Source organism: Archocentrus centrarchus, unplaced genomic scaffold (genome assembly GCF_007364275.1).
Source record: "Archocentrus centrarchus isolate MPI-CPG fArcCen1 unplaced genomic scaffold, fArcCen1 scaffold_71_ctg1, whole genome shotgun sequence".
Classification (NCBI taxonomy): Eukaryota; Metazoa; Chordata; class Actinopteri; order Cichliformes; family Cichlidae; genus Archocentrus; species Archocentrus centrarchus.
The window spans coordinates 99,660-243,838 of NW_022060286.1; the positions used below are offsets into that span (position 1 = coordinate 99,660).

At 42.8% G+C, this 144,179-nt stretch overlaps 3 protein-coding genes across 8 annotated transcripts; 1 reads left to right on the plus strand and 2 right to left on the minus strand.

Moving 5' to 3' along the window:
* Positions 1–6,122: 6,122 nt before the first annotated feature.
* Positions 6,123–37,163, minus strand: prpf4 (pre-mRNA splicing tri-snRNP complex factor PRPF4). Of its 3 annotated transcripts, none has more exons than XM_030725719.1 (15): positions 36,997–37,163; positions 35,339–35,527; positions 34,497–34,683; positions 25,742–25,829; positions 25,570–25,649; positions 23,775–23,868; positions 23,530–23,624; positions 23,335–23,393; positions 21,302–21,425; positions 21,104–21,193; positions 8,417–8,539; positions 8,227–8,334; positions 6,564–6,682; positions 6,376–6,482; positions 6,123–6,298 (listed from the first exon to the last, which is right to left on the minus strand). In XM_030725719.1, exons 1-15 carry the CDS (start codon positions 37,013–37,015, stop codon positions 6,212–6,214), a joined length of 1,569 nt encoding a protein of 522 aa, XP_030581579.1. In that variant the 5' UTR covers positions 37,016–37,163; the 3' UTR covers positions 6,123–6,211. The 3 variants fall into 3 exon arrangements, with proteins under 3 accessions (XP_030581579.1, XP_030581580.1, XP_030581581.1); XM_030725720.1 differs by lacking the exon at positions 36,997–37,163 and adding an exon at positions 36,845–36,924; XM_030725721.1 differs by lacking the exon at positions 36,997–37,163 and adding an exon at positions 36,640–36,812.
* Positions 36,866–52,982, plus strand: cdc26 (cell division cycle 26 homolog). 2 transcript variants are annotated; one of them, XM_030725724.1, is made up of 3 exons: positions 36,866–37,003; positions 51,658–51,783; positions 52,748–52,982. In XM_030725724.1, the coding sequence occupies exons 2-3, from the start codon at positions 51,676–51,678 to the stop codon at positions 52,952–52,954; spliced, it is 315 nt and encodes a 104-aa protein (XP_030581584.1). In that variant the 5' UTR covers positions 36,866–37,003; positions 51,658–51,675; the 3' UTR covers positions 52,955–52,982. The 2 variants fall into 2 exon arrangements, with proteins under 2 accessions (XP_030581584.1, XP_030581585.1); XM_030725725.1 differs by having other exon boundaries at positions 51,658–51,756.
* A 797-nt stretch (positions 52,983–53,779) lies between these two features.
* Positions 53,780–94,004, minus strand: fer (fer (fps/fes related) tyrosine kinase). Of its 3 annotated transcripts, none has more exons than XM_030725718.1 (20): positions 93,812–94,004; positions 92,826–92,954; positions 91,910–92,041; positions 91,661–91,834; positions 88,244–88,343; positions 87,972–88,155; positions 87,724–87,861; positions 87,530–87,649; positions 87,088–87,210; positions 86,794–86,995; positions 86,547–86,645; positions 76,619–76,822; positions 71,275–71,397; positions 71,139–71,195; positions 70,939–71,057; positions 66,595–66,689; positions 66,396–66,519; positions 55,316–55,470; positions 55,005–55,127; positions 53,780–54,928 (listed from the first exon to the last, which is right to left on the minus strand). In XM_030725718.1, exons 2-20 carry the CDS (start codon positions 92,892–92,894, stop codon positions 54,792–54,794), a joined length of 2,478 nt encoding a protein of 825 aa, XP_030581578.1. In that variant the 5' UTR covers positions 92,895–92,954; positions 93,812–94,004; the 3' UTR covers positions 53,780–54,791. The 3 variants fall into 3 exon arrangements, with proteins under 3 accessions (XP_030581578.1, XP_030581576.1, XP_030581577.1); XM_030725716.1 differs by having other exon boundaries at positions 76,619–76,825; XM_030725717.1 differs by lacking the exon at positions 93,812–94,004 and adding an exon at positions 93,667–93,803 and having other exon boundaries at positions 76,619–76,825.
* Positions 94,005–144,179: the final 50,175 nt, after the last annotated feature.

The window sequence follows — 144,179 nt, forward strand, 5'->3', positions numbered from 1 at the left end:
AACCCTAACCCCCTAACCCCCTAACCCTAACCCTGACAAATGTAAAGGGATAGATGGAATAAAAAGGGACAAAGAATACAGAAACAAGGAAGGATAGTACAGACAAGGGGGTGCCAATGTAAACAGAAGCCAAAACAAAAACAAGGAGAGTGGCTACAAAACACAAAAAAGAAGCCAAAATAGAAAGGCTGGCTACAAAACACAAAAAGGTGTATAAAAGGAAAGTTGTGAGCCCCAGGTGGGCAGACGAAAGAGACAGGGGGTGCCATAAAGGGAAGAAAGGGAAAACAGAAGGACAGAAAAAGTCAAAACAAAGGGGAACAGAAAGACAAAAAGAGAAAAGGAAAAATACAAAGACAAAGAATAAAGAGAAATAGAAAGACAAAAACAGTCACAGAGAAACACAAATAGCCTTAAGCCCAAGCCTGAAGAAGGCCGAGTAGAGCCGAAACGTCGCGACGGGCTTAAGGCAACATTGAGCTCTTGCAAGAAACCCAAGTTGGGTAATTTTTTGACCAGTGGGGGTGATGCATCACCGGAACCCGAACGTGCCCGTGCATTGTGTGGGACCTGGCGATTGCTGGGTCCCCACGTCTTACCCAATACCTAACCCTAACCCTAATTTTACCCACAACCTAAACCTAAAATTTAAATCCAAAAGTGGACAAACACAAAAAAGGAAATAGGAAAGGGAAATTAGGACAGAAAAACATACGAACAAAAAGGGAAAAAAAAGGGGAAGGGAAATCAGGACAGAAAAACAGAAGGGAAATTTGGATACAAAAGGACAAACAGGACAGGAAGAAACAGGAAAGGAACACAACGGAAGTATAGGGGAGCCCAAGGGCAGACAACAGGGGGTGCCAAATAACAGAGGCCAAGCTGAAAACAAAAAGCAAACAGGGCCAGAACAAAAATAGAAAGACGCTAAAATAAAGCACAAACGAAAGGCCAGAAGAAAGGCAGTATATAAGGAATGTCAGGGAGCCGACAGGCAGACGGTGGGGGTGCCCGAAGAAAACAAAGAAAAAGAGGGAAAAGAAAACAAAGAAAAAGCTAAAAACGAGCTACAATTACAAAAGCTAAAAAAGCTAAAAAGGAACTACAACTAAAAAAAAGCTACAACTAAAAAAGCTAAGAAAGCTAAAAAAGAGCTACAACTACAAAAGCTAAGAAAGCTAAAAAAGAGCTACAACTAAAAAAGCTAAAAAATTCGAGCCCCAGCCTGAAGAAGGCCGAAAAAGGCCGAAACGTCGCGGCGGGCTCGACAGCATGCTAAAGCCCCAGTTGGGCAATTTTTTGAACCAGGGGTGGGTGGGTGACTTCCCGACCGTCCATGGCCCGTGCACTCCCTGGGGGTTTCCCCCAGGTTCTTTTTCTAAACCTAACCAGCCAGTGCCTGGCGACTGGGAGGTCCCCCCCGCCCTGCTAACTTAACCCTCCTAACCTAATCCTACCCCAACCCCCAACCCTAACCCTAACCCCAATACCTAACCCTAACCCTAACCCTCCTCCATCCCCTAACCCTAACCCTAATTTTACCCACAACCTAAACCTAAAATTTAAATCCAAAAGTGGACAAACACAAAAAAGGAAATAGGAAAGGGAAATTAGGACAGAAAAACATACGAACAAAAAGAAAAAAAAGGGGAAGGGAAATCAGGACAGAAAAACAGAAGGGAAATTTGGATACAAAAGGACAAACAGGACAGGAAGAAACAGGAAAGGAACACAACGGAAGTATAGGGGAGCCCAAGGGCAGACAACAGGGGGTGCCAAATAACAGAGGCCAAGCTGAAAACAAAAAGCAAACATACAAGGGCCAGAACAAAAATAGAAAGAGGCCAAGACAAAGCACAAAAGAAAGGCCAGAAGAAAGGCAGTATAAAAGGAATGTCAGGGAGCCGGCAGGCAGACGGTGGGGGTGCCCGAAGAAAACAAAGAAAAAGATGGAAAAGAAAACAAAGAAAAAAAGAAAGGAATAAAGGAAAGGAAAGAGGGAAGGGAAGGGAAGAAAATAGAACAGAGGGAAAATAAAGAAAAAAGAAAGGAAAGAAAAAAGCTAAAAAAGAGCTACAACTAAAAAAGCTAAAAAAATTATATACATACATATATGTGTATATGTATGTATATATATTAGGGGTGGGACTCGATTAAAAAAATTAATCGAATTAATTACAAGCTTTGTAATTAATTAATCGAAATTAATCGCATTTTAATCGCATTTCAATATTTAACATGATAAATATTAATTTAAGTTTAGTTGATGAATGAATCAATATACATAAGCTTAAACTTCAAAATTTTGTTTATTTTCCCACCAGTCTACTACACAGACCAATGAAGGGTGGAAGTGCTCCTGTGATAAGCAAACATCTGAAATTAAAGTTAAGCATCATAACTGGATAGTTTTATTCAACATTAATGTCTCACTTGTTATAGTTGGAAATTAATCATTCTCTCAGCTGTATTCCTTGATGTTGAAATGTGTTATGCTTGTTTTAACAGCTTATTTTGAATTAAAGACTTAAAATTAAAGCACAAAAAGGAGAAAAAGTTCGTTCTCCGTTTAACCAGCTGCTTTTACACAGCTGTGCTTCGCACTCACGGTTGCTAGGCGTAGAGGTGATGGCAGGTGACGCTGATATGAAGGCTAGCCGCTCACTTCCGGCCTTTGTGGTGTTCGTGGGCTGCGAAAGACGTGGGCCGGGTCCTTAGCAGGATTCGGCCCCTAATTTGGACATTGTGCGTCGATATAATCTGTATGCCGGGAACTCGTGCACTGAGAAACGTTCCACGTTGCAAAGTGCGATTAAAATGCGTTAAAATTTTTAACGCGTTAATTTCCCCGTAATTAATTAATCGAAATTAACGCGTTAAAGTCCCAGCCCTAGTATATATATATGTATATATATATGTATACGTATGTATATATATATACGTATATATACACGTATATATATATATATATACGTATATATACATATATATATACATACATATATATATTAAGGGTGGGACTTTAACGCGTTAATTTCGATTAATTAATTACGGGGAAATTAACGCGTTAAAAATTTTAACGCATTTTAATCGCACTTTGCACCGTGGAACGTTTCTCAGTGCACGAGTTCCCGGTATACAGATTATATCGACGCACAATGTCCAAATTAGGGGCCGCATCCTGCGAAGGACCCGGCCCACGTCTTTCGCAGCCCACGAACACCACAAAGGCCGGAAGTGAGCGGCTAGCCTTCATATCAGCTGCCGTCACCTCTGCGTAGCTCATGTCGCCTAGCAACCGTGAGTGCGAAGCACAGCTGTGTAAAAGCAGCTGGTTAAACGGAGAATGAAATTTTTCTCCTTTTTGTGGTTTAATTTTAAGTCTTTAATTCAAAATAAGCTGTTAAAACAAGCATAACACATTTCAACATCAAGGAATACAGCTGAGAGAATGATTAATTTCCAACAATAACAAGTGAGACATTAATGTTGAATAAAACTATCCAGTTACAGTATGATGCTTAACTTTAATTTCAGGAGTTTGCTTATCACAGGCGCACTGCCACCCTTTGTTGGTCTGTGTAGTAGACTGGTGGGAAAATAAACAAAATTTTGAAGTTTAAGCTTATGTATATTGATTCATTCATCAACTAAACTTAAATTAATATTTCTCATGTCAAATATTGAAATGCGATTAAAATGTGATTAATTTCGATTAATTAATTACAAAGCTTGTAATTAATTCAATTAATTTTTTTAATCGAGTCCCACCCCTAATATATATACATACATATACACATATATATATACATACATATACACATATATACACATATATATATACATACATATACATATATATATATATATATATATATACATATATATACATATATATATATATATATATATATATATATATATATATATATATATATATATATATAAAAAAGACTACAGCTGGTCACCCCCATCATGTGATGGAGCTGATCAGTGGGGACCAGAGAGATTGAAATTTGGCCAGTTGGTTTTTAGAGGTGGCAGACATTTTTTCCAGACTAATGTGATCTAAAAGTAGATTCCTATAGTGAGTAACACACAAATCATTTTATGGATTTCCAATTCATGAGGATAGTTTTCTTAGCGATGCATAAGGGAGTAAGAACTATGTGTGATTATATTTGTTTCCATGTTTAATTCACTTATATCACCTAAAATGCACAATTTTGGTGAAGCTGGGATACCGCAATTAAACCATGTGGATAAGTCTTCACATATCCTCTGCCAGAACCTCTAAACAGGCATACAAGACCAAATAGCATGCATATAGTTTTCAGTATGATCACCTGAACAGTGGGTGCATATATTTGTGTCTCTGAGGCCCATTTGGATTATTCTGTGTCCTGTATAATGTATTCTATGGAAGGTTTTCAATTCAATTTAATTTATTTATATAGCGCCAAATCACAACAAACAGTCGCCTCAAGGCGCTTTGTATTGTGGGTAAAGACCCTACAATAATACAGAGAAAACCCAACAGTCAAAACGACCCCCTATGAGCAGCACTTGGTGACAGTGGGAAGGAAAAACTCCCTTTTAACAGGAAGAAACCTCCAGCAGAACCAGGCTCAGGGAGGGGCAGTCATCTGCCGCGACTGGTTGGGCTGAGGGGACAGTATTGCATAAGTTTAGTCATTTTGAAAGTATTTAAACTAGGGGTGGGACTTTAACGCGTTAATTTCGATTAATTAATTACAGGGAAATTAACGCGTTAAAATTTTGAACGCATTTTAATCGCACTTTGCACCGTGGAACGTTTCTCAGTGCACGAGTTCCAGGCATACAGATTATATCGACGCACAATGTCCAAAATAGGAGCTACATCCTGCGAAGGACCCGGCCCACGTCTTTCGCAGCCCACAAAAGGCCGGAAGTGAGCGGCTAGCCTTCATATCAGCGTCGCCGTTTTTCTTCTCTTCTTTTTTTTTTTTTTTTTTTTTTTTTTTTTGTTTTTTTTGTTTTTTTCTAATTAATTTATCCTTTTACATTTCTTTCCCCGTTTAACGTGTGAAGTATTATCTTTAGCTTATATATCATTGTGTGCCTTAAATATGTAAAACCTGATGTGTTTATTGTGTATACATGCCACATGATTCTGTACATTTGTTCAAATGTTTAATTAAAAAAAAAAAAAAAAATATCAGCGTTGCCTGCCGTCACCTCTGCGTAGCTCATGTCGCCTAGCAAGCGTGAGTGCGAAGCACAGCTGTGTAAAAGCAGCTGGTTAAACTGAGAACGAACTTTTTCTCCTTTTTGTGCTTTAATTTTAAGTCTTTAATTCAAAATAAGCTGTTAAAACAAGCATAACACATTTCAACATCAAGGAATACAGCTGAGAGAATGATTAATTTCCAACTATAACAAGTGAGACATTAATGTTGAATAAAACTATCCAGTTATGATGCTTAACTTTAATTTCAGATGTTTGCTTATCACAGGAGCACTTCCACCCTTCATTGGTCTGTGTAGTAGACTGGTGGGAAAATAAACAAAATTTTGAAGTTTAAGCTTATGTATATTGATTCATTCATCAACTAAACTTAAATTAATATTTATCATGTTAAATATTGAAATGCGATTAATTTCGATTAATTAATTACAAAGCTTGTAATTAATTCGATTAATTTTTTTAATCGAGTCCCACCCCTAATTTAAACATATTTAGATCAACAAACAGAAGTTTTCATCTGGTTGATGGAAAGATCTTGCTCCCATTTTGCAGTTGGGAGGGATATTGAATCATTAATTTTTAATAATAACATTTTTGATAATTTAGGGGTATAATTTAGGGGTAAGATTTAGAAAATCTGTTACAATACAGGGATTTCTAATTTTAAATTATTTAAATTAAACCTTGCCTGTATGATGGACCTCAATTGCTGATATTCAAGAAATTTGCTATTGTTAATTTCATATTTTGAAATAAGTTCTTCAAATGAAATAAAGGTCCCATCGTGAATAACATGTTCTAAATTCTTTATTCCTTTCTCCTGTCTCTTTCTCACAACTGAGTATTTTTTAAAAAGACAAAACTTCAAACTTTTGAAAATGATTTTTTTTTTTATTCCGAAAGAGAAAAAAAAGAAACTCATTAAAAAAAAACAATACAATTTGCATCTTGATCACATAGGTGATGCTGGCACTGATGACATCATTCAGACAGCCACAGTTTGAAGGTCCGATCATATGAACAGGTGGCGATGAGTTTCCCATCAGGTGACACATCAACACCCATTACCTGAAAACAAAAACAGGTCAGAGGTTGCCAAGTATCAGCAGCACCTGAATGGACCAATCAGAGCACAGCACCGATACCTTCCCCTCATGTCCCGCTAGTGTCTTCAGGGGCATCCAACCCGGATGACTCCAGACCTTCGCTGTGTTGTCATATGCACCAGTCAGTAGGAAGTGACCATCTGTAGCTGCAGAGACAGGAATTGAGGTCACATTAACAGGCATTAAGGTCAGTGATATTTTGTTTTGTTGAACAATAAAGTTATTACGTTGGAAGCGGACAGCAGACAGCAGGTTTTGGTGGGCGGGGACTGTGTAGAGGCACTTCCTGTTTCTCAACTCCCAGACCTTACAGGTGTTGTCTCCACTCCCTGTTGCCAGGTGATACCTGTGAGCAGAAACATTGTTGAAGTTAATAAAGTTTAAAGTCAAACAAGCTCATTACAAATCAGCATGATTTCATTAATAAAGTTTTATATTTTTTGTATGTGAATAAAGTTTACCTGTTTATTGATACAAAACAAACTTGAACAGAACAATAAAAATTTTTCTAATCAATTAAATTGAACTATAAAATGTATATTTCACAAACGCACAGCTTAAAGCAGATAACCCGAAAGCTGGAGAGGGAATGGCGTCTCACTAAATTAGAAGATGCTCATTTAGCCTGGAAAAAGAGTTTGTTGCTCTATAAAAAAGCCCTCCATAAAGCTAGGACATCTTACTATTCATCATTAATCGAAGAAAATAAGAACCCCAGGTTTCTTTTCAGCACTGTAGCCAGGCTGACAAAGAGTCAGAGCTCTGTAGAGCCGAGTATTCCTTTCACGTTAACTAGTAGTGACTTCATGGATTTCTTTACAAATAAAATTTTAGACATTAGAGAAAAAATTATTCATAACCATCTCCAAGATTTATCTTCATGTTCGGCTGCTTTCAGCACTGCTGGTATTTGTTTAGACTCTTTGGCTCCAGTTGATCTTTCAGAGTTAACTTCAATAGTTACTTCCTCCAAACCAGTAACATGTTTATTAGATCCCATTCCTACTAGACTGTTTAAAGAAGTCTTTCCAATTATTGATGCTTCGATCTTAAAAATGATCAATCAGTCTTTATTAGCTGGCTGTGTACCACAGACCTTCAAGGTGGCTGTAATTAAACCTCTACTTAAAAAGCCATCACTGACCCAGCTGTCTTAGCTAATTATAGGCCAATCTCCAACCTTCCTTTTCTCTCAAAGATTCTTGAAAGAGTAGTTGTAAAACAGCTAACTGATCATCTGCAGAGGAACGGTTTATTTGAAGAGTTTCAGTCAGGTTTCAGAATTCATCACAGTACAGAAACAGCATTAGTGAAGGTTACCAATGATCTTCTTAGAGCCTCTGACAGTGGACTCATCTCTGTTCTTGTCCTGTTGGACCTCAGTGCAGCTTTTGGTACTGTTGACCATAACATTTTATTACAGAGATTAGAGCATACTATAGCTGTTAAAGGTACTGCACTGCAGTGGTTTGAATCATATTTATCTAATAGACTCCAAATTGTTCATGTAAATGGGGAGTCTTCTTCACACACTAAGGTTAATTATGGAGTTCCACAGGGTTCTGTGCTAGGACCAATTTTATTTACATTATACATGCTTCCCTTATGCAGTATTACTAGAAAGCATTGCGTCAGTTTTCATTGTAATGCAGATGATACTCAGCTTTATCTATCCATGAAGCCAGATGATGCACATCAATTAGTTAAACTGCAGGAATGTCTTAAAGACATAAAGGCATGGATGACCTAATTTCCTGCTTCTAAATTCAGATAAAACTGTAATTCTTGTACTCGGCTGTAAACTGTAATGTTTTTTCCAGTTCTGTTAGCTTTCTTTATGTTAGAGCTAGGACTGGCTGTGCTTAGTGTGCTGCTCTCTGATTGGCTGACCCATTGGGGGAGAAGTGCAGGCTGTAGATCTCCTTCAGGTGACCCTCCAGGAAAACGACACAGCGTCCTGTCCGCAGGTCCCACACCCTGCCAAATGCATCCAGCCCTCTGATTGGACGACAGAAAGAGGTGATTTGTCGGTCACACAGCCATACTGAGATATGCTGTTGATGCCATAGCATTCACTTACCCCGTAGCAGCCAGAGAGCCGTCGGGGTGAAAGGTCAAGTCATGGACGCCTTTGCTGTGACCTTCCTGATGAAGGATTTCCTCTTGAACCTCCAGATCCCAGAGACGCCATGAGTTATCGTAGCTGCACACCACACAGAAAGGAAATACATCACAGAGAATATATTTTGGCTTAAAATCTGTTAAAATGTTTCTTCTTGAAAACATTTTAAAATCAAAAATGAAAAAAGAAAAAACATAATGTAACATTGAAAGTTTTTAACAATGTAGATGGGGCTTATGAGTCTGGGGGTGCTCAGGCTCTACATGTTACATGGATACACTATATTGCCATAAATATTCACTCACCCATCCACATCATTGAATTCAGGTGTTCCAGTCACTTCCACAGGTGTATAAACCAAGCAGCTAGGCATGCAGACTGCTTGTACAAATAATAGTGGAGCTCAGTGAATTCCAGTGTGGTACTGTCATAGGATGATACCTGTGCATCAAGTCCAGTCACTACTAAATATTCCATAGTCAGCTGTTAGTGGGATTATAACAAAGTGGAAGCAAGTGGGAATGACAACAACTCAGCCATGAAGTGGTAGGCCATGTAAAATCACAGAGTGGGGTCAGTGAGGGTCATTGTCCGCAGAGGTCACCAACTTTCTGCAGAGTCAATTACTACAGACCTCCAACCTTCATGTGGCCTTCAGATTAGCTCAAGAACAGTATGTAGAGAGCTTCATGGAATGGGTTTCCATGGCCGAGCAGCTGCATCCAAGCCTTACATCATCAAGCTCAATGCAAAGCATCGGATGCAGTGGTGTAAAGCAGTGGTCCCCAACCTTTTTTGAGCCACAGACCGGTTTAGTGTTAGAAAATATTTCCACGGACCGGCCTTTGAGGTGTGGCGGATAAATACGCCACAATGCTCTCTGGTCGCCATGGTAACGTTTAAACATTCCTTCAAAATAAGATACACCGCAAAAAAATGCATACAGTAGAAATCTCCTCAGTCAGGCTCAAATGCCCCATGGAATTTCATCCAGTGTTAAAAAAAAAAATCCATCATAAGTGTAAGTCAGATAAAATCAGTTTCTTCAAAATATCCAACAGTCTGTGGTCTAATATCAAGTTTTGCTACAATTGCTTCTGCTTCATCTCAGGATTTGCTTCTGCAAATTTTATAATCTCATATTTTTGCTTGTAAGAGTGAGTTTGTAGCTTACGCTTGCCATGATTGTCTCCGGTGAAATGAACTGATATAGACACTAAAGCAATCTCCAGGCGTTGTTAGTGTAGCTGTGCATGAATGAGCCGATGCATGGCAATGAGGAGGGCTTTAGCGCTAAACTCATCCGACTGGATCACAACTAAGTGGAAATGTATTACAATGGGAGCAGATTTTTCATCCGAGGTAGGTGAATATCTGACTGATTTAGGTGATAATTTTATTGGAATTAATGTCAGGAAAAATCGAGACCTGCAGATGCCATCCGACTAGAGCGAAAATCCAATCTCTGTGACTTCAACTGAGGCAATTTTTACAGTATAAAGCGCATGAAAAATACAACTCACCATAATGCTGAATCAATGTGAGCCCTGAGCTTGTTTCTCTGTGACTCATTTTTGCTAGCTTGTGGGTTGTCTGGGTTTGGCCGGCACACACCAATACAAGCTTTGATTTCACAGGAGAGTGGCTGCACAGCCGCTGTGCTGTGCACTGGAGAGTCAGCTTGATGGCTGGGTCCGCCTCACTGCTATCCCCGTGTTTTTAAATATAAATGGTAAACGGACTAGTTCTTATATGGCGCTTTTCTACTCTTGTTGAGCACTCAAACATTTAAACAAGCGTAACATAGGTCAACCAACCTATTTCGTTAGACAGGTACGGGAACCAGCGAAGCTTGTGGATTTAATTTTAGCGGTGACTATCACGTGACCAAGACAAGTGTCTTGACACACGTCAAGAGCAAGTCATAGATGGATGTAATGAGAGGATCCGCCAATTTTTCAAAATAAAACATCATTCAGTCTCAGATAAGTAAAACGGAAATAATGTAAGTTCTTTAATCTTGCGTGGCCCGGTACCAAATGACCCATGGCCCGGTACCGGTCCGGGGGTTGGGGACCTCTGGTGTAAAGCACGCCACCACTGGACTCTAGAGCAGTGGAGACGTGTTCTCTGGAGGGATGAATCACACTTCTCCATCTGCCAATCTGATGGAGGAGTCTGGGTTTGGTGGTTGCCAGGGGAACAGTACCTGTCTGACTGCATCGTGCCAAGTGTAAAGTTTGGTGGAGGGGGGGGCGTTCTCTTTCAAACCTCGCTTGGTATCTCACTATGGGAAGTGCTCTCTGGCATGACCAATCACTGACGCTCCACTACCACCACATCTGTCCTAGACAGACCAATCACTTCCAAGGACATGGGGTCCCCCAACCCCCTTATAACAGTCTCTTGGCCCCACACCAGGCATTCTCGCTTTCTTCCCCGTGAAGATCATTATAAGCTCCTCAGCGGTCCTGGACCAGGACCATCCACTTAACTCTTCGCCGACGCAGGCGTCAAGGTAGTCCCTGAACGTGGGTTTTTCTGGTTACAGGTATAGCATTTCATTACGTTTTTAAGTCATATTTTCATCACAAAAATATTTGTGTCTTTGTTGCGTTGCTGCATATCCACACATTCGAAGGAGCACGTCAAGTAGCTTGTGTTTTGTGAAGCTATTGCTAGCTGTCAAAGCTGAGCATTAGTATTATGTCTACCACTGGATCCTCTCAGGGGAACACTGGAGGCAGCGGGGTTAAGGATGTCACGTCCCGGCCTTGCCCAGCCGCTTGTGGGTTGACCATCTTGGGGAAAGATCCCCATCCCCTCTGCATCGCCTGTATGGGTTTCAAGCACGCACAGGCATCGCTGGCAGACCCCGACTCCTGCGAGCACTGCCACGCTATGCCTGGTAGAATCCGGGAGCGGCATCTGCGGGTGGCGGCAGCCTCAAAAGCTGATCCATGTCTTTCCGTCACTATGGCAGGCCCCAGTGATAAATCCAGCTCAGCTGCTGCTTGCTGGGGGGACATGGTCGAGGACCTGGAGGCGGAATTTCCTCCTCTCTTCAACCGACTCCTCGACCCCGAAGAGAAGCGCGGAAAAGACGAGGAAGATGATGTTAACATGATATCCTCGGAGAGGATAACGATGAAGATAAGGAGGATGCTATTCTTCCTCCTGCTCAGGCGTCGCGGGCTGCCAGCTCCATCAGCAGTGAGAGTCAGCCTTCTCCATCTGCCCATGAAGTCGATCTGCATGCGATATGTTGGCGCACGGCAGCCAGACTGTCCATTAGCTGGCCTGCAGCGCGGGATGACAAGGGGGAGGAGTCCCACCCCTAGTCAGGCACCAAGCAGTTCATGCCCGCTGTCCCGGCGTGTATGAAGGAGATGAAGCGTTACTGGGATAAACCCTTTCGCCACAGGGTACCCGTTAAGAGTTATTGTGGCCTGGAAGTTGCCGACGGTGAGGTTTTTGGGCTCACCAAACCCCCGGTGGTGGAATAGTTGGTGGTGTTTCATCTCCACCCAAACCGTCATTCCACACTCACGTCGGCGGGACCAATCCTCCCAGGTAAAATAGAGCATTTCACAGCCGCCATGTACCAGAAGGTGTATAAGTCGGCAGCTCAGTCTATAAAGAATCTTAACATTATCATGCTGCTCTCAGCCTATCAGGCTGAGCTGTTTCAGGACATGGGCCACCTGCTGGATAAAGGTACCCCCAGTCCCACGGGGGATTTCGGTCTCTAGGGGTGCAGTGCAGGGCTGCAGCCGTGTCATGGGCTTGGCCGTGGCAGGGGAAAGATCACTGTGGCTCAATCTCTCCAGCCTGCCTGATCAGGATAAGCACGTCATTATGGATTCCCCATACGAGCCATCACGGGCTAGGGGGCTGTTTGGAGAGGCAGTAACCACTATGCAGCAGGCTAGCGACCTGAGAAAGAAACAGGGTCAGGCTTTTGATCTTTGCCTTCCCTGCAAGGTCACGCAACACCAGCCACCACCAGCCCGCCCAGGTTTCGCAGCTATGGCGGCAAGAGAGCGTAATGTAGGTTTTAAGGGGCCTACTTCTCAGCCACCCGAGCAGCAAGCGTCTCAATGACAGGGTCCGCAGAGACAGAGGCATTATGGCAAAAGGTCTTTCACCGCCGTTGCAGCCACACCTGCAGCTGCTGCTTCAAACCACGTATCCCACCCTCCACAAGGGAGGAAGCAGCGGTCAACGTAGGAACTGTGGTGGCTACCAGAGGCTCAGTAGGCAGCACTCACGGAGATCCCTGCTCTGAGTAATCCGGAGACTGGTTCAGTGTTCCCTCCTCCCCTCAAGAAGCGGAGAGAGGAAGATGTTCCCCCAAGTTCCTCTCTAAGCTGTGTAATGGCCAACAATGTTCTCCCCGTTCACAGTGAAGGAGGAGCGCAAGTTCCCTCAGCACTCCCCAATTTATTTACCTCCCCTCAGCACCTTGTGGGGTCAGTTCAGAGGCAGAGAGGTGTGTGGTTCCAAGCAAATAAGCACTTCACATGTTTTTTTCAATAAAAATGCCAGTGTTGCAGCCAGGCGTAAAGCCGAGGGCCCAGTGTGTTCAAAAAAGAAAAAAGGACAAGAAAAACCAGAAAGTGCAGAGCAGCGTGTCACCCGAGGAGGGCGCACCTGCACCAGTTTTGGACTTCAGTCCGCCAGGCCCCCTTTCTGCCAGGGTGTAGCAGTGGCGTGCATGCGCAGTCCATCCATGGGTTTTGACAACCGTTGTCAGGGGTTACAGACTACAGTTTGCAACAAAACCACCCAGTTTCAATGGCGTAGTGTTTTCGGGGGCTACGGGGGAAGCTGCAAGGGCTTGGGAGAGCGAAATTTCCTCTCTGTTAAGCCAAGGGGCAATAAGGGTTGTACCGGAAGGGGAAATGTATCGGGTTTTTACTCCAGATATTTCCTCATCCTGAAAAAGGGGGTATCGTTACGTCCCATACTGGATTTAAGCTCCCTCAGTTCTCACCCCAGAAAATACAAATTCAAAATGTTAACACAAAACGTGTTGTTCTGATCTATTCGACAAGTCGACTGGTTCACGTCGATAGATCTACAGGATGCTTACTTCCACATAAGCATTTATCCACCACACAGGAAATTCCTCAGGTTTGCCTTTCAGGGTGTAGCGTACGAATACCAAACCCTCCCGTTTGGGTTGGCACTCGCACCGAGGGTTTTCACCAAGTGTGTCGAAGCGGCTCTGAACCCCTCCCAGGCGGTGGGGCTCGGAGTGTTCACATATTTAGATGATTTTCTAATATGTGCTTCCACCAAGGAGGAAGCAGAGAGAGAAACACCCAGGCGCTGTTACGCAGCCTGTCTGGCTTGGGTTTCAGCATCAATCAGACCAAGAGCGTGCTGTCTCCCACTCAGAATATAGAATATCTGGGCCTCATAATAGACTCGGCTTCTTTTCGGGCTTTTCTGTCGCGAGGTCGTGTGGAAAGGTTTCGCCAGCACCTCGCTCTGTTTCACAAGGGGAAATTCATCTCATTAAAGGACTTTCTTGCATCTAACAGGGCTGATGGCTTCAGTTATCTTTGTCATCCCTCAGGGGCTGTTGGGGATGTGGGATTTTCAGCAGTGGCTGTCCTCCCTAAGGCTAGATGTGAGACATCATCTCAGCCGTATGGTGAGAATTTCTCCCAAATGTCTGCTGGCTTTCCGTCACTGGAGAGATCCCATGGTAGTCACCGTTGGTGTCCCCTTGGGTACAGTTATGAGGAAAATTCTGACAACAGATGCCTCATTGACAGGGTGGGGGGCTGTTTTTGAGGGGAGGGCCATAAATGGCACCTGGCCCCGGAGGCTCCGCCGCACGCATATAAATTATCTAGAGTTGATGGCAGTTTATCTGGCTTTAAGGCATTTTTTACTGCTCCTGAAAAATTGCCATGTCTTGGTCAGGACGGACAATACAACAGCTGTGGCGTATATAAACTGTCAGGGGGCACTCGCTCCGTGACATTGCACAGACTGGCCCACAACCTGATTATGTGGAGCACCTCCTGTCATTACACACGACTCAGGTTCCCGGTGTGGTGAACACCGTGGCGGATTTGCTGTCCAGAGGGAGTCTACGGAGGGTGGAGACTCAATCCCAAAATAGTCCATCAGCTGTGGGACAGATTTGGCCAGGCGTCCGAAGATCTGTTCACATTGTGCAAAAATGCGCAATGTCCTCTCTTCTTCCATTAAGAAGAGAGGACACGCCGTTAGGCGAGGACGTGTTAGCACACCCATGGCCAAAGGTGCCGCTATATGCATTTCCTCCCCTCAGCCTGATGCCTGCAGTACTGAGCAGGGTGAGGGAGCAGCATCTGTCTTTGATTTTAATAGCACCTTGCTGGCCCAGCAAACCATGGATGGCGGAGCTAGCCTGTATGCTTTACAGCCGGCCGTGGCAACTGCCTTTGTGCAGAGATCTGGTGTCTCAGGCAGAGGGACAGATTTTTTTCATCCGCATCCAGAGCGGTTAGCTCTCTGGGCCTGGCAAGTGAAAAGTTAAATTTAAATGGCTCTTGTCTCCCTCTGAGGGTGATTGACACAATTAAGAATGCAAGATCTCTTTCAACACGCTCACTTTATGATGGCAAATGGCGTGTATTTGAGGGATGGTGTGGAGCTAGGAACATAACTCCTTATCAGTGCTCTGTTCCAAACGTGTTATGCTTCCTTCAAGATTTGCTGGATAAGGGAAGGGCATTTTCCACTGTTAAAGTGTATTTGGCCGCAATTTTGGCCTGTCATGTGGGTTTTGGTAATGCACCATTTGGTCAGCATTACCTGATAAGAAGGTTTATGAAAGGGGCCCGTAGGCTGAGACCCATGATTAAGCCTGTTGTTCCCTCCTGGGATTTACCCACAGTTTTGAAGGCACTCTTAGAGCCACCTTTTGAGCCGGGGTGCCCAAACTCAGCTCGTGGGCCGCTTCCGGCCCCACCCCCTACTTCCAGTCCACGAATTGATGTCAAAAATAACATAATTTGGCCCTTTAAGTTACTTTTTTGACATTTCGCCTTGCCCTCCAATTAAGAGAGTTAAGTGAAATGTCAAAAAAGTAACTTAAAGGCCCAAATTGTATGTTATCTTTGACATCAATTCGCGGACCAAAAGGGGGCAGGGCCAGAAGCGGCCTGTGGGCCGCAAGTTTGGGCACCCGTGCTTTAGCGTGTATTGACATGAAGGTACTTTCATTCAAAAACTACCCTGTTGCTGGCTTTGGCATCAGCAAAGAGGATCAGTGAGTTGCATACTTTATCTATGCACACTTCTTGTCTTCAGTTTTCCCCCGACTATAGTAGGGTGGTCCTGCGTCCTAACCTGGCCTTCGTGCCTAAGGTTAGGGACACTACCTATAGCTGCCCCACTCTTGAGCTATTAGCTTTTCAACCCTCTCTATTTGTTGATCAGAGCCAGAGACGTCTTAATTCACTTTGTCCTGTCCAATCTTTACGCATTTATCTGGACAGGACAAAGGGGTTTAGGAAAATCAACCAGCTCTTTGTCCTGGGCCCCTCACACAGAGGGAAGCCTGTGTCCCACCAGCGGTTGTCACACTGGGTAGTTGAGGCTATTGTGATGGTGTATGAGAGCCAGGGACTGCAGCCTCTTGTACATCTGCGTGCACATTCCACCAGAGGAATGGCTACCTCATGGGCCCTGTTTAGGGGTGTTTCGGTGGGGGACATCTCTGCAGCTGCAAGTTGGGCATCCCCACACACATTTATTAGGTTTTACTGCCTTGATGTGACTGCGCCCTCACTAGCACACTCTGTCCTTAGTGTGGGCTCTTAATGCATACTAACCTTTTTCTTGTTTGGGGCAAGTGTAGGTTTGATCTTGTTGGAAATTTATTGTTACTTTTATCCAGCATATATACTTTTCCCCACTGGTAGTAGTGGGTACTTGCCACTATACATATATTCCATTCACTGCCCTTAACAGCCCCCTATACTCACTATACTTTCTTTCCCGTCTTTGAACTTTCTCCCCTTATACTCTCTCCTTATACTGTCTATACTTTCCCTCCCACTCTGAACTCTATCTCTCCCCTCTTTGAACTCTCCTTTCCCTTATACTGGTTGTAGCCGGGGACTTTAACAGTGCAAACTTGAAAAAGCTGATACCGGAGTTTATTCAACACATCGACTGCCCCACCAGAGGAGAGAGGACCCTAGACCACTGCTACTCTCCATTCAAAGAGGGCTACAAAGCCAAGCCTCTTCCCCCATTTGGGAAGTCTGACCACACCGCTGTCCTTCTCATGCCGAAATACAAACAACGGCTCAGGCAGGAACCCCCTGCTGTGAGAGAAGTGACACGGTGGTCTGATCAAACAGAGGCCGCTCTGCAGGGTGCGTTGGATTCAACCGACTGGGACATGTTTCGCAGCAGCGCGGGCGGAGACATCGAGGAGTTTACGGAAACTGTTGTGGGATTTATTGGGAAAGTTGTTGATGACACTTCACTTAGGAGGACCATCAGGACTTTTCCCAACCAGAAGCCGTGGGTGGATAAATCTGTCCGCGACGCCCTGAGGTCCCGCACCGTTGCCTACAACTCCGGCCTCGCCTCTGGGAACATGGAGGACTACAAGGTTGCATCATACAACGTCCGCAGAGCGGTGAAAGAGGCTAAACATCGCTACGGCCGCAGACTGGAACAGAAACTACAACAGTCTGACTCCAGGGGACTGTGGCAGGGACTACGCACCATCACGGACTACAAAGCACCACACACACACCCGGTGAGTGCCGACGCTTCTCTGGCTGATGAACTCAACATCTTCTTTGCGCGCTTTGAGTCGGGAAGCCGACAGCCCGCTGCACTCCCGGCCGGAGGGGCGGAGACACTCACTGTGACGGAGCGCGACGTGAGGAGGGCGTTTAGACGTGTAAACACCAGGAAAGCGGCTGGACCAGACGGTATTAGTGGACGTGTCCTTAAGACCTGCGCTGACCAGCTGGCACCTGTGTTTACACTGATATTCAACCTCTCACTGAAACTGTGTGTGATTCCCACCTGCTTTAAAAAGTCCGTCATAGTCCCTGTCCCAAAGAAACCACACCCCAGCAGCCCCAATGACTTCAGGCCCATAGCACTCACCTCTGTGGTGATGAAGTGTTTTGAGAGACTCATCAAGACATTCATCACCTCCTCACTGCCCACCACCCTCGACCCACTACAGTTTGCATACCGGCCAGACAGATCCACAGATGACGCCATATCCTTCCTCCTCCACAAGACCCTTTCACACATAGACACTGGTAAGGGGAACTATGTGAGAGTGCTGTTTGTAGATTACAGCTCAGCATTCAACACCATAGTTCCCCCCAGGCTGGTCTCTAAGCTGCTGGACCTGGGCCTGGGCCCATCCCTGTGCAGGTGGGTTCACAGCTTCCTGACCAGCAGACCACAGGTGGTACGAGTGGGTCACCTCACCTCATCCTCCCTCACCCTCAACACTGGATCCCCCCAAGGCTGTGTGCTCAGCCCTCTGCTGTACTCACTGTACACCCATGACTGCGAGGCCACGTCAGAGTCCAACGTCATCATCAAGTTTGCTGACGACACTGCTGTTGTGGGACTAATCTCTCACAATGAGGAGACAGCCTACAGGAGAGAGGTCTCCCGCCTGGAGAACTGGTGCCAGGAGAACCACCTCCTGCTCAACGTCAGCAAAACGAAGGAACTGATTGTGGACTTCAGCAGGAAGCAGCAGAGGGACTACCATCCACTTGTCATCAGTGGTGCTGAGGTGGAAAGAGTGGACACTTTCAAATACCTGGGAGTGACCATCTCACAGGACCTGTCCTGGACTCATCACATAAACATCACTGTGAAGAAGGCCAGACAGCGTCTCTACCTCCTCAGGCGGCTGAGAGACTTCAAGCTCCCACTCAAGGTGCTCAGGAACTTTTACACCTGCACCATCGAGAGCATCATGCGTGGGAGCATCACCACCTGGATGGGAAACTGCACCAAGCAGGACTTCATGGCCCTAAAAAGGGTGGTTCGTTCAGCTGAACGGACCATCAGAACCACCCTCCCCAACCTGCAGGACATTTACACCAAGCAGTGCAGGCTGAGGGCCATGAAGATCCTAAAACAGCCCAGCCACCCCGGACACTCTCTCTTCTCCCTGCTCCCATCAGGCCGGCGTTACCGCTGCCTGAGGGCTAAGACTGAAAGGTTGAAGAAGAGTTTTTACCCACAAGCCATCCGTCTGCTCAACTCTGAGCCCTAACTGGACCATTATTGCACAATGTAAATATAATTTATAAAAGTGTGTATAGTGTATAGTATATAGAGTATAGTGTATAGTGTGAATTACTTTTTTTATTTTTATTCTTCTTATTTATATGTGTGTGTATATATGGTTGCAGGTACAAAATACATTTCACTGTGCATTGTACTGTGTATAACTGTGCATGTGACAAATAAACACTATCTTAATCTTAATCTTACACTGCTTGTACTTTTTCTCTCTCCCCTCAGGTGTCCTTATCAGCTTCATATGCTGTCTATACCCTTTTCCCCCACCATTAGCAGTAATTATTCTTCACTTGTGTAAAAAGGGACTTTCCCTATTTGTTAGCAGTGATTTATTCACATGTGGTAAAGTGTGGTTTTAGAATGGGTCTCAACTCTATTAATCACTATTTACATTTATTATTATATGGGGATATACTTACTTGTATTACTCATTACTTATAGTATTTGTAGTATTATTAGTTGCATCACATGTGCACATATTGTTCTTACACCTTATTTTACTTTCACATAAGTGCCTGGGGTTGTTAGTTGTTATCTTAAGTACCATGTGCCACTTTTATGGCACATGCAGATAGGACACACACACACACCAGCGTGCTGAGTGCTTTATGTTTTTGGGTCACTGAGGTGGGGATAGGACCTGTGTGTGTGTTTGGGGCCTTTGAAGAGTTGTCGACTTAAGCACCGTCTTATTTGACACTTGTACCCTATTGTCATGTTTCAGTCTAGTTTTATGGCAGGTGCACTCCCAAAAAAGGGAGTTCTGTGAGCCCCTTGCTGTTTTACAGCCGAGAAGGGGGGAAGGAATAAAAACCTGGGTAAGTGGGGGACTGGTGATCTTATCTTAACGGATGTTTGAGTAGAAAAGGTCATCACTGGTGACATCTGTTTGAACTGTTGTGACCTAAGAGCTAGAAGTGCAAGGTGCAGCCTTAAGCATGTGTCCTAAAGTGGGTGAAGGGTGCCCAAAAGTTGATGGTGTGAGGATCAAATACCAAAGGGTAACAACTTATACATATTAATTTGGGGTGGAGGAAAGTCCCGCGGACAGGGTATAATTGCCCTGTTTTTCACGGTTGGAGCAGCTTTTTTCTTTGTCTGCGCTGCTTCTCTTTTTGCTGGACTAACCGCTTAAGGCTGTACACTCCCGAGAGGCGCTTGCTTGCTTTTTTGCCTTCTTGTTTTTTGTAACACTTTGTGGGAATAAAACGTTTAAACGAATCCTGTTTGATTCCAGTGGATTATTTCAGGAAAATGGATTATTTCGATTTTTGAGGATTATCTCAAAAAAGTGGATTTAATTGTGAAAAATTTCCAGCCGGAGCCAGGGGCCACCCTGAGGATAAAAAGGTAAAAGGGCAACCCAAACCACGACCGACAATCTACCTGAGGCACGGGGTTATAGGCTTCGAAGCATGCAATCCAGGAGTGGGCTATATCTCCCATAGTGAGATACCGAGCGAGGTTTGAAAGAGAATGATTGGTTACTGACGTAACCCCGGTTCTCTGAAAACAGAGTTAGTATCTCACCGTACTGCCCTGCTTGCATGGGCATGTGGAAGAAGCACTTTGAGAATGCCTGGTGTGGGGCCGGGGGACCCCATGTCCTTTGAAGTAATTGGTCTGTCTAGGACAGACGTGGTGGTGGTGGAGCTTCCATGATTGGTCACGCCAGAGGGTGCTTTCCATAGTGAGATACCTCACCCGGTTTTCAGAAAACCAGGGTTATGCCAGTAACCAAACGTTATAGTGTGGGGGTGTTTTTCAGGAGTTGGGCTTGGCCACTTAGTTACAGTGAAAGGAACTCTTAATGCTTCAGCATACCAAGACATTTGGGACAATTTTATGCTCCCAACTTTGTGGGAACAGTTTGGGGATGGCCCCTACTGTTCCAGCATGACTGCCACCAGTGCACAAAGCAGGTCCAGAAAGACATGGATGAGCCAGTTTGGTGTGGAAGAACTTGACTGGCCTGCACAGAGTCCTGACCTCAGCCTGATAGAACACCTTTGGGATGAATTAGAGTGGAGACTGTGAGCCAGGCCTTCTCTCCAACATCAGTGTCTGACCTCACAGATGTGCTTCTGGAAGAATGGTCAGAAATTCCCATAAATATTCCTAAACCTGTGGAAAGCCTTCCCAGAAGAGCTGAAGCTGTTATAGCTGCAAAGGGTGGGCCCACATCATATTAAAGCCTATGGATTAAGTATGGATGTTACTCAGTTTCATTTGTGTGTGAAGGCAGATGAACGAATACTTTTGGCAATATAGTGTGCTTTGATTGATCACAGAGTAAATGGCAATAGAAGTGAAATGTGTGAGTGAGCTGTATATTACCAGGTCGTTCCCAGGAACCGTCCTGATGGATGCCATGACACTCTAGAAACTCGCTCACTGTGGCCCTCAATGTCTGCCACAGGCTCATCACTATGGTAGCCAGAGACACACACATGCAAAAAAAAAAAAAAAAAATTAAAATCACTGATCACATTGTCAGAACCCACCACCCATCTCATCTGCTCCCTTCCCCCTCACCTTTCCAGGTTCCACAGCTTCACTGAGCCATCAGCGGCACACGAAGCCAAGCTGACGTCTGATTGGTCGAGAGAGACTACGGCCTGTGGGCGGAAGACGATAGCACCCACGTTGGTGTTGTGACCTTCAGCCAATCAGAGAACAGAGACAGAAGTGGGATGGAGCCTCGTATTGATCAGTGATTATGTAAAGGAGTCTGAAAAGTCTAACAGATTTATTTATAATAAAATGTTTATCAATGTTCCACTTGCAGCTTTTACTGATCAATCATGAGGTCCTTGAATCATGTATTGATCTGAGGTTAATAATTCCTCTGCAGGTGACAGACTGAATCATGTGACTAGTCAGGCTGACTGAGGAATGGGGCGGGGTCTCCATCTAAACAGGTGAAAGAATGATCTGATCTCTGAGTTATGGGCCGGTTGGTTTAAATAAACAAAAATAATATTTGCACTATCCTGGATCCAAAACTGAAAACTTTATTAACAGGTCAGCTCAGGGATTTCCTATGGCCTCTGACTGTGGACTCATCTCTGTGGTTGTCCTGTTGGACCTCAGTGCAGCTTTGATACTGTTGACCATAACATTTTATTACAGAGATTAGAGCATACTATAGGTATTAAAGGTACTGCACTGCAGTGGTTTGAATCATATTTATCTAATAGACTCCAATTTGTTCATATAGATGGGGAGTCTTCTTCACACACTAAGGTCAATTACAGAGTTCCACATGGTTCTGTGCTAGGACCAATATTATTTACATTATACATGCTTCCCCTACGCAGTATACAGGTGCTGGTCACAAAATTAGAATATCGTGAAAAAGTTGATTTATTTCAGTAATTCCATTCAAAAAGTTAAACTTGTGTATTATATTCATTCATTACACACAGGCTGATTTATTTTAAATGTTTGTTTCTTTTAATTTTGATGATTATAACTGAAACTAATGAAAACCCCAAATTCAGTATGTCAGAAAATTATATTATATTGGAAAATGAAATCTGCATCTCCATAAAGTTGGTCAGCAGCAGGAAGCATGAATAATCAGGCCCCATCTTATCTCAAAGACCTCATAGTACCATATCACCCCAACAGAGCACTTCACTCTCAGACTGCTGGCTTACTTGTGGTTCCTAGGATACTTAAGAGTGGAATGGGAGGCAGAGCCTTCAGCTTTCAGGCCCCTCTTCTGTGGAACCAGCTCCCAGCTTGGATTCGGGAGACAGACACCCTCTCTATTTTTAAGATTAGGCTTAAAACTTTCCTTTATGATCAAGCTTATAGTTAGGGCTGGATCAGGTGACCCTGAACCCTCCCTTAGTTATGCTGCTATAGGCCTAGTCTGCTGGGGGGGGGGGGGTTCCCATAATGCACTGTTTCTTTTTATTCACCTTATTTACTTTGTTTATACTCCACTCTGCATTTAATCATTAATTGTTATTACTCTCTGGCTCTCTTCCACAGCATGTCTTTTCTCTCCACTCAGCCCCCTCACAGCAGATGACTGCCCCTCCCTGAGCCTGGTTCTGCTGGAGGTTTCTTCCTGTTAAAGGGAGTTTTTCCTTCCCACTGTCACCAAGTGCTGCTCATTGGGGGTCGTTTTGACTGTTGGGTTTTCTCTGTATTACTGTGGCGTCTTTACCTACAATATAAAGCACCTCAAGGTGACTGTTTGTTGTGATTTGGTGCTATATAAATAAAATTGAATTGAATTGAATTCAGATTAAACCCTAAACTGTGATCAAAACATTTCTTTTTTTTTTTTTTTAAATTAAAAAAAAAATTTTATTTCTGATAAATTCTTCAATTTGTTGGATGCATTTGGACGCTGGTTGGGTGTTTTTGCTTTTGTTTTTTTGTCTCAACGAGTCACGAATAAATGATGAAACAGATCAATGCTCACCATGCAGAGCTGTGTGACTGAACATCTGAAATAAAGCCTTTAACTTATCTTTCATCAATAAACATACTGATTTCCACACCAACCGACAACAACAATGATAATATTAATAATATAAAGGTCCACCCACCTCTGAGTGTACGAATCAGGTTGCAGTCGGGGATAGACCACAGCTTACACAGACCACTCCTGGGGGGGTGGTAGCATGTTAGCATCAACTTCAGTATCACGGTTAAAGAGGCTGACACATAGCACTGAGCTACCATTTATTCATGCTAATGCTAACTGCATGCATTTTACGCTAACAGTGGGTAGGGCTTGTTACCAGGAGGCCGTAGCCAGCAGTTTAGAGTCAGGGCTGAAGTGGCAGAAGCTGATTGGTCGATCATCGCCAATCTGACTGCAAAAGTTGTTCAGATTCTGTAGAAAAAGAAGAGGAGGTTCATGCTGCTGATTCTCTGTGAGAATGAGGACATCAACTGTCACGCTTGCTGTGTCGTCAATGATTGTTTTGCAATGTCAGGCATGATTCTGGTGTGTTGATCTCTGTGGTTCATAAACTCAACTCACCCTCAGGCTCTTGTGCAGCTCTTGTTGCCGAATTGTTTTGGTTGCCTCAGGAACATCCTTCTGAGTGCGTGCAGCCTCAAGACGCCTCATTGCCCTGATCGACCAATCACAGCAATAATGAGCTACATTCAGTAACTCATTTAGAAAATCTAAAAATATTTTAAGGTTGTCACTCTTTGCTCTTTCAAACTGTGACAGTGTGTGACCATATACAGAAAGTTGCATGAGCCAAATATGCATTTCTGTACAAGATGGGCTACAATCATCTGTGATAATACTAGTTTGAATTTCTACAATTCATGTCTGACAGCGAGAGCTGCGTATTACTATCCAATGAAGATTTTGTAAAAAAGGAAGTTACTCCAGCAATCGCCGTTTCACTAAAAACACGCCGTCAAGTCTAAACAGGCTATGATGAAGGGAATATTAGCAGCTGGTAATGTATGTGGTAAATGGTAAATGGACTAGTTCTTATATAGTGCTTTTCTACTCAATCAGAGCACTCAAAGCGCTTATACAACCTGTTTGCATTCACCCATGCACTCCCATTCATACAAGCACTTCCATCATTAATTAAGCTAAGTGCTTTTTTTTTTTAATTAACTAGCATTCACACGCATTCATACTCCGACAGAACGGTCGGAGAGCAACTTAGGGTTAAGTATCTTGCCCAAGGATACATTGGCATGTAGCCTGGAGTAGCCAGGATTCGAACCGCTGACCTTCCGATCAGTAGGTGACCTGCTCTACCTACTGAGCTACAGCCACAGTACAGTATGTGAGACCCAAAAGTAAACACATGACTCCACCATGCCCTGCTAAATGCAAGTCATCTGACAGGAAGAGCAAATGGTGGATGGAATTTAAGCACCTGGTTAAAAAGTTCAACCCAACCCATCACATCCCAGGTAGGAAATGTGATATGTAACAGTGCTGAGCAGCTGCTGCACTTCCAAGCTTCTCCTACTTCAGTTAAAGTGTTTGACACATGCTGTGTCGCAACTGTTGCATGATGCTGCTGGCAGCTTTTTTCAGTAGATTCATACTTTGAATCAGGAGGCATGTCATCAGTGACAGCAGCTCTTTGGAGAAGGATGGAAAAATGCACTTTAACCGATAAATGCTGCCGCCTGCAAATATCAAACACTGTCCAGTATTTTTTCCTGTATCATTATAAACATCGTTATCAAGTCGTTTCCCTGAAATATTTTGTCTAGAGCATATTTAGAGTTGACTGGTCCAGCTTTAGTCAATTTTTTGGTGTGTGTTCATTAAAGAGTAATCTGTCTGACATTTGCTTTGTTATTCTATGGCAGCCAGACAACATGGTGCACAGTGAGATTACTACAAAGCCAAACACGCTGAGCAGCACTGATAAAATATTAAACAATCACTCTGCTGCCAATTACATGAGATGAATCAGCATTTCCTTTTCTCTGACTGGATTGAGTTTAAATTAACTATGCAAGAAAATCTGAGGCAGATTTTAACTCCATCCTTACCGTCACCAAATTGTGGAAAAAGTGGGTTCAATGACCATATGGAATGTGTTTTTTTTCTCCCCGTTGCTCATAAGGAGGCATTAAAAGTGCTGCTCAACGGGGTAAAACCTAGCATTTAATGTTGATGTTCAAGCCATTCCTTTAATAAATGGGTTTCTTTGGCTCTTTTGTCTTTCCATAATATAATGACACAGCCCTGGCACTCTGTCTGGTTACTGTGGGACGAGTCTGGAGAAAGTGGTGCCCCAAGTGGCACTCTTCACTCTTCCTCTCACAGTCTGATGATGACTCACCGTGGCAGGGAATATCTGGCCAACCAGAGCCGAGCATTCTTCAGGGAGACAGAGCCTTCGTGGTACCATGTCTGCTGGCACTGTGATTGGTCAGAGAGAAAATGTTTACAAGATGATTTAGATCACATGACCAGATGTTCTGAAACCCCACCCATACTTCAGGTGTGCTGACCTCATCCTGCGATCTCTTTGCTCGCTCTTCATCCTTCCTGGATTTCTTGAGAGCGTCTGGACCAACAACAGACAGAACGCTGCGCAATCTGAACATGCACACACACAGACACGCACACATATTAACTTCCTGTCTACTTCCCACTTCCTGTCTGCTTCCTGCCTGACCCAACCTCTAAAGGGATCCTGCCTGGACAGGGCCGAGGTGTTTTCACTTGGTAGGTAAATGTGTTTTTTAACCCTTTGGAGTCAAATGTGCCAGTGCGTCTAAATTACATCACTGATTTAAGATGATGTAATGCCAGGACGTAGCCTCGGTAACTCTCTGTTTCAACTTGTGTTGAAAGTGCAAACTTCAAATTACACACCAGTTTTAAATTGTGTTGAAAGACTAAGTAAAATCACAGTTTTGATCAATAATTTACGCAATGCTTTTTCCTGTTTTGTCCTCATGTGTGATGAGTTTTTGGTGCAAGAAGAAATGATTAAAAAAAAATTTTTTTACATTTTTTTTTTAAATTGGATTTTTACCAGCGGGAAGTGCTTGTGAACAAACAAAAATGTGGACTCCCTTCACTGGTACGAGATTTTTTTTATTTTAGATTAAGTAATTTTTGTTGTTAAATGTATATTTTTAAAAATCCTGAATGTGATCACAGAAATTTAAGCAAATTTTTTTCTTGAAAAACAGTAAATTCATTTTTATATCATCCAATACACTCAACATGCCCCACGTTAGTCTATTAGCTTAACCCTGTAAAAGCGAGCATTTTGTTGCTGACCAGGGTTATAATCCATCCATCCATCCATCCACGATTATAATCATTTTGGATTTTACATTATAGTTTTTAGTTCGTTTTGAATTTTTTTTCTCTAATTCAGATAGTTTGTTAGTTTTCAGAGTGGTTTTGCTTGTTTTTATTTTTGGTTTAATGCTTAGTTTTAGTTTAGTTTTCATTAGTTGCAGTATTAGTTTTAGTATTTTTATACTTTGTCAGGTGCAAGAGTGACTATTGTGACATTTGTGAGTCCTTATATTGATAGTTTGATTATTCCTGATTGTTATTCTCTGACTGATAAAGTAGCCGGAAACACACAAGGACTGAATAGGTTAATCACAGCGTTGCGGTTGCATGGACCTGACGAGTAGTCAAATTTCTCCAGAGGTGCATCAGGTTACGTTGTAGGATCAGCGTGGTTTGTGTAGCCGTTGTGTGCTTCTCAGGTGGACTTTGATGTTGGGGTTTTCTTCCTGACTGAGAAGTGTTCCACATGTTTTCATCATCCGCAACAGTCCCCATAGGGGACTCTGCTTCTTTCTCTGCAGACCACTGCCGTTACTTTATGGACCAGCGTGGTGAGCATGCACACAGTTGCCTGATGGCACTCCCAGCTTAAACTCAGAGTAAAGAGAGCTGAAGTAAAGACAAAAATAACAGCTAAAATTCTCAGCGAGCACAACACACACAGACACACAGAGAGCAGTGGAGGCGGGGAAATGCACAGCAGCGATAGTTGCCACCCGTCCCGTAAAGTATGGAACCCCGCATGTTACGGAACTGTATTCCCCGGAGTCCCGTAACATACTGGGTTCTGTATTTTACGAGACAGGTGGCAACTCTAGCGATGATCCACTCTGTGTTAAAGGAAATCCATCGCAGCGACGGAGAGCTTTTTAGAATCTGTGTGCGTGCCTGATTCACACGCCAGTCCAGTAGGTGGTGGTAATCCAGATCTATGTTGGTTTGCCAGCCACCAATAAACCCACAAAAAAAGACGCTGGAGCACTATAATGCTGCTAATGCTAGTGAGGAGTGCCGCTTACACGGAGACAACTGAGCGCTGCAGAGTTTAAACGAAGCATCGACACAGTGAATGTGTCGATGATTTTTTAGAATCGAATTAATCGAGTTAATCGATAATCGTTGCAGCCCTAAATGGAATTATGGAAATTAATCAACTGTTCCATGATATTCTAACTTTTTGGAATGGGTATATTATATATATATATATATATATATATATACAATCACATACATATATATATATATATATATATATATATATATATACACACATACATATATATATATATATATATATATATATACACATACATATATATATATATATATATATATATATATCTATAAATACAATCCCAGCTCACCACTATGGGCAGTGTTTTTGCCCTCCAAGCTCAGGTCCTCTACCAGAGGCCTGGGAGCTTGAGGGTCCTGCACAGTATCTTAGCTGTTCCCAAGCCTGCGCTCTTCTGGACAGAGATCTCAGATGTTGTTCCAGGAATCTGCTTCAGCCACTCTCCCAGTTTTGGGGTCACTACCCTGAGTGTTCCGATTACCACGGGGACCACTGTCACCTTCATCTTCCACATCCTTTCCGGCTCCTCTCTGAGCCCTTGGTATTTGTCAAGTTTCTCGTGTTCCTTCTTCTTGATGTTCCCGTCACTTGGTATTGCAGCGTCTATCACCACGACTTTCTTCCTTTGTTTGTCCACCACTACGATGTCCGGTTGGTTAGCCACCACAAGTTTGTCTGTCTGTATCTGGAAGTCCCACAGGATCTTAGCTCTGTTGTTCTCAGCCACCCTTGGGGGCGTGTCCCATTTTGACCTTGGGACTTCCAGGTCATACTCGGCACAGATGTACCTGTATATTATGCCGGCCACTTGGTTATTGCATTCCATGTATGCCCAGCCTGCTAGCATCTTGCACCCTGCTGTTACAGTATATCACAAAAGTGAGTACACCCCTCACATGTCTGCATATATTTGAGTATATCTTTTCATGGGACAACATTGAAAAAAATGACACTTTGACACAATGAAAAGCAGTCTGTGTGTTATTAATTTCTTCCACTGTTATCTGTTGGGTAAGCATTTTATTTTGCTATACAGGGGTTGGACAATGAAACTGAAACACCTGTCATATTTTTGTGTGAGGTTTCATGGCTAAATTGGACCAGCCTAGTGGCCAATCTTCATTAATTGCACATTGCACCAATAAGAGCAGAGTGTGAAGGTCCAATTAGCAGGGTAAAAGCACAGTTTTGCTCAAAATATTGCAATGCACACAACATTATGTGTGACATACCAGAGTTCAAAAGAGGACAGATTGCTGGTGCACGTCTTGCTGGCGCATCTGTGACCAAGACAGCAAGTCTCTGTGATGTATCAAGAGCCACGGTATCCAGGGTAATGTCAGCATACCACCAAGAAGGACGAACCACATCCAACAGGATTAACTGTGGACGTAAGAGTAAGCTGTCTGAAAGGGATGTTCGGGTGCTAACCCGGATCGTATCCAAAAAACATAAAACCACGGCTGCCCAAATCACTGCAGAATTAAATGTGCACCTCAGCTCTCCTGTTTCCACCAAAACTGTCCGTTGGGAGCTCCACAGGGTCAATATACACGGCCGCGCTGCTATAGCCAAACCTTTGGTCACTCGTGCCAATGCCAAACGTCGGTTTCAGTGGTGCAAGGAGTGCAAATCTTGGGCTGTGGACAATGTGAAACATGTATTGTTCTCTGATGAGTCCACCTTTACTGTTTTCCCCACATCCGGGAGAGTTACAGTGTGGAGAAGCCCCCAAAGAAGCGTACCACCCAGACTGTTGCATGCCCAGAGTGAAGCATGGGGGTGGATCAGTGATGGTTTGGGCTGCCATATCATGGCATTCCCTTGGCCCAATACTTGTGCTAGATGGGCGCGTCACTGTCAAGGACTACCACACCATTCTGGAGGACCATGTGCATCCAATGGTTCAAACATTGTACCCTGAAGGCGGTGCCGTGTATCAGGATGACAATGCACCAATACACACAGCAAGACTGGTGAAAGATTGGTTCGATGAACATGAAAGTGAACTTGAACATCTCCCATGGCCTGCACAGTCACCAGATCTAAATATTATTGAGCCACTTTGGGGTGTTTTGGAGGAGCGAGTCAGGAAACGTTTTCCTCCACCAGGATCACGTCGTGACCTGGCCACTATCCTGCAAGAAGAATGGCTTAAAATCCCTCTGACCACTGTGCAGGACTTGAATATGTCATTCCCAAGACAAACTGACGCTGTATTGGCCGCAAAAGGAGGCCCTACACCATACTAATAAATTATTGTGGTCTAAAACCAGGTGTTTCAGTTTCATTGTCCAACCCCTGTATATTGCTGTACATCTTCCAAGTTGTATTGCATTTCCCCAGTTTGTGGGTTTTTTATTTTATAGTAAAGTAAAAGTAAAACTTTATTTATATAGCACCTTTCACAGATAAAATCACAAAGTGCTTTACAATGTGCAAGTAGAACAAATAATAGCTGATAAGACAAAGTAAAACATTTAACTAAAAGCTTAGCTGAATAAAAGTGTCTTAAGCTGCTTTTTAAAAGAATCAACAGATTCGGCCATACGGAGAGACACCCCGGGTTTTAAACCGGGTCTTAGGGACCCTCAGGAGGTTCTGGCTTGAGGACCGAAGAGTGCGGCTTGAAGAAAAAGCGGTCAACATTTCAGTGATGTATTGGGGGGCCTGTCCATTAAAAGCTCTAAAAGTCAAGACTAAAATTTTAAAATTAATTCTAAATTTTAAAAGGTAGCCAATGTAGAGAGGATAAAACCATTGTGATGTGTGTCCTTCTGTTGGTTCCTGTCAAAAGCCTCGCTGCAGCATTCTGGACCAGCTGGAGATGAGTTACAGCAGATTTATTAAAACAGGTAAAAAGAGAATTGCAATAATCTAAATGAGAGGAAATAAAAGCGGGAATAATCATCTCTAGGTCAGATTTGGATAAAATTTACCTCAACTTAGAAATGTTCCTTAAATGATAGAAGCAACTTTTTACCAGAGGTCTTGATTGACCATTCAGTGTCTCTGGACAGACAAACAGAACCCCAAGGTTTCTGAGGCTGAGCTGGGAGGAGGAGCCCAAAGGACCAAGGTGTTGTTTGATCCAAGAAACTTTTTTTTCCGGTGCAATTATCAGGGTTTCAGTCTTACTAGAATTTAACTGAAGGCAGTTGTTCACTAGCCAGTCCTTAATACAAGAGACACAGTTACGTAAGTCATCAAGCTTGTGTAATTCTGAATCAGCATACAAACGGTAAGACACCTTATTAAAGCTACTGATAATCTTACCAAGGGGGCTGATGTATAATAGGAACAAAATGGGGCCTAGGACTGAACCTTGAGGAACGCCATGCAGGAAGGGAGTGACTTTGGACATTACGTTATTTGCAAACATGGAAAAGGTTCTGCTCCTCAGTTAGGAGGAAAACAACTTAAGAACAGTTCCAGAAATTCCTCTCTCATTCTGCAGTCGATGTAACAGGATTTTGTGGTCGACTGTGTCAAAAGCAGATGACAAATCTAATAGAACCAATACACTGTACTGACCAGAGTCTGCAGCCATCAATATGTCATTTGAGACTTTTAACAAGGCAGTCTCAGTAGAGTGCATCTTACGAAAACCAGACTGAAACTTATCAAGGATATTATAACTTTGCAAGAAAGTAGTCAGCTTCCCAGCCACTACCTTCTCCACAACTTTTGCAAGAAAAGGCAGTTTTGATATAGGCCTGTAGCTGCTTAGATCAGTAGGGTCCAAATTTGGCTTTTTCAAAATAGGACTTATTGCTGCTTGTTTTAAAAAGCATGGAACTGACCCAGTTAAAAGAGAAATGTTAATCAACTTGACAACATATGAGCTAACAGTATCGAATATCTTTAAAAACAGTGACATGGGTATAACCTCAAGCACACAGGAAGACGGCTTACTCCTTTTTAACAAAACCCTAACATCCTCCAAAGTGAGAAGTAAATGAGGACCAGGAGCGTGCTGTAGAGCAAACACTAGCGATGTCCCCTGGAGGTGGCTTTACAATTGCCTTGATATCGTCAACCTTTTTTACAAAAAAGTTTAAAAATCTGTTGCCGTCTTCATTTGTGAATACAGGCACAAGTGCAGCTGAGGGTGAAACCAAGTTATTAATGGTATCAAACAAGACTTTTGGATTTTTCTTGTTCATATTCACAAGATTAGAAAAATATGCAGATCTGGCCTGTTTGATAATTTCATTTAGTGATGAGATCAGATCCTTTAAATGTAGCCTGTGGACTTCAAGTTTTGTTGATTTCCATAAACGCTCCACCTTACGACAAGATCTCCTAAACGACATAACGTCCTCATTCATCCAAGAGTGTAGGTTTTTGGAAGAAGATATTTTGTGCCTTACAGGAGCACACTCATTTAAAACAGACAGTCAATGGCTATTAAAAGACTGGGTAAAAGAATCTGCATCACTGCAACTAACAAAACAATTGGGCTCAAATAATACTGAGAATTTCTCAATAGCACTTTGATTGATAATTCACCTTTGGGACATCACTTTATGAGGATGACTGTTAAGGTTAAAAGACAAATTAAAATAGACACAGCAGTGGTCAGTGCCATGAACGTCCACATCTTTCAGCTGGTCAATATTAAGACCAAAGGAAAAAACGAGATCCAAGGTATGGCCTTTCTTATGTATTGGACCAGAAACATGCTGTTTAAAATGAAACGACCCTGTGAGTGACAGTAACTCCGACGCTACATTGCACGACAGGTCATCTAGGTGAATGTTAAAATCTCCAAGAATTAAAACTTTCTCCAGTTTAATAACAGAAGATAAAAACTCAGAAAAATCATCTAAAAATGTACGCCGCAGGACCAGGAGGTTGGTATATTAAAGCACAATAGAATGAATCAGTGTTCCCAACCTTAGTCATCTGCAGTTCAAAAGAGGTGAAAGGGTCCGGTTTCATAAACCTGCAGGAGAAGCAGTCCCGGTAGATAACAGCAAGTCCTCCTCCTCGCCTGGCAACATGCGGGGTCCTGAACACGGAACAGTTCGGAGGACACAGTTCATTCAAATGTGTATATTCCTGTTCCTGCTGCCAAGTCTCCGTCAGGAACATAAAATCCAGGCATTCTTCCTTGAACAAGCCCCCAAGGAAAAAAGCTTTATTCGCTATAGAGCGAGCATTCAGCAGAGCGATTCCTGTTGGTTTTACGCACCCTGCCGCAGATGCGCGCTGGACTGCTGGCCATCGTAGCGGAGAACAGACGCTGCCCACATACCTCCCCTGGCAGGTGACAGCTTGCAGGATACGCTCACGCAGTGGTGGGTGCCGGGCTAATTGAGTCGGGAAGGTCCGGTCAGAGTGCCACAAGGGTGGCGGTGCACGGGACAGTGTTGATGCACAGGCCGGGATTGGCTCGCAGACTGGAACCGGCCGGAGGCACCGCTCGTCCCCAGCATATCCGGACCCAATCGACCATGGTATTTTCCCTCGTAGTTTCCTCAACCTGGTCTGGGCACCAGCTCTAGATTACTGCTTCCTTCTCCAGCCTCGGCGCTTTGCTAGCAGCAGGAACTCAGGTGATGACGTTGTGCATACAAAATTTGGTAGCACAAACATCCTCCATATGTTTCTTTATGCAGAATAATGTGTGCTGATCATATCGATATTGGTTAACAGCCAAGACACAGTTGGTTGACGAGCTTGATAAGCCAAATACATTACTAGACAAATTAAAAGAGTCTGAGAGAGAGGAGACAGAGCAGAGGTCAAGCCGCACACAGGCACCATCTTGCTCCCTTCACCTTGCTTATGTATCTATCTACTTGACTGTTGCTTACGTGCGCTCCAGGGAAGAAGCTTTTTAGCTTTGGGGCAATTCTCATAGTAGTTTTGTTTGATGAATTTAGCTTTCTTTGCTTTCTTTCTTAGATTTCTATGATTTATTTAGGGTCCTTTTCACAGAGAGCAGTTACTTTAAAGTGTCTTCACTGTTATTCTTCATATGTTTCTCTTTTAAACATTTAAGTTTCTTTACCAGATCCTGAATTAGTTTCTCCTTCTCTTTTTTCTTAGCAGACATTATTAATTACACATTACACATTATTAATTTACCTCTGAGAACGGCCTTGGCAGTGTCCCATAGCATACTAGGAGTAACATCACCTGTATCATTATGGGTCATACAGGTGCTGGTCATAAAATTAGAATATCTTGAAAAACTTGATTTATTTCAGTAATACCATTCAAAAAGTGAAACTTGTATTGGTCCATTTACTACACCTTTTACTACCACGGGGTAGTAAAAGGGTTAAGTAATATTCTAATTTTCTGACATACTGAATTTGGGGTTTTCATTCGTTGTCAGTTATCATCAAAATTAAAAGAAACAAACATTTGAAATATATCAGTCTGTGTGTAATGGATGGATATAATATATAAGATTCACTTTTTGAATGGAATTACTGAAATAAATCAACTTTTTCATGATATTCTAATTTTATGACCAGCACCTGTATATTCTTTTAATTCTTCTTCTATGTATTTGTGGAACTGCTTATCATTGAGGAGGTGAGAGTCGAGTTTCCAGAGGATTTCTTTACATTTAATGTTTAAATGTAGGATCGGATAAACCGCAGCATGATCCGAAATGTCTCTGACTCCTGTGCTACAGTCAATTACCAATAACATATTGATATTTAAGAAATGATGCACAACACAATTAAAAGATTTATGACAAGACAGTGATTGAGTTTCACTATAATCAATAAGACTGATTGAATGTTCCTCTGAAAATTCTGACCCATGCCCCTGACTCAACCAAACAACCTTTTCATTCAAATTTATTCTGCTTCCAAGATGCAAATCTTCTAGAGAAATTTATTTTGCCCCACCTCTCGCGGCGGTCAGCTGGTCCCTCTCCAAAAAGCGTGATTGGCTCTCCCAGCGCTCGGAGGCCAGCCTTCACCTCGGCATCATCGGTGGAGACTGTGATCTGTCGGGCTCGCCGTCGCCGCTCAAACTCAGCGAGCGCTTCCTGCTGCCGTTCACTGACCCGCTCCTCAATCTCCAGAGTCTCTCCTGCAGGGTAACATGGTAAACAGAGTGAAACAAACATGAAACTTCCTGCAGCCGGCTAATCAGAAACCTGATTGATCACATGATCAACAAACAGAATTAAAAATGACACAAAACAGACAAACACAGTGAACACAGCAACTGTTTCCTGCTGATGAAAAAAATTCCTTCATGTTCCTCCTCACTTTCTGTTTTGGTGATAGGGACAGATGTGTTCACACATGCTCAGTTCATCCTAGGTGTTAAGAGACGCAGAGTTTTAGGGAGCCAGTCACAGCGTTCCATTTTAACTTTTTTTTCCCCTTGCTGTCGTTCAGTTTTAAAAACAAAAGAAAAAACAAAACAATTCTCGCCATCTCTTTTCTGCTTCATTTTCACGCCGCAATCTCCATAAACACTCGCAGTGGGATAATGTAGCTCTGACCCAGAGTTCCTGATCACTTCCTGAGTCATTTCCCCTGTGATGAAAAATCAGTATTCAGTCTGAACACCATCAGAGCACCGACTATTGACACAGCGGTCAGAAGAGGACATGTTTTCTAATGAGGCAGATGTTTCTTCTTCTGCGATTTATTAAACATCACATTATCAGAGACTGCAGGGTCTAAAAAAATGTTAATCAATAACCAAAAACACAGTCCTGCGACAAGTAGCTAACCTGATGAGATATTGATATTTCCCGCCTCGATCCCCGCCTTCACTGCATCACTTCCTGTTGCTGTGCTACTCGCTGCATTGGCACTCAGACGCTCCCGCTCTTTCTCCTCCAGGCTCCCATAGAAAACTCGGCTCTTCTTCACAGTCGGAGCAGCATCCTCCTCGTCAGACATTTTGACCTTTTCTTCTTCTGGAGAAGCAACAAAAACACACGAAGAAACATGCAACATTTTTAATGACAAAAGAAAAATGAGCAGAAACAAACCAATAAAGCTTACTGATCCAAAAAACAGCAGAGCGGCTGAAGCTCAAATAAAAAATTTAAATGTACCCTCATACAAAGAGCTAACGTTACTCAACGAAGACGAGCTGCATCTAAACAAACAGGCACAAGAAAAACAGTGTAATGAAAAAAAAAAACAATGTGATTTCCTGAACTTTCAGCTCTGCCTATGACATGTTAGCATTTGGCTCTCACAGTGTTATAACATCACTGCACAGTGACTCCTCCTTCTCTGGTCACACTCAGCATTGACCCGGGTTCATTTGGGTTAAAATGGAGGTTCTGCTCTTTACTTAACTATTTCCATTGTGCATCCTGGTATCTGACCTCCATTGAAGACGGCTTTCTTTCCTTACTCAGGTACCTGCTAACTCAGGGTGAACATACTCAGAGCTGATTGGACCAACTCTGATCAGCTGTTCTGGAAACTCAGTGCGTTTTTAACTCGGTTTGTTGAAACTGATCCTGGATCAGGGCCCAGGAGGAAAACAGGGTGTAAACATAATGATTTTGTGATCAAACAGACTGATCTTTCCTCTCAGCCTCACTACAGGTGCATCATGAAGAGCTCAGTGTGCCGTTTCTGATTATCAGGTGTGATACGGCTCAAGGTTCAAACACAGCGGAATCACGTGAGCGGTTTTGGCGCTTCTCATTCACGCACACACAGTTTAATCTTCAATAAAAAGTGTTGTACAGGGTGTACCCTGCCTCTCGCCCTATGAAAGCCGTGACCCTGAACAGGATAAGCGGAAGAGAATGGGTGGATGGATGGATGGATAAAAATGAGTCCTCCTCTCCCTCCATGTTTGGATGTTCCACTGTGGCCACGCCTTTCTTACACGTGAAAGTAAAAACATGCACTTGAGCGTTCTCCACCACAGCGCCTCCTGCAGGATGGAGCTCCGATTATTGATTACTGATCAGCGAGGAAGGAGGAGGCATGGAGTACTCACGTGCTCTGACTTTTAAACTGTTATTTCTCCTTCTTGTTTCACTAACTGATCGATATTGATCACCTGTCCGTGTTTCAGGTAAGCCTGCGTCTTAATCAGGACCAACAGCCAGACCCCGGAGCTTCTCCGCGGGCAGAGGCGGTAACATGCCGGAGCTGACGGAGGAGGAACGGAGGCTGCCTGATCCGCGATCTCACGTCTGCCTCACCTATACAGATGAAACCAGCGGCTCGAGGTTCCGTTAAACCGTTTAATGAGACAAACTTACCGGAGAAGATGAACGAAGCGGCGACGCGGAACCCCGTGGCCCGGAAGTTATACCCTGAACAGCCTCCGGGTTAGAGGTTGCACTTCCGGTGGACGCAGCAGCAGGAGGTAAACAGTGAGAGCGAAACGGCGGCAAAGTGCGAAACGACTTACCTGTCAGGTACGTGCACATCTGCCCGCACAGGGGGTCCGCGAGGACCGTCCGTCTGTTTCGGTCACACTAACGTCACTGAGACGTCATCTTAATTCAGCTAACCTTAGCTTGGTTTAGCTTAGTTCCTGACCACCGAAAACTAGCAACAGTCCTGGTGGTGGGGTGCAGAGTGCGCATGTGTGGCGGCTTTAGGAGCAGAGTCAGAGGTCAGACTTAGGTTTGTAACCAACAGAAATTTATGCAGCCAATCAAAAGAGAGCGCTTCAGAGCTTCCTTTATCACCTCCTTTTGGAGACACTGGATCGTCCTTTAGGAATGGAAGCGAGCTAATGATCGATCAGTCCAAGCAGATATTCATCTGATTATCGAATCATGAAGGACTTCTCTGCAGGACCAGGCGTTCACATTTTCACAGTAAAAGCACCACGTAATTGACCAATCAGAGAGCTGATCAGACTGTTGATTTTTCTCTGAGCTCAGTGAGATGTTTGCTTAACAGCTGATGTGGAAGAGAACAGGTGTAGTTTGTAGTTTCTCCTCAGCAGACACACATCAGTATCATCTAGGGCTGCAGCGATTCCTCAAGTAGCTCGAATAATTCGATTATAAAAAATCCTCGAAGCAAAATTGTTGCTTCGATGCTTCGTTTAAATTCTGCAGCGCTCAGGTGTCACCACGTAAGTGGAGCATTTCACCTGTATTAGCAGCATTAATGTTCTCTGGAAGGCTTTGTCTTATTTTTGTGGGTTTAATGGCGGTGGGCAAACCAGCTTAGAGCTGCATTACCGTCACCTACTGGACTGGAGTGGGAATCTGGAGTTAGAAAAAAAAATCCTTCAGATTCTAAAAAGTTCTCCGTCGCTGTGGACCAGTGATGGTCCTTGAAAAAGTAATCCGATTACTGATTACTCCTTTAAAAAGTAACTTAGTTATTTTACTGATTACTTAATTTTAGAAGTACCTAAGTTAGATTACAAGTTACTTTATTAGTTACTTTCAACAGCGGCTGGTCTTGTGCCAAAAAGTGATCGTCTGTCATAAAGTGATTCTGATGTTTCTGTGTTTTTATGTGTAATATCTTTGCTTATATTGGTAAACAGAGTGCAGTCAGCATGATTTATGAAGGGCTTATATATGAAATGCAGAAATAATCTGTTTTTCAACAATCTTTAGGAGTCTGTGTTATTGTACCTACAGTATAATCAATCCAGAGCTTTTTGGACACTTCAAATATCTTTTTAGATATGTAATGTTATATTTGTTGTGATTTCTGCAGCCTTCTGAGACAGATTTCTGTTTAAAAACACATTTTTAATGTCAGACAGTTTTTACCTTCATAAAAAAATAAATATATAAAAGTCACTTTGCGAGGGTTCCGGTAATGGCGGCTTGCTGAGAGGACGTGCTCGCTTCGGCTCCGCTACCTTTCTGTAAAATCCTGGACAATACTCGTTATATAAGAGACTGAACAACGTCCGAAGACAGCTGTGATGCCTTTTTCGCAAAGAAAGTCCAGTAAAAATACTAGTAAGTCGACTCAATCTAAGTTATCCAACTTCACTTCTAAGGTGAGCTCTGAAGCTAGCAGCGACAATAGCGAAGCTAACACAAGCACAGACCAGGCAATGGAGGAGGAAAATGGCGAGTCGAATGAGAAGGGAAAGACAGCCGAAGCTGGTTTAGACGCAATACTGGCTGCAATTGCAAATTTGAAGTCCGATTTCTCCTGCAAACTAGATGGTATCCTGTCAGCAATAGAGAATGTGAAAAAAGATGTCAATGAATGTGCCGAGCGGGTCGGTGAGGCGGAGGTCCGGATATCTGCAGCAGAGGATAGCATCACCAGTCTGCAAGCCAGGGTCCAAGCCCTGGAAAATAAAAACAAAGATCTTGAGGAGAAAGTAATGGACTTGGAGGCCAGATCGCGACGATCTAACCTGAGACTGGTTAATCTACCGGAGGGCGCGGAGGGAGAGGATGCGTGTGCCTTCCTGGAAAAATGGCTGCCGGAGGCTCTGAACTTGGCACCGTTACGCACCTCTCTGACACTGGAGAGAGCGCATCGGGTTGGTCAGAAAAGTACATCAACCACCGCTGCACCAAGGACTCTTATCATGAAGTTCTTAAACTACAAGGATAAAATGACCGTGATAAGAGCCGCCAGGGCAAAGGGACAGATTCTCTTCAAGAACCACCCAGTGAGATTTTACGAGGACCTCGCAACCGGTGTGCACAAAAAACAGAAGGAGTTTGACGGCGTGAGACAACAACTCCGTGCCATGGGGATACGATACGGCATGATTCCTCCCGCGCGACTGCTGGTGACATATAATGGTCAGTCTCGCATCTTTAACCAACCAGCGGAAGCAGAGAACTTTGTAAGGACTCTGAAAACAGAAAGTGGACTTGGGTGAGACAATGAAGACATCATCACACTGCAGTGTATTGATAGGGATGAGTAATAATTTAACCGTAAGCCAAGTAGAAACAAACAAACAAAAAAAAAAAGAAGGATAAATCGTTCGCTTATTATACTGAAGCTATGCAGATCCAGAGGCCCACAGCCAATATTATTAGCTTAATTTTCTGAACGCATTTAATAACGAGTTTCTCATGTAGCGGGGTGGGGTAGGAGGGAAAAGTATTTAGGCACAGTCGGCTGATCCTCACTTTTGTGTGGAGCAGCCTCCAGCTGTTAGATAGGTACCAGTATACTAAGGGGGGAGGAGGGTAGATAACAGAGTTCTAGTTAATAGGGGTATACTGTTCAGTGTTCATTGTTATGGATGTAGTTTTCAACGTCCAGGTGTTTTTGGTTTCTCTGTCTGTAAACTATTTGAAAGAACTGGGAAGCCCATTCAAGGTTATACGGCATGTCTGGTGGGTTAAGAATTAAAATATCTTCTTGGAACTGCAGAGGATTACAAAAACTGAAAAAAGTTAAACAGATAATGACGGGTGAAATCTATACACTCTGATATTATGCTATTTCAGGAAACTCACCTGTTGTCGGGTCAAGAGGCAAGAATTGGGAGGAGGTGGCAGGGCAGTATATATTCAGCACCCTATTCTTCTCAGGCAAGAGGTGTTATGATTTTGATTCATAAAACCATACCATTTCATGTGACAAGGGTTATTAAGGATAAGACTGGGAGGTATATTATTCTACAGGGCACATTGATCACAGAAAAAATAAACCTGATAAATATTTATGCTCCAAACACTGATGACCCAAAGTTTTTTCAGAATCTCTTTCTTACAATTTCATCTCTGTCTGGTAGCTATATTCTAGCAGGGGATTTTAACTGCACAATGAACCCAGGATTGGATAGAAGCTCAGGTATTGACAACTCTCATTCTAAAAGTAGACAAACAATTCAACACTTTATGAAGGAACTTAATTTGATAGATATCTGGAGGGATATGAATCCCAAGGGTTTAAAATACTCCTGTTATTCAAACACACATAAATCATATTCACGTATCGATTACTTTTTAATTTCTGCCAATTTGAGACATAAAATAAAAGACTGTCAATATGATAGCATCTTAATATCTGACCATGCGCCAAATTCATTAATATATGAAGACTCAAGACTAAGGAGAGATCCTCCTAGGTGGAGATTTAAACAAAAATGGCTCCTAGACTCAGAATTTATATCTTTTATAGATAATCAAATTAACATCTTTTTTTAAACCAATAGGGATGAAACTTCACCCTCTTCAAGGTGGGAGGCCTTTAAGGCCTATATAAGAGGTCAGATAATTAGCTTTACAAGTTATAAAGCAAAACAAACTTATCGAAAAACAAAAGAGTTGGCAGCAGAGATTGAACTATTTGAGAGAGAATATTATCAAACGCTATGCCCAAACATCCATCGAAAACTACTGCTATTAAGAACACAGTATGACGAACTTTCTGCCTCTAGAGCAGCTTCACACCTTTTGCGTCTTAAGCAGGCATTTTATGATCAAGGGGAAAAGCCCGGCAAACTATTAGCCTGGCGCCTCCGACAACTACAAAACGAAAAAAATATTACTTCAGTCAAAAACAGTGAGGGACAGGTTCTTACTGACCCTTTAGAAATTAATGAAACCTTTAAGGTCTTTTTTGAAAAATTATACAGCTCAGACATAATACATAAGGAACAAGAGCAAAACTTATTCTTAGATACCCTCCAAATGACCAATATCTCAGAACTAATGAGTGAAGATCTTGGTGCAGCTATAACTAAGGAGGAAATATCTACAGCAATTGATCACTTGAAAACGAATAAAGCCCCAGGTCCAGATGGACTGCCAACAGAATTTTATAAAAAATTCAAAGCTAAACTGCTGCTCCCTCTTTTTGACATGTACTTGGACTCATTTGAAAAGGGAATTCTCCCTGCCTCGTTAAGAGGAGCCCTGATAACTTTGTTGCCCAAACCTGGTAAACCTTGCAACAAATGTGAAAATCTAAGACCAATAAGCCTTCTTAATGTGGATTTAAAGATACTTTGCAAAATCTTGGCTCGAAGACTAGAGAGAATATTACCTGATACAATTTCTAGTGACCAGAATGGGTTTATCATGGGTAGACAGGGATTTCATAATGTGAGACGGGTGATGGATATCCTTTACAATTTGGAAGAAAAACCAGACACTGCTTTGCTATCATTGGATGCCGAAAAGGCCTTTGATAGAGTGGAATGGCCCTATCTATTCGAGATATTAAAAAGATTTGGTTGTGGGGACAATTTCTGTCGGTGGGTTAAACTTTTATATAATCAGCCCTATGCTGAAATATTAACGAATGGAGTTATATCTAAATCATTTAAAATCAAACGAGGATGTAGGCAGGGGTGCCCATTGTCCCCCTTACTATTTATTTTAGCAATAGAACCATTTGCTATTGCGGTGCGGTCCCATAAAAACATAATCGGCTTGACAATAGGCCAACAGGAACACAGAATTGCTTTATTTGCTGATGACGTCATTCTCTTTTTGGAAAAATTGGAAAATTCTATCCCAGCCTTGTTAGACATAATAAACACATTTGGTAGGATATCAGGATATAAAGTAAATAAAGATAAATCCTCATTAATGTTACTTAACTCAGAAGAAATAAACAGTGCTGGGAATCCTTTCCAATTCAAAAAAGCAGACTGTTTTACATATTTGGGGATTAGGATAGTACCATGTATAAATGACATTGTCGGGGTTAATTACAACCCCATGCTAGACTCAATTACATCCTCTATAGATAGATGGAACTATATGCCCTTATCACTTATAGCAAGAATTAATATTCTTAAATTAAATATAATGCCCAAACTTTTGTATTTGTTTCAGAATATCCCACTGCCACCTCCTGCCAATCTATTTCCATCCCTAAAGAATATGTTCACACGTTTCTTGTGGAACAATAGGCGACCGAGGCTACGTTTATCACTTTTGTACCTTCCGTATGATAGAGGAGGCCTCAGGTGCCCCAATCCACTTTGGTACTACTGGGCAGCTCAATTGAGGACCATGATGTACTACTTTACAGATAAGTCCCACCAACCTTGGATGAATATTGAAAATTGTTCTGTTCCTCTTCCTCTCCCACATTACGTATACTCAACAACAGTTAAAATGTTGAAAAAAAAGACAAAAAATCCTATAGTCAGAAATATGATTTCAATTTGGTATCAGGTTAAGAGGTATTTAGGCGAATCCTCCTCTCTGTCACGCTACAGCCCAATATGGGGTAATCAATCTTTCCCTCCAGGCAGGGCAGACCCTGGTTTCAGGAAATGGGCTGAAAAAGGTCTAAAGACAATAGGAGATCTTATGGGATCAGAAGGTGGGTTTGTGATGTCATTTGAAGAGTTGATTGCCAGATATGATATCCCAAGTAAACATTATTTTAAATATCTACAGGTGAGAAACTTTATCAGATCATCTCAAAATCAGTGTGTGTCAATTCCCCCACTGTCCACTTTGGAAATGGAAATGAATAAAGATTGCTTTGGGAAAAGAATCATTTCCAAATTATATAACATGTTAGCAGAGGGATCCTCCGAGTCTTCTTCATGTAAACTTAAAGCCTGGAGGGAAGATTTACAGGAGAATTTATCCTCTGAGGACTGGGAAGAGGCATGCGCTGAAGCACAAACACAAACTACCAATACACGCCTCAAAGTACTGCAATATAACTGGCTAATGAGGACATATGTGACACCAGAAAAGCTTAATAAGTATAATGGTGCCATCCCAGACTGGTGTAACAGATGTGGAGAGGAGAAGGGGACGTTTTTCCATTGTGTTTGGAAATGCAATAAAATTCAACAATTCTGGAGAGAAATTAAACAAGCTTTAGAGATTATACTAGGTATAAAATTAGCTCTTGACCCTAAACTGTTCATTTTAGGTCTATATCCGGATGGACATCGTATGTCCAGAAAAATAATTACTGCCATGGATTTATGTTTACTACTTGCAAAAAGAGTCATAGCACTCTCATGGAAGAGCACCAGTAAACCAAAATTCATTAACTGGATTAATGAAATCTCCACAACTTTACCCATGGAAAAGATTACTTATACTATAAAGGGGAAACTACCACAATTTCAAAACATTTGGGGTCCTTTTATGGAATATTTAGAGTGTGTGGATTTAACGAACGGGGGGCGTGGGGTGGATGAGGTGTAGTTACTAGTGATTATCTGCAGTATCCTTTTCTAAAAATAATCTGTTTTCTTTGTATACTGGACTTCCTTATTTTGTGAGAACTGTATATCCGAGTTTGTATTTTTTGAATCATATACACAATAGTGAAATAATTTGGGCTAACCCTTGATAATATAGAGAAACCTTTGTTGGTGTGGTTGTTGGGTTCGTGTCCTTCTGTCTTGTTTTGTTTTGGGGTTTACCCACCTGTTTTTTCATTTTGTGTTTTTTATTTTTTAAATTCTCTTTTCTCATACATTCTGTACTGTCATTTAAATGCTGCTCTAAGATATCTTATAAGCACCTGACTTGCAAGGAAAGGCAAGTTGAAAACTGGACAATAATTTAGTTGCCCTTGATGTTTCCTTTGAGAGAGCATGCTTATTTTTGTATATTATTGGAAGCATTTTTGAAAAACCAATAAAGATAATGTTGGAAAAAAAAAGTCACTTTGCCAAAAACTGAGTGCAGCTTCTACCTTGTGCTAGAAATGCTGTTTCTCACTCAAAATGACCTGATATCATTCATGAGAGATACGTTTGACACATTTCACAGATTATAGGTCAACAAGTCATTTACAGCTGTTTAAATACAGGGAATGATTTTTTGGCAAATAAAGATAATTGCTGTTTGGCAGACTTTTTGGCACAATACCAGCCTCTACTACATACTGTAGTAGAGGGCTTTTCAACTTTTTCAGCTCTCCCCCACTTCCTGGTTTGTACTGAAGTCCAGCTTTTGTTGTTTGGGTGCTGGGGGGCTCCTGCATTAGCCGCAGCTCTGCTTCGCTCCACCTGTTGCGACTCGCTCTGTAAGTGTGACTGCGACGTGACTCCAGATGTTTCCTCATATTTGACGTAGTGTTTTTGAAGCTAGATAGCACTTTGTCGCCGGCACAGAGTGCACAACTAACCTTGATGTTGTCATCTTTAGCTGACACAAACTCACAATAGTGCTTGGATTTCAGCTAGAAAACACGCATCTCTCTCCTCCCTCCATTGTTTATGTTTGTGTCACTGTGCTGTTGTTGTCCTCAGGCTGAAAAACAGGACTGAACTGTTGCACCTGTCAGACGTCACTCCCAGAGACACAAGAAGAAAGCAAAAATATATCTTTGTACTGAGGAAAATGACAAAAATAGTAACGCACAGTGACGTGGATAAGTAACTTTAATCTGATTACTGGAATGCAAATAGTAACGTGTTAGATTACTCGTTACCGAGAAAAGTAGTCAGATTAGAGTAACGTGTTACTAAGTAGCACGTTACTGACATCACTGGCTGTGACGGATTCCCTTTAACACTAAGTGGATCATTGCTGACATGTTTTTCTACGCCTCCATCGCTGTGCTGAGAATTTCAGCTGTTATTTTTTTCTGTACTTCAGCTCCCAGAACGGATTGCTATAACCACAATTTAACAAGTATTAGCACTAGCGATTGTTCTGTACCGTAAGCCCCCCAAGTCATAATATTTTTTCATACTTTAATTCCTGGTTAGTGACTAAAAATAGACCTGCACTAGAAATGTATTTAGGAGAATGCTTGTGAATACAAAGCATTACAACATTATGCTCACGCAGCCCCCAGTTTTTCAACAAAAACACTGATAACACAACAGGAGCAGGCACATGCTTTACGTGCAGTCTTTCTGTGTGAGCGCAAAGAGGCGGAGCTGTTATAGAGATGGTGAGCCCAGATGGAGCGGAAGGAAATGTTTTTCTAGCGTCCAAAAGAAGCTTTTTCTCCTGTAACCACCATTAAACCTTTACTGGGAAACACAGAGAAAAATCTGCAGTATGGAAGTTAAAATAAGCAGATGAACTGTTAATACGAAAAAAGTATTTCTTATTCAATTCAATTTATTTTATTTATATAGCGCCAAATCACAACAAACTGTCGCCTCAAGGCGCTTTGTATTGTGGGTAAAGACCCTACAATAATACAGAGAAAACCCAACAGTCAAAATGACCCCCTATGAGCAAGCACTTGGCGACAGTGGGAAGGAAAAACTCCCTTTTAACAGGAAGAAACCTCCAGCAGAACCAGGCTCAGGGAGGGGGGGTCATCTGCCGCGACCGGTTGGGCTGAGGGGAGAGAAAGACATGCTGTGGAAGAGAGCCAGAGATTAATATCAATTAATGATTAAATGCAGAGTGGAGTATAAACAAAGTAAATAAGGTGAATGAGAAGAAACAGTGCATTATGGGAACCCCCCAGCAGACTAGGCCTATAGCAGCATAACTAAGGGATGGTTCAGGGTCACCTGATCCAGCCCTAACTATAAGCTTTATCATAAAGGAAAGTTTTAAGCCTAATCTTAAAAATAGAGAGGGTGTCTGTCTCCTGAATCCAAGCTGGAAGCTGGTTCCACAGAAGAGGCGCCTGAAAGCTGAAGGCTCTGCCTCCCATTCTACTCTTAAGTATCCTAGGAACCACAAGTAAGCCAGCAGTCTGAGAGCGAAGTGCTCTGTTGGGGTGATATGGTACTATGAGGTCTTTGAGATAAGATGGTGCCTGATTATTCAAGACCTTGTATGTGAGGAGAAGAATTTTAAATTCTATTCTAGATTTAACAGGGAGCCAATGAAGAGAAGCCAATATGGGAGAAATCTGCTCTCTCTTTCTAGTCCCTGTCAGTACTCTAGCTGCAGCATTTTGGATCAGCTGAAGGCTTTTGAGGGAGCTTTTAGGACAGCCTGATAATAATGAATTACCTTGGGATCCCTCCGGATGAGCTGGAGGAGGTGGCTGGGGAGAGGGAAGCCTGGGCTTCTCTGCTTAGGCTTCTGCCCCCGCGACCCGGCCCCGGATAAGCGGAAGAAAATGGATGGATGGATGGAATAATCCAGCCTAGAAGTAATAAATGCATGAATGAGCTTTTCAGCATCACTCTGAGAAAGGATGTTTCTAATTTTAGAAATATTGCGCAAATGCAAAAAAGCGGTCCTACATATTTGTTTAATATGTGCATTGAAGGACATATCCTGGTCAAAAATGACTCCAAGATTTCTCACAGTGTTACTGGAGGCCAAAGTAATGCCATCCAGAGTAAGTATCTGGTTAGACACCATGTTTCTAAGATTTGTGGGGCCGAGAACAAGAATTTCAGTTTTATCTGAATTTAGAAGCAGGAAATTAGAGGTCATCCAGGCCTTAATATCTTTAAGACATTCCTGCAGTTTAACTAATTGATGTGTGTCATCTGGCTTCATGGATAGGTAAAGCTGAGTATCATCTGCATAACAATGAAAATTGATGCAGTGCTTTCTAATAATACTGCCTAAGGGAAGCATGTATAATGTAAATAAAATTGGTCCTAGCACAGAACCCTGTGGAACTCTATAATTAACCTTAGTGTGTGAAGAAGACTCCCCATTTACATGAACATATTGGAGTCTATGAGATAAATATGATTCAAACCACTGCAGTGCAGTACCTTTAATACCTATAGCAAGCTCTAATCTCTGTAATAAAATGTTATGGTCAACAGTATCAAAAGCTGCACTGAGGTCCAACAGGACAAGTACAGAGATGAGTCCACTGTCAAAGGCTCTAAGAAGATCATTTGTAACCTTCACTAATGCTGTTTCTGTACTGTGATGAATTCTGAAACCTGACTGAAATTCTTCAAATAAACCGCTCCTCTGCAGATGATCAGTTAGCTGTTTTACAACTACTCTTTCAAGAATCTTTGAGAGAAAAGGAAGGTTGGAGATTGGCCTATAATTAGCTAAGACAGCTGGGTCAGTGATGGCTTTTTAAGTAGAGGTTTAATTACAGCCACCTTGAAGGTCTGTGGTACATAGCCAACTAATAAAGACTGATTGATCATTTTTAAGATTGAAGCATCAATAATTGGAAAGACTTCTTTGAACAGTCTAGTAGGAATGGGATCTAACAAACATGTTGCTGGTTTGGAGGAAGTAACTATTGAAGTTAACTCTGAAAGATCAACTGGAGCAAAAGAGTCTAAACAAATACCAGCAGTGCTGAAAGCAGCCGAACATGAAGAATAATCTTTGAGATGGTTATGAATAATTTTTTCTCTAATGTCTAAAATTTTATTTGTAAAGAAATCCATGAAGTCACTACTAGTTAACGTGAAAGGAATACTCGGCTCTACAGAGCTCTGACTCTTTGTCAGCCTGGCTACAGTGCTGAAAAGAAACCTGGGGTTGTTCTTATTTTCTTCAATTAATGATGAATAGTAAGATGTCCTAGCTTTACCGAGGCCTTTTTTATAGAGCAACAAACTCTTTTTCCAGGCTAAATGAGCATCTTCTAATTTAGTGAGACGCCATTCCCTCTCCAGCTTTCGGGTTATCTGCTTTAAGCTGTGCGTTTGTGAATTATACCACGGAGTCAGGCACTTCTGATTTGAAGCTTTCCTTTTCAGAGGAGCCACAGTATCCAAAGTTATACGCAGTGAGGATGTAAAACTATTGACGAGATAATCGACCTCACTGGGAGCAGAGTTTAGGTAGCTGCTCTGCACTGTGTTGGCACTGAAGAGCATAACAATGAAGGAATTAGATCCTTAAACTTAGTTACAGCACTTTCAGAAAGACTTCTACTGTAATAAAACTTATTCCCCACTGCTGTGTAATCCATTAAAGTAAATGTAAATGTTACTAAGAAATGATCAGACAGGAGGGGGCTTTCAGGGAATACTGTTAAGTCTTCAGTTTCTATGCCATATGTTAGGACAAGATCCAGAGTATGATTAAAGTGGTGGGTGGGCTCCTTTACATTTTGAGAGAAGCCAATTGAATCTAACAATAGACTAGAAAAAGCATTTCCTGAAGAAAATGCACTGTGAATGCTGCATGCTGAAAGATATCAGCTGAAACGCCAAGAAATGTTAAACTGCTGAACAGCTGTTAAACTGCTGAACAGCTGTTAAAAGGCTGAACAGCTGAACAGCTGAAAGGCTTGGCTTTGTTTTAAAGCTTAAATGGTGTCTCTAGCTTAAAGTATGCTTAAGTTATTAGACTTGAAAGTAGGAATGGATTTGAAGATTATTCGAAGGTTTTCTCAGTCATTTGAATGTAATAGCAGTATTCTGTGGAAGAAGCTGAACGTTTTGATACCAGAACGGTTTCTGTAGCATGAACGGTGCTGGAGTTATTAAAGCAAAACCAGCAGCCCAACTTTGAACCACGTGCATGCAGAAGACAAATGACAGAATGCTGCTACACACTTAATTCTGCCAACTCAAAACACCTGTGTAAGTGCAGACACTGCTGCAAAGCCCTGTTGAATTTGTCTTGGAGCACCTCCCGAACAACTGCTTCTAAATCAAAAACCGTAGCTCCTATCAAAATAATTTTCAAACTGTGAGCGTCACAAGAACCTGCTCTAAACAGTGGTGTAATTTTTATTTTCCTGTGTTTAAAGATGTGGTCATGGGAGCAGTTTAAAAAAGGGCTCTTTTCTGGTTTTGAGAACATCACCTCCCAAAAATTACTATGGAGGCTAATGGAGGAGTTGGAGGGTGCTCCCTCTGCTTGAAGCCTCACAGTTTAAAAAGTTTACATTTCTCAGGGCTGAGAGACACATTGTTTAAAATTAGAGAAGCGGCTCTACGTTTTAATCACAAAATGATGGCTGTAGCGCGAAGAGTGTGGACACAGCAGCAGTTTAGAGAGAAATTTTTTAGCTGAAGAATTTGAAGTCTCCCACTCTAACGGTTGGAATGCGCACTGTAGACGGCCCAATACACAACCATTATAAACGCTGAAAAGAGCAAAAAACCTTATTAAACTTAAACTGTAACTGTTCAAAAACCATAAAAGATATTAACACAAAAAGTAATAGCTGAATAGCTGGAAGGCTTGGGTTTATTTTAAATCTTAAATGGTGTCTCTAGCTGAAAGTATGCTGAAGTTATTAGATTTGAAAGCAGGAGAGGATTTGAAAAGGATTTGAAACTTCCCCATTCATTTTGAGTGGCAAAAATGAAGATTATAAAAAGTTCAATATCTTAAAAAGTATAAAGGTTACAAAAAAGAAAAGTAATAGCACACATCTCCAGAACAGGCCGAACGTTTTGACACCAGAACGGTGTCCGTAGCCCAAATGCCGCTCGAGTTTTTAGTGACCGAAGGTTTTCGGAGTACAAGAACAATACTGTGAATGCTTTGAAGCATTCACAGTAATTAAATGCAGTGTTGAGGCTGTCATTCTCAGCATCTACATGGATGTTAAAATCACCCATTATAATTATTTTATCTGAACTGAGCACTAAATCAGATAAAAAGTCTGAGAAATCAGACAGAAACTCTGAGTAAGGACCAGGTGGACGATAGATAATAACAAATAAAACAGGTTTTTGATTTTCCCAATTAGGATGGACAAGACTAAGAGTCAGGCTTTCAAAAGAATGAAAACTTTGTCTGGGTCTTTGATTAATTAATAAGCTGGAATTGAAGATTGCAGCTACTCCTCCTCCTCGACCTGTGCTTCGAGCATTCTGACAGTTACTGTGACTCGGGGGTGTTGATTCATTTAAACTAACATATTCATCCTGCTGTAACCAGGTTTCTGTAAGGCAGAATAAATCAATACGTTGATCAATTATTAAATCATTTACTAATAGGGACTTGGAAGAGAGAGACCTAATGTTTAACAATCCACATTTAATTGTTTTATTTTTTGGTGCAGTTGATGAAGCTGTATTATTTATTGTTTTTGAATTTTTATGCTTAAATAGCTTTTTGCTGATTTTAGCTTTGGTGTTTGGTGGTCTGGGAGCAGCACCGACTCTATGGGGATGGGGTTTTGGGGGGATGGCAGGAGGAGAGAAGCTGCAGAGAGGCGTGTAAGACTGCAACTCTGCTTCCTGGTCTCAACCCTGGGTAGTCAGTTTTTAGGAGGGTTAATAAATTTGGCCAGATTTCTAGAAATGAGAGCTGCTCCATCCAAAGTGGGATGGATGCCGTCTCTCCTAACAAGACCAGGTTTTCCCCAGAAACTTTGCCAATTATCTATGAAGCCCACGTCATTTTTTGGACACCACTCAGACAGCCAGCGATTCAAGGAGAACATGCGGCTAAACATGTCGCTCCTGGTCTGATTGGGGAGGGGCCCAGAGAAAACTACAGAGTCCGACATCATTTTTGCAAAGTTACACACCGAGTCAATATTAATTTTAGTGACCTCCGATTGGCGTAACCGGGTGTCATTACTGCCGATGTGAATAACGATCTTACCAAATCTACGATTAGCCTTAGCCAGCAGTTTCAAATTTCCATGAATGTCGCCTGCTCTGGCCCCTGGAAGACATTTGACTATGGTCGCTGGTGTCTCTAGCTTCACGTTTCTCAAAACAGAGTCGCCAATAACCAGAGTTTGTTCCTCGGCGGGTGTGTCGCCGAGTGGAGAAAAACGGTTAGAGACGTGAACAGGTTGGTGGTGTATCCGGGGCTTCTGCTTAGGACTACGCTTCCTCCTCACCGTCACCCAGCCGGCCTGTTTTCCCTGCTGCTCGGGATCTGCTGGGGGGGAGCTAACGGCGGCTAAGCTACCATGGTCCGCACCCGCTACAGGGGCCTGGCTAGATGTAGGATTTTCTTATCCAATTTCTCGAATACTCGATAGAATACTCAATTACAAAAATAATCAATAGTTGCAGCCCTACTTGCTTTTTTTCAAGCTCTTAAGACTCTCATGACCTGGATGACTGAGAATCTACACAGACATACGTGATGTTTCCTTCTGTGACACCAACATGCTCAGAGGCAGGAAAAGGTCTTAAAAACAGGAAGTATTCTGATTGGCTACTCTGGCTTAGACAGAAACCTGAGATGCATTTTGAAAGTGTCAGGAAATATGGGCTCTAGATCATATTCAACAGATTTATAGAACATTGAGCGCAGAGGTGAAACATTTTTTATTAATTAGCATGTCAGAAACTCAAACTGCTGTAATCTGATCAGTCAATGTAATGATTGTCTGCTTTCAGCTCTGAAACAAACTGAAGATGTTGAGGAGGAAACCAACTCGTTTGGAGCTGAAGATCGACGACACTGAGGAGTTTGAGAGCGTCAAGAAGGAGCTTGAGGTCCTCTCACTTTATACCAATCAATCAGTATGTAACAGCTAATCAATAACACCAGAGTGATGTGACTATGAAGTCAGAGATAAGGAGTATCACCATGGTGGTTTAACTTTCTCTGCTAAGCTTGACTCTCTGCTTCAGAGTGTGCTCACATAAAAACAGATGTTTTGCAGGTCATGATCCCTGTGAGTGCCGCCTTCTCTAGATGTTATCAGATGACAATGACAAAATGGTGATAAAATATATGAATTCAATTCACTTTTATTTATATAGCACCAAATCACAAACAGTCGCCTCAGGCGCTTTGTATTGTAGGTAAAGACCCTACAATAATATAGAGAAAACCCAACAGTCAAAACGACCCCCTATGAGCAGCACTTGGTGACAGTGGGAAGGAAAAACTCCCTTTAACAGGAAGAAACCTCCAGCAGAACCAGGCTCAGGGAGGGGGGGTCATCTGCTGTGAGGGGAGAGAGACAGAGATTAATAATAACTAATGAGATGAATGTGACTGATTCTTGGTGTGTGTTTGTGTTTGCAGTAGAGACTTAGCAGCTGGTTAGAATCAAGCAGAACATTTGTAGATGAATCCGTACACGTTCAGTCTGAGCTGCTTTAACTTCATTGCTTCATTCAGGGGTTTCAGTCACAAGCTCATAGAAACATGTTCCCAGCAGTCTGCATCACATGAGAACACACTGGAAATAAAAAGATTTAGGGAAAACGTGGTACTTCCAGCTGATTTTAAACTGAAACTCTGAACATCACCTGCACCTGACCAAGTGAGCTGTTCAGCATCAGTTACCATGGTGATTTAGCAGGTAAAAAGACATGAAACGTGACTTTAAGCTTGACACAGTTCACTAGGACATTAACTATGTTGTCTGTGTCGACATACTCTCGTGATTCTTTTTTTAAATACTTCTGGTAAATAATGTAAGCAGGAAGTAAACAACTTGAAACAGGATGTGATCAGGTTTTCTTTTCTTTTCAGGCCAGGAAACGTCAGCGAGAGGAGGCAGAGTCAGGAGGTGGAGTGGGTGGGGCCTCTGTTATTGGTGTTGACATCATTGGGGGTGGAGCCTCTGCTTCATCCTCCACAGCAGTGTCGAGGGCAGAACTTATCAATGAGCGAATCGGCTACAAGCCCCACCCCAAACCAGCAACGCTGCCAACCTTATTTGGAAGTTTACAGTTTTAATGATTAATAAAGTTTGATGAGAAAAAGGTTCACAGTTCCATTTTTTTTTTTTACATATTTAAAAAGCAACCCCAGAGCATCAAGCCCTTTCAAGAGCCAATAATAAAATTGAGGGTCCAAACCAAATGCTGCAGTTCCTCTTATCATCCAGCAGAGGCTCCAGCAGTGAGTCAGTCCCCATAGTCTCCCATGTTTAAAACTTTACAGCAGAAATAAACATGTTTACATCCTGATATAGAAACTGCACCACAAAACAGAATTTCTTCTTTCCAGGTAACTTTCTACTGACAAATACAGGGGCTCCACAAGGGACCATCCTGTCCCCCTTTCTCTTCACAGTCTATTCTCTTCACAAAGACGAGTTACAGTCGCTGCTGAACTGGACTCTGCTGAACAGGTGGCTGGGGTGAGGATGCTAAGGAGAGCGAACAACTCACACCCACTGCATGACCCGCAGCACTCACTCTTTAACATGAACCACCAACCAGAACACAGGTGTATATAGTATTTAAGTTGTGTATATAGCTCTTACATTATGTATATAATATTCTCAGTCAAATTGTATTTATGTTGTGTCCTTATATTAGTGTTAATTGCTGTAACAGCAATTAAGTTCTATTCTTGAGGGTTAACCCTGAGTTTTCTGTACTGAAGGTGGCTCCCATCAGAATGGGGCAAATCACCATGGAAACTGATGCTGTGAACTTAACCAGCTCCAGCACAGGTTTGAAATCAGAGATGATCAGTGGAGTCCCTGAGCTGGACTTCTGGACAACATTTGTGCTGTTGGAGCATTTGTAGAGATTGTCATTAAACACAGAGGCATGACGTTCATACATTTTATTTTCATAATAAAGATACAACAATAATATTTTTATAGAGTTTAAACAAAGACGATTAGTGTTGTAACTCAGAACTCATATTTACAACAACAGTCAGTAGGTGGAGCTCTCAGCTCTGACATCACAGTCCAAGAAGTGATGCTTACCAATCAACACTCACAGGTCATGGTGAAGTTACCACGACAACCAGGAAACAAAGTGCTGGTGATAAAAATCTAAACTGTTTGGTCAGATACATTTCCTGAAAAAACTGGTGGGTGTGGTCTGTGATGACACCGTGCATCGTGAGGCATTAACCAGTCAGCAGTGATGTGCAGAGAACACCCGCCCCTTAAAAAGGACATTAAAATTAGAGAGAAAAAAAAAAGGGCATTTTTATATCTCAGTGTTTTTATTTATTTATTGGAAAGTGTTTTTGTGTTTAAATAGTTTAAATCAATAGTTTAAATTGATTGTAATGACAGCTGGGTTCAGTTGCTTTTCCTGTGGTAACCTCACCACATGGACAGCACTGAGTTGCATGCTGTTTTGGGTTCAAAGGTTTTTCAAAATAAAAGCTCCTTCAGACGAGATCAAAAATAAAAATAAAATATAAAAAAATAAATGGTTTTAGTGTTCAGAGCTGACTGCTCAGAGGGAAAGATGCGTTGCCATGGTAACAGTAGAGGTGGCAGCTTCACATCGTTTTCAGTAACTTTAAAAAATACAAATATTTGTGTAAAATAAAAAAAGCTTCAAACATTTTGAGCAGCTTTGTTTGTTTGTAGTGTTGTTTACTGATTCAGTGTTTGGTGATGTTTACGTCCCGTCTGTTTGCGATTTAGTGTTTACAGTTTTAGTGTTTGGATTGATCGATCGATCGTTGATCCGTTCCATGATGCAATGCTGCGTATTTTGATCTCGGAGACGGTGCTGTGATTGGCGATCAATAGTTTAAGGGAATGTTCTCAGACACAGGCCATGCCCATCCCCCCCCCACGCCTGCGATGACCTTGTCACTTCTTCTTGATGGCAGCGAGGTCACGCTGCAGCTCGGAGAACTTGGGCCGGTCCTCTGGGTTGTACTGCCAGCAGCGCTGCATTACTTTGTACACGTCATCAGGGCAACGCTGAGGGCAAGCCATCCTGTAACCTAGCAACCAGGGGCACATGGTTACCGTACAAAGACATCACTGACTGTATGAAACAGCTGGTTATCTTGTGTTTACCTTTCTCCACCTGCTCTCGGGCCTGCTGATTGGTCATACCCGGATAAGGACACACCCCCAGACTGAATGTCTCCCACAGCAGGATCCCGTAACTCCACACATCGCTCTCTGAGCTGTAACGACCTGCAGCGGCCAATCAGAGCTCATGCTTCTTATTGATTACTGTCACAGAATCAACACTTTCTTTAACAGGTTCAAACCCTTTAACAGAGTCACCTGATGGATTAGGTACAGGTGTGTGTGTGTGTGTGTGTGTGTGTGTGTGTGTGTGTGTGTGTGTGTGTGTGTGTGTGTGTGTGTGTGTGTGTTACCATAGTTGAGGGCCTCAGGTGCTGTCCACTTGATGGGGATCTGTTTAAGTCCAGATGAAGAATAAACACCGTCGTCCTCCTGGCGACTCATCCCAAAGTCGCTGATCTTTAACACGCTGTTCTCCCCGACCAAACAGTTCCTCGCCGCCAGGTCCCTGACACACACACACACACACACACACACACACACACACACACACACACACACACACACACACACACACACACACACACACACACACACACGTTTTTTTCAGCCTGAAAATTCAAACTGAATTTAAAATCTACCAACCTGGTTCCAGAATCGTTGGCCTGCTGTGTAAAATGTAAACAACAGAATGCAATGATCTGCAAATCTCAAACTCACATTTTATTCACAATAGAACAGAAAACATCAAAGCTTTAAACTGAGAAAATGAAACATTTTAAGAAAAATATGAGCTGACTTTAAATGTGATGGTAGCAACACGCAGCAGTTTGATGTAGGGCTGCAACGATTCCTCGAGTAACTCGAATAATTCGATTCTTAAAAAAAAAAAAACAAATTTGTTGCTTCGATGCTTCGTGTAAACTCTTTAACTCAGGTGTGTCCGTGTAAGCAGAGGGTTTCACCCACCTCAGCAGCATTAAAATTCTCCGACCCTTTAACACCAAGTGGATCATCACTGACATGTTTCTCCACACCTCCGATGCTCTCTACACCTGCGCGTGTGTGTGTGTGTGTGTGAGTGTATGTTGTGCTTATTGGGCTGAGATCCCCCCAGTTAACTGATCAGTACCGAGGGGCTCTGTCAAAATGTTTTTTAGGCTTTAACCTGTTAACTGGCAACGGCCCGCCCGACTCTGACCCAAAATCCAAAACCACAGATGTATAGCTAATAAAATTCCTGGCTAGTGGGTATATGACGCTATGGGGTGTGATTTCACATGAATCCATAAATTCCCTGTGTATTCAGTGCGTCCTCCGTGCGTGAAACTGAACAGGAAGTAAGAGTGTGTGTGCCGTCGTGCGTAAACAGTGTTTACAAAACTTTTTCTCGCCAACGGATTGTCAGAATGCATCAAAAACAGACTATATTTATTCAACACAGTGACTAAATGACTCATGAGAGTGGATTATTATTTATTAGAGGACCCCGTTGCTGATTCGACCGGTTTTACGGAATCTCACGAACAAACAGCTGTACTCTGAAAGCGATCCATGGTACGTGTAACTTTTTATTCTCAGCTTGTCCTCGTATTATATGCCGTTTAGATGTAAATATATATTTAATAGTGAGCATGACATGCACGTTACACAGAAAATATAGTACGCTGGTGTTACGCCACTTACATTGTGTGTGTGCTTTACATATGAAAATTTACAAGAGCAGTGTTGGGGCAGGGAAGGTTGTTACAGGTCTCGATAAGGCTTTCACGGGGGTCTTTATTACATTTATTACGGCAGGATGAGGAGGACAATGGCTCAGAGCTTTTTTGAGCAGTAAGTGTCTAAAGTTTTACAAAAAGCTTTAGGCTGACTTCGGGTCATGTCACAACGCTGAGTGGAGGCGTGCTGGAGCCCTCTGCAAAAAACTTTAAAAGTTATATACAACAACCTGAACTGGCTAGCCCAGCGATTCTTCAACCAAAGGTGTAAGTCATTACTGACCAGATGGCACCAAAGAACGCCAAACCAGCTCCTAAAAAGGCTTTAATAACTTCTATGCTGAACCCGTCACAACAAGCTAGCGGCAGAATGTCTAGCGCTAACATTAGCACCTGCAGCGACGAACCGACCTCTCCTTTCACCAACAGTGACGCTTCAGCGTGGTCCACGTTAGCAATAAATCCATGGATACAGCTGCTGATGGACTAGCGGTCATGGTACCAGGTAGCACTGACGGGCTCATGGCGGCTATTAACTCAATGAAAGAAGACTTTGGGAAGAGATTTGACTCCCTGCTAACTGCAATCCAAGGGGTGCAATCTGACGTGAAAACGGTTACCACACGTGTTACAGAAGCTGAAGAAAGAATTAGTGCTAACGAGGATATTGTTGTTTCCCTGCAAGCCGATAACTCTGCTATGAAAAGTACTACTGATACTCTGCAACAGAAGGTGGAAGACCTGAAAAATCGCAGTCACCGCTCCAACCTAAGACTCATTGGCCTTCCCGAGGGGACAGAAGGTTCTGATATGTGTGCATTCCTTGAGAAGTGGCTGCCTGAAGTGCTTGGTGCAGAAACTTTTCTAGTCCCGCTGACTATTGAGAGAGCACACAGGGTTGGTCGAATCACCACTACAGATACAAGACCCAGAGCGGTGATCATGAAGCTGTTGAACTTTGCTGATAAAGCTCGGATCATGAAGGTGGCCAGGGTGAAAAGGGACATACGCCATGAGAATAGAAGAGTCATGTTCTTCCCAGATGTCTCTGCTGATCTTCTGAAAAAACGCAAGATATTTGACCAAGTGAAAAAAGACCTGGCTTCCCTCTCCCTGGCAATACCGGAGCTGCGTTATGGTATCGTACACCCTGCCACACTCCTGGTGACTTAAAAGAAGAAACTTCACCTTTTTCGTCACGTCAGCAGCAGCGGAGTCTTTCGTGCGGCAACGTAAGGATGAGCGGCACCAAGAAGTGGACGGAGAAGAAATTGAATGAAGGGGTAACTGATCTGTGAAAGAGCTATCAGCTTACAGCTGTTCAGTGGCAGAGCAGCAGATCTAAATATGTGACAATGACAAACTACCATCTCACTATGTAAATATGGTCACATGTTCCTAAAATTACTCCTAAAATTATCTCTGCAATCATATTTTTTCAGTTCTTTGGCATGGTACAAGGTACAAGTTACTTGGGTTCATATTGTGGTACCGCCATTTTGTGCTTAATGCACATTTGTAACAATACACAGTTGGATCAGGGTAACCAGGTGAAATACTTACAAATTGGCATATGAGGGTTTAATTGTTGTTGTTACTTTAATTATTGACTAATAGGGGGCTCCGTATGGTGGTCTCTGTTTTTTGTTTGTTTTTTTTATGCTGTTCCTCTCCACCACTAGTGCTTGAGTGGACCAGCAGAGCTTCATGGCCAAGCCCGAATGGCTCCTTGGGAAGTGTTCTCAGTGGGAAGGGTGGGCGTACTTCATTTTGGGTTGTACGCTCTGTTATTCCTTAAAAGTTTTTTATTGCTTTTATACCCCCTTGTCTTTTTTTGCCGTGCTTTTTCCTAGCAACCTGCCCCTTTATATACATACCAACATGACTGAAATAGTTTTTCTCCTTTACCGATGGCCTCTATTCTCCAGTTCACCTCTTGGAATGTAAGAGGATTGAATAAACCTGTTAAACTGAGACAAGTAATGAAAAGGATTCAACAACTTAAAGCTAAAATAGCTTTCCTCCAAGAGACCCATTTAACCCCTGACGATGTTAGTAAAGTGAGGAGAAGATGGCATGGTCAGGTCTTCTTTACCTCTTTTAGCTCACATTCAAGGGGTGTAATTACATTAATTCACACCTCAGTCCCATTTCAACTCATTGATATAATTGAAGATAGGTATGGCAGATATCTAATCTTAAAATGTGAAATTCTCTCGGTGAGACTTAATTTGGTCAATGTTTATGGGCCAAATAATGATAATCCTGCTTTCTTTAGACATTTATTTTTATCTATAGCCTCTTTACCTGGAAGGCATATCATTGGAGGTGATTTCAACTGCACCCTTACACCAATTTTAGATAGATCTACAGGCAAAGATAACTCACACACTCAAACAAGAAAAGAATTGCTTAACTATATGACAGACCTTAACCTGGTTGACATATGGAGAGATACACACCCTAATCAGTCTACTTTCTCATGCTATTCTAGTACATGCCAGACGTTTTCAAGAATTGATTATTATTTAGTCTCAGCTGATCTAGTGCCAAACATAAATAGTTGGTATTCTGATCATGCCCTGGTATCATTCTACCTTAAAGTTCCCAACCTTTCTTTCTCAACAAAGTGGCATTTACAACCATTTTGGCTAAAGGACCCAGAATTCATACAGTATATTGGAACAAAAATAGACATGTATTCTGAACTAAATACTTAACAAACCTCTGCAACTGTGAGGTGGGAGGCCTTTAAGGCCTTCTTAAGAGGCCAAATGTTCTGTGTTATTAGCTTTAAACACAAACTCCATAAACAGGAATTGGATCAACTTGAAAAATCAATTAAAAACACAGAAACACAACTATTTCTTAACCCTACAACCCAACTAAACACTGAACGTCTTAGGCTAAGAGCTAAATACAACGTATTATCCACAGATAAAGCAATGACATGCTTAATGAGGCTGAAACAATCGTATTTCGAGCAAGGAGAGAAGGCTGGCAAGCTGCTGGCTTGGCGCATAAAACAGATGCAGTCAGACAAAGCAATAAACTCAGTTCAAACAGATGAAGGGGTGATAACAACTGATCCAAAAGAAATAAATTTGTATAGCTCAGATTATTCAGACCTAGCTCCCCAGGCACAAATTGAATTCTTGGATGCATTAGAATTTACCCCCCTAGACAGCGAATCCCTAAATTCACTTGAGTTTGAACTCAATGCACAACTACTGTCTGAGGCTATATCCAGTATGAAGGGGAGTAAAAGCCCTGGACCTGATGAAATTCCAATTGAAATATATAAAATTTTTCAAGCTAAATTAATACCACCAATGCTCGATATGTACCAAGAAGCATTTAATAAAGGATCTTTCCCACCCTCACTTAATACAGCGATAATCTTTCTACTCCTGAAACCAGGTAAACCTGCCACTCAATGTGGTTAATATAGGCCGATCTCTCTTATTAATGATATCAAAATTCTGTGCAGTGTTAGCCAAGAAACTGGAGCCACTTCTACCCAAAATAGTCCACCCCGATCAGAACGGGTTTGTACAAGGCAGACAAGGCTTTCATAACGTTAGAAGGGTGTTTAATGTAATTTCTGATAAGTCTGATAACTCTGACAATGCTATCCTGTCACTAGACGCCGAAAAGGCCTTTGACAGGATAGAGTGGCAATACATGTTCGCTGTTCTTGAACGTTTTGGTATAGGAGGGAAATTCCTTAGCTGGGTCAAGCTAATATACTCAAACCCACAAGCTGAAATCTTAAGCAATGGTTTAACGTCATCTCTCTGTAAACTGAAACGTGGGACTAGACAGGGCTGTCCCCTTTCTCCTCTTTTGTTTACGTTGGCCATTGAGCCTTTGGCAATAGCAATTCGCAAACATGTTAATATAACTGGTATAACAATAGGGAGTTTGGAACATCGTATCGCCCTGTATGCAGATGACATAATCCCATTTTGCTCTAATCTAGGACAGATTATACCCTCTATAAACGCTATAATTAAATCTTTTGGGTTTTTTCAGGTTACAAAATAAACAATGCTAAATCTGAAATACTGTATATGTCAGAAGGGGAAAGGCTCAACCCCCCAGTTTCAACTCCATATGGAGCGTCAAAGCAAGGATTCACTTACCTGGGTGTTAAAATCACCCCTACAATAAATGGCATTATTCCAGCTAACTACACCCCCCCCCCCCCTGACAAAATCAGTAAAGCAGCTAATAGACAGATGGATCAAATTACCCATTTCCTTAAGTGGCCGTATCAATATTTTAAAAATGACAATATTACCCAAATTTTTATGTGTTTTTCAATCAGTTCCTCTTTCTCCACCCCCCTCCTTTTTTAAAGAGCTAAATACAACTTTTTCTAACTTTATCTGGAATAATAAACGCCCAAGGATAAGACTTTCCTTGTTATATCTGCCATATGACGGGGGGGGGGGGGGGGGGGGGGGTGTTACAATTACCCAACCTATTATGGTATTATTGGGCAGCCCACATTAGAGCAGCTATGTTTTATTTCACTACCAGCCAGCCCCCAGCATGGGTCACAATCTAGTCTCAGTTAATTTCCATTCCTATAAACTTATACATGTACTCAGTGGACCCGAGAAAGCTCATCAAGCAAACAAAAAGTCCTTTTCTGAAAAATACAATAGTGATCTGGCAAAAAGCTCTTGATTATTTGGAAGAAAAACAACAACTATCCCAATTTTCACCCATTTTTGGCAACAGAGACTTCCGACCAGGCAGAGCAGACCCAGGTTTTAAGCTCTGGTCTACCAAGGGTATAGCTAAGGTGTCTGATCTTTATACAGGGGGGGGGGGGGGGTATTAATGCCATTTGAAGAACTAAAAAACAAATATGACATTCCTGAAAAACGTTTTTACAAATATCTTCAGGTTCGGAGTTTTATCTTGTCCAAGCAGCAAAATAATCTTGCTTTACCCTCTTTATCTTCATTAGAAGCCATTACTATGAAGCACCTATATGGTAAAGGACAGGTGTCCCTATTTTACTCTTTGTTTGTTGACAAATGTAAGCAATCTTGGATTAGTATTTTACAAGCATGGAGAACAGATTTGGGAGAAACTGTATCGGACGAGATGTGGTCAGAGGCTTGCACTTTGGCTCATACTCAATTTGCCAACTCAAACTCCAAATTATTACAGTACAAATGGCTAACTAGGCAATATATCACTCCGTCTAGATTACACCACTTTAACCCTAATATTCCTGACACATGCATTAAATGCACTCACCAGAAAGGATCTTTATTTCACTGTATGTGGGCATGCCCTAGGGTGTTACCCTTTTGGAAGGCTGTGTTGACTGTGATTGGCCAGATGATTGGTAGGGAGGTTCCTTTAAATCCTAAAATGTGCATCTTGAATATCTATCCGGAAGAATTTGCTATTTCAAATAATCTAAAATCCCTACTTAACGTTTGCTTTTTGGAAGCTAAACACTGTATTGTGACCTCATGGAAGAAAGAGACATTATGCGGAATTGCACAATGGATTAAAGGAATGTCTTTGTACTTTGCTCTTGAGAAGATCAGCTACTTTACTAAGAACAAACTTTATAAATTTTGGGCAATCTGGGCTGTCTTTTACACTTGGCTGGTCCAAAATGATATCCAACTCGACGTGTGAAAGAGATCTTGTATTATGGTCATTTGGTAAGAAAATTTGATCGTTACGTTGATTGGTCTGTTGGTAGGTCTGCTTTTTTGTTGTTGTTGTTGTTCTGTCTGGGGGTATATTTATGTTTATGTATACATGTATGAATGGGCATGTAACGGTAGCGGTATCTTTTCTGTTTGGGCTCGGAGGATACCTGATTTACCGGGAAATCAAGAAAATCTGGGCAGCAGTTCGACATTTGCAGAGGCTGCCGACCCAGGTAGATGGGCTGTCCAGGGCCGTACAAACTCAGACTCAAAGCCTGTTGGACCTGAGCCATAAAGCGGGCGAGTAGCCCAGCTGAGAATGTGCTCGCAGGTGAGAGGGGTTCGATCTGGAGATAAAGTTCAGTTCTGCACGGTGAGGAAGGTAACTAACGAATTTGGAATATTGGATTACTGAATGGGTTCCCCACTGAGACTGAAGGCTGTTGGAAAAAAAAACAAGTAGCCTGTTCCAAAAACAACATTTGCATTATCAGGAATTCGGCTCCCTAGCCGGCCTTGGGCTGGCAATCATATCTCTCCAGGGCTATGTGTGATGGTAGCTCTCCCACTCAGCCCTCTCTGTGATTTGTGAAGCTGGATCTGGTGTACCACGACCACTGATGAACTTCCATCACTATCAGCGAACTGTTTTGGCTAGGAGCTGGCATCTGGCTCCACAATGTCCTGACCCTTTCGTCTCCGTCTGCATCCCCTCCTGCCCCCTCCCTTCCCCGACCATATTGCTATCCTGGCTTTAAATGTGCAAACATGCTTTGCTAAGGTGGTTTTTTTGGACCTCCTTTTTTGGACTCTTTTTTTAACCTAACTACCCCATGATGTGTGTTGTTTCCTTTTCTGGGACTGACAAAGGTAGCGCCGGCAACGGCTGCACGACCTCAGACACCTGTCCCCCCTGTTTGCTTCTGTTTTTTGTATTTCTTGGATGGGTGTTCTGGAACGCAAATTTCATTATATGTTTTCATTATATGTTTACATATATATGACAATAAAGTCGTCTTGATTCTTGATGTTCTCTAGCTCTTGTTAAAAATCAATAAAGAGATGTTTAAAAAAAAAAAAAAAGCTTTATGCTTTGTGGTGGGCTTTGTGTCAGTTGTTTTGTTTGTGGGGTGGGGGTATTTGTTTGGGAGGGGGTTGTAAGTTGTGTTTCAGAGGAGGACTATTGGGAGGATTGTGTTTTTTATTTTATGTGAATATGTAGTGTTTACATTTACTGTAAATTTTGATCAATATACAATTTATTTATTTTGTGTGTGTGAAGGAATCACTGAAAATAGACGGGGGGGGGGGTGAATGAAGGCCTAACATTTTCCTTCTTTTACAAATTAGGGCAACCTCTGATTTAAAATGATGTCTATAATTATAATTTGTACTATCAGTAACTATCAGTAACAAAAACACAAAAACCTTTACAAACAGCAGGTTTTTGTGCTATCTTGATAAAATTTGAAATACATGTTAAAAGGACTTCACTCTGCAGCTTCATTATATTTTCCAGGCCATACCTTCTACACTCAGTGTGTAGTTACATGAAAAACAAACAGGAAAAATCTAGGTGAGGCAAAACTTGTCTAATTTTTCTGTGTTCCAAACTTAATAGCTACATACTCATTAGAGTTGGAGCATTTTTGACTGCAAAAATGAAAAATATAGGTTGTCTTCTTCACAAAGAGACCAAGCTTTTGCATGTACTCCAAAGAGTTCAGGAACAGCACCTGATTTAATTTGGGTATGCTTTTTCAGGTGTTTTTGCTGATTTTGGAGTGGCCAGTTAACAGGTTAATCCCTGATTAGCGACTAGAAATAGACCTGTAATAGAAACATAATTTGGAGGATGCTTGTGAATAAAAAGCATTACAGCATTAAGCTCATACAGCCCCCAGTTTTTCAACAAAAACACACAGCAGCTGTTTTACGTGCAAGTCTGCACATGCACAGCAAGCGCAAAGAGGCGGAGCCGTTACTGAGACAGTGACCTCAGGTGGAGCGAAAGAAGATGTTTTTCTAGCATCCAAAGCAGCAGCGTTTGTTCCTGTAACCACCTTAAAACCTTTTCTTTCCCTTTACTGGGAAACAGCTGGAGGTCCTTCATCAACCACCTGATCAGCAACATGAAGAACAGAGAACTTTGTAGCTGCTCCATCCACCCTGTTTGTTTCACACAGAGAAACATCTGCAGTAAATCTACAGTAGAGCCGCAACTAAAGATTATTTTGGTAGTCGAATAATCCATCAATTATTTTATTGATTAGTCAATAATTATTTCTTACCTCACCTGTTATCACCTTGTCTCTTCTCACGATTAAAATAATGACCCACAAAAACACGAGTTTGAAACGAATCAAATGTATTTTAACATTAATGTGACATCACAATAAATATCAAATAAACAATGCATATTAAAGTGAATGCAACTTTTTTTTAATGAAAATATAATGTGCTAATGAATAAAAATGGCCTCTGTCCAAAAGTTCAAATGAGGCTTCAAATTAAATCAAAAAGATTTTTCCATCTAAAACAGCTGAAAAATTACAGACGATTCAGTTAATACAGCGGTTTACTGTTCAGAATGAACGCTGATATTAATATGAGGGGAAAAATAGGAGCCAAGGTAGCTGCTCTTATTGTCCTTCACTCGTTAGCTAACATAACTGAAATGGTGGCGCTTAGCAAACATCATCCATGAGAGCTTGTTTCCGACAATTAAACTAACAGAAACATTCCTGTACAAACATTAACAGGTATCAGCAACGCACTAACGTACCCATCCAGAGCTGATGTCACAGCTCCAGGGTCCCAGCGTTTTAAATGCTCAGCACTGCAGAGATGCTGCCGTGGAAGGAAAGCTCTGCATTCAGCTTTATTTTGGTTTTCACACCTTTGACAGTCTGTCTCCATTTTCTTTCATTTTCTCCACCCTCCTCTCTGCTCCACCATCGTTATGTTCATGTTACGTTCTTCCTCATTGGCATTGTTGTTATTGGCAGACAATGGAGGCACTACTGCCCCCAAACCTTCTTGTAGTGTATTGCAGCTACAAAAATCACACAATAAGTGGAAGAAAATAGATGGATGGGTTTTAAAATATGACACGTTGACATCATTGATTATCTCGATTAATTGTTGCTGCCCAAATCTACATAAGTTAAAATATGCAGATGACCTGTTAACAAGACAAATGTATTTCTTGTGTGATTACTCAATGTGTGATTAATAGATGGAATAATCAATAGAATACTTGATTACTAAAATAACCGATAGTTGCAGCCCTAGTTTGATCTATTTTTAGAATCAAATCAGTCAACTAAAATGAAACCTTTGTAGAGTTTGAGTTCAGTTGACTGATTTGATTCTAACAGACACACGACACTCAAGTGGTTTGGAAAAAAAAAAAAAACCCGACACATTTAACAACGCAAGATTAACTACACGTGCACTTGCTACTGATCAAGGAAACAATGTTAGGCCAAAACACAGCTGTGCTGGACAGCCTCAGACTGCTTCTTTCCCGGCTTCTCCCACACTGACTGCTAGACCCCCTTAAGAAAGGGAATAATGACCAGAACACTCCTAGCTCACCAAATCTGAGCCTATGCCAGCTGTCAGAGGTCAGGTACACCCTGCACAGGTCACCAGTCTGTCACAGGGCTAACACAGAGAGACAGACAACCATTCACACTCACATTCACACCTATGGGTACTTTAGAGTGACCAGTTAACTTAACCACACTAACTGCATGTCTTTGGACTGTGGGAGGAAACCCACGCAGATACAGGGAGAACATGCAAACTCCACACAGAAAGGCCCGGGCCGAGGTGGATTCGAACCCAGAGGCATCTTTAGCTGTGAGGCAACAGTGCTAACGACCATGCCACCGTGCTGCCCACAAAAAAAACAAAATAAAATAACAATCATTCAAAAATAACTATCACCACAATGTCTCTATAAAGTTGGGACAGAGATTAAGTTTTTTTTTTCTGACCCCTGCAGTGACCGGAGTTACCTGTGGATGCAGTTTTTGCTCTCCAGGTACGCCATCCCAGCAGCAGCATCAACTGCAAAGCGAACCAGTTGTTTTGTCTTCAGTTCATCCTTCTTCTTCCTCAGAAACGACAGGAAGTCTCCACCTGGAGTCAACCAAGACACACCTGTTAAAAACGACCAATAATAAAAGGAGTCCACTCAATTTAAGCTCTACCCACCAGGAACCAGTTCCATGACGATGTAAATTGGCTGTCGCTGAGTACAAACACCAATCAGCTTCACGATGTTTGGATGGTCATACTGCTTCAGGATCCTGCAGCCAACCAGAAAGGGGCAGAGAGCTTTCAGCCAATCAGAGAGGGTTACTGTTTTTTATTAGTCTGGTTTCTGTGTTCTTGTTTGACTCTCCATTCTGATTCATTTCTCTCTGCAGAGTTTGATGATGTTGAACACAGTGAACAATTCAAATAAAGGTTTATGAATCCATTGGTCTCACTTCCTGTTTGTATTGTTAATTAAAAAAAACAAAACATATTCATTAATTTGCTGTTTGTTGGTCTAAAATTCCTCAGTGAGTTGAGGGAGCTCCAGTACCTGGAAAAGGGAAACCATTCCCAATAAAGTTTTCTGGATGTGAACGTCACTGAGTACATACGGTTCCACTCTGCATGATTTCTGGAACAGACTGCTGGAGGAGGGTGGACTCTCTTTATTGGGCAGGCATGGGATACTCACAAGCTTCCAGCTGAGCACCACTGGTTCTGAGTTTTCCTCAGACAATGAAAGGATCAGCTCTGGGAGACTGAGCCAGGGAGGTTAAAATGCTGAGTGTCATCAGGTCACAGCAGGTCAGAGTAATCTTCATCCATTAAAACATTGTATGGGGGACTTATGCATAATGACGATAGTAAACTAGCTCTATCTCATCTATTGATGTGTTGTGTTTTAAGTCGCATACAAATTACATCAAGAGACTACTGCCCGCGCTGCTATATTGACTCCACCAACATTGATGAGGTACTCAATTGTAATGGAAACAAAAGTCGAGTCGAGCCGCGATGAGTATGTAGTAGTGGAAAAGAGGCATAAGCAGACCAGCCCAGACCTCCCTCTCCCCAGTCACTTCCTCCAGCTAATTTGGAGGAACACAAAGGTGCACAGAACCTTGTATAACTCCACCAGAAACTCACTAGAGAGAGAGCAGATTTCGCCCATATTGGCTTCTCTTCATTGGCTCCCTGTTAAATCTAGAATAGAATTTAAAATCCTTCTCCTCACATACAAGATCTTAAATAATCAGACCCCATCTTATCTTAAAGACTTCATAATAGGCTGATAATTTTCATTTCCATCAAATGATGAGGTATCTTTTCATTCCTAACAGATTACCAAGTCCATATTAGTACAGATAGCCCCATTAAGACCAGATTTTTCAAAGTGTTCCTTTACATTTTTGAGCATTTAGCTTCCAGACTTTCTTGCAACTAGTGTTGACAACAAATAGTAAGCAAATCTGAAAATATTAACTGTATCTTTAGGCAGTATATTACTAGCCGCCTGCCACAAAAACACAGTATGTTTCTATTTCTTTAGCTGAATCTATGAAAAAAACAAAGCTAACACAGTTTGACAGACATAAAATTGTATTGTTGTACCAACACGATGATTTCCAAAGAGCTATTCACTGAAAACCTGACATAGCTCTGGTGGTCAGAGAAAAAAAAAAAGAAAAAAACAAATACTTGTCAGGACCAGATAGATGCATCTTATAGATCACAGTTAGGGCCTTCTTTAAGCAGTCTTTTAGAAATGGAGTCTAATAAGGAAGTGAAGCCTATGCAGACACCCAGTAAACTCAAAAAAGGAGTGAGGGTGAACTGGGAACATCTGCCAGAATTCCCACCTGATCCACCTCTTTAATGTCATGTGGACATTAATGGAGGTCTGTGACAGAACCAATGGTGTGGCAGACTAGGGTGACGGTTCCCAAGGGACCGCCACAAGAGGTATCGCACTGCTAAGCCTCCCTCAGGGTTTGTACACCTTTTCCAGGATCAAATTCAAGCATTTAAACTTAAGCACTTTCAAGGTCCATTTTCAAGATTTTCCAGCACATTAAGGGGTCATTCACAATTAACATTTTCCAAAGTGTACAAAGTGTACTCTTTTTCAGACCCCCCTCCCCAAAATTATACAAAGAAAATGTTGATCTTTTTTCATGACATTTAATTTCATCTGGTCCATTGGTATTTTAATGTAACAGGAAGTATTAAAAACACATCCTGGTGTTGAAAGATTCTGGAAATCTTGGTATCAAAGATACTTTCCTATCTATTAAAACATTGTACTGTACTGCATGTATGCAAAATGTACATGCTGCCACACTGTACACAGTGGCAGTGGAGAAATTTGTCATCTGAATGGCTGGTCTTGTGCCAAAAAGTGATTTCCAGTATTTGCCAAAAAAATTATTGGTGGTATTTATATTGTTGTAAATGACTTGTTGACCTATAATCTGTCAAGCATATCTCAAACATTATCACTCATGAATTATATCAATTCATTTAGAGTCATGAACATTTCTGTCACATGGTAGAAGCTGCAATTTTTGGCAACACCAGCTGCCAGTGTTGCCAACTTAGTGACTTTGTTGCTAGAACTTTTTTTTTTTTTCCCCCAAAAAGCGACTAGCAACAAATTTAGCAACTTTTTTCGCTGTCATCAGGGACTTTTGGAGAGTTTTGGAGATATGCCGGCATTGTGTCAAAAACTGATTGCCTGCCAAAAAGGGATTGGTTGTATTTATATTGCAGAAGATTAATTTGTGGCCTAAAATCTGTGAAACGTGTCAAATATCTCTCTCATTAGTGGTATTGCGTCATTTTGAGTGAGAAACAACACTCCTGTGACAGGTAGAAGTCACTTCTTGGCAAAGTGACTTTCATATATTCTTTATTAGTGAGAGTAAAAACTATCACTGATATTAAAAATGTGTTTTATCCCGAGAGATCTGCAGAAATTGCAATAAATATAACATTACAGTTTTATAAAGAGTAGCCAAAAAGGACTGGATTGATTACAATGTAGATACAATAATGTAGAGTCATAAATATATTTGCAAAACAATCATTTCTTCATTTTATATATAAGCCCTTCATAAATCCTGTGCAGCACAGTCTATTTAATGATATAAGCAAAGATGAAACATTAAAAAATTTTGGAAATCACTTTTTGGCGCAACACCAGAAACTCCGCTGGCGCCGTGTTCATATAGCGCTCGTACTTCATCTCTTCGTAAGCTATGGCATTGCCTGAACCTCGCTTCGGCACAGAGGGGGACACAGACATACCTTCTGAATAAAATCCATCATCATTTTCTGTGGTTTACTGTGTACAGTTTCCATTTTTGGTTCAGCATTTTGGAACAATACTTCCACTTCTTGTTGAATTTTTCTCCGGCAGCTTTGGCTGCTTTCCACACCTGCTGCTCTGCACTCACAGCTTGTTCCTGTCTAATATTGTCAGTAGAGCCTTTCTGTGAATCAATGATGGCCTATTTTAGAGAATTCAATGAGGCCTTTGAATTGATCCACCAGATCGGAGGCCATATCGCTGCAGACCACACAATGGTGCAATGATGTACAAGTGAACAAGATGTGTGGCTGCTGACTTCTACGCTGTTGAATTTACTCGTGAGGAATGAATACCTACATTCGTAGAATGACATTATTTGCACGGATTATGTTTTTTTCTCATGTGTGACTCTTGACTTAAATTCCATATTCGTCTTATCCATAATTGGAATTTGAAGTTTTCCAGCCAACACTCATTAAAACAGCGATTCTCTGTCACAAACAGACTGACAGGTCACATGCAGACGTACAGGGCAGGCGGAGAAAATTACCATTTTAGACTTTACAACTCATTTTCTTTCTCCGTTTCATTAGCGAACTATTCAATCAGATAGTTCTTTTTTATTTAAAAAAAAAAAAAAAAAAAAAAAAGCAGTTACAATTTCAAGCACTTTTAAGCACTATATCCAAAATTCAAGCACTTTTCAAACCTTGAAAGGACAATATTAAAATTCTAGCATTTTCAAGGATTTCCAGCACCTGTACAAACCCTGCTCCTTGGGACAGGATGCTGGAGAGAAGCACAGATTAAGGAGGCCACAGTCTATGAGTCCTTTTTTTTTGTGGTCGTTTGGGTGGGTGGGTGGCAGGTCTATGATGTTCAGGGTTTAGTGTTGAGGTCAGAACAGACTGGGTATAGAACTACTCCAGGGTCCCAGTTTGTGATTTTAAGGTAGAAAACTACCTTCAGGTCTAGATCATTACCAGATCATTACTGATCTAGAAACATCTTTAGATTCCAGTGGAAACCATAACACTTTGGAGAAAAGGACATGTGAAATAACCTAATTACACTGCTGAGATCATAACCTGAGCTCCAGAGGAAGAAAACAGATGGATGCTTCATTTCTTTGTTGATTTGTGGTGCATTGATTGGTTTATTGATTCAATAGTGATTTGTTATTTATGGGTTTTGTATGAAGGGCTCACCGGGCTTCAGACAGGAAGCGGATCTTCAGCTCTGGAGGTAAATCCTCTTTACATGTTTTCACAGCGACCGGTGTTTTGTCTCGTTGCAGCGTTCCTTTGTACACTTCACCAAAGTTACCCTGGTGAAAGACAGCCAGATATGATGGGAATTGAGAGCAGAGTGAGTAAGCACTGAGAATAAGAACAGGTAGATGGATCACCTTTCCCAGCAAGTCCCCCAGCACTACATCCTCATGGTTCAGGATCCACTTCTTGTCCTGCAGAGAAAAACCAGCCTGTGAACACCACACAACATTATGATGATTGCTCTGCAATTCTGGGTGTAGGAGGGGATACCTTTACAACTGGGTTGTGCAGCACAACTCCAGACTTCTTGGTGATGACCTGCTTGGTGGTGAAGTGATGCTCAATGAGCTGAGGGATGGTGGCGAAGCCTGTCCCCTCGAAACGGTACTGATTCTACCAGAGAGAGTGGGTGAGAGACATGACGTTAATATGACAGAGAAAGAGAGGGGAGAGAGTGCATGAATATGAACATATTTTACATTCAGTGATTTTCATCCATGTTTCATCCACAATGTTTGGGTAGATTTCCTTTTCCTTAGTTTTGTTCCTTTTCTTCACCACAGTTGATCTGAAACATCTTTCCCACCAACAGGGTTCCAGAGCCGGTGCCTTTATTTGAACCGTTAGGCGGGTTTTCCACCGCGGAAGCACTCGGTGCTCAGCCGAAAAACGGGTTCAACTCCGGCCCCGCAAGCTAGCTGGTCTTGAACCAAATACGCGTGACGAAAGCGACAGAAGGGCATGGCTCTGCCGTCTCAACATCAAGTTTTCTACCATATTACATGTGTATTACAGGAGAAAAGCGAAGCGATTTTCACGGCTGTGAATTATGTTGGGCTCTAAGGCTGAACTTGCTGCTTTGTATCAGTTCATATCACAGATAAAAGGACACAAAGTGCGTACTTGTCATCTTGCTCTAATCGCTGTCTGTGTTTCCCTCTGTGCTGCACACACAGGGCTTTCAAATTATGCTGGCGGCAGGCGCATTTTCCGCCTACTCCACCACTCTGCGCCGTCTACTTTTTAATTTTCTTAAAAAGAAATTTGCGCCATCCGCCGTCTCCATTTCCAGAGCCATGTGGACGCATGTGGCAATATTTACATTCTTTCAATCTGAGCCATTTGATTGGTTCACGACTGCCATGTGACTATTCATATCGTCTGCTGCCATCATGGCTTCTCATGCATGTAAGAGAAATAAGAGAAATCAGCAGTCGTCACAAGTGTCCACCAGGCATGGGGATCAGATGATTAGGCTTAAGAAATGGTTCAAGCCCACGTCCGAGGTTGAAAGTAAGTAATCTAGGTATACACGAACAATGTAAAGAATAAAATTCTAATGATCAGATGAGAGAAAGGTCACCGGCCACGTGGAATGTGATCGTCTGCATGATTTGATGATTAATTTCATAGCCGACCGAGCTGTTCATTCAGGGGCAAGTGTGACGATAAAATAATATGCATTAGCATAGCTTCTGTACTTTTGGAGATTAACTTTGAAAATTATTTAAAATCAGAGGTGGGAAGTAACAAAGTACAAATACTTCGTTACTGTACTTAAGTACATTTTTCAGGTATCTGTTTTTTACTTGAGTATTTATTTTTCTGACTACTTTTTATTTTTACTCCCTACATTTTTACACAAGTATCTGTACTTTCTACTTCTTACATTTTGAAAACAGACATGTCTGAGAAAAGTCTGTATTTCCGTCAAACATCAAGCGATCTGAGCCTAAACGGAGGAATAATAACATAAAAGACAATCGTACTGACATATCCATCACCGAGCTTATTGCATACAAAAGGGATTAAATACACAAAGCCATATAATTTATGTCTCATTTATAGCGCTATAATCAGGGGTTACAGCGGGCCGGACCGAGTCCGTAAGTTGCGCTCGCAGGACATAAACAGCTTAGCTAGCGCTACTGAAGAGGAGCGAGCATAAAGGGAGTAACGTGTGGCAGGTAAATGCAACGTTTCTAAATGCTCAAACAAATATCAGAAAACACACAATGTGTGTGCAGTTTGTCACACAGTGTGTCTGCTAGCTAAAAGAAGAGCTGCTGTATTTCAGGGAGAGCAAAGAGAGAGAAGTTCAGTCAGAGATGGAGAAAGAGGACAGGAGAGGAAGGAGAGAGGTTAGAATTAAAGGTAAGGACTGCAAAACAAACTGAAGTATGCTGACTTTGTGTTATTCAAAGATTGTATGAAAATACTGCAGTTTAGTGTGTAATAAACAGGTCAGCTTGTTGTACTGTATTTACAGTAAAGCTCTGTGTTGGTGCACAGAGGCTGTGTTCATGGTCACAGTTACAGGTTACATCAGTGCAGCAGAGATGTGTTTGAATCAAAGCTGCTGATGCTGAGATTCATTCACTGAATCCAACATTTCTACAGCCTGTATGCTGTCAGTGTAGGGGATGGAGATCAGATCAGATAGCTGTGAAATACTGGGTTACATCTTTGTGAGTTCACTTCATCCACACAGAGCAGTAAACCTCAGAGCAGCAGCAGCAGGTCAGCTGATCACAGCCTGCACACCAACATCATTTACTGCAGCTCACAATAGAAAGTACAGAATGTCAGTACTTTTGCCACCTCTGTTTAAAATTGGGTGGCAGTGGCACAGTGGGCAGGTGCTCACCTTGCAACTGGAGGGTTGCTGGTTCGAGTCCCCGTCTGAGTGTCATTGTGTCCCTGGGCAAGACACTTAACCCACATTGCCTAAGTGTGAATGTGGTCGTGTGTTTGGTGGTGGTCGGAGGGGCCGTAGGCGCTAATTGGCAGTCACGCATCTGTCAGACTGCCCCAGGGCAGCTGTGGCTACATTAGTAGCTTACCACCACCAGGTATGATTGAGGTGTGAATGAATAGTGCATGAAAATGTAAAGCGTCTTTGAGTGTCTAGAAAAGCCCTATAAAAGACTAATGCATTATTATTAATAAAATTAAACCATAACATTGTTGAGATGTTGTTCTATTATAGTGACTTTGATATATTATGGGAGTACTGAATGAAAGTCTTTAAAAAGTAGTAATATTTAGGGGACAGTACTCATAAAAGCAAAACAGATCGGCGCCCGGGTGGCTTAGTGGTGAAGCCGGCGACCACATACACACGCCGCGGTGCGGGCGACGCGGGTTCGCATCCCGGCCCGTTGTCGATTTGCTCGCGTGTCTTCCCCTGTATCTTTCCCCCATTTCCTGTCTCTCTCCACTGTCAAGAAAAGCCGCTGTGGCCAAAAAAAAGAAAAAAAAAAAAGAAAAGAAAAGCAAAACAGATGGGAAAAGAGGCCCATGGAGGACAGCAAAGGTCTCCGTCATAAGGTGCCTGCTACTTTGGCGTGCCCCCCTGCTACTCCAAAACAATTTGAAAGCCCTGACACAGATGCTGCAGTAGTTTGGTTTGGATCGTAAAACGTATTTGCAGTACGAAAAAGGGGAGCGTGTTCTCCCACGTTTGTGCGCTTCGGCTTCCATGTCCAGACGAGGACCCGCCCACACTCAGACGTAAAGGAGCAGTTCACAGAAACACGGTGGGAACGCGGGCCCATTCTTAACCGTTTTGCCGGTTCATTGGGAACAGCACGAGCACCGCCTCCTCGGCGGTGGAAAGTAGCATGAATGTGAGAGAAGTTCAGACTCTGAGCTTTAATGGTAATTATTATACTATCAATTAATTATCATCGTTCAAAAAATATTACAGTCTGCCGGTTATTTATTCAAGGCTTTCTGCCTAACCCCAGGGGACTGTGGCAGGGACTACGCACCATCACGGACTACAAAGCACCACACACACACCCGGTGAGTGCCGACGCTTCTCTGGCTGATGAACTCAACATCTTCTTTGCGCGCTTTGAGTCGGGAAGCCGACAGCCCGCTGCGCTCCCGGCCGGAGGGGCGGAGACACTCACTGTGACGGAGCGCGACGTGAGGAGGGCGTTTAGACGTGTAAACACCAGGAAAGCGGCTGGACCAGACGGTATTAGTGGACGTGTCCTTAAGACCTGCGCTGACCAGCTGGCACCTGTGTTTACACTGATATTCAACCTCTCACTGAAACTGTGTGTGATTCCCACCTGCTTTAAAAAGTCCATCATAGTCCCTGTCCCAAAGAAACCACACCCCAGCAGCCCCAATGACTTCAGGCCCATAGCACTCACCTCTGTGGTGATGAAGTGTTTTGAGAGACTCATCAAGACATTCATCACCTCCTCACTGCCCACCACCCTCGACCCACTACAGTTTGCATACCGGCCAGACAGATCCACAGATGACGCCATATCCTTCCTCCTCCACAAGACCCTTTCACACATAGACACTGGTAAGGGGAACTATGTGAGAGTGCTGTTTGTAGATTACAGCTCAGCATTCAACACCATAGTTCCCTCCAGGCTGGTCTCTAAGCTGCTGGACCTGGGCCTGGGCCCATCCCTGTGCAGGTGGGTTCACAGCTTCCTGACCAGCAGACCACAGGTGGTACGAGTGGGTCACCTCACCTCATCCTCCCTCACCCTCAACACTGGATCCCCCCAAGGCTGTGTGCTCAGCCCTCTGCTGTACTCACTGTACACCCATGACTGCGAGGCCACGTCAGAGTCCAACGTCATCATCAAGTTTGCTGATGACACTGCTGTTGTGGGACTAATCTCTCACAATGAGGAGACAGCCTACAGGAGAGAGGTCTCCCGCCTGGAGAACTGGTGCCAGGAGAACCACCTCCTGCTCAACGTCAGCAAAACAAAGGAACTGATCGTGGACTTCAGCAGGAAGCAGCAGAGGGACTACCATCCACTTGTCATCAGTGGTGCTGAGGTGGAAAGAGTGGACACCTTCAAATACCTGGGAGTGACCATCTCACAGGACCTGTCCTGGACTCATCACATAAACATCACTGTGAAGAAGGCCAGACAGCGTCTCTACCTCCTCAGGCGGCTGAGAGACTTCAAGCTCCCACTCAAGGTGCTCAGGAACTTTTACACCTGCACCATCGAGAGCATCATGCGTGGGAGCATCACCACCTGGATGGGAAACTGCACCAAGCAGGACTTCATGGCCCTAAAAAGGGTGGTTCGTTCAGCTGAACGGACCATCAGAACCACCCTCCCCAACCTGCAGGACATTTACACCAAGCAGTGCAGGCTGAGGGCCATGAAGATCCTAAAACAGCCCAGCCACCCCGGACACTCTCTCTTCTCCCTGCTCCCATCAGGCCGGCGTTACCGCTGCCTGAGGGCTAAGACTGAAAGGTTGAAGAAGAGTTTTTACCCACAAGCCATCCGTCTGCTCAACTCTGAGCCCTAACTGGACCATTATTGCACAGTGTAAATATTATAATTTAAAAAGTGTGTATAGTGTATAGTATATAGAGTATAGTGTATAGTGTGAATTACTTTTTTTTTATTTTATTCTTCTTATTTATATGTGTGTGTATATAAGGTTGCAGGTACAAAATACATTTCACTGTGCATTGTACTGTGTATAACTGTGCATGTGACAAATAAACACTATCTTATCTTATCTCTAATGTACCTGCGACCTACAGGCAAGACTGTCACAGTGTGTGTGTGTGTGTGTGTGTGTGTGTGTGTGTGTGTGTGTGTGTACATACATCGGCGTACTGGATGATGAAGTGCCTTCTCTGGTCATCAGAAAACACCGACAGGACGTACTCGCCCGGTTTGCCGTGGCTCTCCCTGACAAGGAAGTCTCCCTGTTGCCGTAGTAATTCCTGAGCCTCGATGCGGGGGATGGCGCCATGGTACCACTCCTGCTCTGCTAGTGGGCGCTCTGATGTGGGGATCACATCAAAGAACTGCTGCAGACAAACATAAGAGAAGATAAATCTCAACGATCTTTTCTGCTACCTCCCTAGGTCTATTGCAGCATAAGGGATGGTTCAGGGTCACCTGATCCAGCCCTAACTATAAGCTTGATCATAAAGGAAGGTTTTAAGCCTAATCCTAAAAGTAGAGAGGGTGTCTGTCTCCTGGTTCCTGACAAGGCCTCACAAGATGCCTTTATGCAGGGTTGTAGCCAGATGTTGATTGCCTGGCGCTGTGCCGGGCTGAGAATTTTACTGGTTCACTACTGGAACTGTTCACTACTACTAGAATTAGTCAACAGTCATCCGCTAGTCGATTGTATGTGAGGAGAAGGATTTTAAATTCTATTGTAGATTTAACAGGGAGCCAATGAAGAGAAGCCAATATGGGAGAAATCTGCTCTCTCTCTCTAGTCCCTGTCAGTACTCTAGCTGCAGCATTTTGGATCAGCTGAAGGCTTTTCAGGGAGCTTTTAGGACAGCCTGATAATAATGAATTGCAATAGTCCAACCTAGAAGTAATAAATGCATGAATGAGCTTTTCAGCATCACTCTGAGAATGGATGTTTCTAATTTTAGAAATATTGCACCAATGCAAAAAAGCAGTCCTACATATTTGTTTAATATGTGCATTGAAGCACATATCCTGGTCAAAAATGACTCCAAGATTTCTCATAGTGCTACTGGAGGCCAAAGTAATGCCATCCAGAGTAAGTATCTGGTTTGACACCATGTTTCTAAGATTTTGTGGGGCCGAGTACAAGAACTTCAGTTTGATCTGAGTTTAGAAGCAGGAAATTAGAGGTCATCCAGGCCTTAATGTCTTTAAGACATTCCTGCAGTTTAACTAATTGATGTGCGTCATCTGGCTTCATTGATAGGTAAAGCTGAGTATCATCTGCATAACAATGAAAAATGTATGCAATGCTTTCTAATCAAGGGTGTAACTTTGGGTCCAACACTGTGGGAGGGTAAGCTCTCTGCCTGTTTATTTATTAAATCATTTAGTTTTCTAAAAGTGTGTCTGATACACAGTGGCATAGTTATTAAATCATCAGCTAACAATAAATATACATTTACCTCATTTTGATTTTTCCGCTTTTTACAACCAACAACACAAAATTGTTGGTTGTCCGCTTTCTGGCGCTCTTATTTTTTCAAACTACAGCCACTCCCCAGCAGCTGCTTCCACAAGCAAACAGTGAACGCCTCGGCTTGGTAGAGAAAGCGAGTTAGGTGATACTAAGTTTTTGCGGGGAGGGGGGGGGTTACATTACCAAATGATTAAACATGTTAGTATTTTACCCAAAATAGATAATGAATAAAGAAAATTAACATGTTATTCATGTAAGTAGTAATGTTATAGTCAAGACCACCTAACTCGAGACAAGACCAAGACCAGAGTGCATCGAGACCGAGACAAGACCAAGACTTTTAGGGTCCAAGACCAGTCGAGACCAAGACCGAGAGAGGGCGAGACCGAGACAAGACCAAGACCAGTGCCTGACGCTACATGACCCAATAAAATGTGAAACATGATCAAAATCACTTCTCAAATTGATCTGAAAGATCCACATTCCCATTCCCATAAAATCATCCTGATATTAAACACTCACAGCTCAAATAAATATAACCATCTTTAATTAATACTCCTGGGTGACTTCCATCATTTATCACAGAATGTAAAACAATTATTCATAGTTCATCACAATAGTCTTAACTTTTCTCTGCCTTTCATAAACAATGCATAAAGTTGTGTTGTTTTTAAAACAACAATCTTTGTAAAAATGGGTGCTTTTTCAAAACCACATAGCTAAATGTGTAAAACTGAAAAAATGGCAAACAATCATCGACAGTAATAACGAAAGCCTTTAATCTTATACAGATTAAAGCTGCAGTATGTAACTTTTATAAAAAGTTTGGTTTTTACATATTTGTTAAAACTGTCACCATGTCATGACAGTATGAGACCGATAATCTGCAAAAAAAATGGAGCTCCTCCACCTCCTCCCTGAACCGCTCCCAGTCAAAAACAACCAATCAGAGTCAGGAAGAGGGTCTTAGCACTGTCAATCACTCCTCGTGTATGCTGCTCAATGTAGTTGTGTGTGACACTTCAAGATTTGGTATCGATCCTATGCCAAGTAAACACAGGGCCATTATCACCGATACTGATACCAATACTTTTTAATAATTATGAAGAATTTCCATGAAGTTTAACTGGTTTGAGATTTTTTTCCTTTGGATCATTAATTAGTTAAAACCCAGGATAGAATTGGGCAAAGTTTATATATAAGTAGAAAATACTTTATCAAAATAAAAGTTATTGTTCTGAAACAATAGAACATTAACAAAACAATTTTCCCCATACATTGATGTTTTTTCATAAATTAAGTGTACAAAATCATCACTCAAGAACAAATGCAAACTTTTTTTCCAGGTAGATCGTTCAGAAAATATAATAAAAAAATTTAATAAAAAATAAAACATGTTCCTTCATTCACTAATTTTCTACTAATTTAAATTTAAATTTCCTTTAAATGTTTCATAGCAAAATCCTTTTTTTTTCCCCAATTAAAATATGTTATGTGTCACATGACAGTATAACAACACACTGTGGGGAGGGGAGGAGCAAAGTGCTCTGTGCTGTGACAGGAGCGACACTTAGACAGTCAGCTCGCATCTTTGATGAAACCGCAGCACTGCATACAGGAGAGAAACTGAAGCCAAAGTATCGATCTCATTACACTGATATTGATCAATACCAATACCAACGTTAGCATCCATATTATCGATATTAGGATCGATCTGCCCACCACTAGCTCAATGTACTAATGGCGGAGAAACAACTTACTTACTTCTCTGCCGTTACCATTGGTGGGGGCCATGGTAACTTCAGGGTTCTAGCAAGAAATATTTCTCACCCCAGTGTTAAAGCTAATGCTAACAGCTAAATGCCGCTCCCACTTGTTAATTGAGTGAGGGGGGCCTAAGATGTAACTGGAAAGCAGTAATCAGTGTTTTTGGACGTGTAGTTACATTTCTCGAGGTGCAGGTCAGGTTTAATTCAGAGAGGATTTTCAGTTATACACAAACGATCAATGCAGAACTCTAAATCAGGCCTTATTAGATCGATAGAATGATCATTTTTGCATATAATCCAGAAAAGTTACATTTATATATCAAGCATTTAATGTGTCCCAGAGTGCCGTTTCCTTCCACTAATGTGTTTGCAGAAATCACATGAAAAAATACACAACAAAAACATAATCCAGATTCCTCAGCTGCTAAAAGCATTTCCTACATTTGAATATCAGCCACCATATTGTGAGCATAAACTATCACGTTTTTAATGCAACAATAGGAAGTGACATCATCTTGCTGGGAACTGTAGTTATTTTATTCTTGAAGGCCTCTCATAGCTCTACTGGTGCTGAAAACTAATGTTTGACTATGGCTTTCTGAATACAAGTAGGGCTGCAACTATTGCAATTATTTTAGTAATCAAGTATTCAATTGATTACTCCGTCAATTAATCAAGTAATTGGATAAGAAATAATTTTTCATTTTAACAATTCATCAGCATATTTTAACTTCCGTACTGCAGATGTTTCTCTGTGTGAAACAAACAGGGTGGATGGAGCAGCTACAAAGTTCTCTTTGCTTCATGTTGCTGATCAGGTGGTTGATAAACATTTTGAAGGATCCCCTCTGTACTGAACGGGGTGGAGGGGGCACCGAACGATTGCTAGTGCTAATGGCAGCCCCCCTTTCCCCAGTACACTGTGGTTATAGGTCTGTTCTGGTGGCTACAGCTGACATACAGAAAAAATAACAGCTGACCTCCTCTGCACAACATGCTCGCAGATTCAAACATGCGCACTCACAGCACAGAGAAGTGGGGGCGTGGAGAAACATCTCAGCGATCCACTCGTATTAAAGGGTCATTTTTGTTTTTTCCAAATGACGGAAATCTGTTACAGCGATGAAGAACTAATGTGGAGGAAACGCTCCGCTTACACGGAGACACCTGAGCTGCAGAGCTGAAACGAAACATCAAAGCAACAAATTTGTGTCGAGGATTTTTAATAATCGAATTGCATTACTCCAAGAATTATTGCAGCCCTAAAATTTGGATTAAATTTTCAGTTTATGTATCAAATACATGAAGATTGGTATTTACCTTTCATGCTGGGATGTTTTTGTTGAATCGGAAGCCTGAAATTTTCCTTTGACCTTCATTTTCCCTCTTACTTCTCTTCGTGTTCATGCTGGTTGTTATTTCGATTTATGCAGCACACGCATGACCATAGTGAGATCAGACGTACACATTGTGAATGAAACTGTCCGTGCTCTGTGGTAGATTACAAACTGCAGTGAAATCATACAGGTGTAAGCAGCTATAATAGCAGCGACCTAGCCGGGGCGGAGTCTGCGAGGTGCGCTCCTTTGAGAGGCAGAGGAGCGCAATCTTTGTTGGATTTGAATCAGTACGTTTTGTATCCAATAAAAGCAAAGATGTTAACAAATAAATTGGACAATATTCTGGCAATTTAGTGATATTTCCAGAGCTGTGGTCTTGACTGGTCTTGAAATAAAATCCAGAGTCCGCAATGTCCGAGTCCATGACAAGACCGAGACCAAATGCGGTCGAGTCCATGACAAGACCGAGACCATCAAAAAGCGGTCTCAAGACCAAGACCGATCTCGAGTACTACAACACTAGTAAGTAGGGGTGTGCGATATATATTGTCTACGATAATATCGTAACTGCTGTGTTAACGATGTGTGAGCTGACGTTATTGACTATGCTAATCAGGAAAAAAAAACAAAACATCAATCAAACGCCTCGGCTCCACGCGTTCACTACTTTATGTTTTAGTATAGGCTGCTGCGCATGTGCATTGAGAGTGGCCGTACTGTGCGCTAGCATAGCTGCCTGAACAACACACCTAAAGCTGGAAATGAGTGAGCACACTGCGCCAGGGGACGAAATTCAGACATCGCCAGCCTCGAAGTCTCCCGCCTTAATTCCCAGGCGAGGAGGTGGTTTGCAGACTTTGTAAGAAAACGGATAGCTCGACAACTAACCTGTTCCATCATCAGCGAGTATGAGGAATAGTAAAAGTTTCGGGAAACCACTGTCCAAGACAAACTACAAAAGAGGAAAATAACGGATGGATAGATGTTAATAATATCCTTTAAGTTAAAGTAGGTATGTTACAATCACTGCGTCATAACCCAGCGATGTTCCCGGAGCTCACCTGTTTGGAGCCTCGGATAATACGCTGAAGCAGTCTTGCGAAAAAAGTGGGTTTCTGATCCGATGAAGGTGTGTAGTTTCTGTGATTTATTTTGCTATAATGTAGGTGGAATCCCCCTGGACAGCCTCTTTATTTATTTATTTTAATTCTGTAAAGTCTTCCATATTGAGCAATTGCTTTTGAAAAACTCGCCAAAGTTTTTCTATTTACATTTGTCATGCCCAGGACACTTGAAAAAGAGATTTTAATCTCAACGTGTTTTTCCTGGTTAAATAAAGGTTAAATAAAATAAAAAAATAAGTCAGTGTCTCAAAAACACTGATTTAAGTCTTATATTTTACCAGCTTGCACTTCTTGTGTGAACACATTTTTAAATAATGCAAAATATCGTTTATTATCGTTATCGAGAAAATTACAGAAAATATCGAGATATTTTTTGTTAATATCGCACACCCTTACCTGTAAGATCTTTTTTTGTAAATCAAAACGATGTGACTTTATTGGGGGGTTATAGTGATTGGATCAGACTATTTGGGGGGTGGGTCATAACCCCCCCGATAATTACGTGCTTGTTTCTAATAATACTGCCTAAGGGAAGCATGTATAATGTAAATAGAATTGGGCCTAGCACAGAACCCTGTGGAACTCCTTAATTACCCTTAGTGCATGAAGAAGACTCCCCATATGCATGAACAAATTGGAGTCTATTAGATAAATATGAAACACCTCACCAAGGAAGAGGCAGGAAAACATCCCAGTCAGATGCTGAATTGCCTTCACACTCAACTCTCTTCACGATAAATGATCAGTTCAGCATCCACATTATTGCAGACCCCATACCAATCTGACTGCCTGCTCTCCCCGAGACACCTAAACTTCTCCACCCAGTTCAACAACTGACACTTCTGACACAATAACTGACAAGAAGTCCAGTCACCTTTTTCAAGCTCCAGAGACTACTATGACCTGGATGACTGAGAATCTACACAGACAAACTGACACTTCACTATTTCTGAACTGAAAACATGGCCTCAGACTTCTGATTCCTCCCACTCACCTTTGAATTGCTGCAGTGCGAGTTGGAGGTCATCACATAACGAAGCCAAAAGAACCACGTCACTAACTGAATCCTAATCCTGCAGTGAATCTTTGTAGAGTCTAGGACCTAACCTACATCAGGGGCTGATTATGTTTCCAGCATTTATGCTTGTGCTGGTGTTTAATGTATTAATTACCATGTAGTTGTGTCCTGTTGTTTTATATGCAGTGCTAGACACGATGGAAATAAAATGCTGAAAATTGTTTTCCCTGTTGTGGTCCTTGTGTGTGTGTTTTTTTGTCTGTTTGTTTTTTGGGGTTTTTTTGTTTTGGTTTTTTTTGTTGTTTTGGGTTTTTTTTTTTTTTTTTTTTGGGGGGGGGGGGGGGGGGGGGGGTCTTCATTCTTTTTCCTTTCACAGGCATACATATTATTCCCTCAAGTTTTTCCATTTCTTTGTACGTTCCCTCACCTCCATTATGAGAGGTTCAGCAATCTCACTCCAGGAAACTGATGACATTTGAATCCTTATATTGATTCTATGATTATTATTGTTTATACTAAAGCAATGGTTGGTATTTTCTCACTGATAAATTCCAACCCTGCATGAAAAAAATAGACTGAAATGCAGAGGAGGCATTAACAATACTGACCAATCACAGGAGTTGCAGGCTGCATTGATGAGTCATGTGTTTGCATTCCCAGGGAGATGCACATAAGGTTAGGTGCATATGGGGTGGCTGTAGCTCAGGAGATACAGCAGGTAATCTACTATTTGGAAGGTTGGTGGTTCGATTCCTGACTGCTCCACTCTGCATGCCAAAGTATCCTTGGGCAAGATACTGAACCCCAAGTTGCTCCCTGATGCAACCGTTGGAGTATGAATGTGTGTACATATTAGATAAAAGGAAGTGCTTGTATGAATATAAATACAAATGTTTTGTATAAATAAAGCTGCGCTCAGCTAGAGTAGAAAAGCGCTATATAAGAATATGTTTGTGTAGATTCTCAGTCATCCAGGTCATAGTAGTCTCTGGAGCTTGAAAAAAGGCGATTTAAACCCCTGTGGGTGTAGTCCCTTGGAGGTGGTTATGACCCTCTATTGTTCATGTGTGTAAACACATGTGCCCAGGTGTGAAGGGAGGCGTGGGTCATTTCAATCAGTGGTTTCAGTTGAAACCAATTTAGGGCTTCGCTCTATTGTTTCATGTGGCCTATTGAGGTCACTGGAACAAAGGTGTGAATGGGGGTTGAGACGTCTGGGAAGGGAGCTCAGGACAGCACTGTAGGGGGGGGGGGGGTTGACGACGTAATCCACCTCCTCTGTTCAATGATGGTTGTTCACAGTGGACATAGATGGCTTCTTTCACTCCTCTTTCAAACCATCTGTCTTCCCTGTCCAAAATGTGAACATTGGCATCCTCAAAAGAGTGCCCTTTCTCCTTCAGATGCAGATGTACTGCTGAATCTTGTCCTGTCGAGGTGGCTCTTCTATGTTGTGTCATTCGTTTGTGAAGAGGCTGTTTGGTTTCTCCAATGTAGAGGTCTGAGCACTCGTCACTGCACTGGACAGCATACACTACATTGCTGATCTTGTGGATACTTCAGGAAGATGGATACTTCATTCAAAAAATGTAAACAAAATTTATATCAGCAGCAAAGTTGCTGCTGTTAAATTTATATCAGCAGCAACTTTGCTGCTGATATAAATTTAACAGTCCATTTTTCCAACCATAAAAAAGTACTTTTTCTTCCCTGTAAAACAAAGTCGGCACAGTTTCACTAGCAGCTGCCATGACTAAACATGCTGCTGAATGCTATCCGGTCTTTAAGTCTGACGTCATTTCTGGGTCCAAATGCTCCTAAATAAACGGCAGTGGCATAACCAATGACTGTTCACTATTAAAGATGATCGTAACATACCTTATCAACTGCAGCCATTTACGCTTCTCTTTCTCATTGGTAAAATCACAGCTGAGTGTGTTTTTTTCAAGTCGGATCAGTTAAAACAACCAGGGACACAGCAGCTGTGGCATATTGATCACGTGACAGTTTGGACCCGGAAATTGAATTCTACATCATCAACTAACAACCGGATTGTGCATGTGTGAAGCTCACCAGCGATAGACGGATGGGGAGACGTCTCACTTCTTTAAAAAAAAAAAAAAAAAAATCATCAGTAATTAAAAAACGACTATTATCGACAAATTCCTCATCAACTATTTTTATTGTCGATTATTGTCGACAATGTCGACTAATCGTTGCAGCCCTAGTTACAACGTACCTACAGCATAAACTCCCACTGAGGCATAAATCCGCAGTAACTGTAAATAAGCAGAGATGAGATCCTGAAACCACCTAACCTGACATCTCCACCTCTCAGCTGATCCATAAAAGTTATGCACATAATTAGTGACAAAGTCCAGCCCTGGTGGAGTCCAACACCCACCAAGCTCTTACTGTGGCTGTACAGTGCCCCACAACAACAGGCCAGGTAACCCAAAGCAACCCTCTAAAGGACAATCTGAGAGATGTGGTCAAATCTTCTCAAAACAGTCTCTAAGTTCATTAAGCACATGCTGCTTGGTTGAGCAAGCTCCCATTCATACTCAAATATCCTCAAAAGAATAAAGAGCTGTTCCAGCATTCCATGACCAGGAAAAAACTGCATTGTTCTTCCAGAATTCAAAGTTCAACTAACAGATGGACTTGCCTCTCCAGCACCCTGCAATAGACCTCAGAGGCTGAGAAGTGGGATCCCTCCAGCCCCTGCTTAAAAGGGGAACCACCACCGCCATGTCCCAGCCCAGAGATACCGCCCGAGATCTCCATGCAATGCTGCAGAAGCATGTCAGCCAAGACAGCCCCACAACATTCGGGGTTATAAGCAACTCTCACAAACACCACGGGCCCTGCCACCAATGAGCCATTTAACTACCTCAGTAACCTCATCCCCAGTGATGGGGACTCAATGCATTATCTACAGAAGAGCGGAATTGAGGAGATCCTTAAAGTGTTCCTTTCACCACCAGACTATATCCTTATCTGAAGTCAGCACTGCTGTCCACACTATGGGCAGGAAGTCTGCCCACTTTGAGGCCAACCAAAAATCTTGTGCTGCAGCGTCACCAAACTCCTCCCACACCCTAGTTACTGCTGACTGATTGACCTGCCGGTACCAGTCAGCAGTCTCTGGAGTTCCGCAGGTTAACCAAGCCCAACAGGACTCCTCTATCACCTGGATGGCTTACTTCACCTCCAGTGTCCAGGACAGATACCAACCACCTTAGAGCTGTAGCTCTGTACAGCCTCAGGTTTTCCGAAGCTCTCCCAGACCACAGGTTTCAAATAATCTTTATGGACAGCAGATTCAATAATTCTCATGACATAAAGATTTAATGCTGGAGAATCTTACCGAGGTGGAGGAGCCCAACATTGCTTTGGGAGATCGAATCATCCCGGCCAGAGAGTGACGAAGAGTGTCAAATCGAGAACTCCTGTCCCTCGCTTTATCCTGAATGAATACACACACACACACACACACACACACACACACAAAATAAGTCCACAGTAGAACTTCAGAGCGCTCCGTTCACTTTGTCAAAGCGCAGCTCTTCTTGCAGTTCTGATCAATAAATGAAAACTAAAAACTGAACATTTACAGTCGATCCAACAGAGCGAGTATCGTCCTCATACGGCAGCGCAGGGGGAGGTGGTGGCGGTGGTGGGGAGGCGGCAGCATCAGTCATCTTTGCATCAAGCAGGGCCTTCTGGGAGGCGAGGCTCGCCTCAGAGCTGCGCAACGATTGGACAGCGTGCCGCAGCTCGAGGAGGGAGAGTTTCTGACTGAGCAGCAGGACACAGCTGAGGGTGAGAGGCACAGAAAGAGTCAAAGTGATAGATAGAGAGCGAGAGAGAGAAAGAATCCTGCTCTGACTCTACCGCCTCGCACTCACTCGCTCTTCCTCTCTGCACTCTGCTGACTCGTCTGGATTTTGGCATCCAGGTCATCAGCCAACGCCTCCTTTGACTGCAGATTCTGCTGAGTCAGCCCCAGCTCCTCTGTCGCCGATGACAACCTAAAAAAAATTTAAGGGTTCGAAACCACACACACGGGTGCCCAGGTGTCTCAGTGGTGAAGCAGGCAACCACATGTATATGCTGCATTGCAGTGCAGGAAACCACACACAGAGCAGCTTTTTTGTGTGTGTGTAATGTTGTCAAGAATGCCAAACAAGTCGGGATGACGCTGCCACAGCAGGTGTGGTGGGGCTCTGGGCCGCATGTAAAGCTCACAGAGCTCCGCCCTCACCAAATCATATACTAACAGGTGCAACAAGCTTTTACTTTGGTGGGATACAGGAAACGTGGTGAGAGTTTTATTTTGAAGGAACTCACTTGGCTCTCAGGCTTTCGGCTGTTAGTGTGTTCCACAGGATCTCATTAGCTGGCAGGTTGTCCATCTCCTCCAGAAGAGATGCATCAAACTCCACACTTGTCTCTGGCGTCTCCGGAGACCTGAGATGGGGAGACAGGCTGTTACCAGGGCAACCAGGAGGCAGAGGTCACCTGTGCAACAGGCGAGATCTCACCTGTAGGCATCAATGAAGTGCTGATACTCGGCAAGAGGATCGATCTGCTCAACGGCCGCCGCAATCTCTTGATGGACCTTCACGATCTCCTCAGAGAGAAGACTGCTGATTTCACAGTATTCCTCGAGAATACTTTTACTGCAGTAATACACAAGAAAATACCTCACACTACTCCTTCAGAATACTTTTACTATGGTAACACACAGGTATGAGGTATGAGATGATGTGATGGTGGTCATGTGACTCACAGGGCAAGCGTCATGTCTTCCTGCATCCTCTGAAGAGCATCCAGCAAAGCAGGCGCCGCATGGCAGCGGTGTTCGTCCTGCTGCGTCCGAGCACTGCACACCGCCAACACGTACTGGTTGTGAAGGTTGTGGAGCTTCCCCATAGCTTTGTCATAACGGTCACGGGCACGCTCCACCTCACGACCTGCAATTGGAGAAGAGAGACATAGGGGGAGGAATCATTAACCCTGTGAGGAAGCATCTGGAGAGCCCAGAGGGATTTTGGGACTCACCTTTGGCCACAGCCTCTCTGTACTTCTCTTTGGCGTTATTGGCATCACGGCTCAACTGACGATACAACACCTTCAGTTTGTCCAGGTCAGTCCTGGTTACCTATCAACAAGAACCATACCAGGAAGTAAGGAATGAATCCTAACCACAGCCGTGTCCAAATTCAGGGGCCGCATCCTTCGAAGGACCCAGCCTACGTAGACCGGGTCCTTCGCAGCCCACGAAGACCGCAAAGGCCAGAAGTGACCGGCAGTGAAACTGGACGGTCTAGCCTTCATATCAGCGTCACCTGCCCCCACCTCAGCATAGCTCATGTCGCCTAGCAACCATGACAGTGGAAAGCACAGCTGTGGAAAAGCAGCTGGTTAAACAGAGAACGAACTTTTGCTCCTTTTTGTGGTTTAATTTTAAATCTTTAATTCAAATCAGCTGTTAAAACAAGCATAACAGATTTCAGCATCAAGGAATACAGCTGAGTGAATGATTAATTTTCAACTATATTAAGTGAGACATTAATGTAGAATAAAACTATCCAGTTATGATGCTTAACTTTAATTTCAGCCAAACTGATTTGCTCAGGAAAAAATGAAACACTGAAATAAACCAAACATCAGCCGTTAGAGATCATCTGAGTGAGTTCTAACTGTGCTTAACTTCCACTCAGCAGCGGAAGCCAGCAGGGGTTTAAAAAGGATGTGCCAGTCAGGTGTTCTCTCCGGGTATAGTGAGTAGTGATGGGTCGGTCGCGAACGATCCGGCTCTTTGAAGTGAACGACGGGAGCCGGCTCCTGATAGTGAGCCGTTTCTTTTTTCTTTTCGTTCATTTCCTTTTTTTTTTTTTTTTTTTGTGGAAGCCGCACGTGATTGGTTAAGATGATTGGTAGCATATAATCGTCTACACTGAGCGGGAGGGGGAGGGTCCATGGACACACTGCGCAGTGAGTAAACAAACACCAGAGAGGGAGGGGCTCCTGCAAAATGCGCTCGGACACAGGAACACTGCTGCCAACTTGGCGACTTTGTCGCTAGATTTAGCAGATTTTCAGACCCCCCCTAGCGAGTTTTTTTCCAAAAAGCGTCTAGCGACAAATTTAGCGAGTTTTCCCGGTGATGTCGGCGACTTTTGGAGAGTTTTTTGTTAACCTGAAATCCTCCGCTGTCGCCCTGTTTTGTGTACATACAGCCTTCGTACTGCATTCGTTCAGACGTTTTGGCATCGCCTGGACCCCCAAGAGTACCTGACTCTTAGTGACCTTAATAACGGAAGTGGGTGTGTTCATGTCTTTGTGATGCAGGCAGTGGATACGACGCCGCATTGAGCGGGTGGGCCCGTTGCTGTGACACATCAGCATATATGTCTATGGATTTACAAATCCTGCTGACTGAAGAATGTAAGTTTGTTCATTCAGTCTGTTTACGTGTTTGTTCTCTTACACAGGAGGAAGCACTGTGGTCTACTTCACTGCAGACTGGCTTTTTAAAGAATCAGTCAGCCTTTTGCTGTTGTATATATTTCTGTATCTTTTCTGTTTACATTTTAATAGCACGGCTGTCAGTCTTTTGTTATGGAGGAAAAAAAGCATTAATTTATTTGAGAAGCATTATTATTTAAATATGCCATTGGTTTATTTTTGAGCAATTTCTCCTGTACATCTACAGCTGAACATTAATAAAAGTGTCTGTGTGACATCTGGGACATGTAACTTTGACTCAGAGGTGCCTTTTTGTTTATACCTTTGGGAAGAAAAAAAATATTGATATAGTTCGTATATCACCATTCAGGTAAAAAAATATTGAGATATTATTTTGGTCCATATTCCCCAGCCCTAGTAGTTCTAAACATATTTAGGGTGTTTTTCTTCACTTATTGTCTCTCTAAAGATGTTATTCCTCTCTCCTACATCCTCGACTGCAACTACATGCAAATAACCAATTATGCAAATTAGGTGATGATGTCATATAGCTACTTCTAGCAACTTTTAGGACAGCCAATAGCTACTTTCCTTGCTGAGGAGTTGGCAACGGTGGACAGGAAAGAGCCAGAGGAAGTTGCGCGTTACATAGAGGCTACACGCGGGAACGGTGAGGAAAATGAGTGACGGAAAGCGTAGCAAAGACTGGACACATTTTAACCTTATACCTCCAAACATGTCGAATGAGACAGCGTACTTCAAAAGTGCCAGCATTTGCAGACTTCCGGTCACAAATACCGTAATACCACTACATGACTGTGAAGTGCAATTTCTGAGCTTTCAGGAACCGTTTGAATTTTTTTGATAAAACGAATGGTCCCGGAGTTAAGGTGAAAAGCCAGCTGATCAAGTTCCTTGGACCAGCTGACTCTGCGGTGAGAGGCTATGTCTTAATCAGCTGTTCGCTCCTTGTAAGGTCAGGAAACCCGCGATTCAGCAGTGATCGCCTGGCGTTAAAGGATTATTCTGATAGACAGAGTGTAGACTGCAAATTTAAAATTTAATATTGAGCAGGCTGCACAAACAACCTACATAGGTATACTGTATATGAATTGTTCATCTCTCAGTGTAATTAGAAGAACAAAACAGGGCAGGTCATCAGGCAGGAGAAACAGGATCAACTCCTCAAAGACCCTTGTTTTTTCTGATTTCCAATCTTTTATTTTATTATTTGTATTTGGAGAACTCTATTATATGTTGACTATATAAAGAAATGTTTGATATAGGCCTAATGTATGCTTTTACATTAGTAATTCATTTTACACTTTTTAAAAAAAAATGAAAATCTAAGGAGCCATTTGGGAGCCAAAAGAGCCGGCTCTTCGTTGGGAGCCGAGCCTAAAGAGCCAGCTCTCTGAAAAGAGCCGGAATCCCATCACTAATAGTGAGCCTCCATAGCCCGGTCAGCTGTTGCCGCTGCTGATTGCGCAGCAGGAACAGACAGCTCCACTTTTTGCAATTAAACGATATCTTGAAAAAAAGAGCTGATATTTGAGGTTTACACATTTACATTCTCGCCTGAAAACATCTTAAAAGTTTATTTTGTGTCACAGAAAGTCATTATTCAAATTTTTTTGGCTGCTATCCTCCACCATTGTTGTGTTTGAGTTTTGATGCGCAATGAATCATGGGCTAGGGTAGGCCACGAAGGATACACCAGACCCATCCTTCAAATTCGAGAAACAAAGGATGCATTTGTCGACCACATTTGGAGGAGCCTTCGAATTTGGCCGTCGTCCCTCGCTGTGACATAATTAGCCTACAAATGCGGCCTTCGAAGGATGCGGCCCCTGAATCTGGACACAGCTCACGTTTCCATATTTCACTGGTGGATGACATCATAACAACATCATGATGTTGACTGTTTTAAACAGTTAAACAAGAAACTGAAACTCTTTAACCTCAAGTTGAGGTTCTGCCCCATCAGATAACCCTCCCACAACACACCTTATGGATGTGGCTCTCCAGCTGCTGATGAAGACTCTGGTAGCTCTTCTTGACCTGCTGCTTGTCGCGGATCAGTGTGGCGAGGCGGTGCAATGGCCCCGAGTTCAGATCGTCAGCGTGACTCCTCATGATACGACCCAGGGCCTCAGTCTGACGAATCACCTGCGACCATGACTGAGAGACACACACAGACTCAGACAGAGTCAAATGCTCTGCCCTGCCCACTCAACCATCAGGTGAGCTGCTCACCTTGCTCACGGTGCTAACATAGTCAGCAGTTTCCTGTTTCTCCATCTGCTGAGTCATGCTGAGCAGCAGAGTGGCGTACTCCTTATCACTTTTCACCCGCAGTGTCATGAAGCGCTTCACCGTCTCCAGCAGCTAGAGGGCGACACGTTAATGAGAGCTTTAACAAGAGAAGAAGTTCCAAAAAGGGAGAAGGATGGTCAAAAACAATGGACTGATGACATCACACAAAAGACAGATGCTAAACACAGACTGTAAACAAAAGATGGATGTAGCTCCTGTGTCTCTTGCTGCTTTTTCTCTCAAGATTAGCATTTTAGCTTCCACCATGTTGGGGTTTTTTCAGGAATTGGCCATATGCTGACAAGAGGATGGAGTTAATTAGTGCTCAGTAACATCCAATTAAAATCCCAGAATCTCACTCAGCAAACTGGAGCTCCGCCTTCTTGGATGGTCTGTTAGTCCAATGAAGCCACAGCAGCTCCAACAGCACAAACACAGTCCAGAGGTCCAGTTCAGGGACTCCAGTAAGCTGAGGTGAAGCCTAGCAGACAGCTAGCAGCTACAGCCGCCTGTGTCACCATCCACCTGTCAGTCAGAGAGGCCATGCCCCTAATGATGCAAACTTTAATCCAGTTTAAACAGGTAGGTTATAGAAAGACTCTCCCCCTGTACAGCTGTTAGGAAATTAGCTCCAGAAACCAAAGCAGTTTCTGTATCAGGTTATAAATGTGAATATTTCTGCTGCAAAGTTTTAACATGAGAGTCTATGGGAACTGATTCACTGCATCCATCTTTAATTCAGTCTGTAAAACAGGTCAGACTCCGAACTACATCCCTCTGATCCTGATCTCCGTGGGTGTGAACATGTTTAAAACACTCTGAGGAAATAAGATCTGCTCTTTGAGGGTTAACAGACCTTTAACTCCCAGTCCTGGAGCTTTAGTAATCCCTCATGGGAATTCCTCAGATCCCGACCGAACCCCATCCTGGATCTCAGTCTGTATATCTAACAACGTGGGTGAGCGGGCACTGATAGCATGGCCGTCTGTGGAGAGAGGGAAGTGTGAGCAGGTTCATAACAAACAGAATCAGATGAAATGCTTCAGAAACTTCATAACTAGCTGAATCTCCCAGAGCTTCACCTCTCAACATACAGACCATGAAATGAGGATTAAAAATCATAAAAACATTTCCTCTACTACAACTCCAGCCCCAAACCTCCTGAAACCCCCCGAAACCAGAACAGGCTCATTTCTCCCCTCCAGCTCAGAAAAACTCAACTGACCAATCACAGAAATGACACCATCAGGTGCAAACTGCTCACTTCCTCCTGCGGTTTGAGGTGATTTAAGATGAAAGAAACACTTCAATCTGTCAGACCTCACTCCAAAACACGTTCCAAACATATTTTCAACATGTTCACAACGTCCTTCCAGGAAGCCTCAAAGCTTTCCAGACTTCCTTCAAAACTTTCGAATCACGTCACAAAGTCACAAAACACAAAAAACGGTTTACAGTTATTTTTGATTACGGTTTGGAAATGTATTTAAATGGCTGAAAATGTTTTTAGAATCGTTTACGGTAAGTTTGAAGCTATGCTAACACTAGCCGCTCCTCCCGTTCAAACTAATGGGACGTGAAGGTAGCGAGCTATAAGGATAACCGCAGCTTCCACTGGGACCACAGGAAAACTGGAGCTAACATGCTAACGACTCCTGATAAACTTTATGCAAACATGTTTAAAACTAAACTCGGACCCAGCAAGCACACTCGGAGACCGTCTGTCCGCTTCTCCGACCGTTTTTCTCCGCGTACGAAGCTCCAATGGAGCGGCGGAGGAGCGCCGGGATACTGGCAGGAGGTTCCCAGTTTTTCCTCCGCTCCTCAGCCGCTTTAACGCACCGGGAAGGGGGTTAATGCGGCGGGAGGATCGCTGTCCGGTCACCGCGGTCCTCTGTCCTCCTCCGCCGGGTTCATGTCCTCCTGGTCTCCGGGATTTTCTGCTCCGTTTCCCCGGCTTCTTCAGCTGCTGTCCGGCTAACGAGCTAACAGCTAACGACTAACAGGGAGGGGCTTCCGTGGGAAACGGAAGGAAGGGGGGAGTAGAGGGGGCTCATTGTGTGGTTAAACACACGAACTAGAGAGCCGGGAGCATGGGACATACGTGGTACAGAGGAGCTGTAAGACCCAAATAACATCTGGATCCGAAACAGCTGGATAAAGTACCTGGATTACACATACCTGGATTAATGCACCATGAAAGATGAACAGCGCCGTGTGCAAACAATAAAACATCTGGAAAAAACACGAGGATATGCGCACACACCTGTACCTGAACAGGGTGAACATCTCGGTGACCTGCAGCCAGACTAGAACTTAAAACTGAACAAACATTTAACTCGTTTTTATATTAATTACTGACCCACTTTCATTCAGAGCAGCACTGAGTCTCATCTGTGGTACAGTCACCTCTCACCTGTAACAGATAGCAGCCAGTAATCACTCTCTGCGTCCTCTTTATGAAACACACCATTCTCTGACATCAAAGCACTCACGTGAAGGTGATTTCCTGCTTGACAGAAAAACACTTAAATTTTCTGCTTCAGGCTCAGACGAAAGCTCCTCCTATTCCAATCAGAGATGTTTACAGAGGAACAGGTTACTTGGATCCTTGAAGAACGCATTTGGAAATGTATGTAGCGTTACACTGCAGAAAATTCAGGAGTTCATAGTTTTAATGTCTCAGTTTGTTTCACTTATCAGATCTCTGAAACATTAATTGAGCTCTGAACCTTTCAGCACAACTCTGAAACATTAAATTCTGATCACTGAAACTTTAAATTGCTCGGAAACGTTAAAATTGACTCTGAAACTTTAAACTCTGAAACTTTAAAATGTTCTATCTTATATTGTCTAATTTTGGTGAGCCCGTAGCCTCAGTTTTCTGTTCTTAGCTGACAGGAGAGGCACCTGTTGTGGTCTGCTGCTGTAGCCCATCTGCATAAGGGTCCGAGTTGCTGACATGACTGAGTGATTAGATATTTGCATCAACGAGTGTTTGAACAGGTGTACCTAATGAAGTGGCTGCTGAATGTATGTAGCATGACTTTACTGAACTATACAGTAGTTGGTGCTATGGTCTCAGATTGTATACATATTTTGTCTGTTTTCTGATGCAGATACACCAATCAAAGCTTAACATAATGACCATAAGTGACTTTTTAATTTAGCGTTTTCTTCACAGACTTTATGGAAATGCATGAAGTTCAAACTTTCACATCTTTCACATCTGCATTTTTGTGCAAGGGTGTGAAAACTGTGAAAATGTTAGACACAAACATTTCTGGGTCTACAGCTTAGAGTTAGTGTTTCTGATATCTTTTAAGAAAAACTAGCTTATACTGTGACATCTTGTGCAAGTGGGAGTATCTGCTCCATATTTAGCAAAGTGTACTCTGTTAGAGCAACACTTGTCAGTTCTAGGAAGCAAACCTGTGTTGATGCATTGCTGCCATGTACTCGTGTACATTTTGTACATTACACACTGCATACAAGCATCTATCAGCAGTGAAAACAGGCCCCAGAAACAGTCCATTTGAATTGTTTCTTAAGGAATGTCCAAACATTTTTGGTAGAAACTAAAACAGGACATCTTTATATGGTTTAATAAACTTTTCTCTGTCACAAGGCTCTTTAATAACTACATGCATCGACCCACTTTTTTTTCCTTTTTAAACCATTTTATTGTTTTGTACAATCCATTTTGTTTTTATTTTATTTAAGGGGTTTTTCATTTTTTAGTAATTTCACTTGAAATTTAATTTGAAAACCAGATAAAGTGTGGGAGACCCTCAGTTTGAGGAGGGTCAGAGGACAGTCATTTTTTTATTTGAAAACAAATCCAAGCACAGTCTCATAGTTTGGACCTTTAAAACATCTCTCAGGGAGCTGAGAATACAAAGTGTCAGCAGAGGTATGTGAAAAATGTGAACGCCAGCCAATAGGAGTGGAGTGTGGGCGGGGCATGCAGCAGGAAACTAAAGGAATGAAACAGTTTCTGTCTGACCGGTCAAGGTGTTCACCAACTTCTGTTAAACACAGTTTCCTGTTTGGTTTTTGAAAGCTGTGACAATATTACCAGAAACAAAACTTCCTGAGTGTGATCTCATACATCGATCATGTCTGTCTCACACACACACACACAGAAAATCACAGAGCAAAAAACTGAAAAGAAACAATCAAACTCAAATGATTCAAACACAGGACAAAGAAATTAAAATGGAGAGACAGAAACAACGGTGACGAGGAGGAGAAGGAGGATGCATTAAGAGTGGTGTCAGGTTTGCAGTGACAGTGGTCGAGCTCCATAGAAAATGAACAGGGAGAGAGAGGGAGTGGCGGCTGGTAGAACAGGTTTGGGCGAGGCAGTTGAGCTTCAGAGAGAGAGAGCAGCATCGGCATTACTCCATTTCAGAGAAGAAGAAGAAGACGGCGCCAAGCAGCTGTGGACGAGCGAACAGGTGAGCCCCTGAAACCGCTTTAAATCATCCACATCAGTACAAATACTTCAATACAACTACTTCAGTTCAACACAGATGTACTTCATGTTATGGGGACAGTGGAAGGAAAATCTAAAGTATTCTGAGGGTGTTACTGCAGTATGAGTAGAGTGAATACTGGATGGGACTTTGAACGTTTCTGATTTTGTGATGTATGAGCAGAGACAACATAATCCCGATTAACATCTGTGTTCACGTACCTGAAAAAACAATCTACACACACATAAAACTACAGACACACAGGGATGTGAAGGAATTCAGAAAATGTACTCGGGTACTGCAGTACTGCTGTTTCTGAGTACCTTGAGTCACCTAAGAGGACTTAAAAATGTGTTAGGAAACACAGCAGTGAAGAAATACTTAAACCTCAGTATTCTGTACCACAGTGTAGTACTGTACAGCAAATCACAGTAAAATGCACTGCAGTGCTGTATTTACCTGCTTGTTACTCCATTATATATAAAATCAGACCTCTGACTGTGTATAAAATCTTTAAGTTTTTTCTGTTGAAAGTACTCAGATATTCTGCAGCACTTTAACTTGTAATCTATGGTACTTTTTACTTAATTAAACATTTTGAATACTTCACTGCTGACTTTATGACTCACAGTATGTACACCTGACAACCACATTCATTCGGATAACACGCCTGACCTGTTAGTTCAAGAGTGTCATTTAATGCTGCCTTTACTGAAACCAGGAAATCTGACTATCAGTGAATTAATTGAACTGCTAGATTTAAGAGGCAGAGGATGAGTGGGAGCGGTGCTTTTGACAACATAATTACTATCATGTACTACAAGTGTCACAAGTAAAAGTACAAAGTAAGAAGAATGTATATTTGGTCTGGTGGTGCTAATAATCATGATTGTAGATTGTGGATGAGTGTGTGGTTGTCTGTTTATTCATGTGTTTTGAAATAAATGTTGCATTAACTCCAAAGTTAAAAGTAGGGAAACAAAGATACTCTATACGTTTAGTTAAAGATCAGTTCTTCTATATTACCAAAAAAAAAGTATTAAAAATAGAACACACAAATATTTGTAGTGTTAGAAATAAATTACATGAAATTCTGGAAATATTATCATCAGAAAACATGCATATCTTAGCAGTATGACACACTCATCTTGATTCTACATTTGAGGAGGCAGAATGAATGGTACAGGATTTTCAGGAAGCATTCAATTCAATTCAATTCAATTTTTATTTATATAGCGCCAAATCACAACAAACTGTCGCCTCAAGGCACTTTGTATTGTGGGTAAAGACCCTACAATAATACAGAGAAAACCCAACAGTCAAAACGACCCCCTATGAGCAGCACTTGGCGACAGTGGAAAGGAAAAACTCCCTTTTAACAGGAAGAAACCTCCAGCAGAAACCAGGCTCAGGGAGGGGGGGTCATCTGCCGCGACCGGTTGGGCTGAGGGGAGAGAAAAGACATGCTGTGGAAGAGAGACAGAGATTAATATCAATTAATGATTAAATGCAGAGTGGAGTATAAACAAAGTAAATAAGGTGAATGAGAAACAGTGCATTATGTGAACCCCCCAGCAGACTAGGCCTATAGCAGCATAACTAAGGGATGGTTCAGGGTCACCTGATCCAGCCCTAACTATAAGCTTTATCATAAAGGAAAGTTTTAAGCCTAATCTTAAAAATAGAGAGGGTGTCTGTCACCCGAATCCAAGCTGGAAGCTGGTTCCACAGAAGAGGCGCCTGAAAGCTGAAGGCTCTGCCTCCCATTCTACTCTTAAGTATCCTAGGAACCCACAAGTAAGCCAGCAGTCTGAGAGCAAAGTGCTCTATTGGGGTGATATGGTACTATGAGGTCTTTAAGATAAGATGGGGCCTGATTATTCAAGACCTTGTATGTGAGGAGAAGAATTTTAAATTCTATTCTAGATTTAACAGGGAGCCAATGAAGAGAAGCCAATATGGGAGAAATCTGCTCTCTCTTTCTAGTCCCTGTCAGTACTCTAGCTGCAGCATTTTGGATCAGCTGAAGGCTTTTCAGGGAGCCTGATAATAATGAATTACAATAGTCCACCCTAGAAGTAATAAATGCATGAATTAGCTTTTCAGCATCACTCTGAGAAAGGACGTTTCTAATTTTAGAAATATTGCGCAAATGCAAAAAAGCGGTCCTACATATTTGTTTAATATGTGCATTGAAGGACATATCCTGGTCAAAAATGACTCCAAGATTTCTCACAGTGTTACTGGAGGCCAAAGTAATGCCATCCAGAGTAAGTATCCGGTTAGACACCATGTTTCTAAGATTTGTGGGGCCGAGAACAAGAATTTCAGTTTTATCTGAATTTAGAAGCAGGAAATTAGAGGTCATCCAGGCCTTAATATCTTTAAGACATTCCTGCAGTTTAACTAATTGATGTGTGTCATCTGGCTTCATTGATAGGTAAAGCTGAGTATCATCTGCATAACAATGAAAATTGATGCAGTGCTTTCTAATAATACTGCCTAAGGGAAGCATGTATAATGTAAATAAAATTGGTCCTAGCACAGAACCCTGTGGAACTCCATAATTAACCTTAGTGTGTGAAGAAGACTCCCCATTTACATGAACAAATTGGAGTCTATGAGATAAATATGATTCAAACCACTGCAGTGCAGTACCTTTAATACCTATAGCAAGCTCTAATCTCTGTAATAAAATGTTATGGTCAACAGTATCAAAAGCTACACTGAGGTCCAACAGGACAAGAACAGAGATGAGTCCACTGTCAGAGGCTGTAAGAAGATCATTGGTAACCTTCACTAATGCTGTTTCTGTACTGTGATGAATTCTGAAACCTGACTGAAACTCTTCAAATAAACCGTTCCTCTGCAGATGATCAGTTAGCTGTTTTACAACTACTCTTTCAAGAATCTTTGAGAGAAAAGGAAGGTTGGAGATTGGCCTATAATTAGCTAAGACAGCTGGGTCAAGTGATGGCTTTTTAAGTAGAGGTTTAATTACAGCCACCTTGAAGGTCTGTGGTACATAGCCAACTAATAAAGACTGATTGATCATTTTTAAGATTGAAGCATCAATAATTGGAAAGACTTCTTTGAACAGTCTAGTAGGAATGGGATCTAACAAACATGTTGCTGGTTTGGAGGAAGTAACTATTGAAGTTAACTCTGAAAGATCAACTGGAGCAAAAGAGTCTAAACAAATACCAGCAGTGCTGAAAGCAGCCGAACATGAAGAATAATCTTTGAGATGGTTATGAATAATTTTTTCTCGAATGTCTAAAATTTTATTTGTAAAGAAATCCATGAAGTCACTACTAGTTAAAGTGAAAGGAATACTCGGCTCTACAGAGCTCTGACTCTTTGTCAGACTGGCTACAGTGCTGAAAAGAAACCTGGGGTTGTTCTTATTTTCTTCAATTAATGATGAATAGTAAGATGTCCTAGCTTTACGGAGGGCTTTTTTATAGAGCAACAAACTCTTTTTCCAGGCTAAATGAGCATCTTCTAATTTAGTGAGACGCCATTCCCTCTCCAGCTTTCGGGTTATCTGCTTTAAGCTGTGCGTTTGTGAATTATACCACGGAGTCAGGCACTTCTGATTTGAAGCTTTCCTTTTCAGAGGAGCCACAGTATCCAAAGTTATACGCAGTGAGGATGTAAAACTATTGACGAGATAATCGACCTCACTGGGAGCAGAGTTTAGGTAGCTGCTCTGTACTGTGTTGGCACTGAAGAGCATAATAATGAAGGAATTAGATCCTTAAACTTAGTTACAGCACTTTCAGAAAGACTTCTACTGTAATAAAACTTATTCCCCACTGCTGTGTAATCCATTAAAGTAAATGTAAATGTTACTAAGAAATGATCAGACAGGAGGGGGCTTTCAGGGAATACTGTTAAGTCTTCAGTTTCTATGCCATATGTCAGGACAAGATCCAGAGTATGATTAAAGTGGTGGGTGGGCTCCTTTACATTTTGAGAGAAGCCAATTGAATCTAACAATAGAGTAAATGCAGTGTTGAGGCTGTCATTCTCAGCATCTACATGGATGTTAAAAATCACCCACTATAATTATTTTATCTGAACTGAGCACTAAATCAGATAAAATGTCTGAACAATTATGGGGTGCCGGGGTGGCTCAGAGGTTCAGCAGGCGACCATATACATATACTGCGTGGTGGTGTGGGCAGCGCAGGCTTGTGTCCTGGCCTGTCGCCATTTCCTGCATGTCTCCCCCTGTATCTCTCCTCCTAATTTCCTGTCTCTGTCCACTGCATCTATTGAATAAAGCCATGAAAGGCCAAAAAAGAAAGAAAGAAAAAATTTTACAAATCAGACAGAAACTCTGAGTAAGGACCAGGTGGACGATAGATAATAACAAATAAAACAGGTTTTTGAATTTTCCAAGTTGGGTGGACAAGACTAAGAGTCAGGCTTTCAAAAGAATTAAAACTTTTTCTGGGTCTTTGAATAATTAATAAGTTGGAATTGAAGATTGCAGCTAATCCTCCTCCTCGACCTGTGCTTCGAGCATTCTGACAGTTACTGTGACTCGGGGGTGTTGATTCATTTAAACTAACATATTCATCCTGCTGTAACCAGGTTTCTGTAAGGCAGAATAAATCAATATGTTGATCAATTATTAAATCATTGACTAACAGGGACTTGGAAGAGAGAGACCTAATGTTTAATAATCCACATTTAATTGTTTTATTCTTTGGTGCAGTTGATGAAGCTGTATTATTTATTGTTTTTGAATTTTTATGCTTAAATAGTTTTTTGCTGATTTTAGCTTTGTTTTTTGGTGGTCTGGGAGCAGGCACCGACTCTATGGGGATGGGGTTTTGGGGGATGGCAGGAGGAGAGAAGCTGCAGAGAGGCGTGTAAGACTGCAACTCTGCTTCCTGGTCTCAACCCTGGGTGGTCAGGTTTTAGGAGGGTTAATAAATTTGGCACAGATTATACAGCTAACAGACAGCAAAACACCACTGTGCTCCGAAACAGGAACAGGAAGTGATACAATACTGCAGTGGACTGTTGCCAACTCCTCAGCAAGGAAAGTAGCTATTGGATGTCCTAAAAGTCCCTAGAAGTTGCTATATGACATCATCACCTAATTTGCATAATTGGTTATATGCATGTAGTGGCAATTGAGGTTGTAGGAGAGAGGAATAACATCTTTAGAGAGACAAAAAGTGAAGAAAAAACGACCTAAATATGTTTAGAACTACTAGAGCTGGGGAATATGGACCAAAATAATATCTCATTTTTTACCTGAATGATGATATACAAAATATATCTTGATATTTTTTTTACCCAAAGGTATAAACAAAAAGGCACCTCTGAGTCAAAGCTACATGTCCCAAATGTCACACAGACACTTTTATTAACATTCAGCTGTAGATGTACAGGAGAAATTGCTCAAAAATAAACCACTGGCATATTTAAATAATAATGCTCCTCAAATAAATTAATGCATTTTTCCTCTATAACAAAAGACTGACAGCTGTGCAATTAAAATGTAAACAGAAAAGATACAGACAGAGCAACAATAGCAAAAGGCTGACTGATTCTTTAAAAAGCCAGTCTGCAGTGAAGTAGACTTCACCAAAGTCATTCCTCCTGTGTAAGATAACAACGGGCCCACCCGCTTAATGCAGCGTCGTATCTGCATCAGGAGGACACAAGCAGACCCACTTCCGCTATTAAGGTCACGTGACTTACAGTACATACCAACAGCCAGGTACTCTTGGGGGTCCGGGCGATGCCAAAGCGTCTGAACAGACAAAGGGGCTGTATATACACAAAAAACACTGCTATCATAGCGGAGGATTTCAGGTTAACAAAAAACTCTCCAATAGTCGCCGACATCACCGGGAAAACTTTGTCGCTAGTTGCTTTTAGGAAAAAAACTCGCTAGGGGGGTCGGAAAATCTAGCGACAAAGTCGCCAAGTTGGCAACACTGCCACAGTGAGAGCCAACACCAAGTGACAGCGCCACCTCAGTCAGAAAAGCCGATAGGATATGATCCCAGAGATGCAGGACTCAGGAGGCAAAAAACTAAACTTAACTTGCAGCTTTATTAGTTCTAACAAAAGACAACAGAGCTGGCCAGGTGCCAGCAGCACAAGATACTAACTCACTTGAAATTTAACTTGACTATTTGACATCAGCATGAACATGAGTATGAGAGCACACAGCAGTAGAAGCTATTGTGTGTGGCAGTGACGCAGTGGGTAGGTGTTCGCCTCGCAGCCGGAGGGTTGCTGGTTCGAGCTCCTGTCCCTGCGCTGCATTATGTCCTTGGGCAAGACACTTAAACCACTTTGCCTAACGGTGGCGCCGGTCTCTGGCTGCATGACCGCAGATGCTCGTCCCTGGATGAGTGATCTGGAACGCTCATTTTTTGTGTGCCTTGTGGGCACAATGACAATGAGTTGAATCTAACATTTAAATGACCAGTGATGTCAATAATGTGTTACTCTAATCTTTTTCTGTAACGAGTAATCTAACGCATTACTATTTGCAGTTCAGTAATTAGATTAAAGTTACTATTATACTATACTATACTATACTATTTTTGTCATTTTCCTCAGTACAAAGATATATTGTTGCTTTCTTCTTGCATCTCGGGGAGTGACATCTGGCCGATGCAACAATTAAGTCCCGTTTTCAGCATGAGTACAATAATAGCACACAGCAACACAAATGTAAACAATGGCAGGAGGAGAGAGATGCGCCTTTTCTGGCTGGAAATACAGGCACTATTGTGAGTTTGTGTCAGCTAAAGATGACAGTATCAAAATTAGAAGTTCTTCTTGCTCCAGCCTCTGACGGGGACGGTCGCATTCTATCTCTCTCCCTGCCCTCCCTATCTTTCCTGCTTGCTGCTTGCTGTGAGAGCGTCTCTTGCACACTGTTCGAATAAGAATAAGATTGAGAGCAATATGGATTTGGCAAACTGGGCCTTCAAGACCATTGATCGAATTTTTTCCACTATGAGATCTGGGAAAGGGGAGCCTGCGTGTCCGAGTGGAACAGACCCGGTTGGATACGTCATCGACTCTTGGAGCTCGTGGAGACCTGTGTGCTTCTCGGCCCTCGAGGTGGAAGACGTGGAAGACGCTTACATATTTGGCTATCTGGTAGCGGTATCTTTTCTGTTTGGGCTTGGAGGATACCTGATTTACCGAGAAATCAAGAAAACCTGGACGGCAGTTCGACATCTGCAGAGGCTGCCGACCCAGGTGGATGGGCTGACCAGAATGGTACAGACTCAGACTCAAAGCCTGATGAACCTGAGCCGTAGACTTGGGGAGTAGCAGGTGAGAGGGGTTCGATCTGGAGATAAGGTACAGTTCTGCACAGTGAGGACGGTAACTAATGAATTTGGATTATTGGATTTATTGAATGGTTTCCCCACTGAGACTGAAGGCTGTTGAAAAAAACAAGCAGCCTGTTCCAAAACAACATCTGCATTATCAGAATTCGGCTCCCTAGCCGGCCTTGGCTGGCAATCATATCTCTCCAGAGCTATGCGTAACGGCCGCACTCCCCCTCAGCCCTCTCTGTGATTTGTGAAGCTAGATCTGGTGTACCAAGGCCGCTGATGAACTTCCATCACTATCAGCGAACTGTTTGGCTGGGAGCTGGCATCTGGACTCCACAATGCCCCCACCCTCTCGTCTCCGTCTGCATCCCCTCCTGACCCTGACCCTACCCACCATACTGCTATCCCGGCTTTATATGTGCAATATGCTTTTTGCTGAGGTGTTTTTTGGAACCTCGTAAGGTGTTTTTTATGAACACAGTATGAGATGATTTTTTGAACCTAACTATCCCAATGTATCTCTTTCTGTCTCTCTGCTAAAGGTAGCGCCGTTGTGAAACGGTTGCATGACCTCAGACATCTGTCCCCCCTGTCTGTGTTATGTTTATGTTTGGATGGATGTTCTGTTAACTGCAATTTCCCCATTTGTGGGACTAATAAAGGCATTCTTGATTCTTGATTCTTGAATTAGTTGTGCGCTCTGTGCTGGCGACAAAGTGCTATCTAGAAAAAGTCCCACCAGGTGGTGAAGCAGAGCTGCAGCTAATGCAGGAGTCCCCCAGCACCCAAACAACAAAAGCTGGACTTCGGCAAAAACCAGTAAGTAGAGAGCTGAAGAAGTTGGTGGGACAGTAAGTAGTAGAGGAAATGCTGCCCTTATATATGCTCCCTCTAGGTTCTATTATTGAAAAACACAGCATTTCTTCCAGATAAATTTATATCTCTTTTTTATTCTGTTTGTACTGATTTATTAGATCTGGTGGCTCCTGTTACGATTAAACAGTCCGCACCTGTAAAACAGCCATGGTTTAATGACACTACAAGGTCTCTTAGACGCTCTTGTAGACGTGCAGAGCACAAATGGAAGAAGGACAAGTTGCAAATTTCATTAGATATCTTTAAAACCACCCTTCTGAATTATCAGAGTGCTGTTAAAGCCGCCAAATCCAAGTTCTTATCAAATCTTGTATTGAATAACAGCCATAAACCACAGTTTTTGTTTACTATTCTTAATTCTCTTATTAATTTTAAGATTAAGATTAAGATAGTGTTTATTCATCACATGCACAGTTATACACAGTACAATGCACAGTGAAATGTATTTTGTACCTGCAACCATATATACACACACATATAAATAAGAAGAATAAAAATAAAAAAGTAATTCACACTATACACTATACTCTATATACTATACACTATACACACTTTTACGTGGAATTATAGATTATAAATTATAAATTATAATATTTACATTGTGCAATAATGGTCCAGTTAGGGCTCAGAGTTGAGCAGACGGATGGCTTGTGGGTAAAAACTCTTCTTCAACCTTTCAGTCTTAGCCCTCAGGCTGTCATGAACCTGGGCCGGTGGCCCAGCGTTTTGAGTTATTTTGTGTAGCTTTCTTTTGTTCTTTTCAGGTTGTTTTCTTAGTGTTGCTTTTAGTTTCTCTGTTTGTTATTTGAGTGTGCGGTTTGGTTTCCTTTGTTGTTTTGTTTTGTAATGTTGCCTTAAGTTTTCTGTGTTTAGGTTAGTATTTGTTATGTTTAGTCAGTTCCTGTTTTATTTTGAGAGTCTCGTGTTCCTTGTGCTTTGTGTTTAGTTTTGCTTCCCCTTTGTCATTAGGTTCATTTGGTTCACCTGTCTTCCCCAGTTGTTTCCACTTGCCCTAATCCCCTTGTGTGTATTTAAGCCCTGAGTCTTCCTTTGTTCATTGTTGCGTCGTCGTCATTGTTATCCCCAGTGTTCCTGTCCTAGCTGTGTGTTTTGGGTTTTGACTTTCTCCCAGGCTTTTGTTTTGCTTTTGTTTTGCCCTGGTGGAGATTTCGAGTTTTGGTGTTTTGTAATATTTGAGTTCCTGGAAATAAACAAGTTTTAGTTTACGTCTGCGTATGTCCTGCACTTGGGTCCTCTCCCTCCGCACACAGCCCCTCACCGTGACACAGGCAGCGGTAACGCCAGCCTGATGGGAGCAGGGAGAACAGAGAGTGTCCGGGGTGGCTGGGCTGTTTTAGGATCTTCATGGCCCTCAGCCTGCACTGCTTGGTGTAAATGTCCTGCAGGTTGGGGAGGGTGGTTCTGATGGTCCGTTCAGCTGAACGAACCACCCTTTTTAGGGCCATGAAGTCCTGCTTGGTGCAGTTTCCCATCCAGGTGGTGATGCTCCCACGCACGATGCTCTCGATGGTGCAGGTGTAAAAGTTCCTGAGCACCTTGAGTGGGAGCTTGAAGTCTCTCAGCCGCCTGAGGAGGTAGAGACGCTGTCTGGCCTTCTTCACAGTGATGTTTATGTGATGAGTCCAGGACAGGTCCTGTGAGATGGTCACTCCCAGGTATTTGAAAGTGTCCACTCTTTCCACCTCAGCACCACTGATGACAAGTGGATGGTAGTCCCTCTGCTGCTTCCTGCTGAAGTCCACGATCAGTTCCTTTGTTTTGCTGACGTTGAGCAGGAGGTGGTTCTCCTGGCACCAGTTCTCCAGGCGGGAGACCTCTCTCCTGTAGGCTGTCTCCTCATTGTGGGAGATTAGTCCCACAACAGCAGTGTCATCAGCAAACTTGATGATGACGTTGGACTCTGACATGGCCTCGCAGTCATGGGTGTACAGTGAGTACAGCAGAGGGCTGAGCACACAGCCTTGGGGGGATCCAGTGTTGAGGGTGAGGGAGGATGAGGTGAGGTGACCCACTCGTACCACCTGTGGTCTGCTGGTCAGGAAGCTGTGAACCCACCTGCACAGGGATGGGCCCAGGCCCAGGTCCAGCAGCTTAGAGACCAGCCTGGAGGGAACTATGGTGTTGAATGCTGAGCTGTAATCTACAAACAGCACTCTCACATAGTTCCCCTTACCAGTGTCTATGTGTGAAAGGGTCTTGTGGAGGAGGAAGGATATGGCGTCGTATGTGGATCTGTCTGGCCGGTATGCAAACTGTAGTAGGTCGAGGGTGGTGGGCAGTGAGGAGGTGATGAATGTCTTGATGAGTCTCTCAAAACACTTCATCACCACAGAGGTGAGTGCTATGGGCCTGAAGTCATTGGGGCTGCTGGGGTGTGGTTTCTTTGGGATCCTTGCAACGCTTGTATTTTACCCTCGGTTACACTCTGTGAGGAGTTTTTTATTTTACTCAGAGAAAAATTGCCTTTTGAAAATTCATAATTCATAAAATTCATAATTCATAATTTATCCCCCCTCTCCTATATGTCAACCCGTGTGCATATCTGTCTTGGAGAACTATGAATCTATCTCTCTGTCTAGTCTGTCTGATATAGTTGCCCATATGCAACCCTCTGGGTGCCCACTATATATTATTCCACCTCGTCTTTTTAAGGATGTTTTTACTACTCTTGGACCTTTTATTGTTAGTTTTATTAATTCCTCTTTGAAATTGGGTTATGTTCCAACTGCCCTCAAACATGCAGTCATTTATCCTCTTCTAAAAAAGAGTAATTTGGACCAAAACCAAGCCTCTAATTTCAGGCCAATTTCTAAACTTCCTTTTCTATCAAAGGTTCTAGAGAAGGTGGTACTGATACAGCTACAATCCTATCTTGATTCAAACGGCATCTCTGAGAAATTCCAGTCTGGTTTAAAGTTGCGACACAGTACTGAAACAGCTCTGGTAAGAGTTTTTAATGACTTACTTTTATCTCTTGACACTGGAAAATCTGCCATACTGGTGCTGCTTGATCTGTCAGCAGCCTTTGATACTGTTGACCACAGTATTCTTATCTCATGCCTAGAATCTTGTATGGGCATTAGAGGGAAATGGTTTCAATCCTATTTATCTAGCAGGAGTTTCTCTGTTCAGTCAGGCCAGTATTCATCTGCTGTATCTCCGTTTAAACGTGTTCTCCAGGGCTCTTTACTAGGCCCTATTCTTTTTTCCTTATAAATGCTCACTCTAGGTTCTATTATTGAAAAACACAACATTTCTTTTCATTGCTTTGCAGATGATTTACAGATTTATCTCCCCCTTCAACCTAACAATCATTCATCTTTGAATACCTTAGTGGATTGTTTAAGGGATGTTCATTTATGGCTGCAGTCTAACTTTCTTAAATTAAACAAAAATAAAACAGAGATTCTCCTATTTGGGCACCCTCACATATTGGATGGTTATGACAGTGCCTTAGGCCTCTTATCCTCCTTTGTGCACCCATCTGCTAGAAACCTTGGTCTCTTTTTTATACTGCTCTGAAATTTGATAAACAGATTAACTCGGTAGTCAAGACATGTTTCTTCCATCTAAGACTTTTAAGTAAAATAAAGGAATATCTCCCACCACCGGACCTGGAGAGAGCAATTCATGCTTTCATCTCCATTCGTTTGGACTATTGCAACTCGCTTTTGCCAAAAAATTATATCCTGTATTTAAATGGCTGTAAGTGACTTGTTGACCTATAATCTGTGAAACTTGTCAAACATGTTTTTTTTATATATTTGTTTTTCACAACAAATATAACATCACAGTTCTATGAAGACATTTGAAGTGGCCAAAAAGCTCTGGATTGATTATAATGTAGGTACAATAACAGGCTCCTAAAGATGCTTGGAAAAAAGGTTATTTCTTCATTTTATATATAAACCCTTTATAAATCATGTTGACTGAACTCTGTTTACCAATATAAGCAAAGACATTACACTTAAAAGTACATAGAAACATTGGAAATCACTTTACGGCAGACAGTCACTTCAATTAAAAGAAGAGTTTTATATGGGGCTATGAGGGAATGGAATTCATTGCCAATATGGATAACGCAAGAAAACTGGATTTAAAAAACTTTTAAATCAATATTTATTTGGCTTTTGATTACAGTTAGAAAATGTTAACATAATTAACTTTTATTTGTGTACTGTAATAATCAGTCTATTAAATACTGTGTAAATGTTATGAATGCTTACCCTGATATGAGGCATATTCTGCATTGGAGCTATTCTTGTAGTTTGAATGTGTGTTTTGTTTTGTAGTGATGGTACGTTCTGTATGTACACATGTCAAAATGTGAACATTTGTGGGACCGCAGGAAGAATAGCTGCTGCATTGCTGCAGCTAATGGAATCTTAATAAACTAAACACAGCAGAGGGGGGGAGTACTCAGATCCTTAATCTTTTTTATTTATTTTATTTTTAAACCTGTCATATCTGGCAGATTTTGCAACCACAATTGCGTTCTGAATGCACTGTTGTGCCAGACATATTTAATCTTCCAAGATGAGTTCTATAGATTCTCTATAGGCTCCTTATGTTAATGTTTGACTTTTTATTTTATTTATTTATTTGTGTTGTTTTTCCCATACATACACATGTGTCATTGTAATGTCACAGTTGTCAGGCTGAGAGAAAAGAGAAAAAAAGAGAGAGAGAAACAGGGGAAAAAATAGGAAAAAGGGATAGAGAGAACAAGCAGATAAACCACAATGGTTCATCAACTGCTGCACTTGTAAAAGAAGAAAAAACAACATACAAAAAAACAATATCTGGAAAAATAAATTTACAAGGAAAAAACAAAACAAAAACAAAGCATGGCTGCACCAACCAACAATCCTGCTATGCCATGCCTGCATGAGTAAGCGTGAGTGTCTGTGCCCATGTCATGAAATGTACTTACTAATGAGGGAGGAAAGCCACAGCTCTGCCCACCACAAGCCAGAGATCTTAATCTTAATGTTGCTTTAGTCAGTGAGAGTACTCAAGTACTTTTTTGTTCATTCAATAATCAGTCACTCCTTTAATTCATCAGTACTGCAGTAAATGTACTCATTGATCATGTACATTGATCTGTTTCTTTTTCAGATATCTCCCTTCCTGAACTGCATTGACTCTTTTAATTGGCCAGCTACCTCACATAATTTCAGCCCCACCCTCCTGTGACGTGTCAGGATGTCCTCAAACATCAACATCTCCCTGGAGAACCCATACGGTCAGGTGACCATCCCAAGGGCTTCGCTCCACCCTTCTGGTGACTCCACGGTAATAGCCAATCCGATGGTCGTGACCAGTACCGAGAACCCGTACGAAGTGTCGAGCTCTGCCCCACCACCGTACACAGTGAAGGAAGACAGAGGGGGGGATGATGAAGGGGGGCGCTGCCGTGCTTGCTGCTACCGCTGCAGGAGAAAGAAGTGACATCATCGCATCAGAGGGTGCTGTCATAACAATAGAAGGATTGTAATTGGTTTAGATTTATTTATTTGTTCTTCCTGAGGAAATAAGGATGGAAGGAAACAAGGAAACAATGATTGAAGGAAAGAAGGAAATTTCACAAACTGGATGATGTTTTCTTGTTGTGGCCATTTTGTGTCTCAAAAACTTCACTCACATGTTTGTGCACCTCCGCACCGCGGCTTCAGCCAGGACTGGTGTTTTGGGGCCTCGACGACTTTGGAGGACTTCCCTGTGCTTTTTGTACTGGAAGGTTTCTGATCAATAAATTGACACAAAATGTCCATTGCTGAACCGCAGTTTCCCTTCTGTGGCATCATCATGACTCAAACTGAAGAGAAATTTTAGTTTGGATATTTTTCCCTTAAACAACATTTGGATAGATTTTATAGTGTTACTGGATATAATCAATATGTTGGATTATGATGACTGTATCCAATGTATTGATTATATATTGTTCTATAATCTTCTACATGGTCATAAAGTGAAGTTTGTATTTTTGGAGGTCAAGATCAAAATTTCCGAGTTCAGGTGAAAAATACTTGAAAGCAAATGCTGAATTTATTAATCACTGTAAACTTTACTGATCATTACAATAGTTATTGATCATAAACTCCATTTTGTGAGTGAAATGGACTTATGAGAAAACCTCTGATATTTTTCTCAGGCTGTAATGAAGCAGCTGTAAAACTTATAATTATTCTTTGTTCTTTCTTTGTTTGACAGATGTTCGTGTTTCTTAAAATTGGGATTCTTGATGTTTTTCTGTTTTCTTTATGGTGATGATGATGAATCAAATAAACTAATCACAGCACAGGATATCACAAGGTCATCATATGGAATGAAATTTTTAATTTAACCTTCAGCGCTGTGGTATTTGCTTGGATAACATTAACAATGCATCTATGGAGGACCAAAACTGACATAATTAAAAATAAAAGCAGAAATTTTATATATATATATATATATATATATATAATCATTTTTTTTCTTTTTTGTTTTCCTTATACATGTATTTTCATCAAGAAATGTATATATTTTGTTTTGCCTTTTCCTTATACAAGCCTTTATTCTTTTTACATTTCCTCATCTCCTCTTTTTCCTTTACTGTATGCATTTCTGCCTCATTATGCAAATGAGGAGGGCTGCCTTCTTGCTCCAGCTCCTCTACTATTGGTCAATAAACAGGAAGGAGCAGGATCCATGTGCAGATCGATTGTGCATGCCTGCGCTTTTGGCTGTTTCAGGAGAACGCCTAATTTTAGAGGAAGTGAAGCCCTAGCAGAGATGTCTCAGACAATTGCAGAAGAATTAAGTCACCTTGCTAGCTTAGCTGAAAGCAATAGTGTCACTGATGACTATTTATTGTTTCGTGTAGATATTTTGAATGAGAGGCTACTCCATTTAGCTGCAGACACGGATAATGAAGCTGACCCATTAGTTCTCCAGATTTTGGAGGAGGTGGCGTGTCGCTTGAACAAGTCTGTGTACCACACAAGAACCATTGGGAGACCTGGATATTTGCTGCCCGCTGATGCCTTGGAATCGTTTTTGCTTGCGGGTGTGTCAGTTATGGATTTTGCCGAACTTTTTGGGGTCAGTGAAAATCAGTGCACAATCAATTTGCACATGGATCCTGCTCCTTCCTGTTTATTGACCAATAGTAGAGGAGCTGGAGCAAGAAGGCAGCCCTCCTCATTTGCATAACGAGGCAGAAATGCATACAGTAACGTAAAAAGAGGAGACGAGGAAATGTAAAAAGAACAAAGGGTTGTATAAGGAAAAGGCAAAACAAAATATATACTACATATATTTTTATGCTTTTATTTTTAATTATGTCAGTTTTGGTCCTCCATATACAGCAAGTTATGTTATGATTATGAATTTATGGAATCATAATCCTGTATGCCACTTGCCTATGATACCAGCGGCCCAGATTATGATAATCATCGTTGGTGGCTACTAGCAAGTGGAGCTCACCCATGAAGCAAGACCAAAGATTAGATTCTTCAAAATAGGCACCTCCTGCTTTGATTGCAGCTTTGCTCACTCTTGGCATTCTCTCAATCAGCTTCATGAGGTCACCACCTGAAATGGTTTTCTGACAGTCTTGAAGGAGTTCCAGAGGTGCCGAGCACTCTGCGGTTCAACTCATCCCAAATCGTCTCACCTGGGTTTAGATCAGGTGATTGTGGAGGCCAGGTCATCTGACACAGCACTCCATCACCCTCCTTCTTGGTCAAATAGCCCTCACATAGCCTGGAGGAGTGTTTGGGGTCATTGTCCTGTTGAAAAACCAATAATGGTCCCACTAAGCTCAAACCAGTTGGGATGGCATGTTGCTGCAGAATGCTGTGGTAGCCATGCTGGTTAAGTGTGCCTTGGATTTTAGCATTTTAGGATTTTTAGCAGCTTAACAACCACAATAAAAAGCTGTATAAATTATACAAACTACACTAAGCTGTACAGGGGCTTAGTGCTCTGAAAACAAGGAAAACAAAACAAGGAATACAGGGATATGAATGAGTCCGGTAGTGAAATATACATACAGAAATGAATTCGTTAGAGCAGAGGAAGATGTGCAAATAATGCAGTGCAGTAATGAAGAGTAATATACAGTAGTAAAGGGAGTGCCAAATATCAACATATGTAATGATGATTGTATGTTAACATCCCCCGAGTGAAGCGTTTAAAAACAATCTGATCGTTTTTAAGAACAAATGATGTCCTAAATCTGTCAGTTGAGCAGAACACACTCTGTTTCATCATACCGGTGTGTAACGGGAGAGTCATTGTCCATGATAGAAAGGAGTTTATGCAGTGTCCTTCTCTCTACCACTGTAATCAGAGAGTCGGGTTATCCTAAATAGGATAATTAACGCCAGTTTAATCAGCATAGTGCTGCCTTTTTTGTTTTGTTATTTGTTTCCCCTCTTCCTGTTCTAGTTTTAAACTGGTCTTTTGGTGTTTGCACCATTACAACCCAATGTCCAAACAAAGAGGTGTAGCCATATTGATTAACAGGAAGATCAATGTTAACATTAGAAATTCAATTCAATTCAATTCAATTTTATTTATATAGCGCCAAATCACAACAAACTGTCGCCTCAAGGCGCTTTGTATTGTGGGTAAAGACCCTACAATAATACAGAGAAAACCCAACAGTCAAAACGACCCCCTATGAGCAAGCACTTGGCGACAGTGGAAAGGAAAAACTCCCTTTTAACAGGAAGAAACCTCCAGCAGAATCTCTTGCTCCAGCCTCTGACGGGGACGGTCGCATTCTATCTCTCTCCCTGCCCTCCCTATCTTTCCTGCTTGCTGCTTGCTGTGAGAGCGTCTCTTGCACACTGTTCGAATAAGAATAAGATTGAGAGCAATATGGATTTGGCAAACTGGGCCTTCAAGACCATTGATCGAATTTTTTCCACTATGAGATCTGGGAAAGGGGAGCCTGCGTGTCCGAGTGGAACAGACCCGGTTGGATACGTCATCGACTCTTGGAGCTCGTGGAGACCTGTGTGCTTCTCGGCCCTCGAGGTGGAAGACGTGGAAGACGCTTACATATTTGGCTATCTGGTAGCGGTATCTTTTCTGTTTGGGCTTGGAGGATACCTGATTTACCGAGAAATCAAGAAAACCTGGACGGCAGTTCGACATCTGCAGAGGCTGCCGACCCAGGTGGATGGGCTGACCAGAATGGTACAGACTCAGACTCAAAGCCTGATGAACCTGAGCCGTAGACTTGGGGAGTAGCAGGTGAGAGGGGTTCGATCTGGAGATAAGGTACGGTTCTGCTCAGTGAGGACGGTAACTAATGAATTTGGATTATTGGATTTATTGAATGGTTTCCCAGTGAGACTGAAGGCTGTTGAAAAAACAAGCAGCCTGTTCCAAAACAACACCTGCATTATCAGAATTCGGCTCCCTAGCCGGCCTTGGCTGGCAATCATATCTCTCCAGAACTATGTGTGAAGGCCGCTATCCCCCTCAGCCCTCTCTGTGATTTGTGAAGCTGGATCTGGTGTACCAAGGCTGCTGATGAACTTCCATCACTATCAGCAAACTGTTTGCCTGGGAGCTGGCATCTGGGCTCCACAATGCCCCCACCCTCTCGTCTCCGTCTGCGTCCCCTCCTGACCCTGACCCTACCCACCATACTGCTATCCCGGCTTTATATGTGCAACATGCTTTTTGCTGAGGTGTTTTTTGGAACCTCGTAAGGTGTTTTTTATGAACACAGTATGAGATGATTTTTTGAACCTAACTATCCCAATGTATCTCTTTCTGTCTCTCTGCTAAAGGTAGCGCCGTTGAGAAACGGTTGCATGACCTCAGACATCTGTCCCCCCCTGTCTGTGTTATGTTTTTGTTTTGGATGGATGTTCTGTTAACTGCAATTTCCCCATTTGTGGGACTAATAAAGGCATTCTTGATTCTTGATTCTTGAGAACCAGGCTCAGGGAGGGGCAGTCATCTGCCGCGACCGGTTGGGCTGAGGGGAGAGAAAGACATGCTGTGGAAGAGAGCCAGAGATTAATATCAATTAATGATTAAATGCAGAGTGGAGTATAAACAAAGTAAATAAGGTGAATGAGAAACAGTGCATTATGTGAACCCCCCAGCAGCCTAGGCCTATAGCAGCATAACTAAGGGATGGTTCAGGGTCACCTGATCCAGCCCTAACTATAAGCTTGATCATAAAGGAAAGTTTTAAGCCTAATCTTAAAAATAGAGAGGGTGTCTGTCTCCCGAATCCAAGCTGGAAGCTGGTTCCACAGAAGAGGGGCCTGAAAGCTGAAGGCTCTGCCTCCCATTCTACTCTTAAGTATCCTAGGAACCACAAGTAAGCCAGCAGTCTGAGAGCGAAGTGCTCTGTTGGGGTGATATGGTACTATGAGGTCTTTGAGATAAGATGGTGCCTGATTATTCAAGACCTTGTAGGTGAGGAGAAGAATTTTAAATTCTATTCTAGATTTAACAGGGAGCCAATGAAGAGAAGCCAATATGGGAGAAATCTGCTCTCTCTTTCTAGTCCCTGTCAGTACTCTAGCTGCAGCATTTTGGATCAGCTGAAGGCTTTTCAGAAAGCTTTTAGGACAGCCTGATAATAATGAATTACAATAATCCAGCCTAGAAGTAATAAATGCATGAATGAGCTTTTCAGCATCACTCTGAGAAAGGATGTTTCTAATTTTAGAAATATTGCGCAAATGCAAAAAAGCGGTCCTACATATTTGTTTAATATGTGCATTGAAGGACATATCCTGGTCAAAAATGACTCCAAGATTTCTCACAGTGTTACTGGAGGCCAAAGTAATGCCATCCAGAGTAAGTATCTGGTTAGACACCATGTTTCTAAGATTTGTGGGGCCGAGAACAAGAATTTCAGTTTTATCTGAATTTAGAAGCAGGAAATTAGAGGTCATCCAGGCCTTAATATCTTTAAGACATTCCTGCAGTTTAACTAATTGATGTGTGTCATCTGGCTTCATGGATAGGTAAAGCTGAGTATCATCTGCATAACAATGAAAATTGATGCAGTGCTTTCTAATAATACTGCCTAAGGGAAGCATGTATAATGTAAATAAAATTGGTCCTAGCACAGAACCCTGTGGAACTCCATAATTAACCTTAGTGTGTGAAGAAGACTCCCCATTTACATGAACAAATTGGAGTCTATGAGATAAATATGATTCAAACCACTGCAGTGCAGTACCTTTAATACCTATAGCAAGCTCTAATCTCTGTAATAAAATGTTATGGTCAACAGTATCAAAAGCTGCACTGAGGTCCAACAGGACAAGAACAGAGATGAGTCCACTGTCAGAGGCTCTAAGAAGATCATTTGTAACCTTCACTAATGCTGTTTCTGTACTGTGATGAATTCTGAAACCTGACTGAAACTCTTCAAATAAACCGTTCCTCTGCAGATGATCAGTTAGCTGTTTTACAACTACTCTTTCAAGAATCTTTGAGAGAAAAGGAAGGTTGGAGATTGGCCTATAATTAGCTAAGACAGCTGGGTCAAGTGATGGCTTTTTAAGCAGAGGTTTAATTACAGCCACCTTGAAGGTCTGTGGTACATAGCCAACTAATAAAGACTGATTGATCATTTTTAAGATTGAAGCATCAATAATTGGAAAGACTTCTTTGAACAGTCTAGTAGGAATGGGATCTAACAAACATGTTGCTGGTTTGGAGGAAGTAACTATTGAAGTTAACTCTGAAAGATCAACTGGAGCAAAAGAGTCTAAACAAATACCAGCAGTGCTGAAAGCAGCCGAACATGAAGAATAATCTTTGAGATGGTTATGAATAATTTTTTCTCGAATGTCTAAAATTTTATTTGTAAAGAAATCCATGAAGTCACTACTAGTTAACGTGAAAGGAATACTCGGCTCTACAGAGCTCTGACTCTTTGTCAGCCTGGCTACAGTGCTGAAAAGAAACCTGGGGTTGTTCTTATTTTCTTCAATTAATGATGAATAGTAAGATGTCCTAGCTTTACGGAGGGCTTTTTTATAGAGCAACAAACTCTTTTTCCAGGCTAAATGAGCATCTTCTAATTTAGTGAGACGCCATTCCCTCTCCAGCTTTCGGGTTATCTGCTTTAAGCTGTGCGTTTGTGAATTATACCACGGAGTCAGGCACTTCTGATTTGAAGCTTTCCTTTTCAGAGGAGCCACAGTATCCAAAGTTATACGCAGTGAGGATGTAAAACTATTGACGAGATAATCAACCTCACTGGGAGCAGAGTTTAGGTAGCTGCTCTGCACTGTGTTGGCACTGAAGAGCATAACAATGAAGGAATTAGATCCTTAAACTTAGTTACAGCACTTTCAGAAAGACTTCTACTGTAATAAAACCTATTCCCCACTGCTGTGTAATCCATTAAAGTAAATGTAAATGTTACTAAGAAATGATCAGACAGGAGGGGGCTTTCAGGGAATACTGTTAAGTCTTCAGTTTCTATGCCATATGTTAGGACAAGATCCAGAGTATGATTAAAGTGGTGGGTGGGCTCCTTTACATTTTGAGAGAAGCCAATTGAATCTAACAATAGATTAAATGCAGTGTTGAGGCTGTCATTCTCAGCATCTACATGGATGTTAAAATCACCCACTATAATTATTTTATCTGAACTGAGCACTAAATCAGATAAAAAGTTTGAGAAATCAGACAGAAACTCTGAGTAAGGACCAGGTGGACGATAGATAATAACAAATAAAACAGGTTTTTGATTTTCCCAATTAGGATGGACAAGACTAAGAGTCAGGCTTTCAAAAGAATGAAAACTTTGTCTGGGTCTGTGATTAATTAATAAGCTGGAATTGAAGATTGCAGCTAATCCTCCTCCTCGACCTGTGCTTCGAGCATTCTGACAGTTACTGTGACTCGGGGGTGTTGATTCATTTAAACTAACATATTCATCCTGCTGTAACCAGGTTTCTGTAAGGCAGAATAAATCAATACGTTGATCAATTATTAAATCATTTACTAATAGGGACTTGGAAGAGAGAGACCTAATGTTTAACAATCCACATTTAATTGTTTTATTTTTTGGTGCAGTTGATGAAGCTGTATTATTTATTGTTTTTGAATTTTTATGCTTAAACAGCTTTTTGCTGATTTTAGATTTGGTTTTTGGTGGTCTGGGAGCAGGCACCGACTCTATGGGGATGGGGTTTTGGGGGGATGGCAGGAGGAGAGAAGCTGCAGAGAGGCGTGTAAGACTGCAACTCTGCTTCCTGGTCTCAACCCTGGGTAGTCAGTTTTTAGGAGGGTTAATAAATTTGGCCAGATTTCTAGAAATGAGAGCTGCTCCATCCAAAGTGGGATGGATGCCGTCTCTCCTAACAAGACCAGGTTTTCCCCAGAAACTTTGCCAATTATCTATGAAGCCCACGTCATTTTTTGGACACCACTCAGACAGCCAGCGATTCAAGGAGAACATGCGGCTAAACATGTGGCTCCTGGTCTGATTGGGGAGGGGCCCAGAGAAAACTACAGAGTCCGACATCGTTTTTGCAAAGTTACACACCGAGTCAATATTAATTTTAGTGACCTCCGATTGGCGTAACCGGGTGTCATTACTGCCGACGTGAATAACGATCTTACCAAATCTACGATTAGCCTTAGCCAGCAGTTTCAAATTTCCATGAATGTCGCCTGCTCTGGCCCCTGGAAGACATTTGACTATGGTCGCCGGTGTCTCTAGCTTCACGTTTCTCAAAACAGAGTCACCAATAACCAGAGTTTGTTCCTCGGCGGGTGTGTCGCCGAGTGGAGAAAAACGGTTAGAGACGTGAACAGGTTGGTGGTGTACCCGGGGCTTCTGCTTAGGACTACGCTTCCTCCTCACCGTCACCCAGCTGGCCTGTTTTCCCTGCTGCTCGGGATCTGCTGGGGGGGAGCTAACGGCGGCTAAGCTACCACGGTCCGCACCCGCTACAGGGGCCTGGCTAGATGTAGGATTTTCCAGGGTGCGGAGCCGAGTCTCCAGTTCAAAAAGCCTGGCCTCCAGAGCTACAAACAGACTACATTTATTACAAGTACCGTTACTGCTAAAGGAGGCCGAGGAGTAACTAAACATGTGACACCCAGAGCAGGAAAGTGCAGGAGAGACAGGAGAAGAAGCCATGCTGGTAGTGAGTCGGCTAAGGGCTAAGCTACTAGCTGAGCTAAGCTAGCGAATTTCTAAAAACAAATAAAGTGAGTAATGTGAATACAGGTGATTCAGCAAAGAGTATGCTATTTAAAGTAGGTGAAGATTACACTAAAATATGTTATTATCCAGATAAATCGAGTTATACAGATATAACAGCTAACAGACAGCAAAACACTGTGCTCCGAAACAGGAACAGGAAGTGATACAATACCGCAGTGAGAGCCAACACCAAGTCAACACCAAGAAACACCACAATAGATCCAGAAGGTAGATTTATGATACTTAATTTATCTATTCAGAACATATATTTGCATATTGCTAGCATATATGGGCCAAATGTTGATGATTCCTCCTTCTTCACCTCACTCTCTGATCACTCTGACTCCACACTAATAATAGGAGAAGACTTCAACCTGTTGTTACTGGTGATACTGACAGGCTGAGTACAGCAGTGAGTGTTAGGTTCGGACCACCGTAAAATAAAGAAAGACACAGAAACCCGTAGTTGATTTTTTACCTGCAGGGAGAGTCTCAGTCAGCTAACACTCACGTGCCTCTGAAAGAGAGTCTGACTTTCTTCTTCCTGCCGGTGCTTTTATTTTAGCATCACGTAAGTGTGTGTGGGGGGTGTGTGTATGTGCGTGTGACGTCAGGAAACAGGCGTTACCTGCTTTCCTCACCTGGAGGGTCCAGGTGTGTGTGAGTATGTTTTGTGCTTACAATCTGATGGTCATGTGCATGTTTATGATGAACACATTGTGATACATAGAAAAACAGTTACATGTTTATCTATTCTAACAATTCCTCCCTGTTTATCATGAACATAGCACATACAATCCTGAATGAGGTTGAGGTGAAAAACCTGTCATGCGGCTGTCTATCCTTCTTTTGACCCAAAGTCACTTTCTATTCTTTCAAGACAGGAAAATTCCTCAACGGCCCCGCCGCTCACGGCAGCCACTGTTAGTCAGTCTCACTCAGGGAAGCACCTACATACATTTGCAAATTTTAAACATTAGTTTGAAAACCAGTTTACATCCACCCCCATTACTTGGTCTCTCATTTTCAATGGGGGTTTCATATTTGGTCTTCTGTTTCACCCTCCTGCCCACCCTGCACAAGGGTACACTGATAGAAAGCTGAGAGGAAAACATTCGTCATCATTTTCCTTAAACGTGGAACAATACAACTGAAAAATAAACAAAACAGTAACATATTGACCCCTGGTGGCACTAAGACTTTCAGCAGGGCTTGCCACCAAGCTCCAGTAGTCAGCCAAGAGAGCCAGTCCTGACTCCCTCCAGGTGTCTGCTGTTCCATATACTGCTGCAGGGTGTATACTCCTCCTTGCGGGGCGGCCAGCAAGTCCAAAACCACTCTGTTCTGCATCACCATTGCATGAAAGGCGCTCAACTCTTGTGTTGCAGTCGCGATGGTCATCAGTGCGCCCAGGGTGCAGATCCAGTTCCACGTGGTCATTGCATGTGAACGAGCCATCCCTATTTAGTGGGGGATTCAGTTGTTTTCTTCACGGGTTTGAGACGAAGGTGGCCTAGGGCTCACCCCCCCCCCTTTGTACCCCAACTTCCATCCCCTACTCAGCGTTGATTGGCTCAATCCTTTTGCACTGGCTGAGGTGGATCCACGTGGATCTCTCTGCTATTTTGACTGCAGTTGGCGTGGTCAGTGGTACTTTGTAGGGTCCGTCCCACTGGGGTTGGTTCCAGCACTTCTTCTTGATCACTCTGACCAGGACCCAGTCTCCCACCGCCACCGGATGTTCCTGTGGAGAAGCAGAAGAGCCTTCCGGCAGTTTATTTGTATCAACAACATTTTTGCTTTGGAACAACTTTCTCATCCGATCACTCAAGTCTGTCTCTTCCTCTGCTTGTTGTTCTTCTGTGTACACCAGGAGTCTAAAAGGTCGGCCAAACAATGCCTAATAGGGGGTTATCCCTGTGTTGTTGGGGGTCACATGCATGTATGTTTTTACTAAGTCTATGCATTCTACCCAGGGCCTTCCCGTTTCTGCCATACATTTCCTTAGTCTGTTTTTTACTGTACCATTCGTTCTTTCAACGAGTCCTGCGCTCTTGCGGATGATAAAAACAGTGATTTTTTTAGCTGTACCCCTAGGTTTTACGACTAAGCAATACTTATAGGTCTTACTCACTATCCCCCCCTGTTGATACATGTGTTAAAGCATGTATCAATATGGCTGCTGTTTTGAATAGTGACCTAGGAAGTTGTTCCACTTCAATTTTGCTTGCTGCTGCATCTCATGGAGCACTTCGGGTCACAAGCGTTCCACAATTGTCGTGTAATTGCTGAGGTGCCATATTTACCACTTGCGGCCAGCTTTGCTGCTTTGTCAGCATAGCTGTTTTACAATACTATCAAGTCTGTGCCTGTTTTGTGTGCCGCGCATTTACAAATGGCCAGGGCTGATGGTAGTTTTATGGCCGTTAATAGGTTTTTTTTAAACAGTTCATCATGTTTTACTGGCTTCCCTGTAGAGGTCAGCATTCCCCTTCTCGCCCACTGTGCTGCAAACGAACATACGGCAGAAACAGCATACTGGCTGTCAGTGTAAAACGTGACTTCTTTACCTGCATAATGCTTGCATGCTTCGGTTAATGCGATTAACTCGGCTGCTTGAGCAAAGAGGTGTGAGGGCAGTTTCTCCGCTTTGATTATGGTGGTATTGGTGACTATAGCGTAGCCCGTTTCTGTTTTGCTTTATCATTTTTCCCGCTTGAGCCGTCCACAAACACAACGTGGCCTTTCGCCAGTGGTTCATCTTGCAAGTCTAAGCTGGGCTTGCTGTTTTGTTCCGTCAGCACTTTGCAGTCATGAGGGTCGCCGTCATGTGGCGTTGGTAGCAGAGTGGCTGGGTTTAGAGTGATGCAGCCCTCTATAGTTATGTGTGGTTGCGATAACAGGAGCGCTATGCAGCTCCGGTGTCTGGCTGGAGATAAGAATGTCATTTTACTCTGTACGAGCAGCACCTCAAGTGTAAGTGAGTGGAAAAGCACCAGTTCTCTGGAGGCCTACATAGCGAGTGCTGCTGCACATACTGCTTGCACGCAAAGGGATCCATGCTCTGCAATAATTACACAGGCCTAAAAAGGCCATCATTTGCTTCTTCGTTTGTGGTTCAGGTGGTTGTGCTAGTGCTGTGTGTGTGTTAGATGCCAGTAATGAGTGAGTGGTGTGTGTGTGTGTGTGTGTGGGTGTTATCTGACTTCCCTTCTCTGCTGATCAAGCAACTTGCCCTCATCTGACTTGTCTGAAGTCCTCCTCTCCGATCAGTGTGACACAGTCTGGTTAGTCCACGTTCCATTCACCAGTTGTGGACATTCAGTTCACCAATGACCCGTCAGGCTGCAGTTGTAACATCTGTCATCTCGATGCACCAACGATCATTCTGGTCCGGACGATGTCTGATCGGAGGGCAGGAGTCCAGATCTGGGTCAGAGATTTTCAGCGCTTATAAATTTGCCTGAAAAAAGGGCATTGAGAGATGAGGTATCACAAGTAACAACACATGGAGGTGGCCCCAAAACCGCCACTCCATTAATTAAGGCATCAGCTGTTCTGCCGCTCAAAACTCCGCTAAGATTGCGCTCTACGCAGAGTTCTTTAACTGTTAATTTTCTACTCCTGCGTTCCCATCTCCATTTTTTCCCAGTGAGACGTCTCTCACAGGTAAGAAAACAGAAAAAAGGACACGTTCAAGGAGGCCTAATCACCTTAGGTTAAAGCCACCCATTCGCTGATGGGTGTTACCCTTTTAAGCAGACTCCCAATGTCTATTCGTCTCTGACAGTGACAGATGCAATTTTTGATTTAGCTTTTAAATCAAACTTTCCCATTTTAAATTATTTGGAATCTTTCTCACTCGATATGTGTTACGGCCGTGCCTCTAAGGCAGGGTCCTTGAATCCAGGCAGCTGTCCAGCAAAGGGTGAAAATTCGAGTTCCTCCTAATTTGCAAATGCAGGAGGACTGAAGCATTTTTTTTTCTTCAGCTGGCCAGAGACTCGTCACTTCTTTGTGGAAGAACTTACTGGATCCTACCAACAATCACCAAAATTGTTATGGAAATTTATCAAATGAGAGAGACAAGATTCCTGTCACCCATTGTTCTATGTCAATTTTGTGTGGGGTTAAGCCTTTAACGGACTCTTGCATTTCAGTCTCAGTCCAAGGTCGGTAAACCAAAATAGTGGGAGGTTGAGGGGCACTTGCTGTCCCTGTGTTTGGGTTCGGGACTTGGAGCATGGGGAAGATTTGTGCCACTGGTTCCAGTGCGGGTGGGGCCCTCCACAACTGAAACAATCCCTTTCATGCCCGTACTATGATAAAACGAGATAACCTGCTGGCTTAGGTGTGGCATGCACATCTATGTGCGCCAGTGTTTTAAGTTCCCCATTTCTGGTGCGGCTCGCAATGGGAGAAAAAGCTGCGGGAGAAACAGCTGTTAAGCCTTCCCTTGCTTGGGTCTCACGTTGTTTTGTCCCACTAGCTCCTCCCCCCTCTAAACATGGCGCGGCTTGTTTTACCCCGTTAGCTCCTCCCCCCTCTAAACATGGCGCGGCTTGTTTTACGCCGTTAGCTCCTCCCCCCCGCTAAACATGGCGCAGCTTGTTTTACCCCGTTAGCTCCCCCCCCCCGCTAAACATGGCGCAGCTTGTTTTACCCCGTTAGCTCCTCCCCCCCGCTAAACATGGCGCAGCTTGTTTTACGCCGTTAGCTCCTCCCCCCTCTAAACATGGCGCGGCTCCGGGTGCCGCAGGGTCAGGCCCACTACGGTCTTGCTGGGATCTACATACAATGTGAGTTTTCTCATCTGCCTTTATTACAGCTGCATGCATGTGTGTGGGTGGTTTTGCTGCTGTGGCTTTTGCCTTCCGCTGTTCCTGTCGGCGTTTAGCTTGTAACAGCCACAACTTAGCACACTGCAGTTCCAACTGCGCCTTCTTGCAAAATGCTGTTTTTTGTTGCAGCTGTGTTACTAAGTTTTCACATTCTGTCACTACCAAGTTTCCCTTAAACCCATATTTTTTCTTCCATTTATTTATATTGAGTTGACCCTTGTTTATGCCATTCCATAAATTTTACATCGCCCTCTAATACGGCGGCCTCGCATTTCAACGAGGACTTACCCATTGTTCCTGACATACAATCAGCCTGTGCTTTGTCTCGTACAGACCACGTGTCTTTATTGAGACCTAAACCCAAATCCGCCCTTCACTGTGTACTTCAACAGACCATGAAGTTGAAAACCGTTAGATTTTCTTCATGCTGCTGCTTCCACTTCAATGGCGGCTTTCACTCTCACTCACTTTCACACACACACATACGCGTATTTATGGCGCCTATTTTAAATCTTTGTTTATGGTGAGAACACCAAAATTCCAAATTAAGGCCAAATTAAAATTTCTCCGTTGGGCGGGAGTTACCAATTTACTTTCTCCTTTCGGTGAGAACACCTACGGTACCGTTTTATGCTTTATTTGCTTTTCCCTGAAAAGCTAACTTTCCCTGAAAGTTACTTCGGCCGGTGCCCCTCGTGAACCCTGTTCTGAGGGCGCTTTTCCCTGAACAGCGAACTTTCCCTGAAAGTTACAACGGCCGGTTACCTCACGAACCCGGTTCGGAGGACGTAGACTACAGTTTTCCCTGAAAAGCCAACTTTCCCTTAAAGTTATAATGGCAATCGGACCCGGTCCGACTCAGTAGTCCACGTTTTGTCCTACCTGGTTTCTGTCGTCTTCACTTGGTGGATCGGGTCTCGAGGAAAGCGTTCCCAGCGACCGCGGAGAAACCTATGAAGCCGGGCCTGGCGACAAACGTCATGCCCCAGGTCTTTTGTGCAGCGCCTCTATTGCAGCTGGCTGTCCGGACAGTCTGCCGGCGTCCCTCCGTAGTCGTTGGGAAAACCTCCTCACTGCCCGCCCGGCTCTCGAAGGACCAAAAAATGTTAGGTTCGGACCACCGTTAAATAAAGAAAGACACAGAAACCCGTAGTTGATTTTTTACCTGCAGGGAGAGTCTCAGTCAGCTAACACTCACGTGCCTCTGAAAGAGAGTCTGACTTTCTTCTTCCTGCCGGTGCTTTTATTTTAGCATCACGAAAGTGTGTGTGGGGTGTGTGCGTATGTGCGTGTGACGTCAGGAAATAGGCGTTACCTGCTTTCCTCACCTGGAGGGTCCAGGTGTGTGTGAGTATGTTTTGTGCTTACAATCTGATGGTCATGTGCATGTTTATGATGAACACATTGTGATACATAGAAAAACAGTTACATGTTTATCTATTCTAACAGTGAGTCAAAGGAACTGGCAGACATTCTTAAACAGAGAGATTATACTTTTTTCTCACCAGCACATCACTCTCACTCAAGTTACTTTTTAGTTAGAAGCTCCATGATGATGGATATCACAGACACTCAGATTCATCCTATCACTATCAGTGATCATGCACCGGTGTCTATGTCTCTGACACAGAAAAGAGTCACACCACCATTTAGGAACTGGAGATTTAATCATTACTTAAAGAACAAGATTTCATTAATTATTTCAAAAAGAATTGAGCAACATATTTAGACCATAATGATCTACCTGGAATATCACCATGTGTTCTTTGGGAAGCAGGAAAGGCAGTAATGAGGGGCAGAATATTATCTTACTGCTCACATAAGAAAAATAAAGAACACTTGTGTTAGAATTAGAACAAAAAATTAAATCTTTAGAAACTGCCTATGCTGCCTGACCACGAGAACATAATTAACCACCTGAGGAAACTAAAACTGGAATTAAATGAAAGAAGACAACTCCTGCTGCAGGAGGCTGCGTTTGGAAAACTTTGAACATGGAAATAAATCTGGAAAATTCCTGGTCAATCAATTAAAGCTAAATAAAGAAAAAACAGCTATTTATTCTATTAAAGACTTAACTGGGAACATCACTCATGACCATCCATCCATTCTCTTCTGCTTATCCTGTGGGAGGGCTGGAGCCTATCCCAGTTGACCCTGCGAGAGGCAGGGTACACCTGTACAGGTCACCAGCCTGTCGCAGGGCCAACACAGAGAGACAGACAAACATCCACACTCACATTCACACCTATGGACTGTTTAGAATCACCAATTAACCTAACCCTAGTAAGTGCATGTCTTTGGACTGTGGGAGGAAACCCACGCAGACACGGGGAGAACATGCAAACTCCACACAGAGAGAGAGGGAGGGGCTTGGGCCAAGGTGAAATTGAACCCAGGCCTTCTGGATGTTATTCTAATAAAGGAAATGAGTCTTTATGAAGTTTCATGAAGTTCATGGTATATGTTTGTCTTTACTAAATGTACACTTATTCCCCTGAGAATTTTATCTTAGACTGAAAATAACATTACTGATTAAAATACACAAGTACATAATATTTTAGGTCAGAATGTTCCTGCTATGCCGCCATTGTATCAATAACAGAAACAAGGATTCCTGAGTGGAGTGGTCAATGAGACTAAACATGATAAACAAACACTTCGAGGAAGAAGCAGCTGTGGGATCCTTTCTGTTTTGCACATATCTTGTTTTGTATAATGATGTAACCAAGATAGATAAACTGTGACTATATGAAACTGTAAGCTGAATTAGAATGGGCCAGCACTTCATGTCATATGCATGGCATGTAGTCCTGAACCAGATTAATCTGTAAAACTGTTTGAAATGGCTTTATTAAATTTAATAATTGGACTCCTTATTCTGTTGTTTGTTTCATTCCTGTTCAATAAATGAACACGCAGAAACCTAAAAGCTTAGGCAGCACACACTCTTGTTATTTAAATTTCTTCACTAACCATTCAAATGATGATTTTGCCAATTTTATTTTTTTTTTGGCCACAGCGGCTTTATTTGCAGTGTAGACAGGAAATGGCAGAAAAAAAGAGATACAGGGAAGACACATGGGCAAATCGGCAACAGGCCAGGACAAACCTGTGCTGCCTGCATCGCAGGGTGGTGCATATATGTGGTCACCTGCTCCACCACTGAGCTACCCGGGCCCCCCATGATTTTGCCAATTTTTGACTGCATTTTTACTACCATTAAGGTTAACAGCTTGTTAATCCTACCAGTGAGTCTGCATTTTGTTATGTGAAGTGAGCTGTATACTAAAGGACTTAAGTGTGGTGCCAGAAACAATCAGATAACTCTTCTAGACAGACATTTTATCTACAAAAAACAGCAGTGCATCACAAAACTCAAAAGGGGCTGAACAGTAATCTTCTAGCAGGGCTAGAGGGTCACAAAACCTGTCATTCCAGTCAGCACAGGGCATTTGCAAAAAGGGAGCCAGGGCAATCCTGAGAAGAAGGGAAGAGGAATTTAGTGAGACACCAAGAAGTGGGGAGATTACTGGAGACAAGAAATTATAAGTGGTCTTACTTAACGTGTCCAGGAATCCAGGTCTGAAAGGGACATAACCAGCTGACATGTGAATCCCACAATTCTGGGGTGAGAAAGGGCAGGCAGATGGTGACCAAAGCTAGTGCACTAATCCAGTCCTAAGTGGGAAGAGGAGGCACAAAATGGATCGCAATTAGTGATGTGTCGTTCTGTGTCGAGGCTTCAAAGCATGTATCAAGTAATTGAAGGAGACTTTTGTGAAGCGCGTATCGAGGGTTGTGTCGTGACGTACCACGAGTGATTCAGGAAACGATTCATGGGTTTGGTGTACGATTCAAAATATAATGGGCAGTGAAATGCAATGCATTCCCCCTCACAGATTGTGGTTTTGGGGACTATTGTGCGTTGGTTTGCGGTCTATTTGAGCTGCTTCTTTTTTGGTGATGGAACCAGCTAGAAAGAGGAGATTTTCCCTGTTTGGGAACATTTTCAGCTGATCTCTCCCAATAATGTGTGCGCATAGTAATAAATTATTACCCCAGCTTCATCTGTGCCCTGTGAAACGGTATTTTCTGAAGCAGGTGAAATCGTTTCAAACAAAAGAAAACGCCTGAAGCTCAGCTCTGTGGCAAAGCTGTTATTTCTAAATAAAAACGAATGAGTAAAATGTTCCTAGTGAGCACACTTACCAACCAAGTAACACAGTCACATTCACATCACAACTCTCTCCCGAATTTATTTCCCAACATTGTATCATAACTACAGACACCATATTAATTAGTTCAGGATTTATTTATTGTCATCACAAAAATCGATTATTCTGTTCAAAGCTTCACGCACCAAAGCCTTGGTCTGATTGTAATCAGTCTGTCTGTTTTACATTGACTGACCATGAAGCTTCAACCCATGGGTTTGCTGATTAGATGGAAAGCTTCATGAAGCTTAATCTCACCATCACATTGCAATACCAAAACACAAGTTGAAACGAAGACACAGAAAATCCAGCCATTCAACAGGCATAAACACAGCAGACTAGTTACCACAGGTGAGTAGCAGATGCCCAGGCAAAGAATGAAGGGTCCCACTGGTCCTTATATACACTGGATTCTTGATGATCTGATAAGCCTCAGGTGTAACAGCTGGCTGCACAGGAGAAACTCCACCCAAGGGGAGGATAAAACTGAAGTTCTTGTACTCGGCCCCACAAATCTTAGAAACATGGTGTCAAACCAGATACTTACTCTGGATGGCATTACTTTGGCCTCCAGTAACACTATGAGAAATCTTGGAGTCATGTTTGACCAGGATATGTCCTTCAATGCACATATTAAACAAATATGTAGGACCGCTTTTTTGCATTTATGCAATATTTCTAAAATTAGAAACATCCTTTCTCAGAGTGATGCTGAAAAGCTCATTCATGCATTTATTACTTCTAGGCTGGACTATTGTAATTCATTATTATCAGGCTGTCCTAAAACCTTCCTGAAAAGCTTTCAGCTGATCCAAAATGCTGCAGCTAGAGTACTGACAGGGACTAGAAAGAGAAAGCATATTTCTCCCATATTGGCTTCTCTTCATTGGCTCCCTGTTAAATCTAGAATAGAATTTAAAATCCTTCTCCTCACCTACAAGGTCTTGAATAATCAGGCCCCATCTTATCTCAAAGACCTCATAGTACCATATCACCCCAACAGAGCACTTCTCTCTCAGACTGCTGGCTTACTTGTGGTTCCTAGGATACTTAAGAGTAGAATGGGAGGCAGAGCCTTCAGCTTTCAGGCCCCTCTTCTGTAGAACCAGCTCCCAGCTTGGATTCAGGAGACAGACACCCTCTCTATTTTTAAGATTAGGCTGAAAACTTTCCTTTATGATCAAGCTTATAGTTAGGGCTGGATCAGGTGACCCTGAACCCTCCCTTAGGTATGCTGCTATAGGCTTAGGCTGCTGGGGGGTTCCCATAATGCACATACGTTTGTTTTCATTCACCTTATTTACTTTGTTTATACTCCACTCTGTATTTAGTCATTAATTGATATTAATCTCTGGCTCTCTTCCACAGCATGTCTTTTCTCTCCCCTCAGCCCCCCCTCAGCAGATGACCCCCCCTCCCTGAGCCTGGTTCTGCTGGAGGTTTCTTCCTGTTAAAGGGAGTTTTTCCTTCCCACTGTCACCAAGTGCTGCTCATAGGGGGTCGTTTTCACTGTTGGGTTTTCTCTGTATTATTGTAGGGTCTTTACCCACAATACAAAGCGCCTTGAGGTGACTGTTTGTTGTGATTTGGCGCTATATAAATAAAATTGAATTGAATTGAATTGAATTGAATTGAATTGAATTGAATTGAAGGAGAGCCAACAGTCCTAACCACCCAACAACATTTCCCACACACGCCATGACACATTTGGGTCCTCATTCATCTTCACACAACACTGTCATCTGTTATACAACTGTGTCATTAGTCACACCTGTGTCTTCACACACTTCAGGGAATCAAGCAGTGAGGTAAACTGGAGGTAAAGTAACAGAGTTTATGAACATTTCTAACATTGAGGGCCAAGTATTCTAAAAAATGAAAAGCAGCATCCTCTCGGACATTCTGTTAAACCATGCAGGTCACTCTGCCTGAAACATCCCTTCCTTTTTTTTTCAAATTTTATTTTATATTCCATTTTTTTTCTTCTTGGTTAATGTTTGTAGGTTATTTCCAATCCAATCCAATCCAATTTTATTAATAAAGCGCTTTAAAATCACCCACAGGGTCCAAAGTGCTGTACAATATCACAATAATATACATAAAACAGCTCAATAAAATGCATTAAAATACTTGAAAATTACAAAAAATTACACAGCTCACAGTGTCAATGTTTAATTAGTGTTAGTGTTAAAAGCCAAAGAACAAAGGTGAGTTTTTAAAAGTGATTTAAAGTGCGGGAGTGATGAAGCCTGTCTAATATGCAGTGGCAGATCATTCCAGAGATTTGGTGCTGCCACTGCAAAGGCCCGGTCCCCTCTGAGCTTAAACCTAGTTTTAGGCACAGTCAAAAGCAGCTGGTCTGCCAACCTGAGTGACCGGATGGGAATGTAAGTGTGTAGAAGCTCAGATAGATGGGGCGGGGCAAGACCATTTAGAGATATAAAAGTAAATAAAAGAATTCTAAAATGGATCCTAAAACGAATGGGCAGCCAGTGAAGTGACGCTAAAACAGGTGAAATGTGTTCATGTTTGCAGGCACCAGTTATGAGCCATCCAGCAGCATTCTGCACCAGTTGAAGGTGAGCAATAGCGGATAGTGTTGTAGTCAAGACCACCTAACCCAAGACCGAGACAAGACCAAGACGTTTAGGGTCCAAGACCAGTCGAGACCAAGACCGAGGGAGAGCGAGACCGAGACAAGACCAAGACCAGTGCCTGATGCTACATGACCCAGTAAAATGTGAAACATGATCAAAATCACTTCTCAAATTGATCTGAAAGATCCTCATTCCCATAAAATCATCCTGATACTAAACACTCACAGCTCAAATAAATATAACCATCTTTAATTAATACTCCTGGGTGACTTCCATCATTTATCACATAATGTAAAACAATTATTCATAGTTCATCACAATAGTCTTAACTTTTCTCTGCCTTTCATAAACAATGCATAAAGTTGTGTTGTTTTTAAAACAACAATCTTTGTAAAAATGGGTGCTTTTTCAAAACCACATAGCTAAATGTGTAAAACTGAAAAAATGGCAAACACTCATCGACAGTAAGAACTAAAACCTTTAGTCTTATACACATTAAAGCTGCAGTATGTAACTTTTATAAAAAATGTGGTTTTTACATATTTGTTAAAACTGTCACCATGTCATGACAGTATGAGACCGATAATCTGCAAAAAAGATGGCGCTCCTCCACCTCCTCCCTGAACCACTCCCAGTCAAAAACAACCAATCAGAGTCAGGAAGAGGGTCTTAGCACTGTCAATCACACCTCGTGTATGCTGCTCAAGGTAGTTGTGTGTGACACTTCAAGATTTGGTATCGATCCTATGCCAAGTAAACACAGGGCCATTATCACCGATACTGATACCAATACTTTTTAATAATTATGAAGAATTTCCATAAAGTTTAACTGGCTTGAGATTTTTTTCCTTTGGATCATTAATTAGTTAAAACCCAGGATAGAATTGGGCAAAGTTTATATATAAGTAGAAAATACTTTATCAAAATAAAAGTTATTGTTCTGAAACAATAGAACATTAACAAAACAATTTTCCCCATACATTGATGTTTTTTCATAAATTAAGTGTACAAAATCATCACTCAAGAACAAATGCAAACTTTTTTCCAGGTAGATTGTTCAGAAAGTATAATAAAAAAATTTAATAAAAAATGTTCCTTCATTCACTAATTTTCAACAAATTTAAATTTGCTTTAAATGTTTCATAGCAAAATCCTTTTCTTTTCCACAATTAAAATATGTTATGCGTCACATGACAGTATAACAACACACTGTGGGGAGGGGAGGAGCAAAGTGCTCTGTGCTGTGACAAGAGCGACACTTAGACAGTCAGCTCGCATCTTTGATGAAACCGCAGCACTGCATACAGGAGAGAAACTGAAGCCAAAGTATCGATCTCATTACACTGATATTGATCAATACCAATACCAACGTTAGCATCCATATTATCGATATTAGGATCGATCTGCCCACCACTAGCTCAATGTACTAATGGCGGAGAAACAACTTACTTACTTCTCTGCCATTACCATTGGTGGGGGCCATGGTAACTTCAGGGTTCTAGCAAGAAATATTTCTCACCCCAGCGTTAACGCTAATGCTAATTAGTAAGCTAATGCAAACAGCTAAATGTCGCTCCCACTTGTTAATTGAGTGAGGGGGGCCTAAGATGTAACTGGAAAGCAGTAATCAGTGTTTTTGGATGTGTAGTTACATTTCTCAAGGTGCAGGTCAGGTTTGGTTCAGAGAGGATTTTCAGTTATACACAAACGATCAATGCAGAACTCTAAATCAGGCCTTATTAGATCGATAGAATGATCATTTTTGCATATAATCCAGAAAAGTTACATTTATATATCAAGCATTTAATGTGTCCCAGAGTGCCGTTTCCTTCCACTAATGTGTTTGCAGAAATCACATGAAAAAATACACAACAAAAACATAATCCAGATTCCTCAGCTGCTAAAAGCATTTCCTACATTTGAATATCAGCCACCATATTGTGAGCATAAACTATCACGTTTTTAATGCAACAATAGGAAGTGACATCATCTTGCTGGGAACTGTAGTTATTTTATTCTTGAAGGCCTCTCATAGCTCTACTGGTGCTGAAAACTAATGTTTGACTATGGCTTTCTGAATACAAGTAGGGCTGCAACTATCAGTTATTTTAGTAATCAAGTATTCAATTGATTACTCCGTCAATTAATCAAGTAATTGGATAAGAAATAATTTTTCATTTTAACAATTCATCAGCATATTTTAACTTCCGTACTGCAGATGTTTCTCTGTGTGAAACAAACAGGGTGGATGGAGCAGCTACAAAGTTCTCTTTGCTTCATGTTGCTGATCAGGTGGTTGATAAAAAACATTTTGACGGATCCCCTCTGTACTGAAGGGGGTGGAGGGGGCACCGAACGATTGCTAGTGCTAATGGCAGCCCCCCTTTCCCCAGTACACTGTGGTTATAGGTCTGTTCTGGTGGCTACAGCTGACATACAGAAAAAATAACAGCTGACCTCCTCTGCACAACACACACGCGCACATTCAAACATGCGCACTCACAGCACAGAGAAGTGGGGGCGTGGAGAAACATCTCAGCGATCCACTCGTATTAAAGGGTCATTTTTGTTTTTTCCAAATGACGGAAATCTGTTACAGCGATGAAGAACTAATGTGGAGGAAACGCTCCGCTTACACGGAGACACCTGAGCTGCAGAGCTGAAACGAAACATCAAAGCAACAAATTTGTGTCGAGGATTTTTAATAATCGAATTGCGTTACTCCAAGAATTATTGCAGCCCTAAAATTTGGATTAAATTTTCAGTTTGTGTATCAAATACATGAAGGTTGGTATTTACCTTTCATGCTGGGATTTTTTTGTTGAATCGGAAGCCTGAAATTTTCCTTTGATCTTCATTTTTCCTCTTACTTCTCCTCATGTTCATGCGGTTGTTATTTCGATTTATGCAGCACACGCGTGACCATAGTGAGACCAAACATACACATTGTGAATGAAACTGTCCGTGCTCTGTGGTAGATTGCAAACTGCGGTGAAATGATACAGGTGTAAGCAGCGATAATAGCAGTGACCTAGCCGGGGCGGAGTCTGCGAGGTGCGCTCCTTTGAGAGGCAGAGGAGCGCAATCTTTGTTGGATTTGAATCAGTAAGTTTTGTATCCAATAAAAGCAAAGATGTTAGCAAATAAATTGGACAATATTCTGGCAATTTAGTGATATTTCCAGAGCTGTGGTCTTGACTGGTCTTGAAATAAAATCCAGAGTCCGCAATGTCCGAGTCCATGACAAGACCGAGACCATCAAAAAACCGATCTCGAGTACTACAACACTAATAGCGGACCCTCTATAAGCCCCATATAAAGTGCATTACACTAATCCAGCTGAGTGGTGACAAAGGTGTGGATTACTGTTTCAAAGTCTCGCCTTTGGAGAATTGGCTTTATTTTGTCCAGTTGCCTCAGGTGAAAAAAGCTCGACTTGACCACAGCCTTTATGTGGCTACCAAGCTTCATGTCTGGATCTATTTTGACTCCTAAGTTTGTTATTGTTGGTTTGAGAAACTGTGCCAGAGGACCCAGATCTATCAGAGGGGTCACTGAGTTGTTGCCAAAAACCATCACCTCTGTTATTTTCTCATTAAAACTTAGGAAATTTAGAGCCAGCCATGCCTTAATGTCACCTAGGCATACAAGTAATTGTGCCACTGAGTAGGAGTCTTTCCTTTTAAGTGGCACATATATCTGGCTGTCGTCCGCATAGCAGTGGAAAGAGATACCATATTTTCTAAGTATGTGGCCCAGCGGTAATAGATAAAGAGAGAAAAGGAGTGGGCCTAGCACTGAGCCCTGTGGTACCCCACACCCAAGTGGAGTCGTGGAGGACACAAATTCACCAAGTCCAACACAGAAACTCCAACTTGACAAGTATGACTCAGTGCCGTGCCCCTGATTCCCGCCCACTGCTCCAGACGAGAGATTAAAATTTTATGGTCCACTGTATCAAAGGCAGCAGTTAAATCTAAAAGAACAAGAACAACACAATCACCTGAGTCAGTAGCTAAGAAGATGCTGTGCAGGGGTTTAAAACCAGATTGAAAGACTTCAAAAATATTGTGCTTGTCATGGCCGGGGAGGAAACGGACGAGGAAGGACCAACATGAAGGACTCCAGAAGCAAACATAACTTAAAAGGGGATTTATTTCAACGGGGAAACACAAATACAAAAACCTTGGAAGGGAGGCACAGGGAGACGAAGGGCAGGCACAGGGAACACAGGAACATGCGGGCACAAAACATCAACGACGCGACAAGGAACACATGAAAACTGAGGGCTTAAATACACAATGGGTAATCAGGGCAAGAGGAAACAGCAGGGAACAACAGGTGAGGCAAATGAAACTAATTACACAGGGGAAGCAAAGCTAAACACAAAGCACAAGGAAATCACACTGGCAAGAATAAAACAGGAAGTGAACAACCAAGGAACACGCAGACGAGTCACAACACTGGGAATATGACAAACATACAGGGAAGACAAACTCAGGAAATAAACTATTAACACAAAACGCTGGGCAAACAGCCCAGGACATGACAGTACCCCCCCCTCAAAGGCCGGCTCCCGACGGCCAAAACCAGAAACAAAACCAGACCAGGGCGGGAGGCGGGGGACCAGGAAGGAGGGCCCGAAACAAAAACAAAAAACCAGGCAGGGAGCAAACCGGAAGAAGGCCCCGGAACGAAACCAAAACACAAGGAAACAGAGCAGAGGCAACACAGTCCAAACAAGAACAAAACACGGGGACGAGAAGTAAAAACAGTATCAAACAAAAGCGGCGGCACAAGGCCGGGGAGTTCCAATGTTCAATATAGGGTCAAAAACAAGGAACAGCTCCGGAGCTAGAACAAAACAAAACAGCAGGGGAAAAAACAGTCCACAGTTCAGGGGAGCGTATGGGAAGGCCCAAAACCAAAAACACAGTTCAGGAGGCTGCAGAGGCCAAGGGCCACAAAGGAGAGTCCCAACGAGGGAGGCCGACCGCGCCCCCAGCGGCGGCGGCGAGGAGACAGGACTGGGGGCCGACCGCGCTCCCAGCGGCGGCGACGAGGAGACAGGACTGGGGGCCGACCGCGCTCCCAGCGGCGGCGGCGACGAGGAGGAGCCACTGGAGGTCGGCCGCGCTCCCAGCGGCGGCGGCAGCGACGGCGAGGGGTCACTGGAGGCCGACCGTGCTCCCAGCGGCGGCGGCAGCGACGGCGAGGGGTCACTGGAGGCCGACCGCGCTCCCAGCGGCGGCGGCGAGGAGGAGTCACTGGAGGCCGGCCGCGGGGCATGCGGCGGCGGAGACGAGGAGCAGGCACTGGAGGCCGACCGCGGGGCATGCGGCGGCGGAGAAGGGCGACCCCGGGCTCTGGTGGGGAACCCTCGGGCGACGTGGAGCGCTCGGACTGAGCGGGACCCTCTGGCTCGGAGCGCTCGGACTGAGCGGGACCCTCTGGCTCGGAGCGCTCGGACTGAGCGGGGACCCCCACCGGCTCGGACTGAGCGGGACCCTCTGGCTCGGAGCGCTCGGACTGAGCGGGGACCCCCACCGGCTCGGACTGAGCGGAGGCTAGAGCGGAAGCTGACTGAGGACGAGGGAGAGCGGGCAGCGGCACTGCTGAAGGCCAAGATGCTGTAGAGGACCGGAGTGCCGGCTGGGTGGTCGTCATCCTGGGCAGCAGGGGCTGCTCAGGGGACAGTTTGGATGTGTCAAACGACGGCTGCGTGGAAGCAGGCCGGGAGGCGACTGGCTGCGTGGAAGCAGGCCGGGAGGCGACTGGCTGCGTGGAAGCAGGCCGGGAGGCGACTGGCTGCGTGGAAGCAGGCCGAGAGCTAGCTGACACTGGGGCCTGAGAGGGAGCTGACTGAGAGGGCACTGAAACAGCTGACACTGGGGACCGAGGAAGAGCTACTGGAGCTGACCGAAGGCGAGGGAGAGCGACTGGAGCTAGAGCTGACCGAAGGCGAGGGAGAGCGACTGGAGCTAGAGCTGACCGAAGGCGAGGGAGAGCGACTGGAGCTAGAGCTGACCGAAGGCGAGGGGGAGCTTGCTGCGCGGAGGCAGCCTGAGAGCTAGGGAGAGCAGACTGCGTGGCAGCAGACTGCGTGGCAGCAGACTGCGTGGCAGCAGACTGCGTGGCAGCAGACTGCATGGCAGCAGACTGCGTGGACACCGACTGAGAGCTAGAGACAGCAGACTGCGTGGACACCGACTGAGAGCTAGAGACAGCAGACTGCGTGGACACCGACTGAGAGCTAGAGACAGCAGACTGCGTGGACACCGACTGAGAGCTAGAGACAGCAGACTGCGTGGACACCGACTGAGAGCTAAGGAGAGCTGACTGAGAGGGCTGGGAGTGAGCTGAGGCTGGGGCTAAAGCTGACCGAGGGCAAGGGAGAGCCACAGAGGCTGACTGAGACCCTGCTGCTGCCGCTAACGCTGAAAACCGATGCGAAGGCTTGGACCTGGTTGCCCCCACCCGCGGAACAGGAACGGGTGCAGAGGTCAGCCCGTCCGTGGCTGCCCCCACCCGCGGAACAGGAACGGGTGCAGAGGTCAGCCCGTCCGTGGCTGCCCCCACCCGCGGAACAGGAACGGGTGCAGAGGTCAGCCCGTCCGTGGCTGCCCCCACCCGCGGAACAGGTACGGGTGCAGAGGTCAGCCCGTCCGTGGCTGCCCCCACCCGCGGAACAGGTACGGGTGCAGAGGTCAGCCCGTCCGTGGCTGCCCCCACCCGCGGAACAGGTACGGGTGCAGAGGTCAGCCCGTCCGTGGCTGCCCCCACCCGCGGAACAGGTACGGGTGCAGGGGGAGCTGGAGCCAAGGGAGCGGGAGCAGGGTGAGCAGAGGGAGCTGGAGCTAACTGAGGGGTCTGAGACTGCGACTGAGGAGGAGCTGGAGCTACAGCTGACTGGGAACACTGCGACTGAGGAGGAGCTGGAGCTACAGCTGACTGGGAACACTGCGACTGAGGAGGAGCTGGAGCTACAGCTGACTGGGAACACTGCGACTGAGGAGGAGCTGGAGCTACAGCTGACTGGGAACACTGCGACTGAGGAGGAGCTGGAGCTACAGCTGACTGGGAACACTGCGACTGAGGAGGAGCTGGAGCTACAGCTGACTGGGAACACTGCGACTGAGGAGGAGCTGGAGCTACAGCTGACTGGGAACACTGCGACTGAGGAGGAGCTGGCACTACAGCTGACTGGGGAGACGAGAAGGCTGGAGCTACAGCTGAGGTCTGTGGCGCTGGCTGTGGATGAAGGGTGGTGATGACAAAGTCTTTCACGAGCCCATGCAGAGAGTCCAGCAGCCAAGGATGGTCACACACTAGCCCTTGCAGTTTGGCTGTGAAAGCTTTTTGCTCAATCTTGCATGGGTCAGACAGCAGCTCAAAGACCAACGAGTCCACCCACCGAATGATGGTCTGCTTTGCCACCTCAGGGAGGGGAAAAGCAGCGGGGTCCTGTGAACGTTTGTCCTTGTTAGTGGGTTGTTTTGTTCTGTTGGGCCGAGATGCATGAGTTTCTGCCTCCAAAATGTCCACCATCAGGGGAGAATCGATTATCTCTACATCGGCGGGTAGCCAAGAGAGATCTGGCTGGCAGCTGGTGGTGTGAGAAAGCCCCTTATCCCAAACGGTTGTGATACTGGAGTCAGTCTTACTCACAGAGACGGTAGTTTGCGCATGACGCGGTGACAATATCCGCGGCGTTATACCGCTCGGGTCTGGGGGGGCCCCCCACCGATGCTGCCGGGAACTCCCCCTCCTCCGTGGCCGCCGCGACTGCAGTGGAAGGGGGAAGCCAGTGAGCGGAGCCGCAGATGAAGGACGCTGACGGGCACTGTTCTGAAATGCTGGGCCCCCCAGCGCCAGACGAGTGCCGTTGAAGTAGCCGGAGCTAGCCAGGTCTTTAGTATGGTCGCGTCGTTCTGTCATGGCCAGGGAGGAAACGGACGAGGAAGGACCAACATGAAGGACTCCAGAAGCAAACATAACTTAAAAGGGGATTTATTTCAACGGGGAAACACAAATACAAAAACCTTGGAAGGGAGGCACAGGGAGACGAAGGGCAGGCACAGGGAACACAGGAACATGCGGGCACAAAACATCAACGACGCGACAAGGAACACATGAAAACTGAGGGCTTAAATACACAATGGGTAATCAGGGCAAGAGGAAACAGCAGGGAACAACAGGTGAGGCAAATGAAACTAATTACACAGGGGAAGCAAAGCTAAACACAAAGCACAAGGAAATCACACTGGCAAGAATAAAACAGGAAGTGAACAACCAAGGAACACGCAGACGAGTCACAACCCTGGGAACATGACAAACATACAGGGAAGACAAACTCAGGAAATAAACTATTAACACAAAACGCTGGGCAAACAGCCCAGGACATGACAGTGCTAATTTTAAAAGGTCATTAGCTGACTGTAAACTACTTTTTCAAGGATTTTTGATAAAAAAGGCAGACTAGAAATAGGTCTAAAATTAGCCAAAACTATGGGATCCAGACCAGGCTTTTTTATCAGAGGCCGCACAACAGCATGTTTGAAATTTACAGGGACAACACCTGAGCACAGACTGCTGTTTATAATATTAAGCACAGCTGACCCAACAGTGGGAAAAATTTCTTTAAAAAGAGAAGGAGGGATAACGTCATTTGGAGAACCAGAAGGCTTCAAGTGACCAACAAGCTCGTGTAGAAATTCCAAAGTTACAGGCTTAAAACTGTCAAAAACAGCAGAGCAGGAAACAGAGACTGAGGGATCATTCACAGGAGGAGAAATAAGAGCCCTTGTAGTGGTGACCTTACTGATAAAGAACTGCAAAAATCTTTAACAGACATCAGAGGAGGCTTCAATGCAGTCAGACTGTGGTGGATTTAAAACACTACTGATGGTTTTAAACAACACACGAGGCTTGTGACAATTTGAGACAACAATGGTTGAGAGATATTTAGTCCTGGCCTCTTTTACAGTTGACTGATAGCGACGCCAACAGTCTCTAAGAATTTGAAAGGACACCTGTAATCTGTCTTTTCTCCACTTCCGCTCAGCTCTGCGGCACTTGCGTCTGACTGAGCGGGTCATGTCATTCAGCCAAGGCTCATGTTTAGCTTTGGACTGCCTAATCTTTAATGGAGCCACAATGTCAATAATGTTTTGGCAGGTGTCATGGAACCATAAACTCAACCCCTCTGTATCATCACCTACATACTCAGGAATGACACAGTTCTGTGTGAAAACAATGGAGAGCTGAAGAGCTGTGGAAGGGTTCATAATCCAGCATCTGTGAACAGCAGGCCGAGGTTTCCCTACAGTACAGCCCAGAGATCCCAAACAGAACAGGCCTGTGGTCAGAAAACACTGCCTCACAGATCTCCAGGTTAAGAACAGGCAGACCATGTGTCAAAACAAGGTCTAGTGTGTGTCCACGTTCCTGAGTGGCACCAGACACGGACTGCACCAGGTTAAAAGAGTCAATGAGAGTTAAAAAGTCCTTTGCAATAGGGTGGTCAGGACAACAAACATGGACATTAAAATCTCCAGCAATAAGGACACTATCATAGTTGGGCATAACTTCCGATAAGAACACAGAAAAGTCATTTATAAAGTCCTTATTGTATTTGGGAGGCTGATTTTTCTCTTCAGCTCTCAGCAGAGACGGTCGCACTTTTCTTCTCTCCCCAGCCCTTCCTTTTTCCCCTGCTTTGCTGCTTGCTCCTTTAAAGCCTCTCTTCACACAACTTCCGAACTGGAATTTATAATTATTGATCTGATCAGCTGGTCTCTCAACGCCATTGTTTTGATCAAATTTTCACCATGAGGAGATTGGGAGAAGGAGAACCCTATTCCCTCTTATCAATTGACATTCCAGCTGGCTATGTTATGGATTCCTGTGTGGTGTGGAAGATAACGTGCCTGGCCGTATTGTAAATGGAGGACACACACATTTGGCTTATTGACACTGGGGTTTCTCCTAATTGGACCTGGAGATACCTGGCTTGTCGTTGCAATTCAGGAAGTCTAGGCATCTGTCTGGCCTTGGTAAGACTGCTTATGACAGGAACGTGGGAAGGGTACAGACTCAAATTCAGACTCTGTATATCTGGAGCTGATTCGGAGGGGTAAGATCTTGGAGATGTATGTATCTGTTTCTGCACGGCGAAGGAACGAACCAAGAAGATTCGGATTAATTGGATTTTTCGCCAGAGAGGTGCCAGAAAGACTGAAGGCTGTCAACAAATTAATCAGTACAGTCTGAACCAAAACAAGTGGTAGAATCAGGAATTTGGCTCCCTGGCAGCCTTGGACTGCCGCTTATCAAATTGTCTCCGGGATGTTTGTAAACAGATGCTCTACCCCCCCGCTGTCCTGTCTTCTTCTGACCTGTGTTGGACTGATCTCCCTGACCTAGCTGCTGATGAACTCTACATCTTATCAGAGCCTCCGCTAGCTCCCCTGTCCATCCCTCCCCACCCTAGTGCTCCCATGCTATATGTTTCTGCTCTGTCGCAGAGGTTTTTGTAACCTTATACTGTGTATATGCCAGGGTTATTATAGTTAACGAAAACGAACGAAATAACGAAAACTGAAATTGAAAAAACATTGACGATAACTGAAATAAATAAAAACTATAATTAAAAGGAAAAAACGATAACTAATTAAAACTGAATTGTGAGTTTACAAAACTAACTAAAACTAACTGAAATTATCGATAAACTGACTTTCATTTACTTGTTTTTTTTTTTTAAGCCTTGTGGATTGATATGAAATCATTTTTTCCGCTCTCCGAGTTTAAGCTGGGAGCGCCACAGGACAACTGTGTGAGTGCGCATGTGCTGGTCCGCAAAGTAATGGCTGCGGTCTGCAGAGAAAGCGGCAGAGTCCCGTATGGAGGTTCTTTGAGTACAAACACCTGCACACGACCATAAGGTAATTAACACACACAATCCAGCTACACAAGCATAAATGTGGACATGAGGTCGACAACTTCCGTAGGTTGTGTACAGAGGCCGCAAAGACCCTGCAAGTTTAATTAGCAGCATCTAACCAAGCTAGCTCCAAAACAGAAGCAGCTTCAGGTGGTGAGAACATCAGGATGCAGCTGGATTTGAGCTTTGACTCCTTCAAAGAGTTTGTTTTTGTCAAACACCACATGTAGCTGTTATTAATCTGCTGCACTGATGCTGAACTTTATTGTGGAGTTTATTGTAGAATTTATTGAGTTTGGGAGTTCATGTTTTTCTTTGTTTCTCCCTGTTGATGTTCATGTGTGTCCTAATTATTACACACATTTAGCATGTCTTGTGAACTGTTGGTTGTTGAATATATTTCTTTAAATGGTATCTTTTTGTCATTACACAATAGTCACTTTTGCGCCTTGAATCTTGCACCTGATTAGGTATGAAAATACTAAAACTAATACTGAAACTAACTGAAACTAATTAAAACTTTGCATGAAACCAAAAATAAAAACTAATAAAACGAGAAAAACCACTCTGAAAACTAATTAAAACTAACTGAATTAGAGGAAAAAAAGTAAAAACTAACTAAAACTAAACTATAATGTAACATCCAAAACTATTATAACCCTGGTATATGCATATGTATACAAAGTATGAGATGATTTTTTTTTCCTCACTCATCCTTATATGTTTTCACTATTGTTTCTGTCTTTTAATGGCAGCGCCTCCAAAAGGGGGGCAGCATGGCCACAGTTCACCTATCTCCCTGTTTGTTCTGTTAGTCTTCTTGGATTGGTGTTCTGTTAACTGTAATTTCCCCATTGTGGGATCAATAAAGTATCAATAATAATGAAGCAACAATTGTTCGGCAAGAGTTCCGAGAAAGCGCTGGACTCACCAGGATTCAGCCAGGTCTCTGTCACAAAGAGGAGATCCAATTCGTGGGAGGTGAAGAAATCCTTCAGGACGAACGTTTTGTTTACAAGTGATCTGGCATTTACCAGGCCAATCCGGGCAGGAGCCGGCAGGTCCAGAGCATCTGCCGTCCGGGGAACACAACGCATATTCAGTGGATTTACACCGCGCCAACGGGGACGCAGAGAGCAGGGGCGGCAAGCCAATGACATTTCATCCGGGCCGACGACAGGGGGTATGCAGGTGTTGATGGGGTCCAGTGAGTGCCATGACACAGAGAGTCGAAGCCCCGATCCGGATGTAACTCCAGAAGCTGGATATAAAGGCTCGAGCCCAGCTTTCAGCCTCACCAACAAACCGCTGCGTTTCCCTCGGTGGCGCTTTCGCCGCAAAGGCACTGGGACGCAGTAAAGGAAAGCTGGGATTGCTGATAAGAACAGAGGAAGAGTTTTATGCCCACTATGGTCAAACTTGTATAAAAGTTTGGCAGAACTTCTAATATCTAGTAACATTTGGTGATCATACACCAATAAAGCACTGGCCATTGTGAGCAGCAGGCACCAAAAAACACAGCATTACAGAGACAGGCAGATGGCCAGCCAAGCACACCGGCGCCATTTTGGATTAATCCTCAATGTCAATAAAAATATATTGTAAATTGTTATGTTTGACAGTGTATTTTAAAAAAAATGAAACATCCCTTCCTGTTCCTGTGGAGAACTACAAAAAAAACCAAACTCAAACCTGGCTGGAAAGTATTTTATGACGGACAGTAGATCAGAAAACAATCAAGGCATTTTACAGGTAAAACTTAAAAGCTGGTGTGTCACTCATGGAGACCACCTGTGTGCCCACCTGTGTTTTGTTTTGTTTTGTTTTTTCCTGCAATGAACTTTAACTGTGAGCAGATAATAAAGCTGAGCAGGTAAACCATTTCTCGTGGTGTTGCTGTGCTCACCATACAGCAGTGATGCACAACATTTAAAACGATCTCAGGTGGACGCTCCTCATTTACACCAGCTGCACGCCAGAAGCAAATAATCACCAAACTGCTTGAGTCTCCGACTGGTGATCAGTAACTCTGGAGATCCACGCTTTGTTCAAAGTGGTCGCCTGTGGCCCCGCCTCCTCCTGTCATGTCCACATGCTCGCTCTCTCTCTCTTTGTTGCTAGGTGACCTCAGTCTACACTTAGCTGTAACCTGATAGGTCAACACAGAAACCCAAGAAGAGCTGAACTTTCTATTGACTGATCAAGTTACAGGTGAGATTGTGGATTGTTTTATGATCAAAGTTGGTTTTTCACATGTTTGTGAAATCAGGCTTTCATTTCACTGAGTACCTATTGATTAGTTGTTAATTATTAGATATAATCTTTTATACAAGCCACACATTTATTGTAACATTGTAGTTATTGATTATGTATTGATTATTGAATGATTTAAACAGCTGTGCTGTCCTTATGTTGTGTTATGCCTTTAAGATTGATGTGTTATTTGACTCTGACAGAGCCGCGAGTCAACACAAAACTGGCCTCAAGATGAATCATTGATGAAGGCCAGTCTCTCTCTGAGGCAGGAGGACAACCAACACAAAGAGGAAATAAATGAGCAGAGAGAACGGTGTGAGAACAGAAAAGAAACAGGAAGAGAAAATAAAACAACACAAGGAAGATAAAGACAAACATAAAACAAATGAAGAACTGAAGAGCAACATAAGAGAGAGGATGAAAAGATTAAAGAGTTAAAGAGAAAAAAGAAAAA

Bases quoted from the DNA above. Each gene is read 5' to 3' on its own strand.
- prpf4 (XM_030725719.1), bottom strand. The intron at 25,830-34,496 runs GTGGGGCAAAAT...GTGCATGTTCAG, and splicing joins CCAGCTGACCGCCGCGAGAG to ATTGCGCAGCGTTCTGTCTG. The intron at 23,869-25,569 runs GTGAGTCATCAT...TTGGTCGATCAG, and splicing joins GCCAGATATTCCCTGCCACG to GGCAATGAGGCGTCTTGAGG.
- cdc26 (XM_030725724.1), top strand. From the start codon at position 51,676: ATGTTGAGGAGGAAACCAACTCGTTTGGAGCTGAAGATCGACGACACT. The intron at 51,784-52,747 runs GTATGTAACAGC...TTTTCTTTTCAG, and splicing joins CACTTTATACCAATCAATCA to GCCAGGAAACGTCAGCGAGA.
- fer (XM_030725716.1), bottom strand. From the start codon at position 92,894: ATGGGGTTCGGTCGGGATCTGAGGAATTCCCATGAGGGATTACTAAAG. The intron at 87,650-87,723 runs GTGAGATCTCGC...TCCCCATCTCAG, and splicing joins CACTTCATTGATGCCTACAG to GTCTCCGGAGACGCCAGAGA. The intron at 86,996-87,087 runs GTGAGTGCGAGG...TCTCACCCTCAG, and splicing joins AGTGCAGAGAGGAAGAGCGA to CTGTGTCCTGCTGCTCAGTC.